Here is a 119,001-nt window from a genome sequence, read left to right as displayed (position 1 = left end):
AATAATGACTATGGCAATAAATGTACATCAAATAAAGTTAAAAATCTATAAAGTCCTTGATATTAAGTAGAGGATTATAGCCAAAAAAGTAAAATAAAATCATATATTTATTAATTATATTTTAAATTTATTTTATTATTATTATTATATTTATTTATTAATTATTATTGTGGTGTTGCTGTTGTAGCTTTTTAGATGGACAGGCCTGGGCTGGGATTCTGGGTCCTCTACTCACAAGCTGTGTGAACTTGGGCCAAGAAAGGCAGTCCCTGAGATTGAGAGGTCAGCGAAGAAGGCAAATGTGGGACACAAACGTGCGCACTGGCTTATGACCACCGACCACTGGCTTATGGGACCTCTGAGACAAATCTGGTGGCCGGGTCCTTCTCTGACCCTGGTCTCATCCTTGGCTCGGCTCCGGTTTTGTGCACCAGATGGCAGTGTTCCAAGAGAGCCAGGCTTGTGCACACTGCCTTTGGAGCTCCTGCTTGCATCACGTTTGCTGATGTCCCACTGGCCACGGCAAGTCACTCAGATGAGTCACAATTCTGTGTGGGAGGGGGCCGCACAAAAACATGGATTTCGAGAGGTGTGGTTCATGGGGGACCCTTAATGTGATAACATTACAATGGAATGGACAACGTCATGTGCAAAACATGCTTGGCCCTCAGCCCCTTCTCACAAGCCCAGCTGAGACCCTCCCTGGAGCCACCAGAGCACAAGCAGGTGGGACCGGCAGATGGGGTCACCGCTGGTGCAGTCCGAATTATTGCAGGGGACAATTGCTTTGATAGGAAGGTTGAACCAGGGGCGGGGCAGCCCAGAGGAGGCCATCAGAGGTCCAGTAGGGCAAGAGGTGACAAACACAGGTTCTAGAACAGGCAGACCTGAGTTCAGGTCTTGACTTTGCCATTTATTCGTTCATAGCTCTGGGCTAGGACCTTCCCCATCTTGGCCTCTTCATCTGTAAAACTGACCTCACAGGTTGTTATAAGGGTTAAATGAGATCAGTAGAACTTAGCTTGGCGCAAAGGAGTGGTCGATGAACAGGAGTGATTTGTGGTCAGTGTGGAAAGAGTGGCTGTGAATAGAATGGTGGTCAGTGATGACTGGGGACAGAGGAATGGTCTGGAATGGTCTGGTTGAACAGTGGGCTCTGGATGGGTGAATGAGAGTGGCCTACTAGAGCAGGGCAGGTGAGGGCATGCCAGGCAAATGAAACAGCCTGTTCCAAGTCATGGGGATAGGGGGAGTCTGATGGACTTAACAAACTGGGATGCTGTTGGAGCAACTGGAGGCAGGAGACATGCAGACTCTGTTTTCCCAAGATGACCATAGGACTCTCTCCCATCCCACATGCTCTTCTGACAGTGTGGCTGTTATGGGCTTGAATTGAGGTCCCACCCCCCTCCCTGTTCATATGTAGAAGCCCTAACCCTAATACTTTGGAATGTGGAGAGAAGGTCTTTAAAAAGGTGATTAGGGGCTCCTGGGTGGCTCAGTGGGTTAAACCTCTGCCTTTGGCTTAGGTCATGATCTTGGGGTCCTGGAATCAAGCCCCACATCGGGCTCTCTGCTCAGCTGGGAGCCTGCTTCCCCCTCTCTCTGCCTGCCTCTCTGCCTACTTGTGATCTCTCTGTCAAATTAATAAATAAAATCTTTTTAAAAAAGTGATTAAATTAAAATGAGCATGTTAGCATGGACCTTAATCCATGGACCACTGGTGTGCTGATAAGAGGAAATTTGGACACACAGAGACCAGGGGTGGGCACACAGACAGGAGACCATGTGATAACAGAGCAAAAGGGCCACCATCTGCAAACTAAAAGGAGAAGCCCTAGGAGAAACCAAACCTTCTGACACCTTGACCTTGGACTTTTAGTCTCCAGAACTATAGGAAATACATTTTTATTGTTTAAGCCACTCAGTCTGTGGTATATTATTGTGGCAGCCTTAGTCAGTTACTATAATGACCTTGACATTCCTTCCATAGTGGAGGTCCATGTTCTCTCCCCTTGAAGCTGGGTGGGAACATTCGCACTTGAGCCAAGCTGCCATGCTGGCAGGAAGCCCACATGGAGGGACCACATGGAGAGACCCTATGTAGATGTTCTGTTGATGACCTCACTGAGGTCCCAGCTGACAGCCAGCGCCAGTCAGCACACATGTGAGTGAAGACGTTTCCGGATGATCCCAGCTCCCAGCTGTTGAGTCACCCCAACCCTGAGTCTTCCCAGCTGATGCCCCAGCTGATAGGTGGAACAGAGACAAGCTGTCCCTACTGTGCTCTTTCCAAATTTGGGACCTACAGAATATATGAGCATAATAAAATTGTTGTTTACCTCATTAAGTCTTTAGGTAGTTTGTTACACAGCACCATGAGTTCCCAAAGGCTCTTCTAGATCAGCTACCAGGGGCCTCACTCTCTCCCATGAAGGCAAGGACCCCCCTCTCTCTATCCAGTGCACGCCCCAGCCTTGATGCAGAGCTGTTACTGCCACCTGGTGGCCAATGGGAAGAACGCAAGACCCACTGTTCTCCCCTTTTTGTTTGTTTGTATGTATGTATGTATGCATTTTAAATTTTACTTAACTAACTGTACAGTGCAATATTGGTTTCTGGAGTAGAATCCAGTGATTCATCACTTACATACAGCACCCAGTGCTCATCACAACAAATGTCCTCTTTAATACCCATCAGCCATCTAGCCCATCTCCCACCCGGCTCCCTCCAACACCCTCAGTTTGTTCTCTATCATTAAGAGTCTCTTGGGCGCCTGGGTGGCTCAGTTGGTTAAGCGTCTGACTCTTGATTTCAATGCAGGTCTTAGTCTTGGGTGGTGAGTTCAGGCCCCACATTTGGCTCCATGCTGGATGTGGAGCCTACTTTTAAAAAAAGTCTTTTATGGCTTATTTTCCTCTCTCCTTTATTTCTTTTTCCTTCCCATATGTTCATCTGTTTTCTTGATTAAATTCCACGTATGAGTGAGATCATATGGTATTTGTCTTTCTCTGACTGACTTATTTCACTTAGCATAGTACTCTCTAGTCTCAGCCACGTCATTGCAAAGAACAAGATTTCATTCTTTTTTTTTTTTTTAAGATTTCATTTATTTGACAGAAATCACAAGTAGGCAGAGAGGCAGGCAGAGAGAGAGAGAGAGGAAGGGAAGCAGCTTCCCGCTGAGCAGAGAGCCCGATGCGGGGCTCGATCCCAGGACCATGACCTGAGCCGAAGGCAGAGGCTCTAACCCACTGAGCCACCCATGTCCCAGGATTTCATTCTTTTTGATGGCTGAGTAATATTCCATTGTGTATATGCAACACGACTTCTGTATGCATTCATTAGTCGATGGATATTTGGGCTCTCTCCAGAATTTGGCTATTGTTCATAATGCTCCCTTTCTTTTTAAGAGAAGCTTATTCTCCCACATTCTCTCATTCCACAGACATTCACAATCCCTGATGGTGCTGGATAAAGTACAGTTTTAATAAAAAGCATGATTTCATTTCCAGGTCCTCAGTCCCTTAAACTTTCTTCTAAAATCCCAAAGTCTCTGAAAACTGAAAGGTTTTCATGGTATAAAAGCTTGCTCATTCGCTAGGCCTAATATGAACTAACATGAGTCTATGTCTCCTCTCTCATTAATATTTCACAGCAGATATATTCATGTTTGAATATGGACTGATACCCTAGACTCCTCTAGGGGTGTTATATAATAGAGAGCACTGGTTCTCAAAGTGTGGTCCCCAGACCAGCAGCATCAGTGTTCGCCAGGAACTTGTTAAACATGGAAGTTCTTGGGCCCCATCCCAGACCTACTGAAACAAAAACTGTGGGTTGGGGTCTAAGCATCTGTGCTTTAATGACCCCTAATGGTGATTCTGGTTCTTCTTTAAGTTTGAGAATCACTGATCTAAAGTCTGTGCATCACACTGCATTTATAAAACCCAAAAGCCTGAATTCCAAAGCGTATTTGGTCCCCATGGTTTCAGATAAGAGATTCCTTGCAGACCCGTATTTTGAAATTTGAAGTCACGTTAGAGGAAGTCATGAGATTTCTACGTTTAAGAGGGCAGTGGGGAGGGGCGCCTGGGTGGCTCAGTGGGTTAAGCCACTGCCTTCGGCTCGGGTCATGATCTCAGAGTCCTGGGATCGAGTCCCGCATCGGGCTCTCTGCTCAGCAGAGAGCCTGCTTCCCTCTCTCTCTCTCAGCCTGCCTCTCCATCTACTTGTGATTTCTCTCTGTCAAATAAATAAATAAAATCTTAAAAAAAAAAAAAAAAAAAAAAAAAAGAGGGCAGTGGGGACACCTGGGTGGCTCAGTCGGTGAAGGCTGAGTGTCTGCCCTCAGCTCAGGTCATGATCTCCAGGTCCTGGGATTGAGCCTCGCGTCAGTCTCCCTGCTCAGTGGGGAGTCTGCTTCTTCCTCTCCCTCTGCTCCTCCCCGCCTCGCTCGTACTCTCTCTTTCTCTCAAATAAATAAATAAATAAATAAATAAATAAATAAAATCTTAAATGAAAGAAGAAAGAAAGAGGGCAGAGGTTCCTTGTAGGCACTGAGAAAGGGTGAGTAATAATGATAAAAGCTAACTTCAGTGTTTTTTAAAAAAATTTTTTTAAAAAAGATTTTATTTTTTTATTTGTCAGAGAGAGAGAGAGAGAGCATAGGCAGGGGGAGCAGTAGGCAGAGGGAGAGCAGGGAACCCAATGCAAGACTCAGTCCTGGGACTCCGGGATCATGACCTGAGCCGAAGGCAGATGCTTAACCGACTGAGCCACCCAGGCGTCCTGTCTCCTGAGTGTTTATAACCTACCCAGGCACTGTGCCAAGTACCTATGTTCACCAAGTCCACACAGTGAACTTGGAAAGTGGACATTTTTACCATCCCCATCTTATGAATGGGAAAACTGATACCAGGGGAGTGAGCAACTACCAAAGTATAGAGAGGGCCACCAACAGGAGCTGTGGCCTCCAATAGAGGGACACAGCCAACCCACATGGCCTTGTTTCTTCAGCACTCTGAATCCTGCTGGTACCTCCCTTTGGCTAAACTCTACAAGAAGCCAGAGGACAAGGGAATCCCTATAGCTTAACCTGCAGTGATGCAGAGCAGGGCGAAAGATGGAGAATAGGGGCCATGGTTCATATTTCTATCGCATGGGTCTGTATCCTAACCGGATGCTACTGTGTTTTTAAATACGGAAGTGTCACATTGTAAGTATCTATTTGCAACTTGCTTTTTTTTTTCTCCTTACTCCCATTTTGTTTTCCAGATTTATCTATATTGATACAGGTAGCTTTATTTTAGTTCATTTTCTCTGCTGTTTAGCATTCCATCATATTCAAATAGCCTTTCACTTACTGGTATCAATTCCCCTCTCGGTGGAGAGTTAGAATGTTGTCCACCTTTTGCTATTACAAATAAAACTACAATAAATAGCCTTAGACTTATTTTTCCTACACAGACGGAAGTCTGTCTGCAGGCCAGGTGCTCCTAAAAGTGGAGTTGCTGGGGCCCAGGACATGGACATGCACATCCAACTTTTCCAAATGATGCTAAACTTCGAAGTGGTTGTGACAGTGTTTGGTTCCGCCCACTCCAAGGGATTCCTGTCACATCCCTGGCCTGTCCTTCTTTTGAAGGGACTTTCTTTGCCTTTGTTAAACTTTTCTCTCCTGGGTGTTTTACTTGCATTTCCCCAAGAATTCCGAAGCTGAGCACCTCTCTAGCCAATCTCCTTTTTTTTTTTTTTTTAAGATTTTATTTATTTATTTGTCAGAGAGAGAGTGAGCACAGACAGACAGAGTAGCAGGCAGAAGCTGAGGGAGAAGCAGGCTCCCTACCAAGCAAGGAGCCCGATGTGGGGACTCGATCCCAGGACGCTGGGATCATGACCTGAGCCAAAGGCAGCTGAGGCACCCAGGCATCCCTCCAGCCAATCTCTTATATGGGGATAAGCATTTTGCCTTCTCACTCAGACTGTGCCTCTTCATCTTCCAAGCCTGGATTTCTAGAATTCCAAAAGCCCTTTCCTCTCTTGTCCGAGGCAGTAACACATGAAAAGTGCGACCTGGGCTGTGGGTGTCACCACTGGGGACAACCACTTTGTTTGCTCTGTGTGGTATCTGTCCTTCCCCAGAGGCAAAGAGCGACAGCAGCCAGATGGGCACAGAGCTGAGCGCACCAATGGTAGCAACAACAAAACAAATATCATGGGGAAGAAAACCTAAACCTGTTCACTTTCCAAAATACTGCTGTATTTCCCAGAGCTGTTTATTGAACCCTCGGGCATGGTGGGACCGGTGATATGGTCTCTGCAAACTCCTCCAACATCTTGTAAAGCAGGGTTACTTCCTCCATGCCACAGATCCTTCCTGTGCTCCCTCTACTCCCAACAAAGCTCCTGGGCTTTGTTAGGCCCTGGGAATTTGGTGGCGGCAGACAGAGCAGACTTGGACCCTGATCTGTGGTACTCACCATCTACATCACTTGTTAGGCCTGCCATGACAAGATGGGGAGGGGGGGAGCTGCTGAAACAACAGAAGCTCTTTTTGTCATGGTTCTGAGGGATGGAAGTTCAAGATCAAGGTTCTTCTGAGGTCTCTTGGACTTGCAGCTGGCTGTCTTCTCCCTTTGTCTTTTTTTTTTTTCTTTTAAAAATCTTTATTTATTTATTTGAGAAAGAGAGAGAGGGAATGCGGAGCCGAGGGAGAGGGAGAAGCAGGCTCCTGACTGAGCAGGGAGCCTGACCTGGGCTCGATCCCAGGACCCTGGGATCATGACCTGAGCCAAGGGCAGATGCTTAACTGACTGAGCCAACCTGGCACCCCTTGCTGTGTCTTCACAGTGTTTTCTCTATCTTTAATGTCCAAGGACACCAGCCATATGGGAGGAGGGCCCGCCCGTATGACCTCATTTACCTTCATGGCCTTTTTCAAGGTCCTATCTGCAAAGGTAGTCACATTCTGAGATCCCGAGAGTGAGGACGGCAACATATAAATGGAGGTGGACTGAGAACACAATTCAGCCCATAACACTCTCTCATGGGAGAGGCAGACATTAATCCAGCGGTTACAAAGATAGGTCAAATTATAGCTCTGTTCCCCAGGGGGTTTGACTGAGAGGCTTCTAGGAAGCCTTCACTGAGGAAGTGACATTTGGGCTGAGACGGGACAGAAGGGTGGGAGTTCACCAGGGAATGAGGGAACAACAGGTCAAGCAGAGGGAAGAGAATGCGTCAAGAGACCCAGGCAGTTCTCTGTAGAGCACTGGAGAAACTGAACGGCAGCCCGGTTGTTGGAGGGGGATGCCCCCAGCTACAGTGAAGCCCGGCATCAGGTAAAAGTCACCAGGACACCCCTTAAAAACACAGATCCTGGGCCTCCCTCCAGGCCCCCTGAATCTGGATTCTCCAAGGGAGGGGGCTCAGGAACCTGCATTCCTTCCCGCTGTCCAGATTTTGTGATTTTCAAAAAGATCAAACTTGCAGAGAAATTGAAAGCAAATTACACGGAACACTTGGATAGCCTTCGCCTATCCAACGTTCAACGGTGAATATTTTGGCACATTTCTGCTTTTCTTTCTTCCTCATTCACCCTCTCCTTGGCAGGCATCCCCTAAGAATGAGCATAACCACATAACCTTCATAACCACAATAACGTAATCATAGCTCAGAGTATTAACGTGGATGCAGTAATGGCATCTAATATAAAAACCAGAGTTAAATTTTCAACGGTCTGCAGAATATCTTTTATATCTCTTTACTTTTCCGATCCAGGATCCAATCAATATCCACACTATATTTATATATATATTTATATATATATATATTTATTTGTTTTTGTTATGTCCCTTTAATTTCTTCTAATGTAGAATAACTCCCCATCTTTAAAAAAAAAAATGAACTTTTCAAAAGAGAGTCTAGGCTTGTGGAATGCCCCACATTCTAGATTTGTCTAAATTGTCCTCATGCTTAAAATGAGGTTAAGTATTTTTGGCAAGAATATGACATAGCCGATGTCGCGTACATCACATTACATCACATCAGGGCACGCATAAAATGTCGCGTTGTCCCATTCTTGGCGATGTTGGGTTTGATCATGTGGCCCCGGGTGGGGACTTCTGGATCTATCTCTCTGTTGTAAAGGTACATTTCCCTCTCTGGGGCAGTGATCATTTGAACCATGTGAATATTCTGTTATCCAGCAGCTTTTTACTCCGTGCCTCTGGTATCTGTTGATGACCCTTGCCTCTTCAATTGTTATGATTGTTATGACATGGGTGACTACACAGTACCCCAGGTGATTCTGTTACTCAGGAAATTTGGAAAACTCCGCTTATTAAGTCAAGGTGAGGGATACAGGAGAAGGAGAGGTCAGTGTTCTGGCAACTGGAGGCATTAACTAAGACCCATTCATTATTCCCTAGAATTGGTTATAATGCATATCCCGAGGCCCCCTACCACACCTAAGAATGAGGAAGGAGTGCAAAGGACAGGTCTGGGAAGCAGCATTTTAACACTCTCTTCCTCCCCTTCCCCTGGGTAATTCGGTGCTTCCCAAACATGGACTTAGGTAGCCATCCTTAGCCTGGCTGCATATTGCATTTTCAACTTAGCTGGGGAGTTTTTGTGATCTGTGTGGACATGCATGTGTCTAAAGGTAGGAGCCCCACCTCCAGAATCTGATTCAAAGGGCCTGAGCATCAGCCTTTGCCAAAGCCCCCTCCGTGATTCCAACATTCTGCCCAGCTTGACCGCCATTCAGTGGATTCCGAGGGTTCTCTGTAAACTGAATATAAACTTGAAAACCCATCTGTCCCCTCTTCTAGTCACCCTGAAACTCCCAGTGTCGCAGGACTGAGCTCACCTGCTAGCTGAAAACATCCAGGGCTCCCTCCACACCTCTATGGGGCTCCCACTGTGTGCAAACACTTCTGACTGTGCCTTTGGGAAGCTTACCAAAGTTAGGTCAAAGAAAGGTCACTTCCCTCCAAAGCACGAGGACGTGGGAAAAAACACACACACAAACACATGCAAGTCTTGTACAAAAGGAGTTTCGCAGACCAGGAAACTGACCCTCTGAAAGGGGAAATGACCGCCCGGCAAGTTCACTGCGGAGCCAGGACCCTTACCCAGCATGCCTTTCTACCACTCCGGCTCATTTTCACCTGAGCCCATGCTGCACTTACTGTCCTTGTGTTGGTTGGCCCTGGCCCACTGCCAACATCTTCCCCAGCCACTTAGCCAGGCTCGCTGGGGGCCAGGCATTGGACTCAGTATTTGTTGAATGAATGAATGTAGCCAGCCAAGCACCTGCCCACGGGCTGGCATTAAGAACCTGTGGCTCAGATAACCTTGAAAATGAAATGGATTAACTCATGTTCCCACAGACTCAGGAGTCCCTGAGTCTTTCTTCTTCCGGAGTCCTCGCTTTACATCAGAACGACCATATGATGCACCCCAGTTCTACCGTCAGTGTCATTTATATGTACTGATGAGTTTACGTGAGCTGCACTTGACCAGTTAAACGAAAATTATTGTAGATATTGAATTCTATATTTGCAGACACTGACGTTTCGGATTTTATGTATTGGGGCCAATCCACTTATTTTTGGGTCCTTGGACATTTCCAATCATCTGTTAGAATGCTCCTTAGCCTTGGGCTGTACTCTGATGTCTCACAGACCATTGCTGAACTCAAAATAAAGGGCAGGCCTTTCCTGCTTGGGGGCAGAAGCTTGAAGGACATGGTCAGTGTTGCCGTCAAAGGACCAGTTAGCTTCTTCTGGGGAAAACTTCACTGCGATACAATTTATACCGTACAATTCACCCATTTAAAGTGTCCCATTCAGTGGATTCTTGTATATTCATAGTTGGGCCAACCAATCACCACATCAGTTTTAAAACATTTTCATCACCCGCCTCCCCCAAAGAATCTAGTGTCCTTTATCAGTCGTGTTCCTCTTGCTCCCCCACCCCCAATCTCTCTCCCAACTCTGGACAGCTGCTGATCTACTTCCTGTCTCTAGAGATTTGCCTCTTCTGGACATTTCACACCAACGGAGTCATGCACCTACGGGACTTGTGTCTGGCTTCTTCCACGTGGCACAATTTTTTCAAGGTTTATCCATGCTGTGGTACGTGTCAGGGCTCCGTTCCTTTTCGTGCCCAAATCATACCGATGGTATAGATATGCTGCATTTTATTTATCTGTTTATCATTTGATGGACATTTAGGTTGTTTCCACTTTGGGGCTAGTGCAAAGGACGCTGCCATGAAGGTTCGTGTCCAAGTTCGCGCACACGTGTACTTTTATTTCTCTCGGGCGCACATCTACCAGTGGAATTTCTGGACCATCTGGTAGCTCTGTGTGGAGCATTGTGAGGAAGTGGCAGACTGGTTTTGAAAGCGACTACACCATTTTACATTCCCACCAGCCATGTATGGAGTGTCTCGTTTCTTCACGTCCTTGCCATCCCTGATGAAGGCCTGTCTTTTTGATTACAGCCATCCCGTTAAGTTTGAAATTGCGCCTCCTTGTGGTTTTTATTTGCATTTCCTTGATGAGGTTGTGTATATCCTCATGTACCTGCTGGCCATTTCCGTACCTTCTTAGGAGAAATACCTATTCAGATTCTTGGTCGAAAGTTTAATTGAGTTATCTCCCTTTTTAGTATTGAGTTGTAAGAGTTCCTTACCTATTTTCGATACAAGACCTTATCAGGTACACAACTTGCAAATATGTCTTCCCCTCTTGTGGGTTATTGTATTAGGTTCGTGTCCAAGTTCGCACACATGTATTAGTTTGCTAGGGCTGCTGAAACTAAAAAGCACATTCTGGGTGGCTCAAAGGGCAGAAATTTCTTTCTCACAGTCCAGGAGGCTAGGAGTCCAAGATCAAGGTGTCTGCAGATATGGTTTCTTCCAAGGTTTTTCTCCTTGGCTTGTAGATACCCACATCCTCCATGTGTCTTCACAAGGTCTTCCCTCTCTGTGTACATCCCTGATGTCTTTTCTTCCTCTTATGAGGACATTAGTCCTACTGGATTTAGGCCCTACACCACGGGGGCCTCAGTTTAACGTAATCATCTCTCTCGTGACCTTATTACCAAATACAGTTACATTCTGAGGTCCTGGGGGTTGGGACTGCCACCTGTGAAATTTGGGGAGGGTACAATTCAGCCTATAACAGTTATCTTTTCACTTTCTTGATGGTGTCCCAACTTTTGTGGCACAGAAGTGGGTTTTTTCGTTTTGTTTTGTTTTTTATCAAGTCTGACTTATCTATTTTCTCCTGCGTTGCTTGTGCTTTAGGGGCCATATCTAAGAAACCATTACTTAATCCATGGTCACAATTCTTTTTTTTTTTTTTTTAAAGATTTTATTTATTTATTTGACAGACAGAGATCACAAGTAGGCAGAGAGGCAGGCAGAGAGAGAGGAGGAAGCAGGTTCCCTGCTGAGCAGAGAGCCCGATGCGGGGCTCGATCCCAGGACCCTGAGATCATGACCTGAGCCGAAGGCAGAGGCTTTAACCCACTGAGCCACCCAGGCGCCCCCATGGTCACAATTCTTGTTAATGTTTTCTTTCTTTCTTTTTTTTTTTTTAAAGATCTTATTTATTTATTTGACAGAGATCACAAGCAGGCAGAGAGGCAGGCAGAGAGAGAGGAGGAAGCAGGCTCCCTGCTGAGCAGAGAGCCCGATGCGGGGCTCGATCCCAGGACCCTGGGATCATGACCTGAGCCGAAGGCAGCGGCTTAACCCACTGAGCCACCCAGGCGTCCCTTGTTAATGTTTTCTTATGAGTGTTTCACAGTTTTAGCTCTTACATATCTGTCTGGTCTTTTTTTAAAAGATTTATTTATTTGACAGAGAGAGACACAGCGAGAGAGGTAACACAAACAGGGGAGTGGGAGGGGGAGAAGCAGGCTTCCAGCTGAGCAGGGAACCCCCTGCAGGGCTCGATCCCAGCACCCTGGGATCATCACCTGAGCATAAGGCAGATACTTAATGACTGAGCCAACCAGGCACCCCAAGTCCGGTCTGTTTTGAGTTAATTTCTGTATATGGTATGAGGTAGGAATCTGTCCTCATTCTTTTGCAGGTGGAAATCCATTTGTCCCAGCACCATTTGTTGAAAAGACTATTTTTTTCCTCATTAAATTGTGTTTTCACTCTTGTTAAAAATCAATTGGTCTTGGGATGCCTGGGTGGCTCAGTTGGTTGGACGACTGCCTTCGGCTCAGGTCATGATCCCGGAGTCCTGGGATCGAGTCCCACATCAGGCTCCCAGCTCCATGGGGAGTCTGCTTCGCTCTCTGACCTTCTCCTCACTCATGCTCTCTCTCACTGTCTCTCTCTCAAATAAATAAATAAAATCTTAAAAAAAAAATCAATTGGTCTTAAGTGTGACGGTTTATATCCGGACTCTCTTTTTATTCCATTAATCAATATGTCTGTTCTTATACCCATACATACTACACTGCCTTGATCACTGTAGCTGTGCAGTAAGTTTTGAAATCAGGAAGCGTGAGTCCTCCATCTTGTTCTGAGTGCACTTGAACTTTTGGTATCAAACACGGTGAGAGCTGTGAATGAACAGAAGAGCATGGGGATTGGGGCCCATCCTCAAGGCTTCGTGTCAGGAACACAGGCTCCAAGTTCGACACCTGCCTTGGAGAGATGGATTCCCGCCCTCTCAGCCTACGGCTCCTCATGACAAATCAACGGAAACATTCTGCGGAGAACAATGATCCCCTTGGGTTATTTTAAACATCACTTTATGTCTTCCCTACCTGCTCTTCTCCCTAATTGCTCTTACTGAAACAGTGTCATTCACAACTGGATTATTTAATGAACTAAGAGGGAGCCCAGGGGGTGAATGAGGGAGGGGGCTTTTGGAGGACTTGGGGGGCCTGAGGGCCTGGATCGAGGCCAGCCCTGAGGTTTTCACTTGCTCAAGAAAGGTTACTGCGTTTCCTTAGCGAACAGGAAATCACTAAACTCAGATTATACTGTCCACCTCAAAAGAACATTGCAAGTGTGTGATGACCCGGAGGATTCTTGAAACCAGACTGTTGGGAATTGAAATAACAGTGCAGCAGCACCCCTAAACTCCCCAAACTTAAACCTTGTCTTCACCCCCGATGGCTGGCCCTGGGCTGCCTAAGGTTCTAAGCTGAGGCTGAGAAAGCTCAGGAAACAAGGTCCTTTGTGGAGAAGAGAATTCTATTGTTCTAAAGCCAGTGGTCAGGGGGTGTGGATTCCAGAGAATGTTTTGGTATGGGGTTTTTCCCTTTGTTAACTTTCTCTTCTCTTCCTGGGGGGTGGGGAGTAGGGCCCTCTCCGCAGCGACTTAAAAATAGTTAAACCCATTATCCTGTCAAAAAAGAAAGAAGGAAAGAAAGATAGTGCTCAGAGGACTGGGGCCTTCAGTCCCAGAAAGAGTGTGGAACTCGAAGATAGAAGGCGCCTCGGCATCTTTTGCTTTTTCCGTTTACATCTTTGGCTTTTTCGTTTACATCTCCGGAGAGCAGCCCGGGTCTGGAACCTGTACAGCTCAAGCTGTGACAGACGTCAGCAGAGGTGCGACCACTTCCTTCTTCCTGAGCTTCACCTCCTTTCTTTCCAGAAAGGGGAAATGATACGAGGCTACGTCGCAGGCCACAGCCCCCAAGCTCCCACTAGTCTCTCCCCCTTCTCAGCTGGGGAACCTGCCCCCGTTAACCTGTCCCCAGGGCAAGACCTAGTTGGGCTCCTTGACGTCCAAGGAAGCCTTCAGAGTCAGGCCCTCTAGGTAGGAGACCTGACTCTCCGCCATTGGTACTGATTCTGGGTGACCTGGGGCAGGTCACTGCTCCCCTCTGGGCTTCATGACGCCCTTCCATTGAACAGGAGCAAGAATACAGTCCTGGCTTCCCCCTTTCCGCGTTTGGTGGTAGCGAGGCGTGGAGAGGGGGCATAGACCATGGGGAAGACTGGCCGTGTCCCATCGCCTCCGATTTCCCGCTGCTCGGAGGAGGGGACCGCACCGCCCTAGGGTGCCGGGAACCTTGGGCGAGCTCGGTCGCCGGGCACAGGAGCTGGGTGAGCGTGCCCACCCACTTCCCGCGAGCTCGGGCCCCGCCCACGGGGAGGAGCCGAGGGGCGGCGCGGAGGCTGGCGGCCGGGCTCAGCCCGCTTCTGTCGCCGCACGGGCAGCTGCGGCTCGGGGACAGACTGACAGAGCTAGGGCCGGAGCCGCTCGGGGCCCGGCTAGGGAGAGCGGGTGAGTTCCTCCGCGGCGCCGCCCCTCCCTGGCTGGACCCGGTGGGGATGAGGATCGCGGCGGGGAGGTGGTCCCAGCCGCCGAAGGTCTGACTGGGGGTGTGTGGGGCGCGTGCGTGGGCCAAGGGCCGGCGGCTGGAGGGAATTGGGGGAGGGGGCACTGGAACGGCGGGTGCTGGGAGCTCAGGCCGGGGAGTCGGGCTGGAGTGGGGGCGTCCTCCGGGTCTGGCGCGCCGACAACGAGGCCGGGGTAGGGGGCGCATCGGCAGGCTGTTGGCTGGGGCTGCCGTGGCCCGATCTTGGGGCAGCCTGTGGGATTTCGGCTGCTTCTGCCCAGGGGCGCAATGCCGGGAAGCGGGAGCCACAACCAAACATCAAACAGCCCGGGTACCCAGCCTCAGGGCCCGGCATGGGGGCGCCGCCCCCTCTCGTGGTGGCGCCAGGTCCCCGCAGAGAGCGCTCCTGCCCGGGCGGGAAAGGTCCCCAGGCAGGCGTCCCCGCGTGCGGACCCACCCCACCGCCAGCTCCAGCTGACAGCGCCTGCTGGACCCGGGAGACCCCGCGCGCTTCTTCCCGGCGAGAGGTGCACCCGGCCTCTCCAAAGGGCAGCGGTGCGCGGGCCGCTGGGTCCCCCGCGCCAGGAGCGCGCCTCTCCTCCCGAGTCCCGCGCCCCGACTCCTGCCAGAGGAGCGCCCCCGAGCGCCGGGGATGGGCAGAACCCGTGCAGCGCGCCCTGGGGAGGTCGCGCAGAGGGGTCTCCCCAAGGTCATACGGAGAGCCCAGGCTGAGCTGGCCAGACAGCCCCGAGTGGAGAGCAGGGAGGGGAAGGCGCCCGCTACCCGCCTCCTTCCCTGATGCAGACTCCTTTCCCTCCCTCCTCCTCCTCCCCCAGTCCGGACCCGGCTTCGCGGGAGCTGCTGCTGATGCAGCTCCCAGCCCCGAGCGGATGATTGAGCCTAGGCGAGCTTTGAATCCGGTGCTCCCGGGAGGGCCGCGCGCAAAGCCTGGGACCCGGTGCTCGGGGCACCTCGGGAGCGGGGTGAGAGGTGGCTGCATAAGCGCTTCTCAGAACCGAAAGCCGAGCTGCTTGCGCACCCATGTGATTGGATTCCACATAATGGGCCCCTGTTCTCGCTGTCAGAAGCGCCCACCAGCTCCCCGCGGCTCCGGGCACCAGGTGCCGCCTCTGAATCGCCCTCTGTGGAGGACCCAGGGCCCTGAGGTACCAGGCGCCCTTTCCTGCAGGGCTCTTTCGGGAAGGGGCCTGCCGTTAGCTGCCTGAGCCCGCGTGGTACTTTGCTGTGTGCCCTGCCGTTTGCTGCGGCGGGAGAGACACGGGGGGAAAACCCTCCATCTGGGAGGCCTTCCCCTAGGCTGGTGATAAAGCCTCTTAGTTCAGCCAGTGACAAGCCCTTCGCTGGAGGGGAAGGCACTTCAACACTGGGAAACCTCAGCGGCCTCTAGGAAATGGGGCTAATAATCAGGCGGTGGGCAGGGGTGGTGAGGGGCCCCATGTGAAGTGTTGGCGCAGGGGCCAGGAGGATGGCTCCTAGGTTGATATTGGTGCCTTTCATAATGGTTTTAGTGGGGGCATGTCCCTTTCTTTGAGCAGGAGCAGAAGCCAAGTCCTGGTGGCTGGTTCTGCAGGGGCGGGGGAAGTTTCCATGTCTTCCCTCAGCCCTGGTCATAAAGCTCCAACCTGCAGGCAGCTTGTGGGCCCTGGTGAATCCTTTCAGCTCCTGGCCTGCTCACAGGGCAGTCCCACATACATCCTACCCCCGCCCCACCCCTTCTCTCCCAACCTGCCACCAGGATGTTGGAGGCAAGATGTCACTCAGGCCACTCCGGACATTCAACTTTGCGCCTTCCCGTCGGTTGGCATCTACACCACTGCAGTGTCCCTTGCCCTGAAACTTTTCTGACCCCTCTCCTGGCCCAGCTTCTGGAGAGCCTCCTCCAGAAAGACCAGCGGCTCCTTCCTACCCTCCCTCAGTCCCCTTGCACTGGCACGTTCACCTGCGTGTTCTCTGGGTAGTGTGTGTCGGGGCTCCTTGCATCCTGGTGCTCTCTGGACCTCCCCTGCATGCACGGAAGGACATGCAGCCAAGGCCAATGTCTGGTCTTGGTGCTGGAGTGAAGGTTACATTCAGATCCAGCCGCTAAGTCTGTTTGTGAGCCTGAGGGACATGGGGGAAGAGGTTGCTGACACAGGAAGGCGGGATTTCTCCTGAGGCAAGAAACTTGCTGCAGGGCCCCTTTGGACACTTTGGAAACTAGGGCCTCAGGTTCTTCTCAAAACCAGTTCCAACCCCAGAGTGACCTTTCTAAGGCCAGCAGAGGTTGCAGCTATAGCCTGGTTTTGCAGATAGCCAGAGGCACGCTCCTGGATTCATGCGCTGGTTTTGGATCCTTAGGAAACCCCCCCCAACCTTGCCCCCTCCCCGCAAGTAGCTGCCCCAGCCTGAACCCTGCCTGCCCCCAGGACTTGAACTATTAGGTGTGTAGTGGATCCCACAGGGTGTTTTTCCAGCAGAGCCCTCTTCCCCTGAGAACATCTTAGAGACCTGCCTCCTACGGAAAACTACAAAGTTGGAAGAGTGAGGACACCAGACAGGCCTAGTTCAAATGATAGCTCTGTGATGCTAGGTAAATTATTTATTCTCTCCTAGTCCTGCTTTTTCTCATCTGTAAAATGGGAGCAATAGTAATGTCGGCTTCATGGGGTTGTGAGAATTCTGTGTGACTGTAACGCAGAGAAGGTGCTTACTACAGCACCCGGCGTGGGCAGGAATTCAGGAAATGATAATCGTCACCAGCATCACTATTTCCTCCTTTGCGCGGGGCTGTCCGAGCTTCCCCCCCCCCCGCCACCCCCCGTCTCTAGTCTGGGGGAATCAGACCTCTTCTGCCTCTCCGTCTCAGGACTGGATGGAGCCTCTCAGCCCGGGAGGCCTGATTCCTGGGAACTGGAGTCCAGCATGGGCCTGTCCCCAGGAAGTCTGGGAGTTAGCCTCTCTCATCAGGCAGTCGTTTTTCAGGATTCATGGATTCATCCAATAGATGTTTACCCGACTCTAGACCTTGTGCTTAGGACACGATTTCATGATGAATCAATCAGCTCTCAGGGCCCCCTCTGCAAGGGAGAGCCCGGCTTGGAGACCGAGAGCGAGGACAGTGTGGGAAAATAGCTTCATGGATGAGAAGAGGAGTGGAGAGCAGAGCGGCGGATGGACAGGTAGCCGGGGCAGGCAAACCCAAGTTTCCCTCCTGCATTGCCACCTTGCTGCTGAAGGGTGATGGGCGGATGCTCAGCTCAGGGCCTTTTAGATATTAATCAGAGCTTTGCACACGTTAGCTGCTGTTATTACTAGTCTATGATAACCAATAGCAGGTGGGCAAACTTTGCTGGGGGAGCACAGTTGAGGCTTTTGAGACAATTTTCCAGGTGGCGGGCACAAGAGGGGCAGGGAGGCTGAGCAGAGAGACCAGCTTGCACAAATGCACAGGGGCTCAAAAGTGCATGGTGTCTCTGAGAGCAGTGGGCAGGAGTGGCAGCTGGAGTGCCGTAGCCATAGGGCGCGATGGAGGCAGTGGCGGCAGGCGAGGCCAGGGAGGTGGGCAGAGGCCATCCTGCCAAAGGGTCCCAAATGATTAAACGCTCACTGATCCGAAGCAGGCAACCTACGGCTCATGGAGGGTTGTCTGACTGCACGCCCGGGGAAGTCTAGGATTAACTTCTGCATGGGAGGGAGGGCTGGCCTGGGCTCCTCTGCTGATACGGTAACTGGCCCTTCCTCCTACTGGGAAGGCTGGAGAGCCCCTTGTTCTTCCCCAGATAACTTTTACTACTTCTGCACCCGTTTCTCTCTTCCTGGGACTCAGTTTCTTATCTGAAGGAAGGGGACGTGGGTGGAGGATGTGTCATGATTTGACTCCTTATTGATTATAATACTGAACCAGGTGCTTTCCTGGATGCTGGTCACTGTCCAAGGTCTTTGCTTGCATTGCCATGGCATCCTCATAGTGACTTACTGAAGTGGATGCATTTATCCCTGTTGCGCAGAAGGGGCCACTGAGACACCGAGGGTGAGGCGATTTGCTAAAGGACATGCAGCTCAGAAGTGGCAGGAATTCATGTGTGGGGGTCTCCAAAGCTGCTGTGTGCTGTCTGGTACCACTTTCCTCATGTTCCTTTTAAATATCTACAGCTGACCACAGAACGTCTGGCTTCTTTCGCTGTGTACTGTCGGATGCCAGACAGTAGGGACTTGAAGATGGGTCACGGTGGGGTGTACTCTAGGTACCTGTACAGTGCCCCATTCTCTCACTGCTCTGATTTTTGGGGAGGCCCTGTGTGCAGGCACTTGGCAAAGGGGAGGAGGTGTTCCTGCGTGTCTCAGAGCGTGTTCCTCGGCCCCCTGGACTTCCCAGTGTGCAACTTGATTGATGTGGCAGGTGGTGGTTGAGTTCCACCATGACCCCCAGGAAGGAATGAGCCTTTTGGGATGGCTAGTCAGAGCATCACATGATCGTACCTGTTTTTAGAAGGAAAAGGCTCAAATTTCCTTTTCTGTAGGAGGCAGACTTCAGGTTCAAACCTTAGTTCTGCCTTCCACTGTCTTTGGGTCCTTGGGCGATTGATTTCTTCATTTTCTTGAGCCTCAATTTCTTTATCTGCAAACACAGATCATATATGCCTCACATATATATAGCATCCAGCGTTGTCATAAGGATTTGTAACCATACAAACACTATCTGGCTCCCTTGTTGTAGATGACATTGGTGTAATATATACAACACTGACCTCCATGGTACTTAACGTAATTGTGATGACCTGATTATTTTAGTCTATCTCATCCACTAGACCAGTGGTTCTCACCTGGGAGCAGTTTGATCCCCAGGAATCCTTTGGGAATGTCTGGAGACATTTTTGGTCGCCACACCTGGGGAGGTGCCGAAGGGGAGGCTGCTGTTGGCATCCAGTGCGTACAGGCCTGGCAGGGATGCTGCTCAATTTCTTATATTGCACCGGATGGCCCCTCGCCACAGAGAACTACACGATCCCAAATGTCAGTAGTGCCAAGGCTGAGAAAATTTGCCCAGGACTATGAGCCCCATAAGGTCAGTGACTGTGTCTAATTCATTCAGCTCTGTGTCCCCAGTTGCCCAGCATGAAGCCGGGCACACGGGAGACAATTGATATGCATTAAAGGGATGAATGAGGACTTGGAAGGCCTCATGTCCCCTGGAGTCCCAGAGGTTTGGCTTGTAGGACATTTTGAATGGGCAGAAGAGATTCAGATGAACCTGAATGATAAATGGCCAATTGGTCATTCAGGCCAAAGAAATCCCGACCAAGCTCTTTTCCTTCCCAGGCAGGTGCTGGGGTCCCAAAGGATCATTGCTGCAGTCGCCAGTACATTCTGGTCATGTGGATAGAGGACCCACCTTTATCTGGACAAGCAGGCTGGGGCCGGGGAACGTAGGTGCTGACAAGAAACGCCCTGTCCGCTAGGCCCTTGGGATTTACCAAGCTGGGGCACAGCTGCTGTTGCCTTCCTGTTTTTCCCTTTCTGGTGGAATGAAGGAAACCCACTGAATGGCTGTTTTCCCACTGACATTTACAGCAATGTGATAGGCCTTGGATTAATGAGGTCAAGCTCCAGTGTGAAATCTGCCCGATAACTTGAAGCCTGGCCAACAGGAAGATGTGGCTTGTTTTCTTTGGGCCATTTGATGTCTTTGGATGGCTTTGGCCAGGGAAGCAGGGGGTCACAACTCTGTACAAAAGAAGGGAATGTTTTATGCCCCAGAATCATAGAGGCTGGAGTTGTTGTCTCTTTTTCACTTTGCTGGGAAGCTTTATTTTAACGGGGACTCAGAAATAAGTACCTCGATTAGGCAGAGGTTCACCGTAGGCCCCAGCTGGCTGCCGAGCATGAATCTGGGCTAGGAAAGCCTGTTTTTCGGGGGCTCTCTGGGAGTTTGAAGGAAAAGACCAGCCCCAAAGAGTGCTTGGACAGTCTAGAGGAGCACATTAGTTAGAACTGATGCGGATAAGGGAAGGGCTCTTGGACACACACCTCATGCTTGCTCACGAATCATCTTGGGGTTTCTGTAAAATGCGGAATCTCCTTCAGTAGGTCTGTGTCTTGTGAGTCCGTATTTCTAACAGGCTCCCAAGGGGGAGCCTTTCCGCCGGCTTGGAAACTGCACTTTGAGTATCAAGGGTCTGGGGAACCCCACGTCTACAGGTGAGGGGTCCTTGGTATAAGCCACACGAACACAAAAGGCCCAGCCATCAGCTCTGCCAGCAGGCTTCCCTTCTGTGTGCCCAGGTCTGGGACTCAACATGGAAGTGAGGCTGCTTGTTTCCAAGGGCAGGAGCAGGCGTACAGGACGGCTAGTGCTCCCAGCACTGTGTGTCCAGGGACACGCTGTTCCTCAGTCACCAGATCACCTGGGGCTTGTTAAACATACAGATTCCTGGGCCCTCGCCCAACCCCGCTGTGGCAGAACCCACCAGGCCCTGGGAATCTGTATTTTTTAAAAGTGGGCCAGGTACTTCTGATTCACTGCCAGGCTGGCGGAGGGGAAGCCAGCAGGAAGCAGTGGTGGTGGCTCGTGCGAGTGCATTGCTCAGCAGGCTCGGCATGGAAGGTTGTAGAGCTGTGCACTGCTTTGTGGCACCTGGCGGAGGGAGGGACTGAAACCTAGCCTGCTCCACTTGCCAAGCTCTGCATCCTGCCGGCTTGCATCTGTCTGGAAGGAAAGGCACCTTTTTCTTAATAGTAATAATAATCATCAACATTTGGTACTGATTATGAGCCAAGTACTGTTTATTGAACCCTTTTAGTCTTCCTGGAAAATCCAAGAGGTGGATTTACGGCTACTCTGATTTTACCATTAAGAAAAGTGAGGCCGGGGCGCCTGGGTGCCTCAGTAGGTTAAAGCCCCTGCCTTCAGCTCAGATCATGATCCCAGGTTCCTGAGATTGAGCCCCGCACCGGGCTCTCTGCTCGACAGGGAGCCTGCTTCCTCCTCTCTCTGCCTGCTTCTCTGCCTACTTGTGATCTTTGTCTGTCAAAGAAATAAATAAAATCTTTAAAAAAAAAAAAAAAGAAAAGAAAAGTGAGGCACAGAGAGGTTCAGTGACTTGCCCCAGGCCACACAGCCAATTAAGCGTCGGAATCAGGATTTGAATACAGGACATCTGGCTTCAATGTCCTTGCGCTTAAATCATTACACTCTCTGGCTTTCCTTTGGACAAAAATGCTGTTGTGTTTTGTGGGACTGTCCCGACTCCGAGGGAATGCCTTTTCCGATTTCTTTCCCAGATTGGGGAAAGGCTCTCAGTGACCTTGGCTGTTCCTGGAGTCAGACCTGGGTTTGGTCCCCACCTCTAGCACTTGCTGTAATCTTGAGCAAGTTACTTGTTCACCTCGCTGAGCCTCAATCTCCTACGTGTAGAGTAAGAATAATCATAGCACGAGATCATGTGGCAAATCATCTAGCTCTGCACACAGGATACACTCGATATTATCAGTGATACTTATTATGTTAGTATCAGTAAAGACTGCCCTGGGGGAGCCCAGCTGGCTTCAGAGCAGAGGGGATAAGTGTGCAGAGCCCCATGTCATTTATGTCTCTGGAGGCTGAGCTGGGTTTGCTTTGCTCGCCCAGGTCACTTACTTATGTGTATGACTTACCTAAACATCCCTCACCTTTGTTTCTTGGCCCTGGTTGGAGGCCCCATGTTCATGCCAGCACGGTGAGTTCTCAAAATTTCTTGGCTTCCAGACTGACTCAGAGAGTCAGTCAGAACTGGTCTCATTTCCTCTCCTCCCAGAATAAGAAAAAGGCAAGCAGGCTCACACTTCTTTACTTCAGGGCTCTTGGCCCTTCACCGTGACTGGTCCAGTGTCTGGGCTCCTTTCTGGAACTCTGTAGACATCACTGGCTCCCCTGTGAGCTGGACAGTGAGCCAATGTTGCTTTATAGAGCTTGCCTACTGCCTTATAAAGAAATAGGGAAGATTTTCCCCCAAATTTCATTAGTATTCTTTTTTCACACATCAAGCCAAGCTTTTGTTTTCTTATTGCTGTATTTCATGCTTTTTAATTATAAAAAGAATACAAAATCATTATCAGCCTCCAATAGTCCAGAAGTGTGGAAAGCGGAAAGGAAAATGCCCCCAACCATCATCCCCAGCTCCTCATTTCTTCTATCCAGAAGGAATCCTTGGATTAAAAAAAAAAAAATCTTTCCATAAATTTCTTATATACATACAAACCCATATTCATTTACGTGTCTATCCTTTTTTCTCTTTAACACTCTTGTGAACCTTCCTTTCTCCGCTGATTTAATCAAAGCCCACATCAATACATAGTGATACAGAGCTCAGTCTTCAGGGTATTGTGGCAATAAACACGTGTCATAATGTATTTTCTAGTTCCTCATGACAATTAAGATTGTTTCTAGTTTTTCCTACTACAGCTATGGTGCTACAGTATCCCTCTGGCCCGAAGTATCTCTTTGTCCACTGGCACGGGGTTATCCCTGTGGAAATTTCCCTGTGGTTTTTTTTTTTTTTTTTAAGATTTTATTTATTTATTTGACAGAGATCGCAAGTAGGCAGAGAGACAGGCAGAGAGAGGAGGGGAAGTAGGCTCCCTGCAGAACAGAGATTCCGATGTGGGGCTCTATCCCAGGACTCTGGGATCATGACCTGAGCTGAAGGCAGAGGCTTTAACACACTGAGCCACCCAGGCGCCCCTTCCCTGTGGTTTGAACTACAATGGGCATTGTCAGATTGTTCTCCCAAGAGTCCAGGCCACTTTCTATTCCCTCAACAGTGTGTGCGAATGCCTCTTTCCCCACCCTCTTCTCCAACACCACTTGGTAGGCCACTTTGATTTTTTCCCGGTCTAATAGGAATAAACTGGAAAGAATGTTTCTGAGTCAGGTGCCACATAAATTCAGATTTTATAACCTTTTAGACGGTGCCTACATAAGGCTGGTTAAATATTCAAGAACTACATTTTACCTGGCCTTATGCGTGGAATTAGAGATATAAAATTAAATGAAGCCAGTTTCTGCCCTCAAGTTGATGTCTGTCTCCTGGAGGAAGCAGACATGTGGCAAAATCAAAACAAAACAAAACAGTGTGGTTCAGGTGTGCCAGACGAGTGCAGAAGCTAAGCTAACTCTTGACCGATGAACTCTATCTTCATGAATATCACAAATGAATTTGTAAAATACAGTATATGTTACATCCTGGGGGGAGAGGGAGTACTTGAAATCCTCAAGAGAAAATGACTTTGGTTTGAAGCAGAAAAATCCTGCAGCTGACCCCTAGTGGGGAGAGCAGAAGAGGTGGGCAGTTCGGAAGAGGAGGGTGGATAGGTGATTTTCAGAAAGTCCCTTTGGTGGTTTCTGGCTTTACTAATGGAACCCCATTAGTCCAAGAAAGGTGGTGCAGAAACCCAGCTGAGTTTGTAGCCATCTTTACCCATTATCCACACCAGGCAAATGGGCACGTCAGTCCAGAAACAGTGAGGGCAAAGGAGCAGAAAGCTGGATTTGCACACCCACAACGCTGGGGCTCACAGAGGCGGGCATTGCATGGCAGGAATAGGTGGTCCCTGCAAGGGTTACGAGGAGGCGAGCTCCAGACGGTGCTCGCTGTAGGGCGGATGCATGGAATGGGTGATCAGTGAATGAGAGGACATCAACGATGTCTGTCTCGTAAAGGGGCCTCCTACTCTAAGAGAACCAACGAGAAAGGGGTATGATCACTTAATCTACCAGCCTGTGGGGAGCCACGCCTTAGCCGTACGTTTTCTTTGAGCCACTGTCCCGATGTCTGATCATTCTCTTGGGATGGCTTAAGAACAATAAACACAGGGAGCAGTTGACCAGATCTGAAACTGCACCTTGGGATGAAATAGACATCACTTGACAACACATCACCTAAGTGGGGGCACACAGAGCCCGTCGGGTAGCATGCAGAGTTGAAGAGAGAGAGACTGTGAAGCTCAGGGACAATTCTATGCCCCCCCTACCCCCGCCCCATGGAAGTCAAAGCAGGGGACTGGTCGGGCTCTCAATATGCCCCCACATCCCCCATCAGCCAGATCTATTCTGTCTGGTTTGATTCTCCAGCGCTGCTTCCAAGCTGGGATCACGCCTTATGACCCAAGGATGGAATAATCTTGGAGAATTTTCAGTCTCTGGGTCTCCTGCCCTTCTGTCCACCGTCTCCCACAGAATACCTACTATGTGCTGGGGTGGCCGTGTGGCGGGATGTAAAGGCGGGATGATGTCCATCCCTTGCCTTTTGAGAGTATCTGGTCCAAGGGAGGGGGCAGATCCGAAACTAACACTCACTGCAAAGTCTAGAGTGCCATAGGAGAGATGTGGGCACGTGCCTTGGAACCGGAGAGGAGGAGAAAGAAACCCATTTGGCAAAGGGCAGGTAAAGAACAACCCGGAGGGAAGAAAAGGAGCATTATGACAATATGGTGTAAATGAGACAAGGCAAGCGTTGAGTACCTGTGCCTGGAAAGCTCTTAAGGGGTGATATCATCAACCCAGATGATGATACTCAGAGAATGAGGAATCTACCTTGGTAAAGAGAAGGAAGGGTATTGCCATCCCGTGGAACAAAGTGAATGAAGGGGGAGAGTGTGGTGTCATGGAAACTGTGTGGGCTTCGTGGCAGAGAAATCTAAGTTCGTGTCTCCCAATCCTGGTTTCTAATTGTGAGTTTGGGCATGTCAAGATGAGCCTTTATGTCCCAATCTACCGATTGGGGATAATCCGATCTGTTTTTAAAGGCTGATTGTGGGGATTAAAGTTAATCTGTGTGTAGTAGCTGGCACATAGCAGAGTCTCAGCATATGGGGGCTACCATGGCGGAGGTGTGAAACCAGCAGTCTGGTTCAGCGTAGCTGGAAAATGGAGGATTAGCGGGTTGGGGATGGGGAGGGAGGTTGCAATGGCCAGAGAGAAAGCTGAAACGTCAAGGCCAGATACTGGATGGGCTGGACTGTGAGGCTGAGGAATTTAGACCTGACTGTGGACACAATGGGGAGATATTCGAGGCTTCCTTACGAGGGAACTCCTGTAGGATCAGACCCAGTTTTGGAACGTATGCTCTGCTAGCATTGGTGGGTTGGAAGGTGAAGAATGGAGGTGAGGGAACCACTTGGGCAAATGCTGCATTTCATGATTCTGTCTTGGCCACCGGTAACTCCCAAGCCCAGAAGAAGTTCTAGTAAGTCCTGTAGTCAGGTACTTTCTGCAGGGGCAGATTAGGGCAGTGAGTAAGAGCATGGGCTTTGGTGTCAAGGTCGATGTGGATGTTGTTTACTGGTGTGTAAACTTGGCAATTACTTAACCCCACCGAGCTGTAGTTAACCCTTCTATAAAATGATGGTTAACAGTACCTTCCTCATGGGCTTGTGATGTTGAGTGAGATGGTGTAGATACAGCTCACAACTTAGCTTTAGAAGTCCAGCAGGTGCTCAACAAAAGTTGGTAAATAAAGTTTTTAAAATTACATATTTGACCGTGAAACCCTTTTCCCACGTAACACCAGTTAACCATCCCTGGAGTTACTGGTGTTCTGGAGAAAACATCCTGCTTTAGACTTTTCTGGAGAAATAGCAGCACTTTTTGCTCCAAGAAATAGTGAGGAGCATCACCAAGTTCTAACACAGTGGTTCTCGGATGTACCTTAGACCCAAATGGGGAGCTTTGAAAATTGTCAATGCCTTTCTAGACCCGGAACCAACCAAACGAGAAGTGGGACGCACGCACCAGTATTTTTCCTAATTTTTATGATTTATTAAGGTAAAACCAACATAGGAAAGCACATAAGCCTTAAGCGAATGAATCTTTCACAAACTGAACATGCCCAGGTAGCCCATATCCAGCTCAAAAAAACCCAGAATATTACTAGTATTCGTGTCACCCGTTTTTTTGTCCCTTTCCAGAAGCTCCTCCGCCCCCAAACCACGATCCTAATGAATTTTAGATGCATTTTGCCTGCTGTTGGATTTCACACACATGGAATCATAGAGTGTGCATTGCTGTGTGTGTTTGGCTGACTTTGGCTAACGCTGTGAGCGCCCTCCGTACTGACGGAGTGAGTGATCGGGAATTGCTCATTGTCTTTCCTGTACAACGTTCCCTTGTGTGGCTGTACCACAGTTCTTTTCCAGACTGTTGGTGGTGGGCATTTTGGATCGTTTACACACCTCAGCGCAATGACAAACAGTGCTGTTAACATTCTTTTTTTTTTTTTTTTAAGATTTTATTTATGTATTTGACAGAGAGAGAGAGAGAGAGAGATCACAAGTAGGCAGAGAGGCAGGCAGAGAGAGGAGGAAGCAGGCTCCCTGAAGAGCAGAGAGTCCGACATGGGGCTCAATCCCAGGACTCTGGGACCATGATCTGCGCCGAAGGCAGAGGCTTTAACCCACGGAACCACCCAGGCGCCCCGCTGTTAACATTCTTCTAAATGCCTTTTGGTGAATGCATACAGACATTTTTGTTGCGTATATTTCTAGGAATGAAATCACTAGGTTAAAGCTACCGAAAAGTTTTTGAAAGTGGTTGTACCAGTTTATATTCCCAGCATATAAGAATTCTTGCCAATTATTATTTCCTGTCTTAAAAGGTTTTTTTTTTTGGCCCTTCTGGTGGAAATATAGTAGTTTTAGTCTATGATCTTAATCCATGTTCCTAGTGTCTCCAGGTGATTCCAACGCGTAGCCAAGTTTGTGAACCTCTTTCCTTTTTTTGTTTTCTAAGATTTTAATTTTTTGAGAGAGAGAGAGAGTATGAGCCGGGGGAGAGGGAGAAAGACAAGCAGACTCCCCACTGAGCAAGGAGCCCGATTCGGGGCTGGATCCCAGGACCCTGGGATCACAACCTGAGCTGAAGGCAGACGCCCAACAGACCGAGCCACCCACGCATCCCTGCGAACCGCTTCCCTAACAGGATTTGAAAAGGCAAAACAACCTTTAGTGGAAGTGGATAAAGAAGGGTTACAGTGGCCCGTGCCTCCCCATCGACTCCCTCCGATGTCTGTACCCAGAGTTTTGTGTCGACCTGATCTATGTCATCAGCCGGTGGAGGATGCTTTTGCTGTGGAAGGAGCATGTGGAGGTGCACCAGACCTGGCAGCCTGCCCCTCATTCCTGTGTGCCTGATGTGGGCCATGTGGAGCCATCAGGGATGATCTGGAAATGGGGAAGAGGCCATGGGGGGACTTCACTCTCTTCTTCCAATTTAAGACCTGAAAGAGAGGGGGAGAGGCCTCAAGGAGGGGCTGGTGGTCTATGCAGGTGTCCGGTGAAAGATCTGGTCTTTGGGACCAGAGTTTAAGATTTTGTGTTGTGTTTTACTCCTCAAAGCTTGCCCGATACCTGGAAGGTATGCTTGGAAGGTCCTCAAAATACCATCACTAGGGGCGCCTGGGTGGCTCAGTGGGTTGTGCCGCTGCCTTCGGCTCAGTTCATGATCTCAGGGTCCTGGGATCGAGTCCCGCATCGGGCTCTCTGCTCAGCAGGGAGCCTGCTTCTCTCTCTCTCTGCCTACTTGTGATCTCTGTCAAATAAATAAATAAAATCTTAAAAAAAAATTCTAAAAAAAGAAAGAAAAATACCGTCGACGGAGTCAAGACGAGAGAGAACTTTCCCAGGGGGGAAAGCACAACTGGAGTGGATGCAGAGAAAAGTGTTGGTGGGGATTTAGCAGATCTGATAGCTTTGGTTCTTTCTTTCATAGTGTCTGCATTGTGGCCTGTGGATACTTTCTATTGGCGCATTTATTTTCCCTTACGCCCTCGAGCAAAGTTACAATAGCTGCTTTAAATCCTTATCTGTTAACTCCAACATCTGAGGGCGTCTTGGGGTAGATCTCTGTTGATTGCCTCTCCTCTTGAGTTCAGGTCACCTTTTCCTGCTTGTTTTTGACTTTTTTTCCTAGTGATTCTGGATTACATTCTGAACATTGTGAGTGAGACTAGAAAAGACCGTCGATTTTATTCTGTTCCTCAGAACAGTCATGATTTCCTTTGTTTTATCAGGCAGTTAACTTGACCAAACTCAAGCTCAAAACTCAATTTCCCGTGTGGGCAACAGCTCAGAATCTTTGTTCAGTTCCTTTGGACTGAGTTGAGCTGCTGGGAACCTATCCCGTAAATGCACCTTTCAGGGAAATTTGGGTGGAATTTATACTCAGAGTTTGGGGCTCCTGCTGTATGGCTATTTTCTGAGCCACCTCTCCTCACTTGCTGGGTGTAGTTACCAAATTCTGCCCTCTAATTGCTCAGACCGGAAGAGCGAAGCTGTAGCCACCATGCCCATTAACTGGGGCCTGTCCTTGGGGAAAAGCCCATAAAAATGTGGAAGTCGCCCTTTCTTTCTTTCAAGTGTTGACTCCCCTCTCTTTTCCATATGTTTGTAATTGAACAAACCTAGTGCCTTCTAATAGGTTGTGTGTGTGTGTTTGTGCGTGTGAGTGTGTGGGTGTGTTTTAGAATAGTTATATGTGAGAGGGTAGGTCCAATAAGAACCTCTCTCCCATTACTAAAAGCAGAAACTTTCTTTCTTCTTCTTTTTTTTTTTTTAAGATTTTATTTATTAATTTGACAGAGATCACAAATAGGCAGAGAGTCAGGCAGAGAGAGAGAGGAGGAAGCAGACTCCCCGCTAAGCAGGGAGCCCGATGCGGGGCTCAATCCCAGGACCCTGGGACCATGATCTGAGCTGAAGGCAGAGGCTTTAACCCATTGAGCCACCCAGGCACCCTAAAAGCAGAAACTTTCCAATCAATGGTTCATTAAGGGACCCCCAGAGCTCTGTTATTTTACTGCCTAACACAGAGTAGATGGCAATAAATATTTATTTGTTTATTGAATAAATGCATGAGGCTTTAAATTAAAAAACAAAATGGAAGTGAATTGGAGAGAAAATTGCCAGAAAAAAAAAAAAATCCCGAGACCAGCTACCCCCCTGGATGGCCCCAGGTATCACATAAGCAGGGTGTTCAATAATTTGCTGGAGACGATGTTGAGTGGAGGATGGCAGCAGTATTAGGGCCCCGGCTCACTGAGGATAGACCACAGTGGCTCACAAAGTGAACCTGAGCGTTTAACACAAGGGGACAAAGTCAGCAGTGACAGTATATCACTTGCATGGGGTTGAGTCTGTGGCTTACGGAGAACTTAAACAGTGTTGAGCGGAAAGACAGCTGGTCAGAGGGGAGGCAGAGGTAAACCTGGAGTTCTGTGCCCTCCCGAGGAGCCGAGGGGAATGAATCAAAGTAAAGGAACTCTGGCTGGAGATCAAAGAGCAGAGGAAGCCATGTCGAGGCTGTCCCCACTGCAGCTGGCTCCTCTCCGCATGGTGACCTGCGAGGTCACGGACCCAGTATGGAGAGACTTCAAAGACTACATAATGCGCGGAAACGGCTTTTACCGAAACGCACAGTGTCTGGAGACTTCCTGACTTATCCTACTGAATTTCATCTCTCAGGGAGAGTAGAGGAGAGAGGACAGTTGCTGGGATGCGTTTGGCTCAGGAGCCGCTGGGTGAAGTAAAAATGAGAAAAATGCGAAAAAACAGAAAAATGCCTACTCAGAAAGGGAACGTTGAGCCCACAGGGGTTTGGAAGGCAGGTTTTATGAAATTTAAGGGTGAGATTACAGTTGACCGTTGAACAACACGGGTTTGAACGGCATGGGTCTGTGTAACTATGGATTTTTTTTTTTTCCATATGGTACAGCCCTATAAATGTATTTTCTCTTATGACTTGCTTACTAACATGTTTTCTCCAGCTTACTTTATTGCGAGGATACAGGATATAATATAACATCCAGAAGATGTGTTTATATTATGTTATATTAGCAGTAACGCTTCTGGTCAGCAGTGGGCAATTACTAGTTAAGTTTCTGGAGAGTCAGAAGGCATACATGGATTTTTGACAGTGTGGGGTTTGGCACCCCTACCCCCTGCCTTGCTCAAGGGCCAACTGTACATATATTTCCTGTCCCAGCCTCCAAAAGTAACGACAGCTCCAACAGTCAGGGAACTTATGGCTTTAATCAGTTATCCTCATTCTGCATAGATTTTGTTTTTCCATCTTCGTGGGCTCCTCTTCTTGCTACCAGTCAAGCTTCCGTGGGCCATCTTCCCTGTCTGACATTTTTTTCTCTTCTTTGCAAGTACGGAAGATATTAAAATACTAAACCATCATGGCACAGGCATAGTCTAATCAGAAGAGAAGCTAACTTCAACAACCAGACTACAGCCAGCTCCTTACCTCTGAATCGCCGTTTTCTGCTCTTTGAAATGGGGGCAACACCTCCATTGCAGAGTTGGCACAACGGTCCAGGAGCTGTTTTAGAGAAAGATCCGGACATGTGGGAGGTGTGCTGTGGACAGAAGCTGCCCTTGGCGCCTGGGTGGCTCAGTGGGTTAAAGCCTCTGCCTCCGGCTCAGGTCATGATCTCAGGGTCCTGGGATCGAGCCCCGTGTTGGGCTCTCTGCTCAGTGGGGAACCTGCTTCCCTTCCTCTCTCTCTGCCTGCCTCTCTGCCTACTTGTGATCTCTGTTTTTCTAATAAATAAATAAAATCTTTAAAAGGAAAAAAAAAAAAAAGAAGCTGCCCTTGGTACCCTGCATTCTTTCTCTGGGTTAATTTCATCTATACATTGTATAGCTTTTCTGATTCTACCCCTTAGTTTCATTAAGTCTGTATTTTTTTTTCTAAAGATTTTATTTATTTGTTTTAGAGATAGAGATAGAGAGGGAGAGAAAGAGAATGGGAGCAGGGGGAAGAGCAGAGGGAGAGGGACAAACAGACACGGAGCAGAGTCAGATGTAGGGTTCTATCCCAAAACCCCGAAGTCATGACTGGAGCCAAAACCAAGAGTTGGATACCTAACCTACTGAGCCACCCAGGTGCCCCACATTAGATCTGTTTTACTGTATACTGACTTCAGTAAGTGAAGTCTTGCATTCCGTGAGGAAGATCTTTTAAAGCAGTTAAGGTTCTTTTAGGGTTTTTGCTAGTGTGTGTAGACTTTGGAATTGAGCGGACCTTGGTTCACGTCCCAGCTCCAATGCTTACTGGCTATGTGGCTCAATGGGTCTGCTCTTCCCTCCTCATTCTTTCTTCCTCCGGTGTGGGACATTCTCCTTCAAGTCCCGCACACTGCTTTTTACTGGCCTTGCTTTCTTGGAATATTCTCTAACCCTCAACGAGCGAACAATATGAAAAACTCTTTAAAATTCCCATCCCTGCTATTTTGAATTGGCCAACAACACCCCTGGCCCAAGAGGAAGAGAGAGCTTGCTAGTATTAGAAGTGGAGAGAGGGATCTTGTTAGGAAGCAGACCATGGTCCCCTTCCTCCTTTATGTTGGCAGTGGTGTGGGACCCACAATGCTTGGAACAGACGAGAAAGTGATTCCTGGCTGGTAGGAGTGCCTTTGTCCCTCCCCCTTCTAGAATGGACCCCATCCGGTTACCAGGAGAATGTGTATCTCCCCCTCTCCAGGGACGGTTAGCTGCGGGAGCTGCCATCCTTTGTTTAAGTGATGCAGTAATGGAATACAGTTCTTCCTCCTACCCCCTTGAAGTTATAGAATAGAGGGAGTTACTAGAGAAATTCCTGCTGGAGCCTCAGATAGTCTTGATTCTTGTATACCATGGAGGCCCAGGTGATTTTGTACTGGTGTTTGGATGATATATTGGGATCTTGGGGGCCCTTCCACTCAATCTGATAACTGTCTAGATGTTTGTTTTTAAGACTAGAGGATTTTGAACACTGGGACAAAGGCAAGGATTGAAATCCAAGGTTAGGCAAGCATGATGTAGAGCAGAGTGCCATGCTCAGTATGCATACAAGCCCCACTCCATTGCTCTCCCCAGGGGAGACATTGCTAATCAACCACACCACTCATTCCTCCTGTTGTCTCACACACACACACACATACACACACACACACACACACATGCGTGCATACACACACATGGTCCCAGAACCTCACAGTGCTCCCCTCACAGTGCTCCAGGTAGCCATCACCAACCCAAGAGTTGGTGCCACAGAGGAAAGCTTGCTTCAAGATGTCACGCACCAAGAGAGAGGCAGAGAACACGGAGGTCACTCTGGGCTTAGCCAGTGTGAATGGTCATCCCCTGTTTGATAAATGCGTAACCCAGGAGGGCGTTTTGTGGCCACAGGTGGCCTCCTTTAGAAAATGATACTTCCAGCTGCAAAGGGAGTTTTTTCTCTCTCTGCAGAGAGAGGGGGTGGACCACACTCCCTCAAGCCTGGAGAAACAGTATGTGTAATTTGACTCTTGTTTCCCTGTGCTTAGCTGTTACATAAGCGTCTTCAGAAGGCTGGCTGTTGGGTGTAGCACCGTGACTGACTAATGTTCGTAGACCTCATGTCAGCTCTGTGTGTGCCCCATCCTCGGCACCTTCCCTCCGGCCCCTGCAGCCTCCCCCACACTTGACATTCTTATCGACAAGCGTGTGGGCCTCTCTGTGGGTTCAGGTTCACGGGGAGAAGCTCAGCATGAAAGACTGGTGTGTTCATGGGTTTTCCTTCACCTGCTTGAGCTATGGTTTCCTTTGAAGTTTTCTTGGAACTGAGCCCGAGAAAGATGTCTCACCATCACAGGCGAGAATGAATCCAAAACATCATGAACCACTATCTACTTGGAATGGTCCTTACAGGCTAGCTTGCTGGGTGGTTACCAGGTCCTAGGCTGCAAATATGCATGATGGGGTTCTTGTTCCTAATACGTGTGATCTGTCTACCAAGCCAGGACTGGGTCTCACTGGGCCAGTCCCAACCACCAGCCCTCCTGAGTGGCCTTGGAGTTCCTGGTAGTGGGAAGGCCAACATGGTGCCATGGCTGGGCTTTGCACAGTTGTCAGTGTTAGACAGTTTTTTCTCTTGCCAGGCTGATCCCACTTCTTTGTTTGCTTGTCCACGACCCAGCCCTGCCCTCTAGAGACTTGGAAAATAGCTCCTGGCTTTTGCGAAGGCCTGGTCCTGTATGGTCAATATGGCCCAGCCAGTTCAGTCAGAGGTCCATGGGCTCTGATTATCCCCAATGCTGGACATGATTCTTTTCCCAAGAAAGTTCAAGTCATACTAATTACTTAATCCCTCCTTGTTCTTGCTGAACTTGTGGGTTTTGAATCCTAACACCCTCCGCTGTCTAGAACCCCCTCAAAGTCTTGCCAGACTGGTCATAGTAAATGGGCTTCGAGAGACAGGGATTATTCGGGGGCCAAGTCCACAGCCACCACTCAGAGGTTTGAATGAAGGAGCACAGATGGGAGGGGCAGACTTGAGGAGCAGGCCCTTGGGGACCCGAGTCCCACAACAGATTTAAAACCAGAATGCCTGTGGAGGGTGAGTGTGCTTGGAGTCTAGAAGGTACATCCCAACAGGGCTAGGATAGTGAGTCCATAAAATCCCTTGGGGATAGGCTTGAGGGTGACAAGGCTAATTTCTAACTCAGATATCTGGAGCACCAAAGGCCCCAGAAGTCTCTCTGCTCATGAGTAAAACATTTTTGTACTCAGGCAAGGGGGTTGATGCTATTCTCCAAAGCAGCGTGTTGTGGGAGGGTGGGGGCGTCACATCCTTGAGGAGAGAAAGTGGGTCCCAAGTGAGCTCCAAGGAGGAGGGAAAGCCAGTGCTGTTTGTTTTGTTTTCGTCTTGTCCTCGTGCTCAGCGGCACAGGAAGCACGAGGAGAAAGCACTCGCGGTCTTCCTCTAGGGCTGCCAATATTGTGTGGAAAAGAATAGCTGAAGAACAAGAAAAAAAAATCTTAACATTTTCTTTTGACGGTGTGAACTTGGAGACACTGTCTGACTCATGTTTTAAAGACTCTTCACTTTGAATTCACCTTCCTCCGTGTTGTTTTTCTCAAGGCACTAGGCTCGAATCCAAAGAGGTGTCAAGCAGCGGCTCCCCTGGGATTGAGGAGTCTCAAGGTCCTTGGCCCCCTTCTCCCCTCCCAGGGGGCAGGGCTGCTGACAGAACCCAGCTTTGGCCTTCCCACTCTTCCTCAAGGCTGGCCTTCAGCTGGGGCGGGGAGGAAGTGGCGGTCTCTGGAACTGTGCTCCGGAAAGAGACCACTCATCCTGCTTCAGACAACAGTTCCTTCTGGGGCTCCCATTCCTACATCCCAAAAAGCAGCACTGCTGTCCGTTAGGGTCCTTTGGGCAACAGGTAACCAAATTCAATTCAACTGGCTTCAATAATAAACATGATTTTGTTGGTTTGGATCACAGAAGCCCAGAAGTCCCTAAGTGAAAGGACCCCGTTCCCCACTCCCCCCCGCCACTCCCAGGTACTGGCTTCACCCCAGGGTCGGCTTCCACCTGCCACTGGGGTTCATGCTTCCTCTCAGGGGCAATGGGAAAAGAGAGCTACTGACTGCGACCAGTTTAGGTCATGTGCCTCCCGCCAGCCAATCAGCACGGCTGGGCTGAAGACTTTGCTGACAGGTTCTGACCAATTAGGGCCCAGCACAGAGTAACGCTAGGGGAACTAAAAGACCACCAGCAACCTGTGTCTCGGGATGGACTCATGCCTTTCTTCTCTTTCCTGGTTTCCCAGAGGCATACCATTGCCCAACAACACTCCTGTAATGCTCTTCTTTTCATTTTCGAGGAGCAGGGGGTTGGATAGAATGTCCTCCCCAGCCCCTCCTCGAGCCCCAGCACACCTCCTCACCCTTTCCCCTCGAGGCTCAGCTTTCTGGAGAGTGGCCCCTGCTTCCCTAGATGTGCACTGACTCGGTTTCTCCCGGAGCAGACAGCAAGGGTTAATGGACGCCCCAAGAGGAATCAAGCCCAGACCTGGTCAGACAGGAACCAGAGGCTGAATCAAGGCTCACCCCAAATGCCTGTCTTGCCCCACTGAGGTCAAGTGGCTTGGCCTCATACCTCTTACTGCCCACAGCCAGTCTAGTTTGTTTCATCTGCCTGACCTCATACAGCCACTTGTGGGAAAATTAAGTACCCTGCCCAATTTCCCCTTGCTTCTGATTTCTCTTCTTGTATCACACACACTTCCTGGATAATTTCACCCCAAACCTGTCCTCTGCAGACCATGTCCACACCTGCCTTGTCACCCTGGCTGCTCTACTGACACATGGCCCCACGTGCCCAGTTCTCTGCAGGATGGTCTGTGCGGATGTTCCCACAAAACACCGGGCTCCCTATCTCTCCACGGAGCTGGTCTTCTTCCAAATGAGGTCCTCGCTGGGGATCCATGGTCAGTGATAATGATGTTGATGACCTCTCCCAGGTGCTGATGGTTGGGGCTGTGTCTCTAACGCCATTCAGGGTTTCCTCTGCAAGTGCGGACAGGTGCTCCCGGGTCTCAGAGGGGGCCAGGCCACGGCCCCTGGGAGCCAGGACTTCTGTGGGCTGCCCCAGCATCCAGGCAGGTGCCCTGTCTTGGGGGCCGCCCAGCAGCTGTGTTAGCAGCACGATGGCAATTCTTTAATTAGACCAAGCAGGGTTTTCTCGGACGGGGGTGGGAGGAGGTGTGTGGGTCTATTGGGGGAAACTAGGTCACCTGAAAACCAGCAGTCAAGAGGGAGCTGTCCTGGAGCCCCAGCTCCAGGGAACCCAGAGGGGTGAGGTAGGAAGGACTGGCAGGGAGAGCAAAGTCAGAGGAAAATGTGCTCTGGCCCCTTTTATTGGCCCTTGGGAGGCATTGTCCTCACCTTGCTCCGGGGGGTTGGGCAACTGCCCTTAATTCCTTCCTCCCGAGCAAAGTGCCTTAGTCAAGGAGGGCATTGCAGCAAGTGCCTTCTGTCTACCTCGGGCCTGCTGCCATGGGCCCCGTGGACGGAGTACTGCCCTGGGAATTTGACCCATGGGCTGAGTTGCTGCTCAGTCTCTACCTCCTCAGAGCATGTTCCCCATTCCCTCGTTCCTCTGTTCTGTCATCCAGCCAATGATCAGGGATTGTGCCTGTCTTCTGCCCTGCTGTACCCTTAGCCCTTAGCACAGTCCTGGCCTGTGCTAAATGCCCAAGAGGTATTTGTCAGAGGAAATCACGAGTTCATACAAACGGTTCCCTTCTGAAATCGTCATTGAGAATCAGTAGCCACGTGGATTTCCAAAATGCCAATCACTTCCGTCTTTTGCCAACATTAAATCCCATCATTATTTCATTTTTTTTTTTTGGCTCTCAGCTTGCTAGTTTTCCACTAAAGTAGATTTACTTAAAAGGGGAATTTTATACCGCTGCCATAAGTCAACAGTAACCGTGAAAACAAATACACAGAAAATAAAACAATGTTTTTGGGTTTCTATCCCAGACACCTTACTTGCCCAAGGCTATGAGCCCGAGGCCCGCCTTCTCTTTGTTTAGAGGGAGAGTGACATGGTTATAACGATGGATGTTTAAAACTCTATTAGTCCCCAACTGACATTTATTCTGGGGGGAAATCCAATAGATTAAAAAAGAAGTGAAAAATGTAACTTGCTTTCTGTGAGTCCATGGTATGTGAAATCTTGTTGCATACTTTTGAAAATTCCCTTGGAGGGAATTCTCTTTCCACACTTGGCTGAGATGATGGCTGGAGTGTCCTTAGAAAAGGATTAAGGGCTTTAATTAACAGGGTAAATGACTGGTATTCTGCTTCTTATCTTTAGTCTTGGCAGGATTTTGGTGCCTCCCACCTGGTAGGTGGTCAGTAAAGACTCAACCGTGCAAAAAGGAGTAACCGTGTAGAGAATGTTAGGGCGCAGTGCGATCTTACGGAATACTCAGGCCGATCTGACAAAAGTGGAAATGGGGTTCTCTGGGGCGCGATGGAGAATCTGCCACCTCCTGAGACCACAAGCACCTTGCTGACTTGCTTGCTGGACTGCTCTGGAGTCTAGGTGTCTGTCTTTCAAGTACACAGCCCTGCTACCCTGTACCCGGGTCCTATTCTTCAATGTGGAGATGCATAGACTCTCTTCTCTTTGTTTCTGGATATTTGCAGACTGCTGCCTCATTCTGCCTAAGACAGGGCTTGCAAACTCAGGCAACCACGGGAGCTAGCAAATGATGCCAATTAGTGAAGGACATCAGGTAGGGAAAGGGGGTGTGTGTGGTGGTGCTAGTGGTGTCCCCACCTGAACGGGACAGTCCTACTTCATATCTGCAGATTGTTGCCACAGGAGCCCAGCATGGCCAGGTGCTGAGATGGTCTAGGAAAATCTGAATATCTGATTTCAAAGATTCAAAACCTGATTTCAAAATCTGATTTCAAAGATTCAAAACCTGAATATCTGATATCAAATATCGGATATCAAAGCTTCAAGGTTATTTTTTATTTTTGTTTATTTGTTTGTTTTTTAGATTTATTTATTTATTTGACAGGGAGAGAGAGAGAGAGTGAGTGTGCACAAGCAGTGGAAGCAGGAGAGGGAGAAGCAGTGTTCCTGCTGAGCAGGTATCCCAGTGCGGGACTCCATCCCAGGACCCTGGGATCATGACCTGAGCCCAAGGCAGACGCTTAACCGACTGAGCCACCCGGGCACCCCAAAGCTTCAAGTTTTCAATGTTAGCAATACATAACTGTATTATAAAATATGGTGTGGTCCAAAGCCCAACCAATGAAGCAAGCAAACATGATGTGGTCCAGTGTGCTTCCAGGTTAAGTCAGGCCCCTAGCCACAGACGGCTCACTGCTGCTCCAAAGACTTCTGTTCTTTCTAGGCTGAGCGGCCCCATCCTTCTCAAGCCATGTTTGTGAGTGTCAGTTCCTAGAATTTCCTTCATGGTAATCAGCCCCTCAGCCTGCCTTTGAACATTGGCAAGCTCGCTCTCATTCCGTGTCTGTCCTTTTTATCTGGCAAACGCCTACTCATCGTTTCAGAGTCAATTCAGTTGTCCCTTGCTCTGGAGAGCTTTCCTCATCGCCTCAGGCAGACTGACCCTTCCATTTTCTGGCTATGACATGATGTTGGGTAAACTGCTTAATCCCTTCATGCCTCAATTTCCTTCTCTGTGAAATGGGGATGATGATACTACCTACCTCATTAGATTGTCAAGAGGAGAAAAAGAATTTGTAGATACATTGGTAGACGACAGATAGAGGATTCATAGGAGGCAGAGCGCTAGTCTCTGATCCATCACTGAATCCAGGCTTGTCACAGAGCAGGAGCTTGTTAAATGTTAGATCACTTGAGGAAGTGGGTAGAAGTAAATATGTGATCCACTAGCTCCCAGAGGTCTGACTGTCCTGATATGATGTGGTTGGGAATTCAACTTTTCCAAACCCCTTACTTTTAAAAAAGGCAACCAAAATATCTGTCTAAATGGCTAAAATGCAAAAACAGTGACACCACCAACTGCTGGCAGAGAAACTAGATCACTCATACATTGCTGGCGAGAACAAAAAATGGTACAGTCACCCTGGAAAACAGTTTGACAGTTTTTTTATAAAACTAATCAAATAATTGCCAAACGATCCAGCAGTTGTATTCTTGGGAATTTACTCCAAAGAAGTGAAAGCTTATGTTCACAGGAAAGCTGCCCATGAAGGTAAGATCCCCAAACTGGAAACAGCTCAGACATTCCGCGGTGAGTGAATGGTTAAGCAAACTGTGGTACATTCACACAATGGAATACTACTCAGCAATAAAGAAGAATGGGCTATGGATACACACAACAATTTGAATGAATCTCAAGGGAATGATGCTGAGTGGGAAAAGTCAATCCCAAACGGTTACCTGCTGTCTGGTTCTATTGATACAACATTTTTGAAGTGACACAGTTCTAGAGATGGGGATCAGTTGATTGCCAAGGGCAAAGATAAGAGTGCTTGGAGAGAAAGGCGTTAGGTAATCCTTGTGTGATGGAACTGTTTGTATCTTGACTGTGGTGGTGGACACACAAACCTACACATATGATGAAATTGTGTTAAAATAATACACACACACACATACACACACGAGTACATGTAAAACCAGGGACTTCTGAATAGATTGATAGGTTGTGTCAATATCAGGTTCTCGGTTATGATACTGACTATAGTTTTGCAGGATGTTATCCTGGGGACAAACTAGGTAAAAGTTGCATATTACTTGCTACAACTGCGTGTGGATCTGCAGTGATCTCAATATAAAACGTGTAATTAATTAATTTGAAAAGCATTACAAGGTACCCACAACAAAACTAAATAAAAGCAACCAAAGGCGGCTGGCTTGTTTTGGCTGAGCCTTGCCTTTGGTTATATTAACTTTTGAAGTCAGGTTCACTCAGACCCTGAGGACCTTTGCCCTCTGAGCATGGCCAAGCCAACCCCTTCCCCATTTGCTTGTCTGCCCTCCAGTCTCAGGGCTGGGAGGGATGTGAAGAACGATCTGACCCAGTCTGTGCTCCCACGGGTCACACCGAATCCTGGTCATTAGCCGCTGGAGGACAGGGAGTGAAGGAGGGAGTGAAGGAGTGAAGCAGGGAGCCTAGAAGATCAATGATCACTTCTTGAAACCCAGGGCTGTCTTGACCCCTGGGGACCAGCAGGCATTTCCATATTACCCAAATGCCGACCTGTGCCAGTCTTTCTCTTGCCTAGCACCCCGCAATTCTCCACCAGCCTTGCCTGTGGGGTCCCAGATGGGCTGAGTTTACATGTCCCTATTCTTTTCCCTCCAAGCTGTTTCTCTCTGCTATTAGGTGTATAACATTATTTGGTCAGCTCTTTTTATTCCTAGCAAGTCTGGGAGGTGGAGACAATATCTTATAGGTGGGAAAAGAGGCTTAAATATGTTCAAGTGATCATTCCAGGACTCTTTTCTGGTGTGTCTGAGAGCCCATAGGGTCGGTGCTAAATGAAGACAGGGACCAGCTAGCATTAGACTGAAATTTTGTTGACTTCATATTGTTCAGGAGTCCATGAGAGCAAAAAGTGTGATTAAAAAAAAATTCTTTTTTAAGGTCAGCCAAAGAAGAAAATTTCAACTCACATTTTCTAGGTCTTAAAAGTTCAGCTATTACCAAAGTTCTTGGTCTTAGGACCCCTTTATACTATTAAAATTAAGGATGTCCAAGAGCTTTTATTTATGTGGATGATATCTGTCAATATTTACCATATAATAAATGAATGCTGAGCAATTTAAGATATGGTATTAAGTCCTTTAAAAGAAACAAAAATTCCTTATATGTTATAACAATATAACAAGCCCCTTATATGTTACAACAATATAAAGACCTTATATGAAATAACAATGTAACCTCCCCGTCAAATTAACAATTCTGTGGTATGATGAAGGTGTTAGCCAAGGCTGCAGTGGTAATCCTATTGCCATAGATAAATGTATCAGATCAACACTTTGTATGCCTTAGACTTACACAATGTTATAGGTCAATTCCGTCTCAACTTAAATATAATAGAAGCAAGTGTTTGGCACACGGGGCGAGTACCACCCTCAGATCGGAGTTTCGCGCCTGACCCGCGTGTCCATCTGTGTCTCTCTCTCCCCGCACAGGCCCCACCATGAGGCCCCAGCCCCGCAGGAGCCCCCGCGCCACCCCGGCACCCGGCGCCCCGCGCTAGCACCACCCCCTCCCCCGCCAGGGTGTGGGGAGGCGCCAAGGCCATGGCCAGCCACGTGGACCTGCTGACCGAGCTGCAGCTGCTGGAGAAGGTGCCCACGCTGGAGCGGCTGCGCGCCGCCCAGAAGCGCCGGGCGCAGCAGCTGAAGAAGTGGGCGCAGTACGAGCAGGACCTGCAGCACCGGAAGCGCAAGCACGAGCGGAAGCGCAGCACGGGCGGCCGCCGGAAGAAGGTGTCCTTCGAGGCCAGCGTGGCCCTGCTGGAGGCCTCCCTGAGGAACGATGCCGAGGAAGGTAGGCCCCTCTGGCCCCGGGTCAGCTCCCGGCCGGTGCCTCCTGCCCCGGCGGGGGGTGGGGGGTGGGGATGGGGTCGGCGGGTGCGGTGGGGGGCGCTGGTCGGGTCTGCAAGGGGCGCTCCGCGTGCTGCTGGGCTTTCCCGGGCCTCGGCTGCGGCCCTGGACAGTGTAGGGCCTTGGTTAACGGCACGGACCCGCGCGCAGAGTGCCCTCGCTTCTGAAACAGGGTTTGTCCGATCTTCCCCGGCGTGACTCTGGCAGGGAGGCAAGTCACCTCGGTTCCCTGCACCTGAGTGTCCACCTCTGTAACACGGGGGTCAACACTGGCATCCGCCTCAGGGGTTTGCTGTGAGCATTGGGTTAGCGAATCCCGCTAAGTTATTGGGTTTGTGTGGTCCGTCGTACTCTGTGAGTGGGTATGAGTATGTTTTATTTTATTGTATGATTCCTGTATTTTATTTCATTATATTTATAGAATGAATGTCTGTCTGTATACGTATTTGTGTATATATACCATTTGTATAATATCACATTTGTATCTACATGTATATATATATATATATATATATATATATATATATATATAACTGCTCATATGTGGAGTGCCCATGAAGTCTGGAAACAGAGGAATATACACAATGTTATCTAGGACATTTTCACTCTATTAAGCAAACTAATAAAAAAACATAAATGCAAATACACACTCATAGCATTCGTTTCCAGATGTTATGGATACCCTGTACTGGTTATATTTTACTTAATTATGTTATTATATGTCCCCTGATCCATATATCATGATACCCCAGAGGCAGGTATAACAAACACCCATTTTACAGATGGGAACACTGAGACCCAGAGAGGTTCAGAACCTTGACTGAGGTGGCAGAGCTGGGACCAGAAACCATGGGATCCAAGCTCTTGTCCCTGGCCTCATGGCCTTGTAGGTTTGTTTCCTGTTATATGAATGATTGGAAGAGCCATGATCCAATCAGATCTCTTCTCTGAAGATGCTCACAGGGGTCATTGCATGGCTGAGGTTTGTGTGTGTGTGTCCTGTGTTCCCCTCGGCAGCCTCCGGTCTCCTTCCGGCATAGGAGTCCTTTCTGGCTGTCCCTGGGGAAGGCCCGGCTCGCCGTGTTTCCGGGGTCCCTCTGGCCTCCTGCCTCCACACACCCTGTGGACATGCAGCGCTAAGACAGTCATGGATGGAGGGATGGCATTTCCCGCCCTAGAGGGTGTTGGGTTTTATGCACATCGCTCCTCAGGTTCTAGCACCTTCTGAGAAGTGCAATTTCCCTTCTGTCCTGGTTGCACAGTGCTCTGGGAACCAAGCAGAAGCATTCCCAGAACTACTCAGCTGGAAGGAGCGCGGCTGAGAGCCTGGAGTGAGCAGCCCCCGGGAGAGAGGCATGAAATGTGGGGCTCGGGGGACCGGCCCTGCGAGGCTCCTTCCCACGTGAGGTGCTGGGTGACGTGGCCGACCCATCCCGCTCAGTGGGCGGCACATCAATGATGTCTAATTTGTGTCGTGGGTGGCGGTTCATCGGCTCTTCTTTGCCACTCATCTTTTCCTCCCTCCTTCCCTGACAAAGCCGTGTTCTGCTCCCTGAAGGGACTCTGCGAGCTGGCTGACAGCTGCTCCAGAACTTCGGTGCCTCCCCAGCCCTGGCGTGGGCCCCGCACCCTGCCAGCCTCCCACATAGCCTGGGGGCGAGGAGCGCCAGGCCCGGGGCCAGGACTGCAGGCCCCCTCGGCCTTGTGTGTGACCTTGAGTGGCTGGTTTCACTGCTCTGGGTACAGCTTCTTAGTCTGTAAAATGGACTTTTGAACCTTGTCCTCAAGGGGTGGGGTGTGTGTGTGACAAGAATGAGACAAGACCCTAAATGTGACAGCTTGCTGAAAAGTGACCCTGAAGGCCGCACCAGGGTGGTGACCATTCTAACATACTTTGTTTTTAACAGCCCAAATATACACAAACATGTTTTTCTTGTAAAAATAAGCACAGAAGCGTACAGAGGAAAAAGTTCCCCCCTCCACCCCTTCTTTCTGTTAGTTTGATGTGTTTCCTTCTAGGCATTTTCTTTACTTGCCTGTGTATTTGTCTAGTTGGAGTTTTTTGGTTTTGTGTTGTTTTTGCGTAAGTGATGACATACTGGACATTACTCTGCAATATTCTTTTCCTTTTCTTTTTCTTTTTTTTCCCCACCCAACAAGATACCTTGGAGGTGTTTTCATGCCAATACCGTGCACTTACAGAGCTGTATTATTCTTTTTAACTGCTGCATAGTATTCCATAGAGGGTTTCCCCAGAAGTTTTGAACTGGTTCCTTAGTGATGGGCATGGAGGTTTTCCCAGCAGTTTTGCTTTTGCTCAAGTGGACTTCTTGTGCACACAGGTAGATGTTGATCGAGGACAGATGTGGGCAAATGGAAGAGTTGGATGCAAGCGTATGTGCATTAAATTTGAATGAGAAAAGTGCTGCCCCCTTGGGCCGGTCCCTGGCCTTGGGCAGCCAAGTGAGGGTGGAGGGCCGGAGCACTGTGTGCCGGGGTGGGCCGTAGGGTGGGGTGAGAGGTCCCCCTGCAGTCCACAGGTGGCTGGGTTGGGGCTGGGGTGTGAAGCTTCCGTCAGTACCCATCAGCAGGCAGTCTGGCCGGGCTATGCTCAGCATCCTGGCAGTATGACAGAGCCCGCTGCTCCCAGCTGGCATCGGTTAGTTTCTGTGGCTGGCGGAGCCGGTGCTGGGGAGGCTGCAGGGGCGTTAGCTCGCAGCGGGATGGAATGGGGGTGGCGGCTCCCCCGCTCCCTTGAGCTCACAGCAGTGGCTGAGTCAACCTCCTCCACTTGCCAGGGCAATGTGAGTCGACCCAGAGAAAGGCAGCACTGGAGAGGGATGCACTATACTTCCTCCTCCAGCTCTGCATTGTCTTCCGGCTAAGGTCCCGGCACCGGGGTTTCTTCTTGGTCTTGGACCTACCTGAACCCTACTCTCTTGTGCCCCCTGCCTAGCACTGCCCTGTGTTCCAGCCGTCTCCAACTCCAGCCTCCTTTCATATTCCCTGCGTTCTCTTACCTCCCTGCCTTTGCATATGCAGTTCCTTCTGTCTGGAACACTCTTTTGCCTGATTCCTATAACGCTAGGAGTTGGGTCTTGAGTGACCTTCTTGGGAAGCAGTCTGTGAGCCTTTTCTGCACCCCACCCCATCACTAGTTAGAGCAGAAATGCAGTACACAGCTAACGTTTACCGAGAGGCAGTGCAGTGTTGTGGCGAGGAACGTGGACTCTAGGGCTAGTTCTCCAGAATTCAAGTCTCAGCTGTGCCACGCGCTAGCTGTGCAATGTCGGCAAAGTTACTAAACTTCTTGGGGCCTCAGTTTCCCCATCTGTGAAAATGAGGATGATAGAATACAGCTGCCTCAGAAAGTTGTCGTGGGGTTAAAATGAGTTTATAGATGTTGAAGTGTATGCTAAGGAGTAAATTTTAGTGTTATAAATTGTAGCTATTCTGCATTATCTATGGTCGACAATTATATAATCTGTACTAGTGTATACACTGATTATCATTGTTACTGTTATTTATTGAGTGCTTACTTTTTTTTTTTTAAAGATTTTATGTATTTATTTATTTGTCAGAGAGAGAGAGAGAGAAAGCATAAGCAGGCAGAGGCAGAGAGAGAAGCAGGCTCCCTGCTGAGCAAGGAACCCCACATGGGACTCGATCCCAGGATCCTGGGATCATGACCTGAGCTGAAGGCAGCAGCTTAACCCACTGAGCCACCCAGGCATCCCTTGAGTGCTTACTTTGTATCAAAAGTTATCTCAGTTAATCCCCATGATGACCTTCTGAGGGGGCAGTCAAATCTCATTTTTTAGAAAAGAGCTCTATTGAAATAGGTTTAATTGACATTTCACAAAATTTGCTGATTTTAAGTGTGCAATTCAGCGATTTTCGGTAAGCTTACAGAGTGGCACACCCATCACCGCAACCCAATTTTTTAACATGTGCCCATTTGTAGTCACTCCTGATTCCCACCCCTGCCCCCAATCCTTTGCAGCCACTAATCTCTTTTCTGCCTCTATATCCTTGCCTTTTCTGGAATGTTCCACTTATAGAGACTCATCCAATATGTGAGCTTTTGCGATCAGGTTCTTTCACTTAGGATAATGTTTCCAAGGTGTGTTCAGGTTGTGGCATGTGTCAGGGTTTCATTTCTTTTATTGCGCTGTAGTGTTCCATTGTACGGATATGCCACATCTCATTTATCCATTCACATTTGGGTGGTTTGCATTTGGGGTAATGATGAATAATGCTGCTAAGAACATTTTTGTGTAAGTCTTTGTGTGGATGTATTTTTCATTTCTCTGGGGTGGTTACCTAGGACTGGAATTTTTGGGTCATATGGCAAATTTGGGTTTAACATTTGGGAAGCTGCAAACCTGTTTTCCAAAATGGCAGACTCATTTTGCATTCTCAAACCTCATTGGACAGATGAGAACATCAAAGCTCCAAGAAGAATGTCACCTGCCAAGGATCTCACAAGTTTTTGGCATCAGACCAGGGACTCAAACCCACATCTCTGAAGCCTGTGCTTTTAACTGCCAGGCAGACCTGGCACCTCGTGCTCTGGATTTTCCCTAGGAAATGAGAGAGCCATTCACTCGTGGTTCTGACCTGTGTCTCTTGGGGCCCGACGGCCCTGCTGCTCCTGCCAGCCTCTTGGGCCCTTGGCACTGGTAGCGATGGTGGTGGGGGTCCCTGGATAAGCTCTTCATCCCAAACTATAACCTCTTTCCTTGGCCACATGAGCCGGCCTCAGTTGAAACCACCCAACATTTGTTAAGTTTAAGGTTCCTGTTCTTCTCTCCGAATGTTGCAGGATTTTCTTTATGGAAACTCTGTTCACATTCCCAAAAAGAGTTTGAGTGTTTCTTCTATAGCCTAATTTTAACTCTTCAACTGTTATTCTCACGGTAAAGGTTTTCAAACTTTTTTTTTTTTTTTTTTTTTTTGAGCAGTGGAAACTTTTCTTTATGTGAAATTATGCAGAAACTCAATATGTAAAAAGGGTGAAAGAGCTATTCTGGCTGAGGCTCTGCGGGTGGCAGTGGTGGCCACTGGGCCCTCACCCGCCAGGCACCCAGCGGACCTCTCCCCGGCTCGCAGGTGCTCTGGCGCACACCTGGGCTGCGTATGCCGTGCTTAAACCGTCAGCCCCTCCAAAGGAAACAGAGGTCTGTGGCTGGCAGAGCCGGTGCTGGGGACTTTCACTTCTGGTGATTTGGAAAAGGGAAGTTTCTTTTCTCTTAATTATAAAAATCATTCATCCTTGTTGTAGAAAATTGTTAAAGTACAGGAAGAAAAAAACATTAAGAAAACAAAATCACAGCTATGCCCAACGTAAACAGCAACAACTACTGATAATGTTTTGGTATTGTTATGTTACTCAGGGTCCTGATAGGCAAGAAATGGTGCCCTCACAAGGGGTAGTTTCAGAAAAGTTTAATAAAGGGGTCATGTCTAAAGAGCTTAGGGCATCAGTCCTCAACCTTTTTGGTCTCTGGGCCCCTTTAGATGGTTAGAAACTGAGTCCTCTTTTTTTTTTTTTTTTTTTTTAAGATTTTATTTATTTATTTGACAGAGAGAAATTACAAGTACACTGAGAGGCAGGCAGAGAGAGAGAGAAGGAAGCAGGCTCCCTGCTGAGCAGAGAGCCTGATGCGGGACTCGATCCCAGGACCCTGAGATCATGACCTGAGCCGAAGGCAGCGGCTTAACCCACTGAGCCACCCAGGTGCCCCGAAACTGAGTCCTCTTAAGAGAGTTTGTTTCACTGGGCTCGGTATTGATATTTATCACATTGGAAATTAAGGCCGAGGAATTCAAACAAATATGTACTCATTAAAACATAAAAATAAAGCCATTATCTGTTGTACTAGTTATCTACTCCTGCATAGCAGAGTTGCTCAACATTGAGTCCCTCAAAACAATAAACATTTCCTGTTTTACACAGCTTCTGTAGATCAAGAGTCCAGGGGCAACGTGGCCTGGGTGGCTCTAGCGCAGGATCTCTTATAAGGTTGCAAAAATCACCTCAGACTTTAACGGGGCTGGAGACTCTGCCTCCGAGATGGCACATTCACGAGGCTCTTGGCGGGAGGCCTCAGGTTCTTGCCACATGAACCTCTTCATAGGGCCGGATGAGTGTCTCCTGAACATGGTTGCTAGCTTTCTTCCGAGCGAGTGATCCAAGAGTTCGAGTGAGGAGGAAATCACACTGCTTTTTATGACCTATGCTTTTAAATCACATATCATCACTTCTGCCGTATTCTGTTCATTAGAAACGATTCACAGAGTCTAGCTCCCACTCAAGGGGAGAGGGATTAGACTCACCTCTTGAAGCAAGAATTTGTGGGCATGTTCTAGAACTACCACACCTGTGAACATAAATATTTTTATGAAAAATACTAATATTTTTCAAGACAAAAAAATATAGAGTAGCCTTGTTTTATACTTTTGCAAATCTTTGTTAAGGTCTGACTTTAAAAGAGATGGCTGAATTCTCTCATCTGCTTCCTCATTCAATATGTTGTGATATGTTATTTTGGTTAAAATAAATGAAGAAAAATCTCACACAGATATGCCATTGGAAAAGAGAGGAATCTCTTAGTTGCCTTTTCAGATCATTGTGGATATTCCTTGATATTGCAACCAAATTCAATAGGTGGTCGCTTCTTGAAGGTTAATCTCAATGTGGAACCTGAAACGGTATCAATTTTTAGATTTTCTTACTTTGTTACATTAAAATCCATTGGTGGTCTTGCATTTTAAAAGTTTCTTTTACCCATACCTACTTTCTTTTTTTTTTTTTAAAGTATTATCTGTTAGAAAACATTAGCTCACTTTTTTTTTTTTTGGATATTACACCAAAAGTACAAGTAACAAAAGGAAAAAATTAACAGGTGGGACTATATCAAACCCAAAAGCTTCTGCACAGAAAAAAAAAATCAGTAAAAGGAGAAGCAAACTACAGAATAGGAGAAAGTGTTCACAAACTATATATCAGATAAGGGGTTAATATACAAAAAATATAAGGAACTTATACAACTCAATAGCAAAAAAACAAATAATCCAATTAAAAATGGGCAAGGCATCTGAATAGACTTTTTCCCAAAGAAGACACACAGATGGCCAACAGGTCTATGAAAAGATGCTCCACATCACTAATCATTAGGAAAATGCAGATCAAAGCCACAATGAGATAACACTTCATTTTAGACCTGGGACAGCCGTCAGGCTTCTCTTGTGTAGTAATAGCAAGGTATGTGGAGCAAAAAACACAAACCAAGAGAAATCCCGGGGATGCCTCGGTAGCTCCTTGCTGAGCCAAGAAGAAGAGGACAAAGGAGACCAGTAATCATCTGCCAGGGTAGAAGAAAGACAGCTAGGGTGGTATGGCATCTCAGAAGTCCAGGGAGGAAACCATTTTTAGAAGAAAAGTCTGTCTCCTGAGCCAGATGTGGCTTAAAGGTGGACGGTTTTATGTCATCTTGATATCGTCTTTGCAAAAGAGAGGGTTAATGCCGGCTTCCTAGTCTCCTGTCTGAAAGTACCATGATTGACGTAAACACTCTCCTATGATTGGATTTTCAGGTTGTTTCCAATTTTTGCTACTATAAGTTATGCCATGGTAATTCTCAGTGGACTAAAAGTAAAGTATTTGGCCACAAGTTTGGTTATTTACTTGGGGTAGACTTCTCGAGGCTCAGAGATTTGAGGTATGAACATAAGCAAGGCTTTGGTAGAAATTGCTGATTGGTCAGTTTGCACATAAACCTCACCCCACAGCCTGTGTGCCAGGCCTGCCTCACCTCCGCCTCGCTTATCGACCCTGCTTGATGACACAGAAAAGCGCAAAGTTGCTGACAGATTCAAGATATGGAAGATAGTCCTGTGGTCTTAATTTACACATAACGGAGAAATTTAAGGTTGAACACCTATTCATAACCTTACTGGGAATTCGTTTCTTTATTTCTCTGAGTTGTCTATTTTTGGGTTCCATTTTTTCTACTAGTTTCTTTTCTTTATTGATTTCAACGATTGGGTAATGTTTGTGTCAGACAGAGAAGAGACAGAGAGTGCATGAAAATGGAGGGCAGGATGTGAGTTGTTGTCATGTACGGTGCACATGCTTTCTGCTGACTGTGTGTGTGCGTGTGTGTGCACATGTGTGTATGTGTGTGTTTGCTTTACCATTTTGCCAGATCATTTTTATGTAGTTTAATCTAATGATATTTGCTTCTTTCTCCTCTTCATGATTTTGTTCTTTGCTCTCATCCCTCTAAAACAGGGCTTTTAACCCTCTAAAACTGTGGTTTGGAGGCCAAATCTTGCCACTACCTGTTTTGCAAATAAAGTTTTATTTGGAATACAGCTTCACCTAATCATTTACATATTGTCTGTGGCTGCCTTCACACTACAGCGACCCAGTTAGGCTGTTGCAACAGAAACCATATGACCTATAAAGATGAAAATATTTACTTTCGCCTTTTACAGAAAAAGTTTGCTGACTCTTGCTCTAAAGCATTTCCTCACCGAGTGATGTATTTTTAAAAAATATTTTACTTATTATTTGATAGAATGAGATCACAAGTAGGCAGAGAGGCAGGCAGAGAGAGAGAGGAGAGAGAGGGAAGCAGGCTCCCTGCTGAGCAGAGAGGCCGAAACGGGGCTCCATCCGCGGACCCTGAGATCATGACCTGAGCCGAAGGCAGAGGCTTTAACCCACTGAGCCACCCAGAGACCCCCCCCCCCCCAGTGATGTATGTTAACCTGCATGCTTTTTCTAGATTTTTGTGGCCTTATGTAAATAAAGTAAACATGTAATTCTTCTGGAATTCATTTTAGTGTGAAGTAGTCCATGCAAATCTATCTCCATTTTGTTCAGAAGCATTTTCAATTGTCCAGCTTCCTTCCCTTCCCTGTGAATTTGCGAGGCCACGCTCATCCTCCTGAGCCTCATCTGTGACAAAGGGTAAATTTCTGAGCTGTTCATTTTGTTCTAACAATCTGTTTCTGTGCCAGTTACACACTGTTTTGATCCCAGCTTTCTAATGTGGCTTAGTGTATTAGAGAACGAGTCCTTAAATTGCTCTTCTTTCGCAAAATGTTCTTGGTTATTTTCAGCTGTTCACGTAACATATAAGCACTTTTGGTCAGGTTTTCCCTCCAGAGCTCAAAAATAGAGTCCTCCAAAATTGATTAATGTTGTAAATGGGTATAGAGTATTGGTTTTATAAGATGAAAGGAATTCTGGAGATACATGGCAATGATGGCTGCACAGCACACAGCATTATGAATATAATAATATTCATAACATTATTAGATTATCATATAGATATTTATATATTATATATAATAATAATAATTTGATACCACTGAACTGTACTCTTAAAAACGATTAAGGTGGTAAATTTTATGCATATTTTACCATAATAAAAAAAATGAAAAAACAAAAATGACCTCCCAAAATTTAGCCAGGGACCAAGGGAGGAGACAAGGGGAAGTTATTGTCTAATGGGGATGGAGATTCCATTTGGAAAGACGAGAAGAGTTGGAGATGGATGCTGGTGAGGGTCACACAACAATGGGAATGTAATTAATGGCACTCAACTGTACAGTAAAAAGTGGTTAATATGATAACTTGTATCTTCTCTATATTTTACCACAATTTAAAAAATGAATTGGGGCTCACTGTATATCCTTGTCATGAGTTTTTCTAAGCAGGCAGATGGCACATGTCTCCAGTGGGCAGCTATTCCTTTAAGTCTTTCAGGAAAGCTACAGGGTTTTTGTTGTTGTTATTGTTGTCCTTGTGTGTTCGTTTGTTTTTGTTTTTGTTTTTTTTTACCATACACGTCCTGTTTATTTCTTGAAAGGAAGGCTTTGAGTTCTTATATATTGATTTTGTAGAAAGATATTTTACTCTCATTTTTTCAGTAGTTTTTTGGGGGCCTTTGTGTAGAAAATGACATTTGCAGATGATAAGGTGGTCTGCTCATTCTGATGTTCAGTGAGGCTGTCATGCCTATAACCTATCTTCCCACTCTTTCTCTCTAGGCCAAGAACTCCTGTTCCTTTTGCTGACTTTTATAGGATGTGGCTTGAGATTCGTGAACATACTCTCCTTTGTCTATAACTTTCCCAAAGCCTGATCTGGCTCCCCCAGCGTGAATGGAACTCTCAGTTTCCTCACTCTGGTTGAGTTTATCTGTTAGTATGGCTCAAATTTTCCATTGGCTTTTTGGGCTGCCACTATTGACTCATCTGGAGTTTATAAGAAACTGAAACCCCCAAGTGGATGTCCATTAGTGAACTTACATCTTCCCCAACCTGTTCTTACGCAAATGATTTTTAAAAAACCAACTATCTGTTGAAGTATGTTCTTCAAACAGAAAAGGGCAAAATGGGTTCCACTTTCACATGTCATGGGTGCCTCTGTGACCCAGTACTCACCCTCTGTAACCAGTATATTACCAGCATCCCAGAAGCCATCCTGGACACACAGGTGATTTTCAGCCCTGAAGTCGAGACCCTAAATTGATCTTGTTGAATTTGAGTCTATTATCTACCTGCTCAAATAATTTGGACTCTGAATAATATATTAAGATTCCTGTGTTAGCAGTAATAGGAACCCAACTTAAACCAACTGAAGCCCATGCGGATTCAAGGCTACCAAAGTATCTATGATCACTGTTAGCAGCTCAAAGTGTATATTCTATACTTTCAGTAACTGCATTAGGAATAATTTCTCTTTCTTTTTTTTTTTTTTTTTTTAAGATTTTTTATTTATTTATTTGACAGAGAGAAATCACAAGCAGTCGGAGAGGCAGGCAGAGAGAGAGGGAAGCAGGCTCCTGGCTGAGCAGAGAGCCCGATGCGGGACTCGATCCCAGGACCCTGAGATCATGACCTGAGCCGAAGGCAGCGGCTTAACCCACTGAGCCACCCAGGCGTCCCTAATTTCTCTTTCTAACAGTTTTCTAGGTTGAGCGCATGCCAGAATTGAATCTCATTGTCTAAGATGTCTACCTCCGAGCCAATCACAGGGGCTGGGGCAGGGATGCAATGCTATGATTGGTCTGATCTGAGGCATATGCCCACCCCTGAAGTCAGCTCCTCCCAGAACGCATGAGCTGACACTTGGAGATACGTTGTACCTGCCCCAAGAGAAATTGGGGTGCGGTTCCCAGAAGGATGGAAAATGGATGATGGGCAGGCCATAAAGAAATATGTGCATCTCAGATAAAATATTCATCAGCAGCTTCTATTCCACGCCATTCACAGATGTAACTGGCATTTGTCTTCTACTGCAGAGTTCTTCAGTTGAACTTTTTCTGATGATGGAAATGCCCTGTCCATTATGGTATCTGCTAGTCATATATGGTTCTTGAGCATTTAAAATGTGACTAGGAGACTAAGGAGCTCAAGTTTTGCTTTTATTTAATATAAAATCATTTAAGCAGTCACCTGTGGTTAGGCTAGAGGCAGAGTATCAGACAACACGATCCTGGACACTATCCAGATCCCTAATAAAATTCTTGAACAGGCATTGGCCAAAGACAGACCCTAGGGGACAACCCCAGGGACCTCCTCTGTGTTACTGTATCCAGTCAGTCATTACTCATTAGGGATAGTTGTTCAACTGAAAGGAATTTAGCTATACTGTTTTTATAGTTGGTATGTGGAGACAACAGCAAGAATTTCCTATAAAAAAAGAGCCTTCCTGTCCTACATAAACTTGGAAGAAGTTTTCTATCTGAGGATTAAATAACAAAACATGTAAGGGATCAGAGTAGAATTTCATGCCCAGACATGGAACACAGTCTGGACATCTTCAGACCAGCACCAGTAGCTCAGTAGTGAGCAGGAGACTGGCTCAGACCATAAGGAAGCTCACAGCCTAGAAAGGCAGTTTGAAGAGAACACAGTATTAATATGCTGATGAGTGGATAATGTTATATAAAGAAAACCTTGTCAAGAACAGTTCCCTCGAAAAAGGAGGCTAAGAGGTCATTGATGAGGGAGACCATCTAAATACTGTCCAGGGGAGACATGTGACCTGGTGATCAACAACTTTGAAGTTGACTGTCCCTTTCCTAAGAGCATTGTGTTATGGAAAAAGAGACTTCAAGCCATCTTGACCTAATGCTGCTCATGTGATGACTACTTGATGTTTATGTACCTCCTTGCAATCTTCTGACTATAACTTGGCTTCCCAGCCAGGTCTGCCTATAAGCACAGAACAAGTTGGCCATGCTTAAGTGAATGTCTGGTGTACAAGACAATTCCTTTTCTGAGGTGAGACTGTGTTGTGGTTTTATTCAGCAGCCTCCTAGGCTCAGATTGTATGGAACTACTCTGGGTTGAAGAAACTACTTGTGGTAGATAAATCATGGTCAATCATAGATAAATCATGGTCAAACCATGGTCAGTCACCAATGAGATGCCATCCTGGGAGACTCAGCCAACTGGAACTCTCCTGGAACCTCTTCAAACCCAAACACCATGACATACAGCCAGCATTTCCCTTCCCTATGTGAGGAGATATGTGAGAAGCTTGTCAAATGCTCACTGGAGTCCTGACAGTCCCTAGCTTTAATATTTCTCAGTCTAGTGACCTTGTTGAGGAGATAGATGAGATATTTTGGGGCATGACTTATTCTTGCTTGGCTTCTAGGAACCACTGTGTCCTTTATAATGGAGCGAGAAGATGGTCAGTATTTATGTCAGAGGAACTTAGAGGCTCTTTCAATGAATGTACCATAAGCTCTTCTAAAACAATCACTGAGGCCAAACTCATTAACTAACCCTGTGGAGAAAGCCTGGGGTTTAGCAAATAGAAGAATATTCCAGAATCTGCTCAAAGTATTAAATTGTCTAGTACATCTATCCATCCTGTGTTTGTCCCAACAAACAGAGCTGACCCCACCACCCCATCCTCTGTCTGCCACTTGGTGGAGGCAGTTGTGTCCAGAACAGAGGTGAAAACTAAGAGAAGAGATATGAAGTCTGCTATGTCAGGGAGAGGGAAGTGGTATCTTAATCCTTTACACATGAAAAACTAAATGAAGCCCAAATCTTGGTGGAGGAGTCAGAGTTCCCAGACCTTCAGAAGAAACCTGAGGTCACAGGCTTTTGGCATAAGGATCCCCAATTCCCTGGGTGCCACAAAGGTAGTAGTGGCAATTCTCCAGGTGAGTCATCCTTAAGAACTGGGCTGGATTGGCTATCCGTTGTTGCAAAAGAGACCACCCTGAAACGCTTAGTGGCTCAAACCACTTACTTCTCAATGTTCCTTTGGATTGGCTGGGCACTTCTGCCGGTCCTACCAGGGCTCAATATGAGCTTGTGGTTATTTGCTGGGTCAGCCAGTGTCTGGGTTTGAAAGCTGGGATGGCTGGGATTCTCTCTTCAAGTGGTCTTTTGTGCCAGGCTTCCTGCATCATGGTGGACTCAGGGTTCTAAGAAGGCAAGCTCCCGTGCTCAAGCATGTTATCTGCCTGCATCATGTTTGCTGATGTCTCATTGGCCAAAGTCAGTCACATGGTCAGCCTTCAGTGTCAATGCAGGAGAAGCCCATACGCGCCTCTCTGTACCCATGCACCTGATGCAGTGGGTCTCTTACTGTTGCCCTCTAGCACACACTTTAGACTTCGCTTTGCTCTAGACCAGAATTCTGGCAACCCAGTGTGATAACCCTAGGCATATTGTTTTGGTCAAATGCTGTGATTGGCCGTTGATATACCTGCAATATCTGGGATTGTTCCAGGTGGGCCAAACCCTGTGGGACCCCAGACCCTGGGTTGAGCGTGCCAAGTATGTGATTTGCATTGACTCCAAAACCATGTGGCCGTCAGAATTCAGCACAGGGGGGATGGTTCTTATGCTTATTTAATTTTAGTGCTTATTAACTGCATAGCCATGACAGTGATTTATGTGATTTCATAATATTATGTTGAACCCTCAGTAATTGGGGTTAAAGTCTGGATCAATGTTGAAACAGAAGCAGGAACAGAAAAATAATCATCAGCCAGATGGAACGAATTATTAGTTCACAAATGCAGTGTGTTCAATAGATAAAATCTTCCAAAACATGGATGGCATAGGGAAAATGGAATCAAAGGGGGCTGTTGGTAGAAAGGTTGGGAAGTTTTGCAGAGAGGTGATAGACCTTGAGAGTTAGCATGGAGTCAGGCAAAACTAAGTTTTAATCTCCATTTTGTGCCCTTGGGTGAATGACTTAATTTCTTTGTGCTTAGATTCCTCATCTGTAAAGTGGAAAGAATAGTGACTGCGTGCGTGGGAGCAGTGACGATTCGTAGAGATAAAATCTGGCCAGCAGATATAGCCCAAGTGGTTATTACTATCCTCTGCCACTGACCTTGGTTACGATGGGCCAGGAGCAAGGTTAACATCTCTTCTGTTTTCTTTCTAATCCTTCTTCCACTCACCCCCACTACCATAACTACCCTATTTCCTCTATCTCCATTTACTCAGTGCCAGCCTTTCTATTAGTCATTCTTATAAGAAGATCCTGATTGTAGTCATTTACACTTTAGTATGAAAATGAAAACATTTTACAGCAATTTTCATTGCAAGTCAGTGGGAAATGAATGGTTGGCACCCCACAAAATGTAACATTTACAGCCTGCTTACATAAGGGAGCCTTTATAGAACCCCTAAAGTGAAAGGGCCTGCCCCCTGATGAACTTCTTTTAGACTATTTACTGAGACTGTAGAACTCAAGGTCCCTGGGATCTCCTGGTTTCCGTGTGTCATCTCTCAAGGCAGCCACAAATAAATGTTTTGTTTGGCTTGAGCCATTTGAATGTTCAAAACCCATCTATAACTATAAACCCATCTCTTTGGAAAGACCCTAATTAGCTTCTATAAGTGGTTTTCTCTAACCTTTTGGAGTTAATATGATCCATTTCCTTGTCATTAAAGAGTAATGCCCTAGTTATTTCACAAAACTTCTATGTTCCTTGGCACCTAACATTTTGTCAAAGAGACATGGTGGCCAACCTTCCTCTGAATGGGCAAGGTTTCTACATAGTCATTCCTTCCGGCTCATGACTTTCTTCTTCATTTGCTGCCCACGGATGCTGAAAATAACTTGTTTTCTGGCAAGCCCGGGATGAGATTCCTTGTGATTTAATCAGATCCATAATGAAGCTCTCCTGGCTTTTAGGAGAGAACATCCCAAACTGCAGGGACGGTATGGGCAGGACCCTGATGAGGGGGAGGAGCCTCTAGTCTTAGCATCACATCTGCAACCAGGAGAGCCACTCCAGAGCCATGATACCCAACCCATCAGGGTCCTCCTGTGCGGCTGGAACTCCTGGCTCTGCCTGCCAGTGTTCCGTGCCCTGTACTGGGTGGGCTTTGCCTTTCCGCTCCAGTAGCCCAGACCAAAGGCCTCAAAGATAATAAGCAGGAAACAATCCATTTCTAAACATCAGCTACCTGGTCCAGGAAGATGTAATTTCCTGCAGATATAGATATATATATATATATATATATATATATATAGAGAGAGAGAGAGAGAGAGAGAGAGAGAGAGACCAGGACAGATTTGGCCTGACTAAAGCCAAGATCCCCTTGATTGTTCCAAACTGGTGTGAACTCTAGATAACACAAAGATGCTAGAGAAACTGGGGAGTGGCAGAGTAGCTGGGCGATGAGTGGTCATCTGAGTGGGTGGCACAGAGTCAGATAGTGAAGAAACAGCTAAGGTAATGGGAAAGTAGTTGGAAAGAGGGATTAGCTGGGCAGTGAGAGACTAGCTAGAGAGAGGGAGTATCTGGACAATGAAGGACTAGCTGGAGAATAGAAAAGTAACTGGATAATGAAGGTAAGGTACAAGGTGGGACTTACTGCAGTGGGGAAGTAGAAGAGTCCCAGACCTGGAGTAGGGGTCATGGTACCCCGCTCCAAGCACCTCCATTTTGCCTCTTTCTTAGATCTTCTGGTAAAAAAGAAACTCTAAGTGTGTATCTGTGATCTTGAATCTAGGCAGCTGCAGACTAGTGGGGGAAAGCTTTCTAGGATTAAGGCAGGTATTGTGGCCATGGTGCATGAGTGCAATGTGGCTGGGCAAGTTTCTTCCCTCTAGGGAGGAGCTCTTCCTTCTCTCAGCCCCTTAAAAGATGGGTGAGGTTGCCTGCTAGATGTCCCAGCAGACCCCACATCTGAACCCCCCCCCCCCGACTCTTCATCACCTTCATCGTTCTGTCTACAAGTTTTCACTGGACACTATGTGCCAGGCACGGTGCTGTTAGGTCTTTCCATGCATTGTCTCATTTCACCCTTTTGACAACTCCATAAAGTAAGTATTATTGAGAGCCCCACTTTACAGGTGGATAAACAGAGGCTTAGAAAGCTCTAGTCCTTTGTCCAGGTGAAAAGCAAAGTGAGCACTGTCTGTACTCTAAGCCTTATCCCAGTCACGGATTATATCCACACTTGATCTTAGCCAAAAGGCCGAGAAGCGATGACGGATATATCCATATGGAGCATTTTTCCCTCTTCCAAAGCCTGAGCACTTAGCAAGGTCTGATCCCGAAGTGAAGGCTCAGATAGAGTATCCTGTGTGAGTGAGGAGCCTGAGAAACAAGCAAAGTGCCCATGCCCCCCGCCCACCCCGCACCGTGGGTGGGTGCAGCCGCCTGTTAGCTGTGCTCCAAACCCATTCCCAATGAGGCCTGTTAGATAAAGTCACAATTTAGAACCAGTCTTCCCCAGGGTATACCCACCACAGGCAATCAGACCTCATTTGCACTTAGACATTTATAGTCCATGGTGAATTTCCATCATCTGCATAGGCTGAGCCATAGAATGAATAGTTCCTGGGCTGGGGTAGTTCGTCCTCTCTCTTCTGTCTTTTCAAGCTTGTCTTGGGACAGATGCCGTGTCAAGGGTCATGCCCCACTTACGTTTTCAAAAACATATTCTGACACTAGGTGCTGCAAAATGTTATATAGCAATAACTTCAGGCTCCAGAAGCTTGTTTTAATTCAAAGAAGATTTACATTTGGGTCCTGAAGAGCCTGACTGTTCTTATTTCGTGAAAGCAGTGCAGTCTCGTTGTCATAGGTGACGTGGTGCCTTATTGAATAAGCTGCTGATTTCAAGATAAGCCATTCACTGGAGAGGCTCTTGGTTGGTAAGTTGTTTTTCACTAAAAGAAGCTTAAGGTTAAGCTCTAATTAAGGGAGGGGGTTGGATTTTATACAGATAGATCGGTAAGTAGGTTTGAGGACATGTCAAATACACCATCTTTGTCTCTGCAGCTGAAAATATATTCATAAAGCCCACACAACTCTGTAGATTTCTTAAAACTCCATTTTTGGCAAGTATATTCTGGTCTTGGTGTGCTCTGGCTAATAAACAGCTTCTGACTCATGGCACTCAGTAGCTGATTACTGCCTTGACCGAGGTGTCTCCCAGGGCAGAGCCAATGGGTGCCAAAATCCCCCATATCTTTCCCGGGTGGCCATGGCTTGGAGACCTCAGCCAGGTACTAGGGCTCTGCCTTGGGCTTGGGCTAGTGTAGCAAAACACCACAGACCAGGTGGCTTAAATAGTAATAATGTATTTCCCACCTTTCTGGAGGCTGAAAGTTCAAGATCAAGGAGCCAGCATAGTCAGTTTCTGGTGAGAATCACCCTCCTGGTTTATGGATGGCCACCTTCTCACTGTGTCCTTCCATTGGAGAGAGAAAAAGAATGACCAAACCCTTTGGTGTCTCTTCTCATAAGGCCACTAACCCCACTACAAAGGCCCCACCCTCATGATCTCATTTAAATCTAGTGACCTCCTAAAGGCACCATCTCCAAACACATTCATACTGGGGCTTCAGGTTTCAACATATACATTTGCGGAGGATAGAGTTCAGTCCACGGCAGGCCCTTTGTGCTGTCAGGCCAGAGGGCCAGCTTCCTTGTTGTTGTGGGGGGTGACTTGCAGTCTGGAGAAGCTGGTAGGGAGTCCCCAAGGAGGACGCAAAGGCAGCTTAACACCAAGAGGGTTTTCCCAGCAGCTGGCCACACTGAAGGCAAGTCTGTTGTTGATTGGAAGAGCTCTTGGATCACCAGATCCTGGCAGACTTGGAATGGATCATTTTTGGCGGAGAATCCTGATCTTTGAGAACCTTCTGGCAGAGAGGAAAAGAAAGGGAGGCAGAGGAAAGGATCAAACTGATCTCCTGGGTAAATGAAATGGGCCTGCTAGCTGCCACCCTCTTTACATCATCAGATTTGAGCAGGGGGCTGTGACTGGGGTTTGCAGAACCATGCAGAGGGCTGTGAGCTGTTGACCAAATCCCTGAAGTGACCCAGAAAGGTGTAAGGAAGTAGAGATGTGGAGGGGAGTTCTATTACCAGGGAGGGACCCTCATTCTCTATTGCCATGTAAAAAAACCACCCCAAAATTTAGTGGTTTAAAACAACTGCCATTATGGGACGCCTGGGTGGCTCAGTTGGTTAAGCAGCTGCCTTCAGCTCAGGTCATGATCCCAGCGTCCTGGGATCGAGTCCCACATCGGGCTCCTTGCTCGACAGGGAGCCTGCTTCTCCCTCTGCTTCTGCCTGCCATTCTGCCTGCCTGTGCTTGCTCTCTCCCCCTCTCTCTCTCTGATAAATAAATAAAATCTTTAAAAAAAAAAACCCGCCATTTTATTATTAAAAAACAAAATTTTATTAATCATTAAAATAATAAAATTCCTCCCACGGGTCAGGAATTCAGATAGACAACAGCAGAGAAATTTCATCTGTGCTGGGGCCTTAGCTAGGATGATGTACATAGTAGGGGCTGGGGCACCTGGGAGCTGGCTCGGCAGCTCTCTCTCCACGTGGCCTGTCCAACATGGCGGCCCTGGCACAGTCAGACTTATGTGGTAGCACAGGGCTCCCAGAGCACATGTGTCAAGATCCAGGAAGTCAAAGCTGCCCATATCTTGAGTCCTGGAAGAATTACAAAGCCCACTTAGTTTTGAGGAGAAGGGGTGAAGACCCCATGTCTCGATGGCAGGAGTTCGAGGGTCATAATTTGTGGCCATCTTTAATCTATAATAAAGCACTAACTGCTCTGACATTTTGAAGTTTATCTCTTGCTCATATAACCGTCCAACATGGGTGTTTATGGGTTACCTAGGGCTGGAGGGCCAGGTAGAGAATAAGGCATGACTGCTAATGGGCACCAGGTTTCTTTTTGGGGTGCTGAAATGTTCTAAAATAGATTGTGGTGATGGTTGTGTAACTCTGAGAGGTCCCCTCAGGTGACTCCTCCACGCGGGGACCCTGTACCCAGGCTCCTTCCATCTGTGCTTCTGTGCCCTTCATCTACATCATCCAATAGAAATATAATGCAAGTCCCATATGACATTTTTAATGTGCTAGTAGTACATTCAAAAAGGTGAAAATCAACCAGTGGAATTACTTTGAGTAAATTATTAATAAATTTAAAGGTATATTTTATTCAACTCAGTGTATGCAAAATATTATTTCAACATGCAGTCAGTGTAAAAACTTCTTAATGACATTCTGAGGTCTTTTAATAGAAGCCTTTGAACTCCAGTGTGTGTTGACACATTTGTATGTCAGTTCAGACTGGACACATGTCAAGTGTCCGTGCCCACGTATAGCTTGTAGCCACCATACTGGGCAGTACAGCTCTAGACTCCTCAGGTCCTGTCCATTCAGGCCAGCAGTGGAGAGTGTGCAGGGATTGCAAGGGAGGGTTCCACATGGTTCTACCTACGCCACTCCTGCCCACCTTCCACTGACCAGGACCCAGACTGTGGTCCCGCCTTTGCAAGGGAGATGGGGACAGAGATTCTAGCTGTGTGCCCAGGAGGATGAGGAGGCGGGGTTTGCTGAACAGATGATGGCTTCTGCACTAGCAGCCAACAATTTTTGAAGTCCCTACTGTGTGCTGGTGGTCCTGGTCAGCAGCGTTTGCTTAGGTTTGGAGAAAGTGTGAGGAAGCTTTGCTTTTATACACTGTTGCTGTTGACTCATAGTCCGTACTGCTTAAAGTGGCATCCGGCTTGCTAGCACTTGCTATGTGCCAGACATTTAAAGTGCTCTATACATATTCACCCATTGAATCCTCCTGGCAACCTTATGAGAGGTTCTGTGATTACCCAGTTTCTGCAGTTGTGAAACACAGGCACAGAGAAGTTAAGTAACTTGCCCAGAGTCACACAGCGAATTAGTGGCAGACCTGGGAACTGAGCTCAGACATTCTGGCTTGTGCCCTAATCTCCACACTAAGCTGCCCCCTTTTGTAGCAATCAGAGGCTAGACTGTATGGGGGACAGAGAGGGTCATGGGGCTTCTTCAGCCTGTAAGGACTTCCTTACCCCTCTCACGAGGGACCTTCCAGGATCTGGGTGGGCTGGGGCCCTGGAGCAGAGCCAGACAATTGTGCTTCCTCAGTGGGAAGACTGCACTGACAGCTTTGTGGAGAGACAGAGGAGAGGACTGTAACACAGCAGCGCCTGGTCAGAGTACCCTGCCGTCCAGCTCAGTTCCCTGGACCGGTCTCCCAGCCCTCTCCATCAGTCCTCGCTCTCATACTTGCCCTCCACCAATGGCCTCTTTCCGTCTCGCCGCTTGTCCAGAGAGCCAGCCCCACCCTCCGCTTGCAGACCCCCAGCAAAATGGAGCCTTGGCCAGCCAGCAGCCACTGCCCCCAGGGTTTCAGGTTCCCCTTCACTGGGAGTTCCAGCTTCAGCCAGCTTCCTTTGATTTATGAAGCTCTCCTTGTCCTCCTGGGGCCTGACTCATCCCAGTCTCCTGTAGCTTCATCCAGGAGACTCACCCCACTGGTCAGGCCCCGGAGCCCGGGGTATCCACAGGGCACAGGCAGCCAGCTCTGGCGGCAGGATGGTGTTGAGCACTGATCCCAGGGAGCTCATAGGCCAGTGCGATTGAGTCACATCTGAAACCAAGGCTCGGTGACGCCCCAGCAGCCTGGTGGGCCATCGCGGGTACACTGTGTGAGATTTTCCCATAGTCAGGAAGCAGGTTAGCAAGTGGTCTAGAGCAAGAGCTTGGCAGTCAGCCAGGCCTGGGGTCTAGATCTGACTTTTCTATGGCCTTGAGCAAGTCAGTCCATCTCTCTGAGCCTCAGTTTCACCATCTGTACGTTGGAGACACTGACAGGATGCTTCAAGATTTAAATAAGGAAATGTATGTCACTTGCACGGGCAGACATCCTGGCACATAGCGAGCCCCTGAGAAACACAGTCCTTAGGACTGTTAGGATATCCCCAACATATATCTGGGCCATGGCTCATGGCTTCTGTTGAAGGCTATGTTTGAGCTCTGCCCCTCACCCTGGGCCTTCGAGCTGGTAATCTTTAACCCCCAAGATGTCCCTTTTGCCTTCCGTTTGGACTTTGTTTGGGCTGGTTCCTTCTGTTCTCATTGATGAACTCAGCAGGTTCTGCTAGGTCCTGACCGTGAGCTGGGCTTGCAGCCCTAGATGCCTTGACCCTGAACCAACCGTGATACATGGCCATGCCCCCACCCCCACCCCAAGCAACCGCCTGGACCTCTGAGCCTGGCATTGTGGGGGAGCCGGGAGGCCGCCTCTCCAGAGAGGAGTGCAATGCCCATTGGGGTGGGCTGGGCCGTTGGAGGTGAAGACCTTGGTCAGTGACCCAAACACAGCACCAGGGTGGGGAGTGACTGGGGCCTAGATTCACCAGCCGAGATGCAGGTAAGAAGTCGGTGCTTCTGGGGGACTCTGAGGGAGTAACAGTCTCTGACCCAGTTTGAGAGCGGCTGGCCCCTCTCAGAGCTGGAGCTGCAGAAATCGATTTGCAGACTGGCACATTCACTTAATTAGCGTGGGCCTCCTTCTGGCTGGGAAAGCACCAGTAAATGGGCTGGGTTGGCCTGAAATCCTGCCAGGGCCCTCAGCCCAGTCCCACAGGGCTCTCTGTCCCTTGGGCTCTGTCCCCTTAGCTAGGCTGGATCCAGAATGACCTGAGTTTCCATTTTGGAGTGTGAGACAAATTCTCCTCTTGTCCAAGCCCAGGAAAGCACCACGCTCCAACATGGCAAATGTCAGATGGCCCCAGAGCCTGGGGTGTGCATGGACCAGGGGAGGAGAAGCAGAGGCTCCCCCCAGCACACTCTGCCTCCCTGCCCCAGCTCTGACTTCTCCCCTGCACCCTGCACAGTGCTGTGTCCTTCCTGTGCATCACCTGTGTGCCTGTAATGTGGGTTCGACTTCACCAAGGAGGAAACAGACTCAGAGAGGTTGTCACCTTGCCCAAAGCTCACACAGCCAGGAAGTAGCAGAGCAGGATTTAGACCAGTTCCATCTGTCCATATCCTGGCTTCTGTGCAACCTTATTCTGCCTCTGCAGAGCCTATCTCTAATTTGAGGGCAGCCTCCAGCACCTGTGTTTCAAAATCTTGTGAGTTTTGATCCCCGCTCCTGGTTTTGGAGGGAGAGTAATCACACAGGCTGTGAGCCCCTGAGAGCAGAGGAACCCCCAAACCCTAGGCGCGTGATCCTCTGTTGGCTGAGTGTGTGTGTGGTTGGAAGAGGGGGGCGCCTGGGAGTTCTACCACTTACTAGCTCGGTGAGCTTCTGCAGGGAACTTGATCTCTGAGCCCCTGTCCCTCATCTGTGATGGGAGTGACAGCAGCACAAAGCTCACTGTTGTCGGGAGGACGATGTAGGAGGATGTGCAGAGTGTTCGGGATCTGATGAGGGTCCCATGAATGTTGGCAGTTGTCTTACCCGCACCCCTGTTGTGGTTAGCTTCCCAGAACCTGGCCCAAAGGAATCTCTTTGCTCTCCCCTCACCCCATGGACCTCTGGGGTGTGAGGCAGAGAAAGTCTTTTCCTATGGAGAGGGCAGCTGGACATGCAGGGGCAGCCTGGGATGGAGGGCGGGCCTCCCTGACCCAGACACAGTTTGCCCCCCGCCCCCGGTTATATCAGGAATCCGGGTCTGCCTGTAGAGTTCAAGTGCCCCAAAGTCTGGAAACTACTGAGTTTTTCTAAAATTTGAAGTGCAACTCACATAGCATAAAATGAACCATTTCCAAGTGTACAAGTCAGGGGCATTGAGTACATTTATGGTGTTGTGCGGCCCCCACCACTACCTAGTTCCAGAACATTGTCATCATCCCAAAAGGAAACCTTGTTCCCATTAGCAGTCACTCTCCAGGTCCCCTCGCCTCAGCCCACAGGAAACACCTGTCTGCTTTCTTGATCTGTAGGTTTACTTATTCTGGACATTCCATGTAAACAGAATCGTACGGTATGTGACTTTGATGTCTGACTTCATTCACCTGGTATCAGCCTTTCCAGGTTCATCCATGTTGTCGCAAGCCTCAGCACTTGTCTCTTTTTTATGGTTGGATAATAGTCCTTTCAGCGGCTGCGCTGCATTTCGCCTGTCTGTTCATCAGCGGGTGGAGAAACTGCTGTTTTGTTTTGTCTTTGTTTTTGTTTTGAAACTGCTGTTTTTAAAAGGACTTAGAGAGGGAGGGCTGGGCCCAAGGGGATGCCCACACATGCACACACATGACAGCCCACCCTAGGGCCCACCGGCTGCAGTGATGGCCAAAGGGCACTGTGGTCATGGTTACTCGGGCCTCATCAGTGTGTTAATGCTCGAACATTCTACCTGGTGTTGATGAGAGTGACAGAGGGGGTTGGTCCGGGGTGGTTAAAGATCCACCAGGCACCCAGCCTGGGAGTCACCAACGTGCATGGGTCAGACCCAGGGCTTTGGAGCGAGACCGTCTGGGCTCAAATCCCAGTTCTGCTGCTTGTTGGACGATCTTGGGCAAATCACTCGATCTCTCCGTGCCTCAGTTTCTCTTTTGGCTAGATAGAAAGAATATCACCTACTTAAAAGGGTTGCACCAAGGACAAGATGCTGCCTTACTTTAGCACAGTGTCCAGCATAGCGGAAGGTTCCAAAGCACGACGACCATCAGATGTCATTACTCTTCAACTATGTCAGTTGGCGTTCAGCCATAGACGTGCAGGCTTGTGGGGTTGCTGAGCCCCTGACTTGGCCTGGTCCCTGCCAGGCATCCTCCCCGCGTGGTTCCATCTATTTGAGTGGTAATCTTGTTACCATGCATCCCTGTGACCCCCACCAAGGCGAGGGCTGGGGCCGGTTTGGCTCAGCCCAGTACAGGTGCCTGGCAAGTCTGTGTAGCGGCCGCATACCCACGCAGCTTCTGCCTTTTGTGTCTGGAGTCCAAGGCCCTGCCCCAGTGAGCCAAACTCATGCCTTTTTATTTTGAGATAATTTAGTTTCGCAGGCAGGCACAAAAATAACAGAGATCCCTTACCCTTGGCCCAGTTTACCCCAGTGGTAACATCTTAGAAAACTATAACATAGTCTTACAACCAGGAAATTGATATTGATACAACTCATCAAACCTACTGGGCTTTTTGTTTTTGTTTTTGTTTGTTTTTTTTGGCTAGTTTTCATGCATGAGAGAGAGAGAGAGTGTGCGTTTAGCACTGCAGTTTTTAAAATCACAGATGGAGATTTGTGTGACCAACACCACAGTCAAGATACAGAATTTAAAAATATTTATGACATGCTGAAATGATAATATTTTGGATACAGTAGGTTAAATAAAGTATATTATAAAAAATTAAAATATAGATTAAAATACAGTATTAAGATTCAAACATTAAGATGAAAATATATTGTTACCAAAACCTATTTATCTTGTAGTGTTGCTACCAGAAAATTAAAAAAATATGTATGTGGCCCACATTATATTTCTGAACATCACCATCCCTCCAGAAGTTTCCTTCATGCACCTCTCCAGCTAATCCTCTACCCAACCCTTGGCAAGTTCTGTTCTGATGCCTTTTTTTTTTTTTTTCTTTTTTGTCACTACAGGATAGTTGTTTGTTTGAGGCGAAATTCACATAACACAAAATTAACCATTTTCAAGTATTCAAGTCTGACATTTAGTACGTTCACAGTTTTGGGTGACCACCACCTCCATGGAGTTCCAGAACATTTCCACCCCTGCCCTCCCCCTGCAACAAGGCAGTTCTATACACGTTAAGCAGTCACTTCCCCTTCTCCCCTCCCTGTAGCCCCTGGCAATGGCAGTCTGTTTGCTGTCTGTGGGCTTCCCTACCATGGTGTCTTATAAATGGGGTCCTGTGATATGTAAGGAGTCTGGCTTCTTTCATTTTAGCAGAATGTTTTCAAGTTCATCCCTATCATAGCACACGTCCACACTTCATTCCCTTTTGTGACCAAAGGTAGGTACACACTTGGGTTGTTTCCACCTTGTGGCTAGGTTTTGGCTGTTGTGAATGATGCTGCTGAGAGTACGGGTGCATAAGTATTAGTTTGAGTTCCTGTTTCCAATGATTTGGGGCAGATACCAAGGTGTGGAATTGCTGGACCATATGGTAATTCTGTTTTTGTTTTTAGGACACCGTCAGCCTGTTCTCCAGAGCAGCTGCACCATTTTACATCCCCACCAGTGACATCCAAGGGTTCCAATTTTCCCACATCCTTGCCAACACTTGTTTTGTCTGCTTTCTGATTCTAGCCACCCTAGTGGGGTGTGAATCAACTAGTTAGTTTTGCTTGTTCTAGAACATCATTCAAGCAGAATAACAGCATGGACTCCTGGTTGGGGGGGTGGTTCTTTCTCTCAGCCTACATGTGAAGCTATTTGAGGTGCGCGGTCTGAGTGCCTGAAACAATGGGTCATGGCCCGTGGAGTATGTTGAAGGGAAGAGAAGACTCTTGAAGGCATAGGTGGCAATTCACTCCCCTGGACCCCGAAATCCCCTGCTGTGCCTTGGTGATGGACCCTGAGGGAGGCCATTGGGAAGGTCTCTCCAAGGGCTTTAGGAGACCTGAAGGATGAGAAGGAGCCAACCATGGGGAAAGATAGAAGAGGCTGGGCTAGAGGAGGGCGTCCTAGCAGAAATAGTCACATTAGCAAGGATCTTGCCTCAGGCAGGGAAAGATGCTTCAGTGCCAAGTCGGGAAGGGGATAAAACCAGTGGGAACAGGAGGGATGCTCCGTGGGCGATGGGCCATGGTGTGGGGGCTACAACCTTGTGTTAGCTACAAGGGGGTCCCAGGGCATGAAAGGCCACACCCCAATGCCAGCTCTCTTGCTGCCTTCCCAGCCCCAACGGGCAGCTCCTCTGAGACACTGTGGCTCATCCCAGTGCCTTACAGCTCTCAAACCAGAGGACTGGGAGGTGGGGATGGGGAGGGGTACAGTCAGGGACTCTGAGTCTGAGATTCAAGGACACAGACCTGTAATGCCCACAGCGACTCTTGCCCAGTCTCTGAAGCAGGCCGGGGGCTCGAGTCTTGCTGACCCACCTGCACACTCATCCTGCCAAGCTCATGGGGGATGGGGTTGGGGTTAGTGGATGGCTCAGCCCAGTGCTGTCCCCTCACTGGAGAGCTTGGCACTAAAGCTCCAAGCCCGGACCCATGCTCTGGCCAGACTTTTCGAACTTGGAGAACAACTTGTTCCTGCACACAAAGTCCTGACCCCAGGACCTGAGTGCCCCTGAGCTCCATCTACAAGAGGAGAACGGACCTCAGCTCTGACTTACACAAGGCCATCTTTGGAGGTTGGCTTCCTTTGAGATGAAATGGGAAAACTGCACCCAAACAAGTAGGTATGGGAGCTAAACGGGAGGGAAACTCCCTTAGGGTCATCGCTGGCTCAGACTGCTTCCGAGTGTTGGTCTATTCATTCAGCAAATGGTGTTGGCACTTACTTTGTGCCAGGTCTCACGGTGGGAGCACAAGAGCAGATGGCCTATAAATGCTTGTGGCAAGAAGGAGAGGGGAGGGGCAGAGAGGGGGAAAGCAAGGAAGGAAGGGAGGGAGAGACGGAGAGACGGAGGGATGGAGAGACGGAGAGACGGAGGGATGGAGAGACGGAGAGACGGAGGGAGGGGCGAAGGAAGGAGGGAGGGAAGGAAGAGGGAGGAAAGGGGGGGGGAGGAGAACGGAGGGAGGGAGGGGGGAGGAGGAGAGGGAAGACGGATGGACAGAAATACCCTCCCAGAGCTCACATCTGTGTCCACAGTCATCTGACTAAATGCAGTCCAGCTCAGTGCTGCTCAGAAGGAGGACAATGTGAGCCCCATACTTTAAATTTTCCAGTAGGCAAATTAAAGTGGAAAAGGAACAGGTGACATTAACTTGTATAAAGTATTTTCTTTAACTTGATATATCCTTTCAACATACAGTCAGTACAAAAAATTCCTGAGACATTTTCCATATCTTTTTTCTTTTCTTTTTTTGGTTTAAATCTTCTGAGTCCAATGCTTTTTATGCTCATGGTGCATCTCAGTCTGGGTTTTGCATATATGAGGCTCTCACAGACCCAGAGGGCTCACAGTACCTTACGGGCCACTGTGAGGATGACAGGGGCTCTGGCTGAGGTGCACATTGTCTCCTGAGGGCACCTAAGTCAAGGTCAAGGAAGACTTAGCTGAGGTGGTGCATTCGGTCTTGTATTCATTCACTCATTTAATGTTCAACTCGTGATTCCTGAATGTCTCCTGCAGTGGCCTCAGGGCTGGGCAGGGATTTGGCTGGTGGGATGAAGGGAAGAATATTCCAGATTGTGGGGAGGGCAGATTGCAAGCTGGAGGAGGGTGGAGCCCGTGTCTATCTTGTTCACTGGTGTGCCCCCACACCTGACACAGAGCTGGAGCCTGGTGAATATTTGGAGGGGAGACGAGGATGGGGAAGTGGGGTATTTGTAGAACCCAGGAGAGCTAGGAAGGAATGATGGCAGAGAAGGCTGGAATATCCAGATCACCGGGAGGGCTTGTCAAACCATAGAGCCCGTAGGTCTGAGCGTAGAACTGCAGGATTTACATTTACAACAGATTCTCTGCTGCTGCTGCGGCTGCTGCTGCCGCCATTGCTAGGACTCTGTGTGGACCTCTGGGCTCGCCCACGGACACTGTGAAGGCAGTGGGGAGCCATGAGAGGGTTTTGAGCAGGAGAGAAGCACCTTCGGGTCTGTGATTCGGGTCTGTGATTTAGGAAACTCCGGGTGGCCGCTGGGGGCAGGGGCCGGCAATGTGTTCCCCACTTCCCTCAGCCAAGTAAATGGTCCCTTAGCTCGGGAAGCTGCCTCAAGACCTGGTCCCTTCTCACGCAGCAGGGAAGCCTGGGCTGTGCCCCTGCCACAGAGAGACCCAGGCAAGTTTTCAGCCCTGAGGGGTTGTGGGGAATTGAAACCCTAATCAGCTGTAGGATTCAGCACCAACTTTCCTGGTTGACTGTGAGGGGCAGGAGGCTAAGGTTGGGGCAGCTAGGTGGCTTGGGTTCTGGCTCAGGGTTTCTCGAGAGGTTGTCATCGATATGTTACCAGAGCTCCTGTCATCTGAGGGCTGGAGTGGGGTGACAGGTTCTGATTCCACTATGGCTCACTCACACGGTGGGTGGCAGGAGGCCCCAGTCCTCACTGAGTGTCCTCTCTATAGGGCTGCCTGCATGTCGTCTCGACGTGGCGGCTGCTTCCCCGAGTGAGTGATCCAAGGAGCGAGCCAGAGCCCACCCTCTCTTTTGTGACGCAGCCTCAGAAGCCACACTCCATCCTGTAGAGCCACATGCCAGTCAGCTCTAGTCAGTGCGAAGCCTACGGCAAAGGCACGTGTGGGCAGCGTTTGGACACTGGCTGCCACACCTGGGCTACCCTGAGGCTCTATCTTGTGGTCATCCCACAAGAGTGCCAAAAATGCTCACGCCCTAGAGCCACCATTTGGTGGCTGAGAGCTTGAGGACATTCCCATGGAGGGTTTGTGTCAGGGGAGAGGCACCTAACTCATGTCATGATGTTATTGTTGTCACCATCATCAATACTCTGTGACCTTCCTGTCAGATAACCTCACGAGGTTATAACCCCTATTTTACAGATGGGAGAAACTGAGGCTCAGGTAGAGAAGATGACATGCCTGGCATCAGATCACTGGCTAACAGGGTCTGAATCCTCAGCCGTGACACCCGTGTTTGCATGCCAGATGCCATGCTTAGGTGGCTTGCCTGTCCCCCAGTGGTACGTTCTGGTGTCCCCACTACAGACTGAGAATGGTTATAGCAAAGGTCAGGCCAGCCCATTCATTCCTCTGGCTCAGAGCCTGGTGCAGGATGTGCTGGCAGAATAGGAAACAGGAAGGCTCTGGGCTGCAGATCCCCAGCTCTTGAGACCTGGGGTCAGGCTTAGCTCTAAGACATGCATGGGACTCGTCCTGGCAGAGCAAGGGACTAGAGTCCCTTACTAGCTGAGTGGTTTGACTAGGAAGCTGATTAGACTCACTGTGCCTCAGTATCCCCGTTATAAAATAGGAGTGATCAGAGAGGCTGCCTCGCTTCTGCCTGGGGCTGTTGTGGGGATTCGGTGAGCTAATTCCTGCTCTGTGCTGGGCACACAGTAAGTGCTCAGTACATGCTATTGTATTGCTATTACCAGCTTGTTAGATGCTGATGTGTTTGCTCTCTGTTCCCACATCTGATTGAGTCCTGGGGTAGGATGGTGGAGGACAGTCCGTTTTCATCTGCTGCTGGGAGCATCAGTAAATGATCCCCAGATCCTAGGGCTGAGGACATTCTCAAGTCCCAGACTAAACTCTGCCTCCAGCAGCGGCCCGGTCAGTCCTCCCCAAGCCAAGCCTTGCTCCAGAAGCTCTGGAAAATCTGCAGACTTGCTCTCCTCCCGGCCCAGCCAGCTACCCTCTGATTGAGGACTGGTTTTTCTGTGTTCTACAGCAGAAACGCTCATGTTCCCCCTGCCCAGCTGGGCGCCCAGGTTTCTGCAAGCTTGCACAGGAGGCTGTGTGTGCCACAGCCAGAAGAGGCCAGAGGACAGGTGGTGGGTGGTGGTCCTGGGTGGCAGGGAGCTGCCCTGCTAGGAGATAGCTTCTGTTCTGATGTGGCCAGTGAGCAGGGCCTGTACCAGAAATGACAAAACCAAACACCAGCACATGAAACCCCCCATCTGTCAAACAGGAAGCAGGGTCAGGATAAAAATACCTTCCTTCCTGCAGCTGCAGTCCCCACCACCCTGGCTTCAGAAGGTCACGTTCTTGACAGGAAGCTCAGCTGCTTGGGGTGGCTGAGCTGGGGGCTGGGGGCGTGCCCGTGGGGAGAGAGGTGAGCAGCGACAGCAGGCTCTCAGGGCTCTGTGCCCCGCATTTCTTGGCAGGTGAAGATGTGGAACCTGATCTGCCCACGCCCCTCCTGGCCAGGATGCAATGGTCTACCTCGAATGTATATTGATTTCTTCCTCTCATGTCTGGGACCTTGAAGCTTTTATTGTAGGAGGGAAAGGACTGTGGTTTTCAACATGCTTTGTTAGCTTAAAAGCGCTGCACCAGAGATTAGCAAGTTTGCTCTGTAAAGGGCCGGATAAGAACTGTTGTAGGCTGTGTGGGGCGCCCTGTCTCTGTTCTGATGGCGGAAGCAACCAAAAGCCGTATACAAACTCATGAGCTTGCATTCTGTTTCAGCTTCATTTACGGACACTGATATTTGGCTTTCACATAATTTCCATGTGTCATGAAATAGGATTCTTCATTGATTTTTTCCCCCAACCATTAGAAAAATATAGAAACCATCCTTAACTTGCAAGCAGCTCAAAATTGCACGACTGAGCCATTGGACCAGAGTTGGCCAACCCTTGCCTGACACAAATGAAGGGATATCATTATTGGTTCTATTTAACTTCCTACCTGACACAGGGGTCTCAGCTTCAGCGTTTGCTTCATGGAATCAAACCAGCTTGAGACCCCTTACTCCCCTAGAAATTTCACCAGAAATGTAGTTCTTACCACTTGGCTGTCATTCGATAGAGGGTTTTTGGTTTTTAGTGGAACTGGAAAATTCTGGTTATGAAGGTAGCACCTACGTATTTTTAAATGCTTGGAAAGTTCTGGCCACCATAAAATAAAAAGCACTGATAGCCACAGTTCATATCTTAATTTTCTTTTTCCAGTGAGCCACGTGTGCCTGCGTGGAATGCATTTTTCCTTTCCAAGTGAGATTGCATTGAACGTACGGTTTTGATCTCTGGTTTTCCATTCTACACTATATATCAGACATTTCCCACATCATTAAAAATTCCTCAAAGACCCAAGCTGCAGAATATTCCATCACGTGAATGTTCCATAATTTACATAATCAGTCTCCAATTGTGTAGACATTTGGGTTGCTTCTGGCAATTCTCGGTTGTGAACAGTGTCTCTAAACAATGCTTCTGTGAGCGTCCTTGTCCGTAAATCTTACCCCCGACCCCTCCTCTTTTCTTTCGTGTGTGTATGTGCCTGAGATACGGGGGAAGAAACTGTATTTTCGACTTACATATGGGCAATTTTTGGTGCACTGGATTTTGCTTTGTGGATTATGTGATTCATGGGGTTTTCTCATGATGATGACTGTGTTCTCCCCACCCTACAACTGACCCCCAGCAGCCACTGATCTTCTTTGTGTTTAGGATTTCATTTTGAAGTATCTGTTTTTAATCAACCTAACATTGCTTACCTCCTGTTTTTGCCCTCAATTCCATTCTGCATCATAGTAATGTTGCCACCCCCGCTTTCTTTGTGTTTGCGTTTGGCTGGTTTATATTTGAGCATTCCTTTATTTTTAGTCTGTTATTTTGTTGGGATGTATCTCTTGTAAGCAGCACACACTTGACATTTTTTTTTTCTTTTTGACAACCAAATCTTCACTGCTTTATAGGGGAGGGTAGATGATTTCATTTATTGTAGTAGATGTTTAGTTATTTTGGTCATCTTGCCACAGGCCTTGTGATGTTTGTGTTTCTATGTTCTTTCTTCCATTCTGTGACTTTAATGCAGATGGTGCTTATTTTCTTTGATCTTTTCCATTGATATGGAAAACAGAAATCCCGATTTCAGTTTCTTGAGTGGTTACCTTTAAAATTTTCAAAAATCTTGTTTAATTTTCTCAAGCAGACAGGTGGAAGCCCAGAGTGGGATTTGCCCCTGTCCTGTGCAACAGAGCACTGAGTTAGAAGAGCAAGACACAGCATCTTTAGGAGAAAACTGAGAGCCAGGCTGACAATCATGGGGGAGGGCAGGGCATGATTATGGGACAGGAGAGTGGACCCGGGGAAACCAGACAGAATGGTCAAATGGGCAGGTGGGAGCTAAAGGAATCTCCCCCTTCATAAGCAACTGAATATGGAATGGCTTTTATTCTTGGTTATATCTGGCTGAGGAATCCCTCGTCACTAGTTATGCCTGAAACACCAGTTGTGCCTGTCAATCGACCACTCTAGGATCGGTTCTCAACACATATTAGCTAAGTGAGCTTGAGCAAATCATGTAAGTTCCTTGTTCAACGAGTTGATAACAGCACCTAAGTCATAGGATTATTGCAGGGTTTAACTGGGATGACACATGTAGCATCTGAGAATAGTGTCTCACTTGGAAAATATTCGGTAAATGTTAGATATTTTTACAATGGCCATGGAGCCATTTTAGTGTTTATATGTATTCAGCCTCTGCCTTTAGGGTGGGAATATTTTTATCTGTTTCTTGCCTGGAGATATGAAATAATTAGATAATTTAAAAAAAAATATTACAGAGAGATAAGTAGACAGAGGAGTGTGGTGAGAGAGACAGGGTTGGGGAAGCAACAGGAGGAAATCAGGAAGAGTGCAGGGAGTCTGGGGAGAAGTGGGCCGTTGGGGGGAAACAGCTGGTACCTTGGAGAGTTCCCAGGAGGCCAGGCGCTGCGGGGCAGAAGGGAGATCAGGTTCCTGGATCTCAGGGAAGCTGCAGGGAGAGGTACTGGGAGCATTCTGGAAGCAGAATTAGTGAAGAACAGGGATCTGGCACAGCCGGGGTCCAATGTGTTCATGAATGGAATGGGTGAGGTACAAGGGTTGTGTTTCTGGACCAGCAGTGCCCTCGCCTTGAGTTTGAGGTGCAAGCAGGCAGGCTTTGCAGCTCTGGTGGAGAAACCTTACACATACTCTCTTATTAGATGAGTTAAGAGCAGTTCTCCCTCCCGTGGAGGAAATTCCATACAAACGTCCATGATACACTAGGAAGTTATTCTTCGCCCACTCCCACATTTCAGAAAGACTGCTTTTTTCATGAGCATTGACTGTGGCTTATTTTGTATATAGGTTTCCCTGGTTTCTGTTTGTTTATTTACTTAGATTTTAGTTTTTGAGAAGAGTTGTAGGCTCACAACAAAAATGAGGGTAGGTACAGAGATTTCGCACACCCCCTGGCACCACTCATGCATAGTTTTCCCCATCATCGGCACCCCCTGCCAGAGTGGTGCTTCGGTTACCCCCGATGACCCAGTGCTGACGTATCATCGCTCAAAGACCACAGTTTATAGTAGGGCCCACTCTTGGGGTTGTGCATTCTGTGGGTTTGGACAAATGTCTAATGATGTGTGTCCATCATTATGATATCATCTGGAGAATTTCCAGGGTCCTATAAATCCCTTGTGCTCTGCCTATACATCCTTTCCCCTGCCCAACTCCTGGCAACCACTGGTTATTTTTCAGTGTCTCCATAGTTTTGTCTTTTCCTTAATGTCATATAGTTGGAATAATACAATACATAAACTTTTCAGATTGGCTTCTTTCACCTAGTAATATGCATTTCCAGTTCTCCCATGTCTTTTCATGACCTGATAGCTCATTCCTTTTTAACACTGAATAATATTCCACTGTCTGGAAGTACCATGGTTTGCCCACTTACCTGCTGAAGGACATCTTCGTTACTTCCAAGTGTTGGTGATTTTGAGTAAAGCAGTTATAAACATTAGTGTGCAGGTTTTTGTATGTACATAGTTTTCAACTCTTGAGTAGATACTAGGGAATGTGATTGATTACCGGATTGTATGGTAAGAGTACATTTAGTTTTGTAAGAAGCTATCAAACGCTTCTATATCACTTTGCTTTCCCACCAGCAATGGATGAGAGTTGGCTGTATTTATGTGGGTCTGTCTCTAGGCTCTTTATTCTGTTCTATTGATCTGTTTGTTTTTCACCCATACCGTACTGTCTTGATTACTGTTCCTTTGTAGCAAGTGTTGAGGTCAGGTAGTATCAGTCCTCCAACTTTGTTCTCATTCAGTGTGATTTTGGGTCTTTTGTCTCTTCATGTAAACCTTAGAATCAGTTTGTTAATATTCATGAAATCACTTGCTGAGATTTTGATTGGGATTGAATTGAATCTATAGGTCAAGTTAGAAAGAACTAACAAACACTTTGACAATGTTGGATCTTTCTATCCATGAATGTGGAATATTTCTCCATTTATTTTTCTTTGATTTAATTCATTAGGGTTTTGGAACTGTTACAGATAATATATATAATATATATATTTTCCTAGATGTTCCTAGATATCCCTGGTTTCATTTTCTTAGAAGGAATCTTTTATTTGGTAAGTCTCGCAACAAATATTTGTTGAGATCTTACTCTAGGTCCTGGATACTCCAGATAAGAAGACAGACAAGATTTGCCTGCATAGAGTTTGCCTTCTAAAGGGTCTGCAGTCACTTTTCCTGTATACATCTAATACCAGATGTAAGTTACACATACACAGAGGCATCTGATAGCTGATGTGAGTCCCTCTCCACAGCTCCTGTCCAGCACAACCGTGTGTCCTGGGCATGGAGGTTCTGGAAAGGAAAAGATAATAGCTCCATGCCTGGCATGCCCTCAGCCACCTTGTCTTCATAGTTTTGAAGGTATTGGAGATGCTAAGAGGGACACTGACCTCATTGTAGAAGTCAAGGGTTGAAGATTCTCTCTGAGATGAAAATATCTGTGGCCTGGGCCAGGGGGCTTGTCTGGAGGAGGAAGCATAGAACCGCCCAAGAGAGGGTGCTCTGGCCACGTCTGAGGCTTGGGTGGAGACTAGGTAGGCTATGATTACAGCTGCAGTCATCAGATGTTGACCAGGAGCTCAAATCATGTCACAGTAGCTAAAAAATTTATCATTCCTACTGTCCCACCCCTCCAGGGCTTAAAGTCTAGCAGAGACACTGACAAATCCATACACAAATACATCACAGCAGTAAGTGTTTTGAGAGGGAACAGAAAGCACACGAGAAGGGTACCTTACCTGGGTGATGAATTCACAGAGAAAGTGACATTTAAGCTGAGACATTTAACCCAAGACCTGGTTAAGAAATAACCAGGCTAAGTAAAGGCAGAGACGGGCAGAGGGATAGCTCATGAGAAGGCCTGGAGATTCAAGAGAGAGGGGGGTGCCTGGTGGACCTGGAAGGGTCTGTGGTAGTTAGGAGGGAAGCTACTGAGAGAGGCAGGCAGAGGCCAGATCATGCAGGGCCCTGAAGGGACCAGGTGGCCAGTGGCTTCCTTCTTCCTTCCCCTTACATGAAGTAAGAATTGAAGACCTACCGTCTACCAGCTACTGTCCCAGGCACTATGGGTATAGTAGCGAATGGGACAGATGCTGTGCTGACCTCACAGAACCTGGGACTGGCAGGGGAAAGAGCTCAAGCAGAGCTTGAGCAGGATGCTCAAGAACAGCTTAGAACCCCTTCCTTTTTTTTTTTTTTTAAATTAAGATATCACTCACACACTGTGAAATCTACCTTTTTTTTTTTTTTTTTTTTTAAAGATTTTATTTATTTATTTGACAGAGAGAGATCAGAAGCAGGCAAAGAGGCAGGCAGAGAGAGAGAGAAGGAAGCAGGCTCCCGGCTGAGCAGAGAGCCCGATGCGGGGCTCGATCCCAGGACCCTGGGATCATGACCTGAGCCTAAGGCAGCGGCTTAACCCACTGAGCCACCCAGGCGCCCCTGAAATCTACCTTTAAAGTGTGAATTTGCAGTCTTTAGTATATTCAGAAGGTTGTACAACCATTGCCTCTATCTAGTTCCAGAAAATTTTTATCATCCCAAATGAATCCCTGTACCCTTTAGCTGTCACACCCCAGGGGTCCCTCCTCTCAGCCCCTGTCAACCAGGAATCACTTTCTATCTTTAGGGATTTGTTTATTCTGGAGATTTTATATAAATGGAATCATATGCTGTGTGGCACTTTTGTGTCTGACTTCTTTCCCTTAGTGAAATGTTTTCAAGGGACATCCATGGTGTGGCACGTGTCAGCATTTTGTTCTTTTTTATGGCTGCATAATATTCCACAGTATGAACAAACCACATTTTTAAAAATTTATTCATCTGTGGATGGGCCCCTGGATGTTTCCACTTCAGGGCCACTATAAATAATGCTACTATAAACATTTATGTATAAGATTTTTTGTGGATATTTGTGTTTATTCCTCTTGGGTACATCCCTAAGGTCCAAATCCCCGGGTCACATGTTAACCCTGCATTTACTTTTTGAGCTACCGCCAGACTTTTCCATAGTAGCTGCTCCATTTCACGTGCCCACCAGCAATGTATGCAGGTTTCGATGTCCCTTCTTCCTTGCCAACACTGGTATTTTTTCGACATTTTTCTCCAGATGGACCCTGGAGGGAGGCTCCCTGGGGAAGAGCAAGGCCTGGCTCCTGGGGTTTGTGCCTGGGGATGTGACTTTGAGGGAAACCTAGGTCCTCCTCGCCTATCCTCCAGCGCAGCTGTGTCATCGCTCCAGATCCTGGGGTGAACTGCCTGGCAGTGGAACGGGCTGCACCAGCCACTGCAGAAGTCACCATCAGACTTGACTGAGTCTCCGCCCCCAGCCACAGGCAGCTGGGCTTCCCTGGAAGCAGCTATTTCTAGCTGTTTCTGCTCTAGGGAGGAGCGGTGGTGGGCGGAAAGGTTGAAATTGCTCAGTGGAGTGGTTTTGGAGGTGCCCTGCATGAAGGACCCAGGGCAACCCATCTGAGAGTGCTAGTCCCTCTGGCCATGCCTGAGCAGCAGGGTGGGCCCCCCAGCAATCCTGGCTCCCTGGGGAAGGGGAGAGCAGAAGGGCAGGCAGAAGAACTGGTTTGACCAGGCTGTACCTGTGGGACCCTGGGAGACTCTAGGCAAGGCTGACCCGGGACCTGAGGAAGAGGAGGAGGTGGGATCGATGTGGGCGGGGTTTTCCATGGACAGGAGCAGCCGGGTGGGTGGGGGGATGGCAGCTGGCGACAGGCCAACAGAGTGCCTGGAATCGAGTGGGGCGGGGTCTAGTTGGAGTGGAGGTGCGGCAGGAAGACAGACGGACAGGGTGCTGGTACTCAGCCTCCCGTGTCAGCCCCAGAGCTGCGCTCATTCGCCACAGGACCTCAGGCTACGTGTTCACCTCTGTGCCTCACGTCCTCATATGCAGACTGCACTGACAGGGTCGCTGTGATGACTGTCAGTGGCCACTCTCTTGATTACCGAGTCCTGAACGCTGAGCTGTCGGCAATGATCTTGGCCCTTCTTGCACTGCGTCGTCGCTGTGGCTCTCTTCTGCGTTCACCCTCCTCCTCTTCCTGCTGCTCGTGTTCCCTTTCCAGGCCCTTGTTAGGCACCATTTTAGCCAGGTGGCTGAGTGGTCAACCTTTGGAGGCAGCCTGCCGGGGTTAGAAATCCGAATTCTGCTGTTCCCAGACATGTGTCCTTGGGTAAGTCATTTCACTGGTTCAAACCTGAGCCTCAGTTTTCCCATCTGTGGATTGGGGCAGTCACAGGAGACAGGTAATAACAGCAGGTCGTTAATCCCCAAACTGGATCAGGAAGACTGATGGATGGATAGACAGAGGGCTCGACACAGCTCCGAGCACCGTTAGCACCGGGCTGCACGAAGAACAACCAGACGTGTCAGGTGTGGCCTCCTGGCAGGAGGGGAACGAGAGGGTACCCCCCTGCCAGCCTGGGAATGGGCCGAAGGGCCGCTGCAGTCAGCTGCCTGATCTGGCTGCGCTGCCTTTGGAGGCTCAGAGAGAGAGATTTGCTACTTCGTTTCTGTATAAAATCCATATTGTTGCTTTTCAGTTCATGAGTCACATGCCTTGTGGTGTGTCTGCTGGGCTGTGCCCAGGTCCCCACAGTCCTGTGGCCCCAGGAGCAGGCAGCTCTGGGGGCCCCAGAGCATTCTTCCCCTATTACTTTGTACATTCACACAATAGATACGGCTTGGTTTATTTTTGTTTTTGAATAAGAATTTTGTGCATTTAAGATGTATAACAGGGTGTTTCTGTGTGTGTGTGCGCGCGCATGTGCGTGTGTAGAAATGATGACTATAGTTAAGCTAATTAACATATCCATCTTTCTTAGATAGTTACCTTTTTTTCTGAGATGTTGGTCAAAGGGTTCAAAGCTGTAGTTACATAGGCGCTAATGCACAGCGTGGTGACTATAGTTAACAATCATAATACTACAGTGAGAACTAGAGGTTTGTTGAGAGAGTAGATTTCAGAGGCTCTTGCTACAGTAGATAATCCTGAGGCCCTTGTTAGGAGCCAGGCTCCCTCGTGGGACCCAAAACACTAAACAAAGAATTATATAATTACCATATACTAACTAATCACCCCGTACTTGTAAACTGGGAGAGGTGCTGTTGTGAAGCCAAAATGCAGAAATGCAAGGTGCTATGGGAGAGAGCAACTCCGGCAACTCGGCTGAAATTGGGGTGATCAGGGAAGGCCTCTCAGAGGAGGTGACCTTTCAGCTGGAATCGGTGTTTCAGGAGGAGTTTGCTGGGCTGAGAGTGAGAAGAAAGAGGGCTCCAAGCCCAGGAAATGGTGTGTGGGAAAGCCTGGAGGAGCCCAGTTTTTGTTTTGTTTCATTCTGACTTGGGAAATGAAAGAAGCCAGTGTGACTGACCCAGTCACTGAGGGATTCAGGAAGGGGCAGAGGTTGGATCAGGCAGTGCCTCGGAAGCAGTGGAAAGGTGGGCTTTGTTGCTGGGTTCTGGGTGGAAGCAGAAGTGAGATGGGGTGGGAGGAGTGTACCCCACAAACATGACTGTGCCAGTCACATGGCCAGGTGACAGCAGCTCGGCCCTGGAGCACCCCTGGCCGGCGGGGATGGACTGAGGTCCACCTCCAGGGGGCAGACACCTCTGTCTGGTCGTCGCGGGCCTGGAGCAGGAGCCACACCTGTGGGGGCGTGTCCCTGACCAGCTGGAGGTCAGGCAGTCTGCTCTGCAGGGTGGAAGGGGTTGGGTGGCAAAAAAACCCCACAGGCTTATCAGCAGTGATTTCTCCCTGCAGAGGCAACCCGCCACCCGCTTCCTGCCGGGATGGGTCGGTTCAGCCTCACTCGCTACAGCTGGAGATGGAGGGGAGCAGATGGCCCTGCTTGGCCCAGATTCCAGCCAGATTGTCAGGGAGGTGTGGGCGGAGGGACAGGGTTGGTGCCAGCAGCGGGAATATAGGAGAGGAGGGTGGGAGCTGCCTCCTTGCTGTCTTAGTGGGACCTTGCTTGCGTGGGGGGCAGTGGGGACCACTACAATGTGGTTCTTGAACCAGCAGGGGCTCGGAGCTCTCTAGTGAGATGTCTCTGTCCTTTACAGCCAAGGCACGTGCTCTTGGAAACACAGGATGTCGATGGTTACGTCCCCAGCACCCAGCACCTGGCAGGACCAGGCAGGAGCTTCGTGGCTGTTTTGCATTGGTATTAAAAAATAAATAAGTAAATAATGGTAGTAGCTTTCAGGTATTTTCTTACTTAATCCTCATGGCAGCCCCACAAAGGAGCCCCTGCTGTGATCCCCATTTTACAGATGAGGACACTGAGGAACAGAGAGGAGGAGTAAGTTGCTTACAGCCCCAGCTGAACAAATGTGCAAGAGCAGATGGCTCACGCTGACAAACTGATGACCAAGCCTGGGATCTGGGGCTCTGGGATCCACACTGACCTGGGTGTGGGCAGCCACGTGTGAACACGGCTGGCTAAAAGGGAGAGTGTGTCCCTGTTCTGTTTGTGCTCCCTGAGTTCTAGTTAACCCTTGAGACACCCTCAAGCCAGCTTCCTTCATGGTGCAGGGTGCTTGGAGAGCAAGAGATGAGCCTGGAGAGGTATGGAGACGGGATTGCTGGTACAGCTGATTAAGCTGCACACTGCGCAACTCTAAGGCAAGCCATTCACGTAGACTATGATGAGAGCAATGCCCCCCTGAAATGGGGCAAGGTGGACACCCTGTAGGGGTGACTCCACCATGCAGGACCTTGAAGACCAGGGCCTGCAAACCTTTCCTATAAAGGGCCAGATAGTAAATATTTTAGGCTCTGTGGGTCACACAGTCTCTGCTGTTGTCAGGTGAAAGCAGTCTCAGGCCACGTGTAAAGAAATGAACGTGGATGTGTTGCAGTGAACAACGTGATCTACAGGCACAGGTTGCCTGCCAGACTCAGCCCGTGTACTGTAGTTGGCCAGCCCCACGAAAGGACTGTGGACTTCATTCCAGGAGCAAGGTGGAGCCATGAGAGGGTTTTAAACAGGAAGCTGGAGGAGGCAAGCTCATGTTTAACACAGCCCTGAAAGACCTGACCGCACCCCCCAGGACCTGCAGTGTTCCTTCTGTCCTGTGTGTAGATCCCTGAGCCTGTCTGTCTGCAGGAGGAGGCCCGGCCGGGTCCTGGGGGGCTCCACTGCTGTGGCTCTGCTCTCTCCCGCCTCTCCACACCAGCTGTTAGGGCTCCTGCCAGGCTGGTTCCCTCTCTGTGCCTGGGCCTCGGGGTCAGAGCAGAACAGCCCTGTGGCCAACATTCTGGCCTTCAGACTTAGAGCATCTGATTTGCTGTGCATGGTCACGTGTGACTGGGACTCTCTGTCTCTTCTTCTCCACGAGGGGAGTAGCTACAGATTGGGGACCCATGAAAGGAGGCCGTGTACATGGACCTGGGTTCAGAAGAAGGGCTCAGTAAGAAGACACTATGCATGTAGGAATCATTTTCCTTGTGGAACCAGAGGTGGGAAAGCCTGATCGTGCCCTGGGTGTGGGCGGTGGGGTCTTTGCTCCCTTGTGTCCAGAGCCAGGCTCCTCACTGGAGCAAAGCCCACATACAAGGGGGCCTTGGCTCCAGCATACGAAGGGCTCTGTAGAGATGGGGTGATTTGTCGCAACTTTGGCTGAAAATAACTGCCCGCCATGGGAGTCATTCCGCATCAGGGGCTCCCATGCAGCACGGGGAACACCCCGATAATTACTGTGCACAAATGTTGCTTTTAGCAGCTGGTGTTTAATGTCTGCCTCAAGGAGTGTCTTCTGGGACAGGAAACCTGGCCCACCCTCCGTGCCCCCCACCATGGGATTTGAACCCTTGCCTTATGCGAGCAGAATCTTCCCCAAACCCCTTCTACATGGGAACATGGGAACACTTCTACTCTTCTGAAGGCCACCTGCCCAGCCCAGGGCATTCCCCATGGCCTGCGGATGGGTGCGCTGGGCCTTGGTGATCTGCCATAAATGACCTTACCCAGTGCTGAGGCTGAGACCAGCTACCGGGGCATCTGGGAGGGGCCTGCAGACAGTGCCGCGTGGGGCCGGTGTGGACCATACCCTCTACAGACTCCTGACACTCCTAACCCCCGGTCTGCTGGAGATGGCATCTCTGGCTAGAAGCCTGATGGAGGCCTCAGTCTCGCCTTCGCGTGGACCTCAGTTCTTACTCAGGCCAAGGAAGCCGTGGGGCTGTGGCCCCAGGAACTGGGTCTGGCGAGGATGGAGCTAAGGGCCCGCGCCCATCCCCCACTGCTCCTGAGACCTTGTCCCCCGCCCCCCACATCCCCAGCACCTGCTGGGGTGCTGACCCAGTATCGGTCCTGCGGAACGGGTGATCTTCTCCCCGCCCTTCCCAGCTCACTCCTAGTTTCCCCACAGCAGCTTCCTCGTCCTCCCGTGCCTGTTGTAAAGAGTCAGTAGGATGGTCAGCTTCAGGCCACGGGGGAAAGTGGGTCTCAGCCGGGCCCCTCGCATTGCCGCGTGCTGGTGCATGACGGGATGCTGACTCCTGTCCCCTCTGTTGCAGTACGCTACTTCCTGAAGAATAAGGTCAGCCCTGATTTGTGCAATGAGGATGGACTCACAGCCCTGCACCAGGTAAGGCCAGGCTCGCTGGGGTCCCCTGATTGCTGCCCCCCTACCTGAACAGTTACCCCCCTCCCTGCTTTTTCCTGCCCAGAGTCCTTAGGGAGGAGATGGGAAGGAGATCCTTGGCTGCCTCGTCTGAAAGGCTCTTCTCTCCTCAGTGGAGAGATGTGGGTCTGTTACGAACATGCCCCCAGAGCCCTGGTGCGGAGGCACGCCCAGCACACACGCGCAGCCTCCAGGGACAGGGAGCCTTTGTCCACTGCATCCTCACTGTCCAGCGAGAGGCTTGCAAACAAAGCAAGTTTGTTTTGAGCTTGAAGTTTATGAAGCGTGTCTATTCACACCCACCAAGGCACCCCTCCACCCTGGTGACGGAGGTGATTGACCTGCCTGGGTGTCATACACCAGGACGTGTGGCCACGAACCAGGTGCTCTCACAGCAGGGCAAAGGGCTAGCCCCCTCGCTGGTCCCCAGCACCCAGCTGCCCCTCCCTGTTTTGCTCTTTACGCTGTGGCCACAGGGATGCTCAGGTCAAAGTCTCACATTACTCAAAGCCCTCGGTGTCTTCCCACAAGGCTCCTCAAGGCCTGGCCCCCAACCAGCACTCTGGGCTTCCTGGCTCTCCAGACTCCAGCCCTCTGGCCTTTCTGTTCCTTCCACACACTGGCTACTCTGCACCGCATTTCTCCCAGCATGTGGGCATGTGGGTATGTGCCCACTTAGCCCCAGTCTGTGGCGAGGGCCCGGGCGCTGGGGTGCGTGATAGGGCATCCCTACCTTCTGAGCACGCCCTCTGGCGGCCGTTTGAACGGTTAGCTGAACTGTTTGATGTTGGCCTCCCTCTGTCCAACTCAGCCTCGTGAGCGCAGAGCCCAGGTCACTTGTTCATTGGTACGTCCTAGTGTCTTCCCCCACGCTGGCATACAGTGGGTGCTCAAGATGTGCATGCTGACTTAAGGAACACACAGAAGCCTCCCTGTGCCCTGGCCCAAGTTTCTGAGCAGGGGGACTTGAATGCAACATGGTGGGTGGGAGGCCAGGCTGTCGGACCCCCGGGCTGGTGAGAGCTTCTCCCTGTGCCCATGAAGGCAGGAAGGGGTGGACAACGACTGACCACTGCCCCCATCCAGGAGCCCCAGGAGCAAGCCCCACCCCTGGCCATCAGCCAAGTGGCTTCCCATGTGTCCTTTTGGCTGCTTTTCCTGTGCACAGGGTGTCCTGCACCCCCTCATTCTAGCTGTATGATCTTGGGCAAGGTACTTAAGCTCTCTGTGCCTCACTTTCCTCATCTGTGAAATCAGAATAACTAGTGCCCACCTCGCTGGGTTTTTGTGAGGATTAAGTGAGTACTCATAACAGCCCTTCGCGTCTCCTGACACAGCACGATCATGAGACGGTGTTGTCATTATTGAAATCCGTCCCATTGCTCGTGTCTGTAGTCACTTCGCTTTTTGTGAAGCATAGGGTGAGCCTCACAACAGCCCTTTAGAATCTTATCCCCATTTTATAGCTCAGGAAACTGAGGCTCAGGGATAGCCCCGTCCAGTTAGAATGTTCTATGACGGTGGGATGTCCTGTACATCTGCCCCGTGCTGGATGGTGGACGGTAGCCACTAGCCGCACAGGACTCCAGAGCACTCGGGATGTTGTTCTGAGGAGCGAATGAGGCAGTTGGTGGCCAAAGGCTAGCGAGGTGGTCCCAGGGCTCCTCCGCTGCACTCCCAGTGGTTATCGATAACGTGGCTGGCGGGGCTGTCGTTACTGTTGTCACTGCCCCTGCAACGGACCAAGGAGCACATTAAGAAGCAGCTTCGCATGCCTGGCAAAGGAGAGCGGCTCTTCTCCTCTTGGCAGAGGGAGCCTTTGGGGTTTGTAAACTGAGACTGATGGTTTGGTGAGGGTGCAGGGCGTGGGAAGGGGAGCGCCAGGGAGACGGGGAGGCGGTGAAGCTTCACCAGGCAGTGGGCTGGGGGCAGGGACTTAGGAGATGGCATCCCCAAGTCTGCTGCTAGATTGAATGTGGGAAGGGAGGGGGCGGGAGGAGTCATCAAACGGCAGGTGCCATTTCCCACCTTGGGGAGTGTGGGGGAGGAGGGCTGCCCACGCCACCACCGACCACTGCAACGTGCACCCCAAGCCCAGCCCTTGCTCTGGCTGAGTCTTTCAGGCTGGGCATAGCTCTCACAAGACTGCAATTCTGGGTGCACAATCTTTTCCCTTTTCCACCTGAGCTCCCCTGCCACCCCATCCTCACTTTTCTGGAGCCCTACGGGTGGGTTTTCTGCCTCCACTGTCCCCTGACACGGGGGAGGGGTGGGGCTGAGCCGGTTCTCCTTTGGACAGGGGCTTCTTAGACCCACCTCCCAGCCACTGCCAGCCTGGGGCCCCTTGCTGCTACCCAAGACCTCACTCCAGTGCTTTTGGCGCCCTCTGCTGGCCATGCAGCGCCACTGCGTGGTTCGCTCAACCCTCTTGAGACAGAGCCACCCTTCCTTGAATTCCCTTTACCCCGCAGTTCTGGAGAGATGCCCTTAGACCCAGCCAACCCCAGACCGGCCGGAGCAGGGAGAGAACCTGGATCTCTGGCATCATCTGTGTAAACAGCTGCTCCTTTCCCTTATGCCCTTCTGGTTCTGAGCCGTGGCTCTGCTGGGGATGGGGTTGGGCACCATGTCCCCCCACCCCATATCCACACCCAGGGCTTTGGGTTCCCAAAGGTGCTCCTGATTCTTCTGCTGACATCCAGTCCCTTCTCCCTCTGCCCACAGATACTCCTGTAGGCCCAGCCGCCATCATCTCCTAACTGGATGATTTCAACATAGCTTCTCACTGTCCCTCTCCACCCCCAAAAGTGCTCGCACGCAGTCTGTTCTCCACATCCACCCGAGGGAAGATTAAAAAACAAAACAAAACAAAGCAAAACAAAACAAAAAAATCAAGTCTGATTGTGTTGCTTGTCTGAGTATAACTACAGCGTCTCCCACTGCAAGAGGGCTGAGCCTTACCTGGTTGGGGAGTCCTGAGCCCAGACCCCTGCCTCATCCCCTGCGGCTTCTCCTTGTCTTCCCCCTCTGTCCTCACCTCTCTCTGCTCATGGGCTTGAGGCCCCTCCATCCCCGTGGAGTCTATCTCTGTCTGTGTCCCTGGAGTGTGAGAGCTCTAACGGCTGTCGGAGCCCTTTGTCTCTCTGAAGGGCTGCCGAGAACCTGTCCTCTCTCCAGGACCGGCCTACATGTGGACAGGGGAGAGCACAGACATGGCCATGTCCTTTCAGGGATTATATTGGGGTCCCCAGAGCCCTGAGGTGGGGGTGGGTGCTCTGGGGGTGAGGCTTGGTTACTTGGGGCTTCCCCAGGAATGGAGCTCCTGGGTCAGAAGTCCCCGAGTCAGAGGTATCAGACTGTGACCTTGGGCCATGCCTTGGAGGTGACTGACAGGGAGAGGGACTCCCCCAACAGCCCCCTTACCCCACCGACACCCACTCCTGCTCCAACCGGAGTCAGCCCTCCCTGCACGTATTTGTTCTCTAAGGTAGAGTCGTCCATACAATTTTGTTTGAAAAAGGCCTTCAGGAATTAAAAATGATTTTAAAGTCTCATTCAAAATTTCCTTTCATTTCACCAACACTTGGAAAAGCATCTTATTGCTGCTCCCTTATGTTTTTTATGTTTCACTTATATTTATGTCTTAAATATTATGAACTTACTCATGGGGAAACTGAGGCTCAGAAAGGTTATGTGGCTTACCCAAGGTCATATAGCATGGAAGTCATACAGATGGATTCAGACTCAGACACAGTTTGGCTCCACTGTCCTTCTCGTGGCCTCCCGAGGGGAAGCTGGCGTGTCCCCACTGGGGTCGAGGCCCTGCGGGAGCTGATCCTGCCTGTGTCTCCCCTTCACCCTCCGCAGTGCTGCATCGACAACTTTGAGGAGATTGTTAAGCTGCTCCTTTCCCATGGTGCCAACGTGAATGCCAAGGACAACGAGCTATGGACGCCCCTGCATGCGGCGGCCACCTGTGGCCACATCAACCTGGTGAAAATCCTCGTTCAGTAGTACGTGGCCCTCTCTCCCCCAGTGGGGCTTCTGCCCTGCCTTCGCTAGTTCTGTGCTGGTTTTGTTTTGTTTCTGCCTTCTGTCTCCCTCCTCTCTCTCCTCTTCCTCTAGGCCACCACTTCCTCTGCCTCTTGTGGTGCCTGGTATGTCTCTTTCTCCCCACACCCTCCTCCGCCTCTGTTTCTATGTCTCTCTCTCCTCCTCTGCCCCCCCTTCCCTTCCTCCCTCCATCTCTGTGTGCCTTTCCTACTCCTCTTTGTCTCTCTTCATTCTCTCTCTCCCTTTGTGCTGTACCCCCACCCCCAAACCACCACCCTTGCATTGTTGGAATGGTCCCCATTGGTCTTGGTGTGTGATCCTTTTGCCGTGCTGCTGCCTTGGGTTTGCTGGTATTTCGTGGAGGGCGGTTGCATCCGTGTTCATGAGGTATGTGGGTCTGTAGGTTTCCTTCTGTGTAGGGGCTTGGTCTGGCTTCATATCAGGGTATCAGGGTAGCCCTCTGTTTTTTAAAATCTCTTTCTTTCTGTCTCTGTGAGTCCATGAATTTATACTCATCTCCACTACCCTCTTTATGTCTTGTTGCCATTTTTGGCTAGTTTGCTATTAAAAAAAAAAAAAAAAAAAAAAAAAGCATCCTTCCTTGGCCCTGTCTCCCAAATGCTATCTACATGCTATTCCTTGGGTCGGGGGTCGGGGGGAGAACCTGCTTGGAGGGGCACCATGTAGCAGTGTCTTCCATAGGAATAAGGCCATTTCTGCATATGCTATTCTGATGGGCTTTTCCAGTCCTCAAATTCCTTCCTGCTCAGGTTCTGTAAACACAGAAAAAAACAACATTCCATTTCAAGTGGGTTCTATTGAATTCCCTGATAATTGGTGGGCACTTGAGCTGGGCAGTGGTCCCTCAGGAATGCAGAAGTGCTAGGGCACTGGGCAGGAAACCAGGGGATTTCAGTGCTGGTGCTTAGAGTGGGTCCTGGGAGGCCACGGAGAGCATCTGAGAGCAAGGAATCAGGAAGAGGGCCCAAGAACAGGTGACCTTTGGCAGAGGTCTCAGCAAAGCAGCACCTCGTCAGGTGGCCGCAGGGGACGATGGAGGTCACAGCGGAGGATCAGAGGGGAGGATCAGCTTGCCCAAGGGCATGTGGCAGCACAGAGACCTCTCCGTGCAGGGCCATTGGGCCTGAGGACTTACTGGTGGGGGCCTGTGCCCACAGCTCTGATGAGGACCTGGGTGTGACTCAGTCTTCCAGGAGCACCTGAACGATGATGGTGCCCAGAGGGAAAGGGAGTGGTGCCAGCCTGGCGCAGCGGGTCCCTACCACTGATCTGTGCCAGAGTCACGTGGCGTGTGGGTTCAGAATACCCACTCCCAAGCCCCCCCGCCAGAGGGTGTTTCAGGGGGTCCGGAGTAGAGTCCAGGAAGCTGCCCTGTATTTCAGGGATGCCTGGGTGATTCTGCGGGGCAGCCCAGAACCACACGTGGGAACCACTGGCCCCAAAAGCAGGTTCTGCCAGGGAGCCCCAAGGCTCGGTCTTGCCCCTGGGCTGTCAGCCTTTGGGGATGGGACTTGGAGATGGTGGGGGAGAGCTTAGGGTGTTTCTGCAGGGGGATGCAGACTGAAACAGAGCCGGGGTTTGAGCCTTGACCCTCCCACGTCCTCACTGTGTGACCTCGGACAACTGGCCGTCTGAGTCTCTGTGTCCTCTTGAGTGAGACGGGCTGACAGGAGCAGCCCACAAGGACTAGGATGAAGATGAAAGAAGACGGTGTGTTTATAGGGCCATTCATGTTATTTATGTTACGGTCACCAGGGAGGACTTTGACATTTGTCCCCAAGTGCCTGCCCGCTGGCCCAACAGAGCAGGAAGCCGGTGGAGGTCTGCTGGGGCTGCTCTCCTGGGAGAAGCCGAGTCCTGAAGCTGCTGTCCTAGCTGGGGGGCCCCAGTAAGGGGGGAAGGGCTGGGGCGCTAGGGTGCACAGTGGAGCTACCAGCGAGAGGCTGGAGGGCAGAGGCTGCCAGACTAACCCCAGCCACACTCCCCTGGTCCTCACTCTCACCCTCTCTCTGCAGTGGGGCCGACTTACTCGCAGTCAACTCGGATGGGAACATGCCGTATGACCTCTGCGAGGACGAGCCCACCCTGGATGTCATTGAGACGTGCATGGCATACCAGGGTAAGGTCAGGGCGGCGTGCCCTGGTGTGGGCATGGGTGCTCCAGTGAGCCGGCTACCTGCCTGCCTCGTGCCCAGCGCTCAGGAAAGGGGATGGATCCTCGTTACGATGGTTATCCCAGTGATTAGCAAGACGTGGACACAGAAGGACCCTTGGAAAGCTGTGCTGTGCAGAGGGAGGCATTGTTCTCTGCCGTGTCACCCACACGCGTGGGCGGCCTCAGCTGGCCCTGTCTCCTCTCCGTCAGCTGTGACAATCCAACTCAATAAACATTCACAAGAAAGATAGATTTCCATTTGGGAAAATAATCAAGAGTCAAGAACATTCGCGGGTGCCTGCTCTGTGCCAGGCACCACGGGGGCTGCCAGGGGCTGGGGTAAACAAGCTGTGGGCTGTTCTCAGCTCACAAATGAGCTTCAGAGAGGAAACAAATGTAGCAATTAGAGACCTGTCTGCCCCACCACCACAGGGACATATTTCTGAAGGTCTCTGCCAGAAGACAGCTCAAATCCAGACCCTTGGCCACAGTGTCAGGGCCGGCTGGGACCCTGCCCTTGAGTTCCTTCCCAGGGCGCTCCGGTAACCATGATGGGGTCCCTCCATTCCTTGGCATCTGGGCTCTGCCTGTCCATCTTTGGCCGACGGTCTGCAGTTTTGTGCCAGTCTGATGAATCTCTGTGCCCCTCTTTAGGAATCGTGTTTTCAAATGCAGTTCTCAGAATCTCAGGATTGATTATAAAGGAACCCAACGATATTAAACTATAGCTACTGAAATATTCCTAAACGTGTTATGTAGAAACTTGATTAATTCACGAAATAGCAAGGTAGCACGTCAGGAAAGTAGGCGCACTTTTTGTTGGTGTTAAAGTCACAGGCATTTCTTGTCGTGCTGTGGATTTCACTTTTGGCCTCAGGGAACGAAATGCTACATTTCAGTTCAGGGTTCATGTGAGTGAAATTATAATTTTTTTTCCCTCCTTTTCAGTTTACAGACCTACCCCAGATTCCATCCCAGAATGTTCAATCTAATGGACCTTTGAATAGAACATGTCACTTTTGCTTCCTTAAATACATTTAGTCGCTGCCGGTAACACTCAGACTTGTAGCCAGAGACTCAGGCTACAGAACGTCTGTCTGGGTCCTCACACCTCCCTTGACTCCACTTTGCTATTCAGAAGTTATGTTTGTCCATTCACTCATTCCCATAACAGAAATCCATGAAGCACCGTGCTGCAAACGCAGCCGCGGACGGGAAGGGGGAACTAGCAGAGCCCCTGGTCAGCTAGGTGGTCAGGGGAGGTCAGCAAGGGGGGCGATCCCGTCCAGACCGTGGCCTGGGGCAGAGCCAGCCATTTGAGCGGATGGAGGCAGGTGGATGGTGCAGAGGAACAGAACATCTCACAGTAGTGCCTCCTGGGCATCAGGAAGGAATGGCCCCTGTTCTGTGGGCTGGTGCGTGGGTGTGTGTTCACTGGGCCTGGGAGAGAGTGATCCATGGGCATGGCTGTCTGCTCTCTTGCCCAGCCGCCTGGCCCGTCTGCCCTGCATCCCTCCCTGCCTGGGGCCTGGCCCCGGGGTGCTGACTCGGCCCCCTCTCCCCTTTACAGGCATCACCCAAGAGAAGATCAACGAGATGCGGGCGGCCCCCGAGCAGCAGATGATCGCAGACATCCACTGTATGATCGCAGCGGGCCAGGACCTCGACTGGATAGATGCCCAGGGTGCCACGCTGGTGAGCACATGGGCCAGGCGGGTCGGGCTGGGGGCTCAGCACCAGCCTAGCTGGGGTGGATCTGCATCTGGTTGAGGTTAAGCTGATACAGTTGGGGCCTGTCTGTGGCCTTGAACCTCCTCCAGACTCACTTTGGGGCCAGGGTTGCTCCTGAAATATGGAGAGTTAGCAGAACAGGGCTCAGTGCCTTGGAGAATCTGGCCAGTCTCAGCTGGGGCTGGGGGTCAGGAGCCCTTTTGCTCACCAGCTCTGTCTTCCATTTCCTCCTTTACCTCATGTTCCCGGAATCCATCCGAGCCCATCACGTGGCCTTCCTCCAGTGGTGCCTCCCACGTAAAGACTGGAGCCACCAGCCACCCACTCGTGCATGCCCCCTTGCTTTGTGCCGTCCATTCCCCTGCCTTAGGATCACCTCTCCCATCCCTCTGCCCAGACTGAGCAGCCTCCCCGAACCTCACTGCGACAGCCTGTCCCCTGGGTTCTTTGGCTTCTGTGTCCAGACACCCAATCATCCATCCATCCATCCAACCCTCCACCCATTGGTTCCTTCCTCCATCCAGGCAACACACACCTGAGTGCCCCAGGCTTCATTAGACCCTGGAGATAGGGAACAAGAGAGCTCTTTCCCTCTCAGGTCTGCCTGATTAGCTCCGCTCATCCTTTCAGCTCACGTGTCAGGGATTGGAGACTTTGACCTCTCTCCGTAGGCTCTCCTATAGGATGGAGCCCGGTATTGGGGAGGGTCTGGCTCTGAGGCTTTAAACTGAAAACAGGAGCATGGCCTGGGATGCCCACATACCCACCTTCTCCTCACCGATGGCTGGGCCCTGGCCTCGGCTTGGGGTCCATGCTGGCCAGGAGCACTCAGGAGTCTCAAAATCTTGAGCTTACCTGGTAGGACTCAGCAGTCCTGAGAGCCTTCATTGCCCTTCAGGCCTGACCTGTGGCCCAAAGATAGTAAGTGGCCTTCTCACCTGGTTCCTGAGCCCCACCCTCTGCCTCATCCCCTCGCTAACCCATTAATGGGTCCCTGCTCAGCCCAGCCCTCAAAGATAGAGTCACATAGTGAGATGGAACATTGCTGTATGAAGGCAAAGCCAGGATGTCCCAGGGCACACGCCCCTTTGGGTCTGTGGCTGGCCGTCTAGACACACAGGTTTCCTCCTCCTGGACTGAGGCTGGCCTCAGGGTGGCCCAGACCACATGGGCCAGGCCCGTACTGGGTCTCAGGTCTTCTAGTAAAGTGGGGTTTACTATTCGTCCCTTCCCCACCAGGTTGTTGGGAGGAATAAATGGGATTCTGCATGTAGGTGCGAAGCCCAGAGTCTCTAAACTCTCAGTAGGTATCAGTGGTTCACACTATCATCATTATTATTAACGCTCTCCCTATCCCAGTCATGCCTTTTTATTCCCCGCCCAGTACGAGGCCACACAGATTGTAATGTCTGCTGGCCCTGCCGGCTGTCGTCTCCACAACTGGCAAACATCACACATTTATAAATCAGATGATTATTGTAATTTTCGTGGGTGCCTGCACCAGATCACACCCTGGGCTTCTTCTGCAAATTGAAAAATAAAGGAAAACGTCTGTTTGCCTGAACCTTATAGCAGCTGTACCTCAGGATGAGGCGACGCCTGACCGTCAGGGCTGCGTTCTGAAGGGCTGCTTTCCAGGGCCAAGCCTTCTCTGTCCCACTGTCTGCAATGCTGTTGCCCCAAATCTCAGCACCCCCAGAGCTCCCTGGTCTCCACCTAGCCAGCCTTCTGCTGGCCTCCTTGGGCTCTTCCCTCCGCCTCCCACCTTGGCTAGGCAGCTGGTGTCTCTTTACCTCATCGCCTTCCTCCTTCCTCCATTTCCATGGTGAACCTCGTCATCCCTCACGGCTCTCTGAGAATGTTCATCACTTACTGAGTGTCTGTCACGGGCTAGATGCTTTATGTACTTTCTGGAGATCAAGCAGATGGGACAAGTGAGGTCCCAGTATGGTGTCTATCACCAGAGGCCTTGAATGGTATCAGATAGGAGAGCTGTTACCTCAGCATGAGGCTTTCCTTTATTGGATGTACTGATGGCCTATCGTGTAACGAACAAACTCAAAACTTAGCCTCTTGAAACAACGATCAATATTTATCACTTCACATAGTTTCTGTGATTAGGGAATGGGGAACAGCTCAGCTGGGTAGCTGTGCTTGGGGGTCTCTCAGGAAGCTGCAGTCGTCTGAAGACTGGACTAGAGCTGGAAGATCCACTTCCAAGATGGCGCCCTCATGTGGCTGGCAAGTTAGTGCCCGCTGTCAGCAGGAGGCCTCCATGCTTCACCTCCTCAGGCTTCTCTGTACTACGTGATGGCTGCTTTGTCCTCGAGGGATTGATCCCAGAGAGCAGGAGGTGGAAGCAGTGATGCCTCTTATGACCTCACCTCAGAAATCACACACCACCACTTCACAATGTCCTACTTGTTAGAAGTGAGTCACTTGTTCTGGCCCACATTCAGAGCAAGAGAATTAAACTTCCTCTCTTAAGGGAAGTATATCAAAGAATGTGTAGACATTTTAAAACCACCACGCTGGGCCTCTGAAACCCCTTCCTTCCAGCTCAGCACATGGTAGGGACTCAGTCAATGCTGTTGCCTTAACCACAGGGGCCTTCACACCAACCACAGGATAAAGAGTGGCCTTAATTAATAAAACTTTGCAATGTGACTGGATTTCTGCTTCCTTCTCTTCCATTCTACCGTCCCTGGAAATGAGCTGGGATTTGGGTTGGGAAGAGGGCTCTCCTGTCTCTAAAAGTGGGACTGGCACCCATAGGGAAGATTCACCTTCCCCTCCCCTTTAGCTGCACATCGCTGGAGCCAACGGATACCTGCGGGCAGCCGAGCTCCTCCTGGACCACGGAGTGCGTGTGGACGTGAAGGACTGGGATGGCTGGGAGCCCCTGCACGCGGCTGCCTTCTGGGGACAGGTAATGCTCGGCAGTGGGACCTACCCGCTGTCCTTTGGGCTGGCAGTTGGTTCACAGGACCCACTGAAGGTGTTGACTATAGCTAGTTTGTGAGATAGGAAAAGACCTAGAGAGTTTCCAAAAACATTTGATAAGTTGTGTTCTAAGAAGACGATAACACATTTACCAAATTAGGTAATTCTTCATGCTTCTGATTTGGTCCTTTCTCCCTCTGTTTCCCAGATCGAAAACTCCAGCTTTTGCAGTCCCTCCTTAGATGCTTGGCAGCTCTAGATTTACAGCAGACTCCTTCTCCTATCCCTTGGCATGGCCCAGGAATGCTGGAGGAGGGGTCAAGCCCATTGTGTTGCCAGGATTCCTGCCTCCAGGGTGCAGGGCCTTCCCTGCAAACCAGCTTTGCCCCATCACTCTTTATGTCAGATCCTGAGAAACGTGGGGGCACTCTATCTACCTCCCAGACTTTTTGAGCCCAGGGGGCATGTGGGCTTCTTCCTGTGTTTCAGATGCAGATGGCAGAGCTGTTGGTGTCCCATGGGGCTAGTCTCAGTGCTAGGACATCCATGGATGAAATGCCAATAGGTAAGTCCAGCATAAAATCCAGAACACCCTTAGCTACTCATTGGGGTTTTTATAGATAGTGGGATAATTGGGTAAAATATAGAGTTGGCTTGATGGTGGACTGGTGTGTGGATGGGTAGCAAAATGAATGAATAAGTTAATGAAGGGTAGATTGTACAGATGGATAGCTGGACGGATGGATAGATAAATGTATTCATGGGTGGGTGGATGGAGGATGGCTGGCTGATGGGTGGATGGATGATGGGTAGATGGATGATGGGTGGATGGATGGATGGAGGATGGGCGGATGATGGGTGGTTGGATGGATGGATGGATGGATGATGGGTAGATGGATGGAGGATGGATGGATGATGGGTGGATGGATGGATGGAGGATGGGCGGATGATGGGTGGTTGGATGGATGGATGGATGGATGATGGGTAGATGGATGGAGGATGGATGGATGATGGGTGGATGGATGGATGGAGGATGGGCAGATGATGGGTGGATGGATGAATGGATCAATCACTGGTTAGGGATGAATCTACGGATGGATGGCTGGGTCAGTGACTGGGTGGGTAGAGAAATGAAGGGATTGGTTGGATTGAACGTGTAGGTATATATGATCCGAGATATATATAAGTTCTGGCTTGGGCTACATAGAGTACCTGCTTGTTTCTCTCAATACTTCCTATATCACTGGAGAGTTGATGACTCCTGTTGGAAACTACTGAAGGTGGATGGATCTTTTGGTCATAGCAGAGAACCTTAGGAGCTATGACTATATGGGTCCTGGGCTTCCCATTCTTATCCTTTAAGGATTGGGGTATAGCCCAGGAAGTGAGGCCAGCATTGTTTACTCCCCTCTCTGGATGCCCCCAAAGATGCTGAGAGTTTTCAGTGCGTTGGGTGGCAGCTCCCATGGTCTGGAGGGCTCCTGGGGTCCACCGGTCCTGGCACTGCTCCCCACAACAGCTTCCTCCCCTGCTTCAGACCTGTGTGAGGAGGAGGAGTTCAAAGTCCTGCTGTTGGAGCTAAAACACAAGCATGACGTCATCATGAAGTCACAGCTGAGACACAAGTCATCCTTGAGCCGGAGAACGTCCAGCGCAGGGAGCCGTGGGTGAGTCAGGGCAGGCCGGCCGTGGTTCCTGGGGGCACTCCTGCCTGTGGCGCTTGGGCCCAGCCCTCCAGCAGCTCCTCTCTCCCCTCAGGAAGGTGGTGCGTCGAGCCAGCCTGTCGGACAGGACCAACCTGTACAGGAAGGAGTATGAGGGAGAGGCCATACTGTGGCAGCAGCGGAGTGCGGCAGAGGACCAACGGACTGCCACCTACAACGGGGACATCAGGGAGACCAGGACAGACCAAGAGAACAAGGACCCAGTGAGTGGCCTTGTGACCTGCCTCGGTGTCAGCTGCTACTGGGATGGAGGACAGGGCCCCGGCCTGGTCTTGGCCTTTTCATGTCAGAGCCTTCAGGGGGAGGGCTGCTGGACAGCGCCCTTACACCAGCTGGACCCCTTTGGTGCTGGTGGCCCCTGTGCTTCTTGAGGAAGTCCTGGTGTGAGAGTCAGAACTGGGAGCCTTGGCAGCCAGGAGGGTCTCCTAACAGACAAGAAGTCCCTGCTGTGTGCCTGCTGTGCTCTGGTACATCTGGTTCTGGGCTCCCCAAAGGAGAGGCTCAGCACAGCAGTGCCCCCAGGTGCTAACAGCACTAGAACGTTCTGGGGGGGAACATAACAAGATATGGAGAACTGTGTTTATGGAGCACATCTGGTTGGGAAAAATGTGTGGAAATACTGAGCAGGGTACTGGTTGGAGCCATAAGAAGCCTGCTCCGAGAGTAGCTGCTGGTCTGGGCGTTGAACTGCTTTCTTAAGGGGATGCCGTGTCAGTTTCCTAGAATTTCTGGATCCCATTTCCACAAACTCGGTAGCTCAGATCCCTAGAAGTGTGTTCTGTTACAGTTCTGGAGGCCAGAAGTCGAAAGTCTAAGTGTCAACAGCATTGGTTTTTTCTGTGGGCTCCAAAAGGGAATCTGTTGCATGCCTCTCTCCTAGCTTCATGTGGCTCAGGCACGTGCTGGCTTTGCTCGCCAGACTCCAGTCTCTGCCTCTGTGGTCACATGGCTTCTCCCTTGTGTGTGTCTGTGTCTCTGTTTTCTCTTCTTAGACAGCAGTCATTGGATTAGTGCCCACAATCCAGGATGACCCCATTTTAACTTATTATATCTGCGAAGACTCTGCCTCCAACTAAAGTCACATTCAGATACATGGGGCGACCAGGAATTTTGGGAGGACCCTGTGTTACTTAGTACCAACAGGCTTGGGTTTCATGCATGGCTGCTGGCTTGCTGAGTGGGGCCAGCAAGTTTGGGGCAGAATTGCTGGGGACAGAAACAGAGAGGCTGACTGTCCATAGCAGTGGTCTGCCTTTTTGGTATATCTACCAATGATAAGCAGCTGAAAACAGTTCTGGAAAGTATTGCTTTGGTGGAATGAAAAATGATTAGCCCAGCGTACCCCTGCATCTCTGTGGGACCTGCCCTCCAGCTGGAACAGTGAGGTCACATGAAGGCTGATCTGAAGCCGGGAAAGGTGCCCACCCAAGGGAATCCAGTCACAGCCCTTGCTGGGGACAGAGAGGGCGCCTCAGAGGCTCTGTTGTGCCTACTTCTAGGGTCGGGGAGAAGAGAGATGCAGACTGAAATTAAATCACATTTATTTAACTTTCCTTTGTGAGTGCGGTGAAGTTATGTTCAGTACATGAATTTGAAATGGGTTTTTCAGTTGAACTTTTGTAAACATGTCCCCTGAGATGAATGCATGGAGCATTTCCATCACCCCAGAAAGTTCCTGGTTCCGAGTCAGCAGTCCTCCTGCCCTAAAAGGCAGCTCTGTTTACCTTTGAGCACTGAAGAGCAGGTTTGCGCCCACATCTGCGTGTGAATGGCCTCAGCAGTCTGTAGTCTTGTGTGTCTGACTTACTTGGAGACCCTGAGACTCATCCCTGTGCAGGCACAGAGCTGCAGCTCAGCCTTTTCCCTCACTCTGGAGAGTTCTGTTGTTTAAATATGTGACAGCACATGGGTCCATTCTTCTGCTGGTGGACATTTGGGCTGTTTCAAGTGTGGGGCTACTTTGAATAAAGCTGCTCAAAACATTCTCCGACGGGTTTTTGGTGGGCATAAGCCCTATTTTCTGTAGGACCGTGTAGCCAGGAATGCAGAACAGCTCATGGGGAGGCTACTAGAGATACTGCCATGCAAGTTTCCAGAGTGACTGTTCCCATCTGCTCTCTGAGCAGGTGCGCAGAACTCTTTGCGCCGGTCCCTGATGTAACATCGCTCTCCATTTCAGCCGTCCTGGCCTGCTTGCTGCTGCAGCTTGCATTTTAAATTTGCATCTCTCTGATGGTGGACGATGGAGACCGCTTGTTCATGTCATTAGGGGCTGACCGCATGTCTTCTTTCGTGCAGTGTCTGTTCTTTTGCCCCTTTTCCTTGTTGATCTCTGGGAGACACTGGAGATTCTTAAAGAAATCCTCAGGGGGAAAAAAAAAAGATATCCTCAGGGAAGCAGCTGCTTCCCCCCGCCCCCACCTGTCCCCATGTTTGTTCAGATCTCACAGCCCAGGACTCTGCCAGAAGTCCTCGCCAGTGTGGGGTGGCACAAAGCATCAGCCCCGCAGGGAAGGGGGTGGGAAGATGTGGCCTGAGTTCATCCTTAACTTCTGCAGCTTTCTCATCAACGCTGTGCTTGGGGGTTAGGTGAAGGCAAACAAAGGGCCTGCTTTGCAGAGAAAAAGGAAGGAGCTCTGGGCTTCGGGCCAATCATCCAGAGGTCCAGTCCCAAGGACAACTGTCAGGGTCCAGAGCCCCAGATCCTAGGCGAAACCAAGATCACAGGGCACCAGCTATGAAGCCCCAAGTTCCTTCCTTTCTCTGACCTATCCCTTTCAAGGCTTTAGGTACTGGCAAGGCTGTGAGAGTCTCTAAGGTAGACATTCTCCAGAGTGGGGTCCCTGGACCAGCAGTAGCAGCGTCACCTGGGAGCGTGTGAGAAAAGCAGACTCTCTGGCCCGCCCTACATGTACTGAACATGCACCCTGGGCTCTGGGTTTAACCGGTGCTCTGTGCCCTAACCAGCTCTCCAGGGGACTCGGAGGCACACCAGACATTGAAAACCCCTCATCTAAGGAGGTGTTTGCTTGGTCTGACCTGCAAGTTGGGTTTCTGCCAGGACTCCACCCAGTTAGCTACCAGAGCTGGCCCCTGCACATACTTCGGCAGAGCTGGCACCCTGACATGAGGCTCGGGAGGCAGGCAGCAGCCCTGTCTCTTCAGCCAGTGGCTCACAAACTTAACTGTACCAGAAAATTCCTTGGGGAAGTGTTTTTGGTTTTGTTCGTTTAAAATCCTGGTGTCTAGGTTGCAACCCAGACTAATTAAATCTGAATCTTTGGGCCTGGGGCCCAGGCTTTGTATTTATGTATTTAAAAAAAAAAAAAAAAAAAAAAAAAAAAAAAAAAATAAAAAAAAAAAATCAATAGACTTGATTTTTTGGAGCAGTTGTGGTTTCTGGAAAACATACGTAGGAAGTACCTAAAGTCTCCACACACACCCTTTATCACGTCTGCTGGTTTCCACTGGTATGAACATCTTGCCTTAGTGTGGTAGGTGTATTACCATGATGATAACAATATAGAGACATAATTGTTAACTGATGCCTATAGTTTACGTTAGGGTTTACCCTCGGTGTTCAACATTCTACAGATGTTGACAAATATGTGGTGTCATATAGCCGTCATTAAAGTTTCATACAGAATACTTCCACTGCCCTAAAAATCCCTGGTGCTCCACCTGTCCATTACTCCCCAAACCCTGGGCAACCACTGACCGTTTTACTGTCTGCATGGTTTTGCCTTTTCCAGAATGTCATAGAGTGGGAATCACACAACGTAGCCTCTTCAGATTGGCGCTGTGCAAGTGTTTTTAACTCCCCAGCTGATGTAGTGTGATTTAATTCCCCAGCCTCTGAAGCTGAGAACTAGTGTCTTAAATCCATGCTCGTCAAAGCACCATGGGGAGTTTGTTAGAAACGCTGGAATTCGAGTTCCAACCCCGAACTGGTGATTCAGCATGGACCCTTTCACAAGAGCCCCAGGTGACTCATACGCACATAGAGTTAGAGAAGCGTTGATCTCGACAATGAAAAGCGGTCTTTCCAAGACCATTCCGGAAGTAAAGAAAATAGATAGAGAAATTTAAGTTGAAAAAAAAAATTTCACAAATGCGGCATCAGTCTGCCTGCATAGCTCAGAAATGCCATTAAATATGAGAAGAAAAGACATACCTACAGGGAAGCTTGCTGTGGAAAGTGCCCTCGCCTTACTGTGTCTTAACCTAACTGTGTATTTCTGGGAGATCTTTCCAGGAAGTGGAGACTCCTGGAATTGCAAGTCAGCACAGGAAGGTTGCCTTTGTTCTTTTCACCAGGTGTAGAACATTCCAGAACAAGTACTTGCCCTAGTTTACCACCCGCCTAACGGTGACGTTCAGGCTTTTCTCCCCTAAGGGGACATGTATCTGTGAAATGAAGTCCTCGAAATGGGCTTGCTGGTGCAAAGTATGCATTCTTCCATAAAAACGAACTTTTGGGGGATGGGGAGATGTTGAGATGTTGTCCTCCGAAGAGACTATGGTACTTTATGTACCTGCCTGTTTTCCCGCACCCTTGCCGATGCCGAGTCATAACACATTTTTAAAACATTTGTCAGTGTGACAGGTAAAAAGATATTTTGTTGCTTTAATTTTCATGTCATTAACTATGAGTGAGATTGAATATTTTCTCTTGTGTTTATATGCTATAAATGTAATAGCTCATGTTTAATAATAATATTATAATTATATATAATAATACTATTATTTATTATTATTATTATTATTGTCATTGCCATGAGCTGCACATTAATCTCCTTTGTTTTTTTTTTTTCTGTTGGATAGTTGGGCTTTTATTTATTTTTATTTTATTTTTTAATTCTTTCAAAGATTTTGTTTATTTGACAAAGATCACAAGTAGACAGAGAGGCAGGCAGAGAGAGATGGCAAAACAGGCTCCCTGCTGAGCAGAGAGCCCGTGCAGGGCTTGATCCCAGGACCCTGAGATCATGACTTGAGCTGAAGGCAGAGGGTTTAACTCACTGAGCCACCCAAGCGCTGCTAGTTGGGCTTTTTAAAATGGATTTTTAAGAGTTCTGGTTTATTTGGGAAATTAATTGCTTTTCTGTCATATATGTCGCAGTTTTTTTAATGTGTCTTTTGACTTCATTTATGATGAATTTAACTATGCTTTACATTTTTGTGTTCACCAAATGTAGCTACCTTTTAGTTTGTAGTTTCTAGGCGGCAGCTCCTTTTTAAGCTCTTGTTATTCAGAGATTTCAGAGTGGGTATTTGCTGGGAATACAGAGGAAGGATTATAAGTGACCAAAAACTCAGCTAAGGGGCGCTTGGGTGGCACAGTGGGTTAAGCCGCTGTCTTCGGCTCAGGTCATGATCTCAGGTCCTGGGATCTAGCCCTGCAAGAGAGAGTCTGCTTCTCTCTCTCTCTCTCTCTCTCTCTCTTTCTTCCTGCCTCTCTGCCTACTTGTGATCTTTCTCTGTCAAGTAAATAAATAAAATCTTAAAAAAAAAAAAAAAACTCAGCTAAAATCGAGTGACATGAAACAGGAATTTTTCGGCTCGTGTAACTGCAAAGTCTGGGACCAGTTGGGTCCTAGGGCTCTCAGTGCACCCCTTCGGTCTCCCTCTAATGTCAGGTCAATGTCAAGCAGGCCATTTGACGTGCAATCTCCCCAGGCCCCCAGCTTCCAACATTCTCACTACCCTCGAGTTCTGCACACACAGAACTTCTCTTTCTCAAGTTTTCTGGTGCACATCCAAGGGCTCAGTTTCATGGACTCCTTTTCAGTCAAGAACCAACTCCTGCAGGGAGTACGTTGATGGGCCAGACCTGGGGTCATGGTCCAGCCCCTTCAGCAATGATGGGGATCAGTCAGCTCTCCCAAAAGACAGATTGGTGAGTCCCCCCAAAGTGGAATGCAGGTCCTGTTAGCCCAGTTGGGCAAATGGTGGGAGGACCGGTCCAGACCAGAATGCCCTCCACAGAGGTGCAAGTCGGGAGTGAGTTCAGATCCTCTAACCGGCTGCTCATGTCCTTCTCCCCCTCAGAACCCCCGGCTGGAGAAACCCGTGCTGCTCTCTGAGTTCTCTACCAAGATCCCACGAAGTGAAATGGATGGGCCTGTTGAGAACGGCCTCCGAGCTCCGGTCAGCACCTACCAGTATGCGCTATCCAACGGGGACATCTGGAAAGTGCACGAGGTGCCTGACTACAACATGGCCTATGGCAGCCCCGGTGTGGCCGACGCCACCCCTCCCTGGAGTGGCTACAAGGAACAGAGCCCCCAGACGCTTCTGGAGCTGAAGCGACAGCGGGCTGCCGCCAAGCTGCTCAGCCACCCTTTCCTGAGCACCCACCTGGGCAGCAGCATGGCCAGGACGGGCGAGAGCAGCAGCGAAGGCAAGGCCCCCTTGATCGGAGGCAGAACTTCCCCGTACAGCAGCAATGGTGCCTCGGTCTATTACACCGTCACCAGCGGAGATCCCCCGCTCTTGAAGTTCAAGGCTCCCATGGAGGAGATGGAGGAAAAGGTCCACGGCTGCTGCCGCATCTCCTAGTCTCTGTATGATGGAGGAGAGAGATGCTTCGGGGAAGGGTCTCTGGGATCCAGGATCCCCCCCCACCCCCCAGCAGCCTTGGCTGGGGAGACATCAGAGGGCAGCTTGCGGGGAGGTGGGCTCTGCTTTCCAGGGGAACGCTGACCCCACCTCACCCAGCGGCCATAGCATCGCCACGTCCCACGGTTCTGCTTCCTGCTGCATTGTCTGCCATCAGAAACAAGGCCCATTGTGGCTTCCTAACTCTCCCCGCTGTCATATTTGGGAGGGGGGGCTGGGATTCTGGCTCTTTTGTTGGTAAAGGCTTCTCTGGACCAGTACCCACATATCAAATATCGGTGTGCATGTGCTCGCGCACACGTGCACACACACACACATACATACACACTCAACCATGTGTAGGAATCACACACCTGGGCTCATGGGAAGCAGGTCGGACTGACAATTTGTGGGCTCTTCCCAAAAGGATTGAGGCTAAGACTCTGTTATGTCACCACTGCCAACATGGCTTTAGCTGGGAACGGGGCCTGGTAAGCTGAGACCCACAGTCCTACCACAGTCATACTGGGGCTTGGGCCACCGTCCACATCTGGAAGGAGCAGGAGGTCCACTCTTTGATCAGAGGGAGCTATGAGCCGACATGGGTCCATGAGATGGGCAGTGGCCTGCTCCCCAGAGCCTTGCCCATGCCAAGAGCCAGCAGTGTGACCACCCGGAGGCTGAGGTGGAGAGCCAGGCTCTTCCTTTCCTAGAATAATCCAAGTCACATTTTACTTCTAGATGGAAGTATCAAAAATTAGAGGGAAGGGGGAACAAATTTAGTGTGTCCAAAAGTGCACTTGATAAAAGAATTCTCTTAGGCTGCAGGACTCCAGGTGGAAGATAACTGAACTTGCTTTCCTGCTTTCTTTCCTGGGTAGCATCATGATCACTAGGCTTTCCTGACCGGTGTTGGAAACATGTAGCTTGTGTTGGAAGGGCTTTCGAGGGCGAAGAGTGAGTTGGTGTTAATTTCTGTGAGCATCTCTAGTGGCCGTGACCAAGCCCGGTGCCTTGGGCCATCTTTGTGAATATTCAGGTGGCTTCAGTCCAGCCTCTGTCAGCTAGACTTCCCCAGCCTGAGCCATCAGAGTGAGCAGTGGGGGACAGCTGGAATCCCCCAACTCCTCCCAGAGTCAGTGCTCAGGACCCCCAGCCCAGCTTTGCCTTTTCTGGAATGCTTGGTAAGACAAGTCTGCCAGGTGGCCCTTATGAGATCCTGCCGGGCCCAGGGGCTCCCAGCCTGTCATGGGAGTGATGACACCCCACGGCTGCAAATCCAGGGTGCCCATGGCCAACACCCTGCACTGCATTCAGGAGAGCGGTGGTAGGGCTGGAGTTGGACCTTCCCATGGCCCAACAGCTTCACAGCCACGATCTCCCTAGCACTGGGGAGGGCAGGCTACCCACCGCCTCTCTCCTGCATCTTCTCAAGAGCCCCCTTGAAACTGCTGTCTACAGGCCCAGCCAGAACCTACTGGTGTACTTAATAAGCAGCAGGTTTGTCCCCTGCCCTGCGCCTTTTATTTGTCCTGAAACTACCTCCTTAGAGCTCTGAAGGGGTCCCCTAGTCCTGATTCTGGGATTCAGGGGACCACTCTGGGTTCCTTCTAATCTTCTTTCTGAGCCTATGAGAAATTCTCCCTGAGGGGCCCCTGGGCCAGAGGGAGGGGGCTGAGGCTGGAGGAGCCCCCCCCCCACCGGTGCCACAATTCTAGTGATGGGGTCCGCTGTTTATCAGTCCCTGTCCTCACTGTGGCCTCCATGGCCCCATAGCCCAGAAAGGGAGCTGGATCCCAGGGGCCTGGCAGATGCTTTATCGGGACCAGAGAGCTGGGGGCTCTCTGGTCCTGGTAAAGGGCAGCTGGACCAGAGAGCAAAGGGCTCTGTGGCATCACTGTGCGCTTGGTGGCTCCTGGGTGCAGGGAGGGTCACAACACCAGGCCAGCCCCACCCCAGCTCCTGGATAGACCCAGTCTAGGGTGGAGGGGCAGCTCAGGAGGCTACAGACAGGCAGGCACCATGCCTCCTGCAGCCCTGGCATCTGGGGCTGGCTCTCCACCGTGTCAGCCTGGGTCTGGAGCCGGGCAGGGGATGATCCAGAACACACATACCTTTGGCTTTAAAACAGTGTTCAGATTTGACTGACCCTGAATTCCTCTGGAGCAAACAAGCTGCAAGCAGAAGAAGCCATACACTCCCAGGAGGGGGCCGGGCAGGTTTCCCGATCTGTTTGCTCGGGAGCCAGAGACTGAAGGCAGAGACTGAAGGCGCTTATTACCCACGCTGAGCCCTTCTGGCCACTCCCTCCTTTCCCCTCACTGGTTGCCTCCTGGGCCATTCACCCCCCACCTGGAAGGCCAGGAATCCTAGCTGATTCCCCTACAGGAGCCGACTTAAGACTCCCAGGCATTTCAGCTCTCATTTTCAGTCGGGGTAAGTCATTCCCTATTAGGGCTTCAGGAACCTGGGGAACTTTCCCTAAGGGTCTCTTTGGTGTTGAGGGACAAGGTGGGGTCGGGATAACTCGTTTATTTGCTGACTTAGTTTATTGAGTAGCTGAGACATACCAAGCACTATGTTAGGTTGTGGGGGTAAAGGAGGAACAAGACAGGGTGAGGAGACCCCGTTTTACAATTTGCATCCCCGGAGGAACACGACTGTCAGCAGCCCCATTCAATTTACTTGAGACGGAGTGACCATATCCTGGTCCAGCTTCAACCCAGCTTCTAGCTCCTAGAATCCCTAGAGTACAAAACCCATCAGCAGGGAAATGGCTGCTGTGGCCATCCCTGGATAACATTTGCTACTAGATGCAGATGCTGGATCTTGAGTTCTAGGGAGACACCTTCCAAGTCTGTCTGGAACTTTCAGGGATAGCTGCCTTTGGGCCAGCATCTTTGGGACATTGTATAATAGCAGTTTGAGGTCAGTATGTAGAAGAACTGAGAGTCTGGAATTTGCTGCTGAGTGCATCTCCGGTTCTGAAACTCTTGTCTCTTGCTCAATTTGCTCATTTGTTACGGAGTCCCCCTGCCCCACTGATGGATGATGGGAGGTGAGGAACTTCTCCTTTAACACTGAAGCCTGTCCTTGGGTCTGCCTCTCCTCCCGGTGGGTGTGGCTCAAGGAGCTTGAAGAAAGCTAGCAAGGTCTGCTGGAGGCTCAACTCCCTCTGAGACCAGGCGGATGAAAGGAGGCTACTTCCAAAGCATGTGCCACGTGGCTCACGGTGGAGCTCTGGCCTTTGTTCCCACCCTGTGCCCCCAAACCACTGAAAACTGGTGGCCATCATCAGGTAGTGAGTTCCTGGCAAGAACGCAGGGAAGTTGAATCAACCCTAGACCCAGCTCTACTGAGGAGTTCGGGATATTATTCTCCATTAAATATGCAGCAGCGATGAAACTGCTCTGCACTGTTGGGTCAATTTCAGCGAGTGTAGGAAAGCTCACAGGGGGTGTCCCCTGTCCTGCCGCACCACGGTTTGCTGGCTTTGTGATAACATGAGACCATTTTGGTAACTGGTGTCAGATGCCTTTCGATCTTGAGCTCTCTTTCCCACTTGCTTTCCCAGAGCAGAATACTGGGGCACTTTCCAGAAGGGCAGTTTTTAACAAGCTACCCAGAAGGACTATATTTAACTCTTTCTTTTGTGGCCTGGGGACAGCCTCCCCCGCCCCAGTGCACTTAAGAGCAGAGGGTCCTGTGGTCAGTGGTTGACTGCCTAAGTGACCTACTTTGCCAGAAGCCGTAGTCCTCTCCTTGGCAGGAGACTCTTGTTGGCCAGTTCACCAGAGGACCTGTTCCCCCGGGCATTGCAAGAGCTGCACTGCGGGGCCTGGCCCCACGCACTGAGGAAAAGTCTGCAGACCCCCAGCCCTCCGCAATAATTCACCAGACCAGAAGCCACTGATGTACAGAGAACATTTAAGAAAAATGTATTTTATGTGAAAAAAAGTTAAAACTCTGTATACTGTATCAGCAGCTTTGTGTAAAAATGGCAATCAAGAGAGTCTAATATATTTAAAACTTTTTTTAAAAAAAAAATTCCTTGCAGATCTTTGATATTGTATTGAAGCAACTTCCAGGGAGCTCCTTGCCATGTGGCAGTGGTGGGCCTCGATCCGAGACCGTGGCTCAACCACACCCCAAAGGGGCATCCCCTGGAGTTCCTTCCAGCTGCCAAGGCCTGTGACAGAATTCACTGTTGAGAGTTTTTAATTAAGATTATTAAATCCCTTTTAATAACACCTGCTAGCGTTGGCTGTGGTCATTGCTGTGAGCTCGCTTGAATTATGCTGATTTGAATTCGCAAAGAGGTGATCCCTGGACAGAGGGCCAGGGAGGGCTCCTGGTCCCTGTCCCCACCACAGACGGCTCTCCCGGGAGGGCCCTAAAACAGAGGAAGCTCTGAGGGCTCAGACATGGAGATGTCTTTCTAGACTGGGGGATGGTGAAAACCAAAGAATTCCAGAAAAGAAGGGTGATTGGGAATGACCTTCGCTTTATCAAATGTTCCCATTGGAATAACATATTCTCCCATTGGAGACCCATAATGCACACACAGGCACACACACACATATTCAACATCCAATATATATACTGGATATTGAATGCCAGAGCAGGAACACATAGATGGAAGGCAACCACACTCAGGCTTGAAAAACGTCACAGATAGGTGGGAATGGGGAGGGGATGGGAAAATAGAGGATGTACCTTTGCAACAGTGGGCAATCATCAATTTTAAGTGTTTACTGGTTTTCAAATAATAATGGTAACCTCTCACAATTATGAAGAAGCACTTTAAAGTTGTATGTTTGCTTTCGCATTTACACAAAGAAAATGTGGCCTGAACACTGACTCTGATTTAGCGCTGTGGTGGAGTTCCCGATGGTCTTGGTAAGAGGTTTTGGCTGAGAAGTGGAGGCATAGCCTGTTTGGACCAGTTCAGGAAAGAATTGGAGGAAAACTGGGTACAACTGGTTTCAGGTTTTATGCTCTAAGAGGAAGCTCTAGAGGAATGTAAGGTCAAGAGAGAGAGGATGTAAGACGAAAAATATCCCGGCATGTTTGTATGCTGGTAGGAAGGGAAACCGGCGATCCAGGAAAAGAATTGCTGTAGGGATATAGGTTAGTAGTAGCGGGACTGGCAGCAAATGCCCAAATGGAAAGGCCTGTGTTAAGCGCAGGGACAGCTCATTAGTCGTAACAGAAGGACCAGTATGTGGGCAGAGGTGTAGACGAGTAGGTAGAGGTGGGGGGAGCACGTGGGAAATTCTCTCTTCTATTTTAGAAGAATTCTCTCTTCTATTATAGAAATTCTGCTTCTATTTTCTCAGTGAAAGAAGAGTAAGAAAGAGAGGAAAAGATAGATTGAATGAGGGAAAGGTAGGCCAGCGGGCAACCTGAAGGACCCACTTGATGTCATGAATTTAAGGCACAGGTTGTGTTTTCTTCTCCCCAGCAGGTGGAGAGTGGGGTTTAACTAGGGTTGGGGCTTTGCCAGGCCAAAAAGCTGATGGAATGAGAAAAGGGAGAGCTACCTGAAGGTGTGATCAAAGGAGTAGCGCGTATGATGGGCCGGTATTTTTGAAGGAATTTACGAAAGATTTCAAAGCCGGGGATGAAAGCGGCAGGGCTGGTCACATACCCGAGCTCCGAATGCCCGGGAGCAGCGTGGCCAGCAGGGGGCGCGCTAGGACGGCGGGGTACGGCCTCTCCGGCTTCAGTTCGGATTGCGGGCCCTGTGCTGCCGCCGCCTCGGGCAGCACCTCCACTAGGGCTCGGCAACCCCTCTCTTGCTGACCCTGAACCGTTCGGGTCTCCGCAGGCCCGCAGCGGGAACTACCGATCGGAGAAGGCGTGGAGTGTCCATGCTGAAATTCCACGCGGCGACCCCCGAAAGCGATGAGACTCGCCCCCCGCCCGCAGGCAGCGCGGAGGCGCCGGGGGTGGGGGTGGGGCCGGGCGGCGGTGCAGCCAATGGCAGGTCAGGGGGCGGAGCCGCGGCGGCGTGCGCTGCGCCGGGACTCCGCCGTTAAGGGTGGCAGCCAATGGGAGGGCCGGGACGCGGGCCGGCTAGATTCAAAGGTGCCTATAAAGCGGCCGACACGCCCGCGCTCGCCCGAACTCGGTGCGGTCGGTCCCGTGCGAGCGCAGCTATGGCTCTGCGCCCCGACGGTCTGGACGAGCTGCCCGCCGCCTGCCTGTCGCCGTGCGGGCCGCCCAACCCGGCCGAGCTGTACAGCGAGGCGCGGCGCCTGGCGCTGGAGGAGCTGGTGGCGGGCGGCCCCGACGCCTTCGAGGCCTTCCTGCGGCGCGAGCGCCTGGGCCGCTTCCTGAACCCCGACGAGGTGCGCGCTATCCTGCGGGCGGCCGAGCGGCCCGGCCAGGAGGGCGCGGCGGCGGGGGCCGAGGACTCCTTCGGCTCGTCGCACGACTGCTCGTCCGGCACCTACTTCCCGGAGCAGTCGGACTTGGAGCCGCCGCTGCTGGAGCTCGGCTGGCCCGCCTTCTACCGGGGCGCCTATCGCGGCGCCACGCGCGTCGAGGCGCACTTCCAGCCCCGCGGCGCGGGCGCCGGCGGCCCCTACGGCTGTAAGGACGCGCTGCGCCAGCAGCTCCGCTCCGCGCGGGAGGTGAGCGGCCGGCCTCGGGTCCCGGGGCGAACGGGAGGCCCTCTCCAGAACGGGAAACAGGCCGGCTGGCAGCGCGGGCCGGGTGGTCCCGGGAGCCCCCGACTCTTCCCGCTCTGCGTGCCTTCCCTCGGATCACAGGGACAGCGGGAGAAGCCTCAGCACCCAAGGATGATAGCTGTGTCCGAGATCCAACTCCTGATAGTCACCTCCCCTGGGGGAGGGGGCCGGAAACACTTTTAGTTCCACGTTTCAGTTAAAACCAAACCAGATTGCTAATTTTCCTGGCCGTCAGCCAACCCTGGATCCCATCTCCTAAGAAGTGCATTCCCTAGGGAAAGATTCCAGCAAGATTGCACTCAGCAACAACTACGGGGTGTTAGGAGTCCGTTATTGCTGGTCACAGCTCTGCGTCTTATGTTGTAGAAAGCAAATACATTCCAGGGGCAAAGTGAGAACCTTGCCCCTTTCCCTCGTGCCGTAGACCAGAGGAGAAATTGCTCTTTCCCTGAATGGGGGGCTGTGTTGGGGTGGGGGGCTGCTCAAGTTTTGGTGCTATTGCCCTCTTAGTGGTGTGGGTTGGGTGGGAAGCTGCTGCAGGGTGCTGGGTACCTAGGGGTTTGGGAGAAAGGATGCAACATACAAGGTGGTGGGGGCTGGGTGGATGTGGTGGCAGACACCTAGTTAGCTGCCACCTTGATTGCTGACTGGCATTGCTCATCTTCCTGGCTGCCGGCTGTGCGAGGGACATGGCAGGTAAAGCCCTAGGCCATGGGTAGACTCAGTAGGGCTGGTACCCGAGTGTGTCTGACTGTGGCTTCTGAAATCTGTGTCAGGTCGGGCTGAAAATTGTCAAGTCCAGGAACAAGGCTCAACTCTCACCAGTGTTCTTGATTGTGGCTGTTCTTCTGACGGTCGGCTTGCATTGGGTAGAGGGTAATGTGGGCTAGTGCCTTGCCTTTGGGGTTGTAGGTGTGGTGGGAAGGCCGCAGTGCTTTGGATATGCTGAAGGTCCTTTTTTTAGAGCAGATCCTTGAGAAAATTAAAAAGACAAAGAAAGGGACGAAGGTGGGGTGCATTTCCGGAGCTCACCTCCAGGAGGAAGGTTTGGGCACTTAGAACTTAAAAGAGTAATTAATGAACATGTCTCCATGAAAGAAAGGGGGGAATTGCCTTAACTTCTTGCCCAGCTCCACTCTATTGGTAGTGGAGGGGCACTGGAGCTGAGGCCAGGGGGAAAACTGTCTATCAAGTCACGTGCTGGCCTTGGAAGGGGCTTGAGGCTGGTGCTTAGACTCCCCTTTGTGCCAGGGGCATCCTGTAATACTGGTGGTCCAAGGTAGGACCTCTTGCCGTGGTCTGTGCGCTACTCCAGCTCCACGCTCATATCTTTAAGATTCCGTCTTGGGAACCTGGGCGATTTTAATGGAGAAAGGGGGTACATTACCTTTACATCTGTTTAGCATTTTCAGTATCTCTTCCAGATGCCACATTGCTTGCTCATTCAGCACCTACTGTGTATCGGGTGCTGTGCCAGGGCCCGGGGCCACAGGTGAAGGACGTGATGCTTACACTTGAGAGTTGACAGTCTGCTGGTGGAATGGATGGGGAGGTTGCTACAGACAGCAGGGGAAGAGTTGAAGAGTCAGGCGAGGCAGTGAACTTGGAGCTGGGTCCAGAAGGATGCCTGGGGCTTGCCAGGCCAGAGGGTAGAGAGCAGGAGGAGGCCACATTAAGCAGAGACCAGGCACTTAACTTGCCCAAGACCACAGTTGGTGGGGCGTGCCGCTGGGCTCCAGCCCATCTGCCTAGCCCCAGAGCCTGTGCTCATAACCGCTGCTGCTTGTGCATTCCCTGCCGTGCGGGAGGACTGGCCCCTTGGCAGGCTTCAACAGGCTGAAAGTTTTTTAAGTTTCTGAAGATTTGGACTGTTTATTTCCATGTTGCCTATCCTATAAACCAGGAAAATGACTAGGGCAGTATTGATACTTCCTGTACTTTTCGAGAAGAAGGCTGGAGTGGTCAGGATACAAGGAACAGGAAATTGGGGTCACTTGGTGCATGGCAGTGTCTAATCCTAGCTCTGTGGTGCGGACGGCTGGTTTTTGGCTGGGTTTTGTCCTCACCTAGACCTCTTGCTGCAGGAAGGTGTCTGGCACAGTTGGCGGGGAGGGGCAGGGCAGGCCAGCGGATGACGAAACAGTGCGGGCGATTCCACCTGCCTTTCCACTCTTGAGTTCTTGTCCCAGGATAGGTGTGCCCGGGGCTGTGCATCTGCAGGCCCTCCATTGGCTCAGTTTCTGGGCGCCTTTCAAAATGTGGGCGTCCTGCCACATGAGTGAGGGACAGCGTCTAAAACACTCACGCGGTACGTGCAGCAGGGCTGGTGAACATGGGCTGATTGCTGACCTGGCGCCCAGCTGAGCTTCGTCACACCCGGGAGAAATCGTGCTCTGGAACTGGAAAACTGAGAGGTTGGCTTCCTAAGGAATTTTTGAGAATAATTTTGAACTGAACAGCATTTGTTTCCCGGACACACCTACCCCCGAGTCTTTCCCTGTGCTGCTGTATTTGTCCATGAATCATTTTGGTCTTTGTCTAGGTTGCCCTGCGAATCCGTGTGTGGCTGGGCTCAGGCCCCCACAAATCAGGCGGGAGTAGAGACCTTCCCTGGAAGTGCTTCTTGCCCTTGATTATTGACCGCTTTCTGTGGTGGCCCTGGGGGTATTTCTGGTGTTTGAATGGCAAAGCTCATTCTGCCAGGAGGGTCCACACTCCTCGGAGGCACTGTTCTCTCCTGCTGCTTCTGTTCTGAAAGAGCTTGTGCTGTGACGCACCCTTGGGCATCCTTTTGATAACTGAGCATTAGTAGAAGCAGGGCTTGTGTTGAGGAAGGGTCCTGCCAGGAGGAGTGGCCACTGAGAAATCGGCTGGAGACCCCTGGCACGCGTGCAGGTGGATCCGAATTAGGGCCCCCCTGATCTTGCGTAATGATCCTCTGGTTATGACAGAATCTGTGCCATGTGATCAGTTCCTGCTCTGGGTGCCCCGGTCAGCCCAGAGCAGGCTCCCTCAACATCACTCCTGTTGATATTTTGGACCAGGTCATTCTTTGTCCTGGAGGACTGACCCTGAGCGGCGTCCCTGGCCTCCCCCACTAGATACCAGAAGCACACAACCCCCTCTCCCAATAGTCAGGGCATTCAAAAGTCTCCCAAGGGGAGATGGGGAGCTATTGCTTAAAGGTTAGAGTTTCTGTTTGGGGTGATGACAGAGTTTTGGAAGCAGATAGTGGTGATGATCACACAATGTTGTGAATGTAATTAATGCCTTTAAAAATACACTTGAAAATAACGAGGGTGGCAGATTTATTACTTATTTTACCAGAATTTAAAGAAATTGCCAAGGGGTACCTGGGTGGCTCAGTCGTTAAGCGCCTGCCTTAGGCTCAGCTCATGATCTCAGGGTTCTGGGAACGAGGCCCGTGCCAGGCTCCCTGCTCAGTGGGGAGCCTGCTTCTACCTCTTTTTTTTTTTTTTTTTTTAAAACCAGCACTTCAAAGATTTTATTTATTTATCAGAGAGAGAGGGGGGGAGAGAGAGAGCACAGGCAGACAGAATGGCAGGCAGAGGCAGAGGGAGAAGCAGGCTCCCCGCTGAGCAAGGAGCCCGATGTGGGACTCGATCCCAGGACGCTGGGATCATGACCCGAGCCGAAGGCAGCTGCCCAACCAACTGAGCCACCCAGGCGTCCCCCTGCTTCTACCTCTTGCTCTGTCTGCTACTTCTGCTTGTAGGCGCATGCGCTCTCTTTCTCTCTGTCAAATAAATATGTGAATAAAATCTTAAAAAGAAAGATAGAAAGAAAGAAATCTCCAAACTTCTCCTGAGGAAGGAAACTGCCCCTGGTTGAGAACCGCTGGCTCAGAAGGCCTAGCTGATGTACAATTTTAGGATGTGCCCCACCAGACAGCTTGGCTGCTTTTTCTCTCTTCTTTTGACTTTATGTGTCACGTGAAGGATTTTGGAATTGTCAGCCAGTTCTTTCTTTCTTTTTTTAAACTGTGGTAAAATACACCACATTTACCATTTTCCCGTGAAGTGCCATTAAGCGTAGTCCCATTGTGCAGCCATCGCCACTGTCTACGCAGAACCGTGTTGTCTTCCCACACGGCAGCTCTGTCCGCATTGCACAGTGACTCCCCCGCCCCCAGCCCTCCGCTGTGTCTGCTTTTATTCCTTCATTCTTTTCACCTGAATTTACCCTTCGACACAACAACTCCACGTCTGTGTGTCTGTCCCAGAGACACGCTGGCAAAAGCATGAATAGACACGTGCTGTAGGCTATTTGTTTGCGGCGGATTTACGGTAGTGAGCGACCGGAGGAGCAGAAGCGGCCCGTCTACAGAGTGGGGTCCCCTGCAGCTCGAAGGAAGGAGCGAGGACCTGTTCTATTTCCTGTGACTTAAGTGTCTGGAGCTGCCCTGGCCAGGAAGGTCACCTTTAGCCGTCTGTGGCTGTTTCAGTTTATATGAATTAAAGTGAAATACGAAAAATTCAGTTCCTCTGTCTCATCAGCTGTATTTCAAGTATTCCGTCTGCACCGGTGGTTAGTGGCTACCAGGTGGATGGCACAGAGCAAGAATGTTTCTGTGCCCTCGAAGGTTCTGTTGATCGGTGCCGCTCTAGAACGCTGTGGATCACATGCTGCTTTTATCTGTCGTTACAGTAAACAGGTGTTACGTGTTTACGGCAAAGAAGTGTGTGCCTGTACACATAGGTGTACTTATTTGTATTTAGGAAAGTGGAGGACCATCCAAGAACGGGTCAAAATCCTTATCGTATGGAGAGAGGAGGAAGGGAAAGGAGGCACGAGGCACGAGGAAGGGAGCTCGGGGACCCTGAGAGCGCCCTGGTTTGTAGAGCGGACTTTGCACCCGGGTAAATGTTTTACCTAAGTATAACAAAAATAACTCAGAACGATGGCCCCCTTCATCCCCCAAACCCTTCTGGATGCTTTTTCTTTCTAAAAGCCCAGATGGCCTAGGTATTTCACGCTGGAACATGACCAAGGAGATACCGCCGCCACCAGGGCCAGCAAGGGGTGGGCACTGCCCCATGCCTTTCCGGACAGGCCTGTGCCACGCTGTAGACCGGAGCCGAAATGGTTAGTTGTAGGAGAGCAGCTAGGCGATGGAGGGAAAACAATACGTACAAGCAAATACAGGGTTCCCTGGGGACAGTTTTACTTTTTGTGTGTGTTGCTAAACCCTGAAGATAATACCAAGTTATTGAAACATTTTTAAAGAAATTTCAAGGATGTGGGGCGCCTGGGTGGCTCAGTGGGTTAAGCCTCTGCCTTCAGCTCAGGTCATGATCTCAGGGTCCTGGGATCGGACCCCACATCGGGCTCTCTGCTCAGCAGGAGGCCTGCTTCCTCCTCTCTCTCTCTCTGTCTGCCTCTCTGCCTACTTGTAATCTCTGTCTGTCAAATAAATAAAATCTTTAAAAAAAAAGAAATTTCAAGGACGTGATTCCCGTTCCGTTACAACCTGTAATGAATGAGGAGAAAAGATGTCTTTTGCTTTGTGAGAAGGTGGGTGTCTGGAACCCCTGGCGGGGGCACTGAGGAACTGAAGGAAAAGGGTCTGAGGCTCACGTGGTGGTGTGGGATGTGCAGCACACGGGCTGTTGGTGACCGCTGGGCAGGCCGAGGCATCTTGGAATGGGCGCAGACCCTGGGTAGAATTCCAGGCATGTTGCACATGTGTCCTTGCTTTCTGGCTGTGGATGGGGAGGGAGGGAAGCTGAGGCACAGTAGGAAAGGGTGATAGATGCGAACATTCTACTTCTTACAGGGCACGAGCTAGAATGAGTGCCCCCCACCCCCCGAGGCTCAGGTGCCTGGTCAGGGCCGGTGGATGGCGCATGAGTCAGACTGCAGAGCTGGAAGGGACCTTGTGTCAGGGCACTGAGCTCAGGTGGAATGACCAGCCCAGGGACAGTGGCTGAATGGGGCTCAGACACACACGCTGCTGTGGGAGGGCTTCTTGTGTGCAGAGAGCTGGCTGGCTCTCTCCGGACCGAACCTGCTGCACACCCTACGGGCCAAGCAGTAGTCTTTGCAGGCATGGAAGGCAGCCGAACTTCGGTAGCTTGCCAGAGGGTCCGTGATGCTCGAAAGTGGAGGAGCTGGCATCCACGCCTCTGCGGTCTGTCCGCACAATGTCTGTGCCCCCAAGGTTTCCTAACTTTGTCCGTTCTGGATTAGTTGGTAGGGCCACCTGCAGTGGGAAGGTATGGATGTGCTAAGGACGACACAAGCTTCCTCAACGTTTGTTCTGTGAACTGTTTCATGTTCCTAGGAATCCCCCTCTGATGGGCTCCATCCCGTGCCCTTTGTAAAACACTCTACCGATCCTTTCAGGAAGTGTTCCAAGCTCTCAGTCCCTTGGACACTGAAACTTGGACTTGTTTGGAATACTGTTTCATCTCACGCTCTTCTGATGGGCGGCTCTTGAGTCGTTCGGGCCTGGGCTGAGATTCCAGCTCCCGCGTTGGCTTAAGTGTGTCACTGGGAACAAGTTACCTAACTGCTCCCAGCTTCATTTTTCTCATCAGGAAATCGGAGATAATTACTGGGGTTTTGACATCTCTAGCTATCTCCTCAGAGCTTTTGTGCAAGAAAGCAGATGGAAAAGCTTCCAGATCGTGTGAGAATGAGTATAAGCAGTCTGTGCTTGTCCCAGAGACCGAGAATAGCACCGCAGTAGCTGTGGATTCACTGGGTCCCTCGGGTTACGTCATCAAAGGGCAGTTGGAGGGACAGGGGAGGGCTGTCACCTTTGAGGATGGCATGGGACTCGACAAAGGTGTGGCTGCTCTAGATGTGGCTGGAGAGACACAGGCACTGTGGGGTACTGGGCGGCAGCTTTTGGCAGCTGGATGTTTCCTCCCCGGGTATCATGTAATGACTGATTCGCACTGAGTTGCAGGTGGGGGTTGACCTTGAACAGACTCTCAAAAGTCACCTCTTGCAGAAATTTCTAGCCCTAAGAGACTGGGCTGGCCCTTTCCAGCACAGGCCAGGATAGGGCAGTGCTCACGGTGATTGTGTGGGGCCTTGGTGGGCATGGGATGCTGCCTTCCAGATGTGTCTCTCCCTTGTGTCATTAAGCATAGTCACATCGCCTGGGATTGGGAACAATGACCGGTTCCAAGTTGTATCCTTCCAGGGCCCAGCAGCCTGCAGGAGGAACACCAGTCCCTGGGATGCGGGTCTGGCCTTGGAAAGCAGGCACTCGGCTGGCCAGTGAAGGAGCCCAGATCATTGCTGAGCTCAGTGAAGAGATGGTCCCTTCAGAAATTGAGAAGCCTCCGGTCTAGTTTAGTCTAGTAGGACTTGATTGCGGGGGGCTAGCGTGGGGAGAGTCTAGGGGCGTGGGGCGGGGTCTCGAAGGCAGGCAGGCTGATCGCTTTCCCACGCAGGCTGTTCCTCCATTGCAAGCCTTCTGCTCTGGCGAGAGAGGAGGGGCTGTTGGGTGCGGGGAAGTTAGAGGAGAAACACCTCCCTCCTCCCTCTAATCACCTAGCGTTCAAATCCGATTATTTGGCACACACACAGGAAAGGCTGGGGCTTTAAAACCAAGCGATGAAATTAAGAGCAGATGAAATACTTACTCACCAGCTAACAAAGGTGGTGTTTGCACGGTCGTTTTGTGAAGGCGTGAATCAAAGTCTAATTTGGCAGGTGCCTTATACTCTGGCCCTGCTCATGGGTCCCTGCCTCCAGCAACCCTATTTTTTTAAATTTTATTTTTAAAAATTTTATTTGTCAGAAAGAGAGCACAGCAAGGGGAGGAGCAGAGGGAGAGAGAGAAGTAGGTTCCCCATTGAGCAAAGAGCCCGATACAAGACTCGATCCCAGGACCCTGGGATCATGACGTGAGCCGAAAGCAGGCACTTAACTGACTGAGCCACCCAGGCGTCCCCCTCCACCCCTCTCTAAGCCGGCCAGCCTGGCAGTGTTGCTTAGTCCCTTCCACGGGCAACTTGCATGCCAGTCCATCAGCCCTGTCCTGCTGGGCTTTGCCCGTGTCTCTCACTAGCCTGGGTTTTTTGAGGACAGGGATTGACCCTAGATTTGTCTTCCCGTAGCTTTCTCTAGTGAGCTCTGCACACAGTCCTAAGTGAGAACATTCACATCCCCTGTGAAGGCCTCCTGATGCCTTCCCGTAGCCTCTCAAGTGCATTGCTTGGTTCCTGTTTGCGTGGAGGTGACTGGGCTTCTGCTTCCCCCCACCGCACCCCTGTCCCCACCTGCATAGCCCATGGCCTGGCTCTTACATGGACCCCCTTCCTTCCCTTCTCTGCAACCCTCAGTGCTTCCTTCCTGGCCCATCGTGGAAGCCTCTGTCACCGATTTTTCTTCCTTCTCCAGTCATTAGCCCTAAACATTGCTGAACCTGAAAAATAATGTCTAAGTGCTTTCTGGGTTGTGGGAACAGGGACGGATCTCCAACCTACACCACACTATCTTCTAGCACCCACTACTCTCCTGTTGGGTTGGCCACTTCAAAGTCCTTACTGTACCTTTTTTTTTTTTTTTTTAAGGTGGTGGGAAGAGTAGAGGGAGAAAGAGAATCTTAGGGCTGGCATGGAGCCTGATGTGGACTCGATCCCACAACCCTGAGATCATGACCTGAGCTGAAATCAAGAGTCGGCCACTCAACCAGCTGAGCCACCCAGGTGCCCCTGGAACTCCTTACTCTTCTTGTTCTTTCTTTCTTTCTTTCTTTCTTTCTTTCTTTCTTTCTTTCTTTCTTTCTTTCTTTCTTTCTTTCTTTCTTTTTTTTAATTTTGTATTCATTTGAGAGAGAAAGAACGTATGAGAGCATGAGCCGGGGCAGAGCAAGAGGGAGAAGCAGACTCCTTGCTTCAGGGAGTCAAACAGGGCTTGACCCCTGGGATCATGACCCGAGCCAAAGGCAGACACTTTGCCAACAGCCACCCGGGCGTCCCCTCCTTACTCTTCTTAAACCTCCCCCTCCATTGCCCCTGTGATGATGACTCTATGGTTGGCCCTCAGGCCCTCCACGACCTGGTTCACATGCGTATGCCTCTCAGCCAGGTCCAGCCACGCTGGCCCCTACCCCGTCATTTCCAGCTTCTTCCTCTGCCACCACCCGGCTTCCTGCTCGAATGCCCTCCTCTTCACTTCTCCCCTGTCCAAATGGGGTCCTTGTTTGTGGTTCAGCTCAAAGGCCTTTTCCTCCAGGAATCCCCCTGTTCTCTGGTGAATGTTAGAGTGCCTGGAGCACGTCCGCCCAGCAAGGGAGGTCTCCTCCTGCTCTCAGTTTCCCCGATGTAACTGCCTCAGCACTCTGCCTGCCTGCATCCCACACCCCACCTCTGCTAGGGGGCTCAGAGCTGGACTCGGTGCCCAGGCCTTTCTGCCTTTTGCGCACTATGTTAGGCGACCTGCATTAGTGGGATGGCTACAACGCCACGTGGGATGCAGAAAGCCTCATGGGAACCCGCAAAGTTCTGATGATGCCACCAGTTCCTAGAGAACACTCATTTTTGGGGTGCCTGGCTGGCTCACTCAGTAGAAAATAACTGTCAATCTTAGGGTTGTGAGTTCAAGTCCCGCGGTGGGCATGGAGCCTACTTTAAAAAAAAGAAAGAAAGAAAAGAAAAAAGAACACTTATTTTTTAAATTATTGTGCCCAGGGGATTTTAGCCAAACCCTCCCTCAAGAGTAGCTCAACAGCTGGGGCTTCATCAACACGGTGGGGTTGGCGGGGCTTGGAGTAGGGAAGGCAGCCAGAGAGAGAAATTGGTCTTCCCAGACTCCTCATA

General features: G+C 49.8%; 2 protein-coding genes across 4 annotated transcripts in view; both read left to right on the top strand.

Annotated features, from left to right (window-relative positions):
• The first annotated feature begins 14,144 nt into the window (after positions 1–14,144).
• On the top strand, positions 14,145–104,018 carry PPP1R16B (protein phosphatase 1 regulatory subunit 16B). 3 transcript variants are annotated; one of them, XM_059133206.1, is made up of 11 exons: positions 14,145–14,275; positions 40,822–41,182; positions 83,173–83,243; positions 87,147–87,292; positions 89,369–89,472; positions 91,079–91,203; positions 94,043–94,168; positions 94,672–94,747; positions 95,720–95,849; positions 95,941–96,109; positions 101,958–104,018. In XM_059133206.1, exons 2-11 carry the CDS (start codon positions 40,933–40,935, stop codon positions 102,465–102,467), a joined length of 1,707 nt encoding a protein of 568 aa, XP_058989189.1. In that variant the 5' UTR covers positions 14,145–14,275; positions 40,822–40,932; the 3' UTR covers positions 102,468–104,018. The 3 variants fall into 3 exon arrangements, with proteins under 3 accessions (XP_058989189.1, XP_058989191.1, XP_058989190.1); XM_059133208.1 differs by having other exon boundaries at positions 95,945–96,109; positions 101,958–102,352; XM_059133207.1 differs by lacking the exons at positions 14,145–14,275; positions 40,822–41,182; positions 83,173–83,243; positions 87,147–87,292 and adding an exon at positions 87,321–87,719.
• A 4,596-nt stretch (positions 104,019–108,614) lies between these two features.
• FAM83D (family with sequence similarity 83 member D) overlaps positions 108,615–119,001 on the top strand; it is a 19,640-nt gene continuing 9,253 nt past the window's right edge. The window contains exon 1 of the mRNA XM_059133679.1: positions 108,615–109,144. Within this exon, the coding sequence (XP_058989662.1) occupies positions 108,668–109,144 (477 nt within the window). The 5' untranslated portion in view covers positions 108,615–108,667. The remainder of the gene's footprint in view (positions 109,145–119,001) is intronic.

Source organism: Mustela lutreola, chromosome 9, assembly GCF_030435805.1.
Source record: "Mustela lutreola isolate mMusLut2 chromosome 9, mMusLut2.pri, whole genome shotgun sequence".
NCBI lineage: Eukaryota > Metazoa > Chordata > Mammalia > Carnivora > Mustelidae > Mustela > Mustela lutreola.
This window is presented reverse-complemented; position numbering and strand designations above follow the sequence as displayed.

Excerpts from the sequence above, each read along its gene's own strand:
- PPP1R16B (XM_059133206.1), top strand. The coding sequence starts at position 40,933 with ATGGCCAGCCACGTGGACCTGCTGACCGAGCTGCAGCTGCTGGAGAAG. Across the intron at positions 87,293-89,368 it reads GTGAAAATCCTCGTTCAGTA|TGGGGCCGACTTACTCGCAG; the intron begins GTACGTGGCCCT and ends CTCTCTCTGCAG. Across the intron at positions 96,110-101,957 it reads ACCAAGAGAACAAGGACCCA|AACCCCCGGCTGGAGAAACC; the intron begins GTGAGTGGCCTT and ends TCTCCCCCTCAG.